The sequence below is a fragment of the Macaca nemestrina genome, chromosome 15, assembly GCF_043159975.1.
Source record: "Macaca nemestrina isolate mMacNem1 chromosome 15, mMacNem.hap1, whole genome shotgun sequence".
NCBI lineage: Eukaryota > Metazoa > Chordata > Mammalia > Primates > Cercopithecidae > Macaca > Macaca nemestrina.
In genome coordinates, this window is record NC_092139.1 from 79,804,188 (window position 1) to 79,948,366 (window position 144,179).

Sequence of the window (144,179 nt, forward strand, 5' to 3'; positions counted from 1 at the left end):
AGACACTTCTTGTGGAATTGGGAAAGTGATATTTGGAAGCCCATAGAGGGCTATGGTGAAAAAGGAAATATCCTCAGATGAAATCTGGAAAGAAGCTTTCTGAGAAACTGCTTAGTGTTCTGTTCATTTATCTCACAGAGTTACATCTGTATTTCGTGGATCTCTTTGCTAGCCTTATTTCTGTGGAATCTGAGAACAGATATTTCGGATCCCATTGAAGACTATAGGGCCAAAGGAAATATCTTCCGATAACAAAGAGAAAGAAGCTTTCTTGGAAACTTCTGTGTGTTCTGTGAAATCATCTCACAGATTTACAGCTTTCCCCTCAAGAAGCCTTTCAATAAGACAGTTCTTGTGGAATTGGCAAAGTGATATTTGGAAGCTTTTAGAGGGCTATGGTGAAAAAGGAAATATCCTCAGATGAAATCTGGAAAGAAGCTTTCTGAGAAAGTGCTTAGTGTTCTGTTAATTCATCTCACAGAGTTACATCTGTATTTCGTGGATCTCTTTGCTAGCCTTATTTCTGTGGAAGCTGAGAACAGGTATTTCAGATCCCTTTGAAGACTATAGGGACAAAGGAAATATCCTCCGATTACAAAGAGAAAGAAGCTTTCTCAGAAACTTCTTTGTGTTCTGTGAAATCATCTCACAGAGTTACAGCTTTCCCCTCAAGAAGCCTTTCGCTAAGACAGTTCTTGTGGAATTGGAAAAGTGATATTTGGAAGCCCATAGAGGGCTATGGTGAAAAAGGAAATATCCTCAGATGAAATCTGGAAAGAAGCTTTCTGAGAAACTGCTTAGTGTTCTGTTAATTCATCTCACAGTGTTACATCTGTATTTCGTGGATCTCTTTGCTAGCCTTATTTCTGTGGAATCTGAGAACAGATATTTGGGATCCCTTTGAAGACTATAGGGCCACAGGAAATATCCTCCGATTACAAAGAGAAAGAAGCTTTCTGAGAAGCTTCTTTGTGTTCTGTGAAATCATCTCACAGAGTTACAGCTTTCCCCTCAGGAAGCCTTTCGCTAAGACAGTTCTTGTGGAATTGGCAATGTGATATTTGTAAGCCCATAGAGGGCTATTGTGAAAAAGGAAATATCCTCAGATGAAATCTGGAAAGAAGCTTTCTGAGAAACTGCTTAGTGTTCTGTTAATTCATCTCACTGAGTTACATCCGTATTTCGTGGATCTCTTTGCTAGCCTTATTTCTGTGGAATCTGAGAACAGGTATTTCAGATCCCATTGAAGACTATAGGGACAAAGGAAATATCCTCCGATTACAAAGAGAAAGAAGCTTTCTTAGAAACTTCTTTGTGTTCTGTGAAATCATCTCACAGAGTTACAGCTTTCCCCTCAAGAAGCCTTTCGCTAAGACAGTTCTTGTGGAATTGGCAAAGTGATATTTGGAAGCCCATAGAGGGCTATGGTGAAAAAGGAAATATCCTCAGATGAAATCTGTAAAGAAGCTTTCTGAGAAACTGCTTAGTGTTCTGTTAATTCATCTCACAGAGTTACATCTGTATTTCGTGGATCTCTTTGCTAGCCTTATATCTGTGGAATCTGAGAACAGATATTTCGGATCCCATTGAAGACTATAGGGCCAAAGGAAATATCTTCCGATAACAAAGAGAAAGAAGCTTTCTGAGAAACTGCTTAGTGTTCTGTTAATTCATCTCACAGAGTTACATCTGCATTTCGTGGATCTCTTTGCTAGCCTTATTTCTGTGGAATCTGAGAACAGGTATTTCGGATCCCATTGAAGACTATAGGGCCAAAGGAAATATCCTCCGATAACAAAGAGAAAGAAGCTTTCTGAGAAACTTCTTTGTGTTCTGTGAAATCATCTCACAGAGTTACAGCTTTCCCCTCAAGAAGCCTTTCGCTAAGACAGTTCTTGTGGAATTGGCAAAGTGATATTTGGAAGCCCATAGTGGGCTATGGTGAAAAAGGAAATATCCTCAGATGAAATCTGGAAAGAAGCTTTCTGAGAAACTGCTTAGTGTTCTGTTCATTCATCTCACAGAGTTACATCTGTATTTCGTGGATCTCTTTGCTAGCCTTATTTCTGTGGAATCTGAGAACAGATATTTCGGATCCCATTGAAGACTATAGGGCCAAAGGGAATATCCTCCCATAACAAAGAGAAAGAAGCTTTCTTGGAAACTTCTGTGTGTTCTGTGAAATCATCTCACAGAGTTACAGCTTTCCCCTCAAGAAGCCTTTCGCTAAGACAGTTCTTGTGGAATTGGCAAAGTGATATTTGGAAGCCCATAGAGGGCTATTGTGAAAAAGGAAATATCCTCAGATGAAATCTGGAAAGAAGCTTTCTGAGAAACTGCTTAGTGTTCTGTTAATTCATCTCACAGTGTTACATCTGTATTTCGTGGATCTCTTTGCTAGCCTTATTTCTGTGGAATCTGAGAACAGATATTTCGGATCCCATTGAAGACTATAGGGCCAAAGGAAATATCCTCCGATAACAAAGAGAAAGAAGCTTTCTGAGAAACTTCTTTGCGTTCTGAGAAATCATCTCACAGAGTTACAGCATTCCCCTCAAGAAGCCTTTCGCTAGGACAGTTCTTGTGGAATTCGCAAAGTGATATTTGGAATCCCATAGAGGGCTATGGTGAAAAAGGAAATATCCTCAGATGAAATCTGGAAAGAAGCTTTCTGAGAAACTGCTTAGTGTTCTGTTAATTCATCTCACAGAGTTACATCTGTATTTCGTGGATATCTTTGCTAGCCTTATTTCTGTGGAATCTGAGAACAGATATTTCGGATCCCTTCGAAGACTATAGGGCCAAAGGAAATAACCTCCGATAACAAAGAGAAAGAAGCTTTCTGAGAAACTTCTTTGCATTCTGAGAAATCATCTCACAGAGTTACAGCTTTCCCCTCAAGAAGCCTTTCGCTAAGACACTTCTTGTACAATTGGCAAAGTGATATTTGGAAGCCCTTAGAGGGCTATGGTGAAAAAGGAAATATCCTCAGATGAATCTGGAAAGAAGCTTTCTGAGAAACTGCTTAGAGTTCTGTTAATTCATCTCACAGAGTTACATCTGTATTTCGTGGATCTCTTTGCAATCCTTATTTCTGTGGAATCTGAGAACAGATATTTTGGATCCCATTGAAGACTATAGGGTCGAAGGAAATATCCTCCGATAACAAAGAGAAAGAAGCTTTCTGAGAAACTTCTTTGCATTCTGAGAAATCATCTCACAGAGTTACAGCATTCCCCTCAAGAAGCCTTTCGCTAAGACAGTTCTTGTGGAATTGGCAAAGTGATATTTGGAAGCCCATAGAGGGCTATGGTGAAAAAGGAAATATCCTCAGATGAAATCTGGAAAGAAGCTTTCTGAGAAACTGCTTAGTGTTCTGTTCATTCATCTCACAGAGTTACATCTGTATTTCGTGGATCTCTTTGTTAGCCTTATTTCTGTGGAATCTGAGAACAGGTATATCAGATCCCTTTGAAGACTATAGGGACAAAGGAAATATCCTCCGATAACAAAGAGAAAGAAGCTTTCTTAGAAACTACTTTGTGTTCTGTGAAATCATCTCACAGAGTTACAGCTTTCCCCTCAAGAAGCCTTTCGCTAAGACACTTCTTGTGGAATTGGCAAAGTGATATTTGGAAGCTTTTAGAGGGCTATGGTGAAAAAGGAAATATCCTCAGATGAAATCTGGAAAGAAGCTTTCTGAGAAAGTGCTTAGTGTTCTGTTAATTCATCTCACAGAGTTACATCTGTATTTCGTGGATATCTTTGCTAGCCTTATTTCTGTGGAATCTGAGAACAGATATTTCGGATCCCTTTGAAGAGTATAGGGCCAAAGGAAATATCCTCCGATAACAAAGAGAAAGAAGCTTTCTGAGAAACTTCTTTGTGTTCTGTGAAATCATATCACAGAGTTACAGCTTTCCCCTCAAGAAGCCTTTCGCTAAGACAGTTCTTGTGGAATTGGCAAAGTGATATTTGGAAGCCCATAGTGGGCTATGGTGGAAAAGGAAATATCCTCAGATGAAATCTGGAAAGAAGCTTTCTGAGAAACTGCTTAGTTTTCTGTTAATTCATCTCACAGAGTTACATCTGTATTTCGTGGATCTCTTTGCTAGCCTTATTTCTGTGGAAGCTGAGAACAGGTATTTCAGATCCCTTTGAAGACTATAGGGACAAAGGAAATATCCTCCGATTACAAAGAGAAAGAAGCTTTCTCAGAAACTTCTTTGTGTTCTGTGAAATCATCTCAGAGAGTTACAGCTTTCCCCTCAAGAAGCCTTTTGCTAAGACAGTTCTTGTGGAATTGGAAAAGTGATATTTGGAAGCCCATAGAGGGCTATGGTGAAAAAGGAAATATCCTCAGATGAAATCTGGAAAGAAGCTTTCTGAGAAACTGCTTAGTGTTCTGTTAATTCATCTCACAGTGTTACATCTGTATTTCGTGGATCTCTTTGCTAGCCTTATTTCTGTGGAATCTGAGAACAGATATTTGGGATCCCTTTGAAGACTATAGGGCCACAGGAAATATCCTCCGATTACAAAGAGAAAGAAGCTTTCTGAGAAGATTCTTTGTGTTCTGTGAAATCATCTCACAGAGTTACAGCTTTCCCCTCAGGAAGCCTTTCGCTAAGACAGTTCTTGTGGAATTGGCAATGTGATATTTGTAAGCCCATAGAGGGCTATTGTGAAAAAGGAAATATCCTCAGATGAAATCTGGAAAGAAGCTTTCTGAGAAACTGCTTAGTGTTCTGTTAATTCATCTCACAGAGTTACATCCGTATTTCGTGGATCTCTTTGCTAGCCTTATTTCTGTGGAATCTGAGAACAGGTATTTCAGATCCCATTGAAGACTATAGGGACAAAGGAAATATCCTCCGATTACAAAGAGAAAGAAGCTTTCTTAGAAACTTCTTTGTGTTCTGTGAAATCATCTCACAGAGTTACAGCTTTCCCCTCAAGAAGCCTTTCGCTAAGACAGTTCTTGTGGAATTGGCAAAGTGATATTTGGAAGCCCATAGAGGGCTATGGTGAAAAAGGAAATATCCTCAGATGAAATCTGTAAAGAAGCTTTCTGAGAAACTGCTTAGTGTTCTGTTAATTCATCTCACAGAGTTACATCTGTATTTCATGGATCTCTTTGGTAGCCTTATATCTGTGGAATCTGAGAACAGATATTTCGGATCCCACTGAAGACTATAGGGCCAAAGGAAATATCTTCCGATAACAAAGAGAAAGAAGGTTTCTGAGAAACTGCTTAGTGTTCTGTTAATTCATCTCACAGAGTTACATCTGTATTTCGTGGATCTCTTTGCTAGCCTTATTTCTGTGGAATCTGAGAACAGGTATTTCGGATCCCATTGAAGACTATAGGGCCAAAGCAAATATCCTCCGATAACAAAGAGAAAGAAGCTTTCTGAGAAACTTCTTTGTGTTCTGTGAAATCATCTCACAGAGTTACAGCTTTCCCCTCAAGAAGCCTTTCGCTAAGACAGTTCTTGGGGAATTGGCAAAGTGATATTTGGAAGCCCATAGAGGGCTATGGTGAAAAAGGAAATATCCTCAGATTAAATCTGGAAAGAAGCTTTCTGAGGAACTGTTGAGTGTTCTGTTCATTCATCTCACAGAGTTACATCTGTATTTCGTGGATCTCTTTGCTAGCCTTATTTCTGTGGAATCTGAGAACAGATATTTCGGATCCCATTGAAGACTATAGGGCCAAAGGAAATATCCTCCCATAACAAAGAGAAAGAAGCTTTCTTGGAAACTTCTGTGTGTTCTGTGAAATCATCTCACAGAGTTACAGCTTTCCCCTCAAGAAGCCTTTCGCTAAGACAGTTCTTGTGGAATTGGCAAAGTGATATTTGGAAGCCCATAGAGGGCTATGGTGAAAAAGGAAATATCCTCAGATGAAATCTGGAAAGAAGCTTTCTGAGAAACTGCTTAGTGTTCTGTTCATTCATCTCACAGAGTTACATCTGTATTTCGTGGATCTCTTTGCTAGCCTTATTTCTGTGGAATCTGAGAACAGATATTTCGGATCCCATTGAAGACTATAGGGCCAAATGAAATATCCTCCGATAACAAAGAGAAAGAAGCTTTCTGAGAAACTTCTTTGCGTTCTGAGAAATCATCTCACAGAGTTACAGCTTTCCCCTCAAGAAGCCTTTCGCTAAGACAGTTCTTGTGGAATTGGCAAAGTGATATTTGGAATCCCATAGAGGGCTATGGTGAAAAAGGAAATATCCTGAGATGAAATCTGGAAAGAAGCTTTCTGAGAAACTGCTTAGTGTTCTGTTAATTCATCTCACAGAGTTACATCTGTATTTCGTGGATATCTTTGCTAGCCTTATTTCTGTGGAATCTGAGAACAGATATTTCGGATCCCTTTGAAGACTATAGGGCCAAAGGAAATAACCTCCGATAACAAAGAGAAAGAAGCTTTCTGAGAAACTTCTTTGCATTCTGAGAAATCATCTCACAGAGTTACAGCTTTCCCCTCAAGAAGCTTTTCGCTAAGACAGTTCTTGTGGAATCGGCAAAGTGTATTTGGAAGCCCATAGAGGGCTATGGTGAAAAAGGAAATATCCTCAGATGAACTCTGGAAAGAAGCTTTCTGAGAAACTGCTTAGTGTTCTGTTAATTCATCTCACAGAGTTACATCTGTATTTCGTGGATCTCTTTGCTGGCCTTATTTCTGTGGAATCTGAGAACAGATATTTCGGATCCCTTTGAAGAATATAGGGCCAAAGGAAATATCCTCCGATAACAAAGAGAAAGAAGCTTTCTGAGAAACTTCTTTGTGTTCTGTGAAATCATCTCACAGAGTTACAGCTTTCCCCTCAAGAAGCCTTTCGCTAAGACAGTTCTTGTGGAATTGGCAAAGTGATATTTGGAAGCCCATAGTGGGCTATGGTGAAAAAGGAAATATCCTCAGATGAAATCTGGAAAGAAGCTTTCTGAGAAACTGCTTAGTGTTCTGTTCATTCGTCTCACAGAGTTACATCTGTATTTCGTGGATCTCTTTGCTAGCCTTATTTCTGTGGAATCTGAGAACAGATATTTCGGATCCCATTGAAGACTATAGGGCCATAGGAAATATCCTCCCATAACAAAGAGAAAGAAGCTTTCTTGGAAACTTCTGTGTGTTCTGTGAAATCATCTCACAGAGTTACAGCTTTCCCCTCAAGAAGCCTTTCGCTAAGACAGTTCTTGTGGAATTGGCAAAGTGATATTTGGAAGCCCATAGAGGGCTATGGTGAAAAAGGAAATATCCTCAGATGAAATCTGGAAAGAAGCTTTCTGAGAAACTGCTTAGTGTTCTGTTAATTCATCTCACAGTGTTACATCTGTATTTCGTGGATCTCTTTGCTAGCCTTATTCTGTGGAATCTGAGAACAGATATTTCGGATCCCATTGAAGACTATAGGGCCAAAGGAAATATCCTCCGATAACAAAGAGAAAGAAGCTTTCTGAGAAACTTCTTTGCGTTCTGAGAAATCATCTCACAGAGTTACAGCATTCCCCTCAAGAAGCCTTTCGCTAGGACAGTTCTTGTGGAATTCGCAAAGTGATATTTGGAATCCCATAGAGGGCTATGGTGAAAAAGGAAATATCCTCAGATGAAATCTGGAAAGAAGCTTTCTGAGAAACTGCTTAGTGTTCTGTTAATTCATCTCACAGAGTTACATCTGTATTTCGTGGATATCTTTGCTAGCCTTATTTCTGTGGAATCTGAGAACAGATATTTCGGATCCCTTTGAAGACTATAGGGCCAAAGGAAATAACCTCCGATAACAAAGAGAAAGAAGCTTTCTGAGAAACTTCTTTGCATTCTGAGAAATCATCTCACAGAGTTACAGCTTTCCCCTCAAGAAGCCTTTCGCTAAGACACTTCTTGTGGAATTGGCAAAGTGATATTTGGAAGCCCTTAGAGGGCTATGGTGAAAAAGGAAATATCCTCAGATGAATCTGGAAAGAAGCTTTCTGAGAAACTGCTTAGAGTTCTGTTCATTCATCTCACAGAGTTACATCTGTATTTCGTGGATCTCTTTGCTGGCCTTATTTCTGTGGAATCTGAGAACAGATATTTCGGATCCCTTTGAAGAATATAGGGCCAAAGGAAATATCCTCCGATAACAAAGAGAAAGAAGCTTTCTGAGAAACTTCTTTGTGTTCTGTGAAATCATCTCACAGAGTTACAGCTTTCCCCTCAAGAAGCCTTTCGCTAAGACAGTTCTTGTGGAATTGGCAAAGTGATATTTGGAAGCCCATAGTGGGCTATGGTGAAAAAGGAAATATCCTCAGATGAAATCTGGAAAGAAGCTTTCTGAGAAACTGCTTAGTGTTCTGTTCATTCATCTCACAGAGTTACATCTGTATTTCGTGGATCTCTTTGCTAGCCTTATTTCTGTGGAATATGAGAACAGATATTTCGGATCCCATTGAAGACTATAGGGCCAAAGGAAATATCCTCCCATAACAAAGAGAAAGAAGCTTTCTTGGAAACTTCTGTGTGTTCTGTGAAATCATCTCACAGAGTTACAGCTTTCCCCTCAAGAAGCCTTTCACTAAGACAGTTCTTGTGGAATTGGCAAAGTGATATTTGGAAGCCCATAGAGGGCTATGGTGAAAAAGGAAATATCCTCAGATCAAATCTGGAAAGAAGCTTTCTGAGAAACTGCTTAGTGTTCTGTTAATTCATCTCACAGTGTTACATCTGTATTTCGTGGATCTCTTTGCTAGCCTTATTTCTGTGGAATCTGAGAACAGATATTTCGGATCCCATTGAAGACTATAGGGCCAAAGGAAATATCCTCCGATAACAAAGAGAAAGAAGCTTTCTGAGAAACTTCTTTGCGTTCTGAGAAATCATCTCACAGAGTTACAGCATTCCCCTCAAGAAGCCTTTCGCTAGGACAGTTCTTGTGGAATTCGCAAAGTGATATTTGGAATCCCATAGAGGGCTATGGTGAAAAAGGAAATATCCTCAGATGAAATCTGGAAAGAAGCTTTCTGAGAAACTGCTTAGTGTTCTGTTAATTCATCTCACAGAGTTACATCTGTATTTCGTGGATATCTTTGCTAGCCTTATTTCTGTGGAATCTGAGAACAGATATTTCGGATCCCTTTGAAGACTATAGGGCCAAAGGAAATAACCTCCGATAACAAAGAGAAAGAAGCTTTCTGAGAAACTTCTTTGCATTCTGAGAAATCATCTCACAGAGTTACAGCTTTCCCCTCAAGAAGCCTTTCGCTAAGACACTTCTTGTGGAATTGGCAAAGTGATATTTGGAAGCCCTTAGAGGGCTATGGTGAAAAAGGAAATATCCTCAGATGAAATCTGGAAAGAAGCTTTCTGAGAAACTGCTTAGTGTTCCGTTCATTCATCTCACAGAGTTACATCTGTATTTCGTGGATCTCTTTGTTAGCCTTATTTCTGTGGAATCTGAGAACAGGTATATCAGATCCCTTTGAAGACTATAGGGACAAAGGAAATATCCTCCGATAACAAAGAGAAAGAAGCTTTCTTAGAAACTACTTTGTGTTCTGTGAAATCATCTCACAGAGTTACAGCTTTCCCCTCAAGAAGCCTTTCGCTAAGACACTTCTTGTGGAATTGGCAAAGTGATATTTGGAAGCCCATAGAGGGCAATGGTGAAAAAGGAAATATCATCAGATGAAATCTGTAAAGAAGCTTTCTGAGAAACTGCTTAGTGTTCTGTTAATTCATCTCACAGAGTTACATCTGTATTTCGTGGATCTCTTTGCTAGCCTTATTTCTGTGGAATCTGAGAACAGATATTTCGGATCCCATTGAAGACTATAGGGCCAAAGAAAATGTCTTCCTATAACAAAGAGAAAGAAGGTTTCTGAGAAACTTCTTTGTGTTCTGTGCAATCATCTCACAGAGTTACAGCTTTCCCATCAAGAAGCCTTTCGCTAAGACACTTCTTGTGGAATTGGGAAAGTGATATTTGGAAGCCCATAGAGGGCTATGGTGAAAAAGGAAATATCCTCAGATGAAATCTGGAAAGAAGCTTTCTGAGAAACTGCTTAGTGTTCTGTTCATTTATCTCACAGAGTTACATCTGTATTTCGTGGATCTCTTTGCTAGCCTTATTTCTGTGGAATCTAAGAACAGATATTTCGGATCCCACTGAAGACTATAGGGCCAAAGGAAATATCTTCCGATAACAAAGAGAAAGAAGCTTTCTTGGAAACTTCTGTGTGTTCTGTGAAATCATCTCACAGATTTACAGCTTTCCCCTCAAGAAGCCTTTCGCTAAGACAGTTCTTGTGGAATTGGCAAAGTGATATTTGGAAGCCCTTAGAGGGCTATGGTGAAAAAGGAAATATCCTCAGATGAAATCTGGAAAGAAGCTTTCTGAGAAAGTGCTTAGTGTTCTGTTAATTCATCTCACAGAGTTACATCTGTATTTCGTGGATATTTTTGCTAGCCTTATTTCTGTGGAATCTGAGAACAGATATTTCGTATCCCTTTGAAGACTATAGGGCCAAAGGAAATAACCTCCGATAACAAAGAGAAAGAAGCTTTCTGAGAAACTTCTTTGTGTTCTGTGAAATCATCTCACAGAGTTACAGCTTTCCCCTCAAGAAGCCTTTCGCTAAGACAGTTCTTGTGGAATTGGCAATGTGATATTTGGAAGCCCATAGTGGGCTATGGTGAAAAAGGAAATATCCTCAGATGAAATCTGGAAAGAAGCTTTCTGAGAAACAGCTTAGTGTTCTGTTAATTCATCTCACAGAGTTACATCTGTATTTCGTGAATCTCTTTGCTAGCCTTATTTCTGTGGATGCTGAGAACAGGTATTTCAGATCCCTTTGAAGACTATAGGGACAAAGGAAATATCCTCCGATTACAAAGAGAAAGAAGCTTTCTCAGAAACTTCTTTGTGTTCTGTGAAATCATCTCACGGAGTTACAGCTTTCCCCTCAAGAAGCCTTTCGCTAAGACACTTCTTGTGGAATTGGGAAAGTGATATTTGGAAGCCCATAGAGGGCTATGGTGAAAAAGGAAATATCCTCAGATGAAATCTGGAAAGAAGCTTTCTGAGAAAGTGCTTAGTGTTCTGTTCATTCATCTCACAGAGTTACATCTGTATTTCGTGGATCTCTTTGCTAGCCTTATTTCTGTGGAATCTGTGAACAGATATTTCGGATCCCATTGAAGACTATAGGGCCAAAGGAAATATCCTCCCATAACAAAGAGAAAGAAGCTTTCTTGGAAACTTCTGTGTGTTCTGTGAAATCATCTCACAGAGTTACAGCTTTCCCCTCAAGAAGCCTTTCGCTAAGACAGTTCTTGTGGAATTGGCAAAGTGATATTTGGAAGCCCATAGAGGGCTATGGTGAAAAAGGAAATATCCTCAGATGAAATCTGGAAAGAAGCCTTCTGAGAAACTGCTTAGTGTTCTGTTCATTCATCTCACAGAGTTACATCTGTATTTCGTGGATCTCTTTGCTAGCCTTATTTCTGTGGAATCTGAGAACAGATATTTCGGATCCCATTGAAGACTATAGGGCGAAAGGAAATATCCTCCGATAACAAAGAGAAAGAAGCTTTCTGAGAAACTTCTTTGCGTTCTGAGAAATCATCTCACAGAGTTACAGCATTCCCCTCAAGAAGCCTTTCGCTAGGACAGTTCTTGTGGAATTGGCAAAGTGATATTTGGAATCCCATAGAGGGCTATGGTGAAAAAGGAAATATCCTGAGTTGAAATCTGGAAAGAAGCTTTCTGAGAAACTGCTTAGTTTTCTGTTAATTCATCTCACAGAGTTACATCTGTATTTCGTGGATATCTTTGCTAGCCTTATTTCTGTGGAATCTGAGAACAGATATTTCGGATCCCTTTGAAGAGTATAGGGCCAAAGGAAATAACCTCCGATAACAAAGAGAAAGAAGCTTTCTGAGAAACTTCTTTGCATTCTGAGAAATCATCTCACAGAGTTACAGCTTTCCCCTCAAGAAGCCTTTCGCTAAGAGAGTTCTTGTGGAATTGGCAAAGTGTATTTGGAAGCCCATAGAGGGCTATGGTGAAAAAGGAAATATCCTCAGATGAAATCTGGAAAGAAGCTTTCTGAGAAACTGCTTAGTGTTCTGTTAATTCATCTCACAGAGTTACATCTGTATTTCGTGGATGTCTTTGCTAGCCTTATTTCTGTGGAATCTGAGAACAGATATTTCGGATCCCTTTGAAGAATATAGGGCCAAAGGAAATATCCTCCGATAACAAAGAGAAAGAAGCTTTCTGAGAAACTTCTTTGTGTTCTGTGAAATCATCTCACAGAGTTACAGCTTTCCCCTCAAGAAGCCTTTCGCTAAGACAGTTCTTGTGGAATTGGCAAAATGATATTTGGAAGCCCATAGTGGGCTATGGTGAAAAACGAAATATCCTCAGATGAAATCTGGAAAGAAGCTTTCTGAGAAACTGCTTAGTGTTCTGTTAATTCATCTCACAGAGTTACATCTGTATTTCGTGGATCTCTTTGCTAGCCTTATTTCTGTGGATGCTGAGAACAGGTAATTCAGATCCCTTTGAAGACTATAGGGACAAAGGAAATATCCTCCTATTACAAAGAGAAAGAAGCTTTCTCAGAAACTTCTTTGTGTTCTGTGAAATCATCTCACGGAGTTACAGCTTTCCCCTCAAGAAGCCTTTCGCTAAGACACTTCTTGTGGAATTGGGAAAGTGATATTTGGAAGCCCATAGAGGGCTATGGTGAAAAAGGAAATATCCTCAGATGAAATCTGGAAAGAAGCGTTCTGAGAAAGTGCTTAGTGTTCTGTTAATTCATCTCACAGAGTTACATCTGTATTTCGTGGATCTCTTTGCTAGCCTTATTTCTGCGGAATCTGAGAACAGATATTTCGGATCCCATTGAAGACTATAGGGCGAAAGGAAATATCCTCCGATAACAAAGAGAAAGAAGCTTTCTGAGAAACTTCTTTGCGTTCTGAGAAATCATCTCACAGAGTTACAGCATTCCCCTCAAGAAGCCTTTCGCTAGGACAGTTCTTGTGGAATTGGCAAAGTGATATTTGGAATCCCATAGAGGGCTATGGTGAAAAAGGAAATATCCTGAGATGAAATCTGGAAAGAAGCTTTCTGAGAAACTGCTTAGTGTTCTGTTAATTCATCTCACGGAGTTACATCTGTATTTCGTGGATATCTTTGCTAGCCTTATTTCTGTGGAATCTGAGAACAGATATTTCGGATCCCTTTGAAGAGTATAGGGCCAAAGGAAATAACCTCCGATAACAAAGAGAAAGAAGCTTTCTGAGAAACTTCTTTGCATTCTGAGAAATCATCTCACAGAGTTACAGCTTTCCCCTCAAGAAGCCTTTCGCTAAGAGAGTTCTTGTGGAATTGGCAAAGTGTATTTGGAAGCCCATAGAGGGCTATGGTGAAAAAGAAAATATCCTCAGATGAAATCTGGAAAGAAGCTTTCTGAGAAACTGCTTAGTGTTCTGTTAATTCATCTCACAGAGTTACATCTGTATTTCGTGGATGTCTTTGCTAGCCTTTTTTCTGTGGAATCTGAGAACAGATATTTCGGATCCCTTTGAAGAATATAGGGCCAAAGGAAATATCCTCCGATAACAAAGAGAAAGAAGCTTTCTGAGAAACTTCTTTGTGTTCTGTGAAATCATCTCACAGAGTTACAGCTTTCCCCTCAAGAAGCCTTTCGCTAAGACAGTTCTTGTGGAATTGGCAAAGTGATATTTGGAAGCCCATAGTGGGCTATGGTGAAAAAGGAAATATCCTCAGATGAAATCTGGAAAGAAGCTTTCTGAGAAACTGCTTAGTGTTCTGTTAGTTCATCTCACAGAGTTACATCTGTATTTCGTGGATCTCTTTGCTAGCCTTATTTCTGTGGATGCTGAGAACAGGTAATTCAGATCCCTTTGAAGACTATAGGGACAAAGGAAATATCCTCCGATTACAAAGAGAAAGAAGCTTTCTCAGAAACTTCTTTGAGTTCTGTGAAATCATCTCACGGAGTTACAGCTTTCCCCTCAAGAAGCCTTTCGCTAAGACACTTCTTGTGGAATTGGGAAAGTGATATTTGGAAGCCCATAGAGGGCTATGGTGAAAAAGGAAATATCCTCAGATGAAATCTGGAAAGAAGCTTTCTGAGAAACTGCTTAGTGTTCTGTTCATTCATCTCACAGAGTTACATCTGTATTTCGTGGATCTCTTCGCTAGCCTTATTTCTGTGGAATCTGAGAACAGATATTTCGGATCCCATTGAAGACTATAGGGCCAAAGGAAATATCTTCCGATAACAAAGAGAAAGAAGCTTTCTTGGAAACTTCTGTGTGTTCTGTGAAATCATCTCACAGATTTACAGCTTTCCCCTCAAGAAGCCTTTCAATAAGACAGTTCTTGTGGAATTGGCAAAGTGATATTTGGAAGCCCATAGAGGGCTATGGTGAAAAAGGAAATATCCTCAGATGAAATCTGGAAAGAAGCTTTCTGAGAAACTGCTTAGTGTTCTGTTAATTCATCTCACAGAGTTACATCTGTATTTCGTGGATATCTTTGCTAGCCTTATTTCTGTGGATGCTGAGAACAGGTATTTCGGATCCCTTTGAAGACTATAGGGCCAAAGGAAATAACCTCCGATAACAAAGAGAAAGAAGCTTTCTGAGAAACTTCTTTGTGTTCTGTGAAATCATCTCACAGAGTTACAGCTTTCCCCTCAAGAAGCCTTTCACTAAGACAGTTCTTGTGGAATTGGCAAAGTGATATTTGGAAGCCCATAGAGGGCTATGGTGAAAAAGGAAATATCCTCAGATGAAATCTGGAAAGAAGCTTTCTGAGAAACTGCTTAGTGTTCTGTTAATTCATCTCACAGAGTTACATCTGTATTTCGTGGATCACTTTGCTGGCCTTATTTCTGTGGAATCTGAGAATAAGTATTTCAGATCCCTTTGAAGACTATAGGGACAAAGGAAATATCCTCCGATTACAAAGAGAAAGAAGCTTTCTTAGAAACTTCTTTGTGTTCTGTGAAATCATCTCACAGAGTTACAGCTTTCCCCTCAAGAAGCCTTTCCCTAAGACAGTTCTTGTGGAATTGGCAAATGATATTTGAAAGCCCATAGAGGGCTATGGTGAAAAAGGAAATATCCTCAGATGAAATCTGGAAAGAAGCTTTCTGAGGAACTGCTGAGTGTTCTGTTCATTCATCTCACAGAGTTACATCTGTATTTCGTGGATCTCTTTGCTAGCCTTATTTCTGTGGAATCTGAGAACAGATATTTCGGATCCCATTGAAGACTATAGGGCCAAAGGAAATATCCTCCCATAACAAAGAGAAAGAAGCTTTCTTGGAAACTTCTGTGTGTTCTGTGAAATCATCTCACAGAGTTACAGCTTTCCCCTCAAGAAGCCTTTCGCTAAGACAGTTCTTGTGGAATTGGCAAAGTGATATTTGGAAGCCCATAGAGGGCTATGGTGAAAAAGGAAATATCCTCAGATAAAATCTGTAAAGAAGCGTTCTGAGAAAGTGCTTAGTGTTCTGTTAATTCATCTCACAGAGTTACATCTGTATTTCGTGGATCTCTTTGCTAGCCTTATTTCTGCGGAATCTGAGAACAGATATTTCGGATCCCATTGAAGACTATAGGGCGAAAGGAAATATCCTCCGATAACAAAGAGAAAGAAGCTTTCTGAGAAACTTCTTTGCGTTCTGAGAAATCATCTCACAGAGTTACAGCATTCCCCTCAAGAAGCCTTTCGCTAGGACAGTTCTTGTGGAATTGGCAAAGTGATATTTGGAATCCCATAGAGGGCTATGGTGAAAAAGGAAATATCCTGAGATGAAATCTGGAAAGAAGCTTTCTGAGAAACTGCTTAGTGTTCTGTTAATTCATCTCACAGAGTTACATCTGTATTTCGTGGATATCTTTGCTAGCCTTATTTCTGTGGAATCTGAGAACAGATATTTCGGATCCCTTTGAAGATTATAGGGCCAAAGGAAATAACCTCCGATAACAAAGAGAAAGAAGCTTTCTGAGAAACTTCTTTGCATTCTGAGAAATCATCTCACAGAGTTACAGCTTTCCCCTCAAGAAGCCTTTCGCTAAGAGAGTTCTTGTGGAATTGGCAAAGTGTATTTGGAAGCCCATAGAGGGCTATGGTGAAAAAGAAAATATCCTCAGATGAAATCTGGAAAGAAGCTTTCTGAGAAACTGCTTAGTGTTCTGTTAATTCATCTCACAGAGTTACATCTGTATTTCGTGGATGTCTTTGCTAGCCTTATTTCTGTGGAATCTGAGAACAGATATTTCGGATCCCTTTGAAGAATATAGGGCCAAAGGAAATATCCTCCGATAACAAAGAGAAAGAAGCTTTCTGAGAAACTTCTTTGTGTTCTGTGAAATCATCTCACAGAGTTACAGCTTTCCCCTCAAGAAGCCTTTCGCTAAGACAGTTCTTGTGGAATTGGCAAAGTGATATTTGGAAGCCCATAGTGGGCTATGGTGAAAAAGGAAATATCCTCAGATGAAATCTGGAAAGAAGCTTTCTGAGAAACTGCTTAGTGTTCTGTTAGTTCATCTCACAGAGTTACATCTGTATTTCGTGGATCTCTTTGCTAGCCTTATTTCTGTGGATGCTGAGAACAGGTAATTCAGATCCCTTTGAAGACTATAGGGACAAAGGAAATATCCTCCGATTACAAAGAGAAAGAAGCTTTCTCAGAAACTTCTTTGTGTTCTGTGAAATCATCTCACGGAGTTACAGCTTTCCCCTCAAGAAGCCTTTCGCTAAGACACTTCTTGTGGAATTGGGAAAGTGATATTTGGAAGCCCATAGAGGGCTATGGTGAAAAAGGAAATACCCTCAGATGAAATCTGGAAAGAAGCTTTCTGAGAAACTGCTTAGTGTTCTGTTCATTCATCTCACAGAGTTACATCTGTATTTCGTGGATCTCTTTGCTAGCCTTATTTCTGTGGAATCTGAGAACAGATATTTCGGATCCCATTGAAGACTATAGGGCCAAAGGAAATATCTTCCGATAACAAAGAGAAAGAAGCTTTCTTGGAAACTTCTGTGTGTTCTGTGAAATCATCTCACAGAGTTACAGCTTTCCCCTCAAGAAGCCTTTCGCTAAGACAGTTCTTGTGGAATTGGCAAAGTGATATTTGGAAGCCCATAGAGGGCTATGGTGAAAAAGGAAATATCCTCAGATAAAATCTGTAAAGAAGCGTTCTGAGAAAGTGCTTAGTGTTCTGTTAATTCATCTCACAGAGTTACATCTGTATTTCGTGGATCTCTTTGCTAGCCTTATTTCTGCGGAATCTGAGAACAGATATTTCGGATCCCATTGAAGACTATAGGGCGAAAGGAAATATCCTCCGATAACAAAGAGAAAGAAGCTTTCTGAGAAACTTCTTTGCGTTCTGAGAAATCATCTCACAGAGTTACAGCATTCCCCTCAAGAAGCCTTTCGCTAGGACAGTTCTTGTGGAATTGGCAAAGTGATATTTGGAATCCCATAGAGGGCTATGGTGAAAAAGGAAATATCCTGAGATGAAATCTGGAAAGAAGCTTTCTGAGAAACTGCTTAGTGTTCTGTTAATTCATCTCACAGAGTTACATCTGTATTTCGTGGATATCTTTGCTAGCCTTATTTCTGTGGAATCTGAGAACAGATATTTCGGATCCCTTTGAAGAGTATAGGGCCAAAGGAAATAACCTCCGATAACAAAGAGAAAGAAGCTTTCTGAGAAACTTCTTTGCATTCTGAGAAATCATCTCACAGAGTTACAGCTTTCCCCTCAAGAAGCCTTTCGCTAAGAGAGTTCTTGTGGAATTGGCAAAGTGTATTTGGAAGCCCATAGAGGGCTATGGTGAAAAAGAAAATATCCTCAGATGAAATCTGGAAAGAAGCTTTCTGAGAAACTGCTTAGTGTTCTGTTAATTCATCTCACAGAGTTACATCTGTATTTCGTGGATGTCTTTGCTAGCCTTATTTCTGTGGAATCTGAGAACAGATATTTCGGATCCCTTTGAAGAATATAGGGCCAAAGGAAATATCCTCCGATAACAAAGAGAAAGAAGCTTTCTGAGAAACTTCTTTGTGTTCTGTGAAATCATCTCACAGAGTTACAGCTTTCCCCTCAAGAAGCCTTTCGCTAAGACAGTTCTTGTGGAATTGGCAAAGTGATATTTGGAAGCCCATAGTGGGCTATGGTGAAAAAGGAAATATCCTCAGATGAAATCTGGAAAGAAGCTTTCTGAGAAACTGCTTAGTGTTCTGTTAGTTCATCTCACAGAGTTACATCTGTATTTCGTGGATCTCTTTGCTAGCCTTATTTCTGTGGATGCTGAGAACAGGTAATTCAGATCCCTTTGAAGACTATAGGGACAAAGGAAATATCCTCCGATTACAAAGAGAAAGAAGCTTTCTCAGAAACTTCTTTGTGTTCTGGGAAATCATCTCACGGAGTTACAGCTTTCCCCTCAAGAAGCCTTTCGCTAAGACACTTCTTGTGGAATTGGGAAAGTGATATTTGGAAGCCCTTAGAGGGCTATGGTGGAAAAGGAAATACCCTCAGATGAAATCTGGAAAGAAGCTTTCTGAGAAACTGCTTAGTGTTCTGTTCATTCATCTCACAGAGTTACATCTGTATTTCGTGGATATCTTTGCTAGCCATATTTCTGTGGATGCTGAGAACAGGTATTTCGGATCCCTTTGAAGACTATAGGGCCAAAGGAAATAACCTCCGATAACAAAGAGAAAGAAGCTTTCTGAGAAACTTCTTTGTGTTCTGTGAAATCATCTCACAGAGTTACAGCTTTCCCCTCAAGAAGCCTTTCACTAAGACAGTTCTTGTGGAATTGGCAAAGTGATATTTGGAAGCCCATAGAGGGCTATGGTGAAAAAGGAAATATCCTCAGATGAAATCTGGAAAGAAGCTTTCTGAGAAACTGCTTAGTGTTCTGTTAATTCATCTCACAGAGTTACATCTGTATTTCGTGGATCTCTTTGCTGGCCTTATTTCTGTGGAATCTGAGAACAAGTATTTCAGATCCCTTTGAAGACTATAGGGACAAAGGAAATATCCTCCGATTACAAAGAGAAAGAAGCTTTCTTAGAAACTTCTTTGTGTTCTGTGAAATCATCTCAAAGAGTTACAGCTTTCCCCTCAAGAAGCCTTTCCCTAAGAGAGTTCTTGTGGAATTGGCAAAGTGTATTTGGAAGCCCATAGAGGGCTATGGTGAAAAAGGAAATATCCTCAGATGAAATCTGGAAAGAAGCTTTCTGAGAAACTGCTTAGTGTTCTGTTAATTCATCTCACAGAGTTACATCTGTATTTCGTGGATGTCTTTGCTAGCCTTATTTCTGTGGAATCTGAGAACAGATATTTCGGATCCCTTTGAAGAATATAGGGCCAAAGGAAATATCCTCCGATAACAAAGAGAAAGAAGCTTTCTGGGAAACTTCTTTGTGTTCTGTGAAATCATCTCACAGAGTTACAGCTTTCCCCTCAAGAAGCCTTTCGCTAAGACAGTTCTTGTGGAATTGGCAAAGTGATATTTGGAAGCCCATAGTGGGCTATGGTGAAAAAGAAAATATCCTCAGATGAAATCTGGAAAGAAGCTTTCTGAGAAACTGCTTAGTGTTCTGTTAATTCATCTCACAGAGTTACATCTGTATTTCGTGGATCTCTTTGCTAGCCTTATTTCTGTGGATGCTGAGAACAGGTAATTCAGATCCCTTTGAAGACTATAGGGACAAAGGAAATATCCTCCGATTACAAAGAGAAAGAAGCTTTCTCAGAAACTTCTTTGTGTTCTTTGAAATCATCTCACGGAGTTACATCTTTCCCCTCAAGAAGCCTTTCGCTAAGACACTTCTTGTGGAATTGGGAAAGTGATATTTGGAAGCCCATAGAGGGCTATGGTGAAAAAGGAAATATCCTCAGATGAAATCTGGAAAGAAGCTTTCTGAGAAACTGCTTAGTGTTCTGTTCATTCATCTCACAGAGTTACATCTGTATTTCGTGGATCTCTTTGCTAGCCTTATTTCTGTGGATGCTGAGAACAGGTATTTCGGATCCCTTTGAAGACTATAGGGCCAAAGGAAATAACCTCCGATAACAAAGAGAAAGAAGCTTTCTGAGAAACTTCTTTGTGTTCTGTGAAATCATCTCACAGAGTTACAGCTTTCCCCTCAAGAAGCCTTTCACTAAGACAGTTCTTGTGGAATTGGCAAAGTGATATTTGGAAGCATATAGAGGGCTATGGTGAAAAAGGAAATATCCTCAGATGAAATCTGGAAAGAAGCTTTCTGAGATACTGCTTAGTGTTCTGTTAATTCATCTCACAGAGTTACATCTGTATTTCGTGGATCTCTTTGCTGGCCTTATTTCTGTGGAATCTGAGAACAAGTATTTCAGATCCCTTTGAAGACTGTAGGGACAAAGGAAATATCCTCCGATTACAAAGAGAAAGAAGCTTTCTTAGAAACTTCTTTGTGTTCTGTGAAATCATCTCACAGAGTTACAGCTTTCCCCTCAAGAAGCCTTTCCCTAAGACAGTTCTTGTGGAATTGGCAAAGTGATATTTGGAAGCCCATAGAGGGCTAGGGTGAAAAAGGAAATATCCTCAGATGAAATCTGGAAAGAAGCTTTCTGAGGAACTGCTGAGTGTTCTGTTCATTCATCTCACAGAGTTACATCTGTATTTCGTGGATCTCTTTGCTAGCCTTATTTCTGTGGAATCTGAGAACAGATATTTCGGATCCCATTGAAGACTATAAGGGCAAAGGAAATATCCTCCCATAACAAAGAGAAAGAAGCTTTCTTGGAAACTTCTGTGTGTTCTGTGAAATCATCTCACAGAGTTACAGCTTTCCCCTCAAGAAGCCTTTCGCTAAGACAGTTCTTGTGGAATTGGCAAAGTGATATTTGGAAGCCCATAGAGGGCTATGGTGAAAAAGGAAATATCCTCAGATGAAATCTGGAAAGAAGCTTTCTGATAAACTGCTTAGTGTTCTGTTCATTCATCTCACAGAGTTACATCTGTATTTCGTGGATCTCTTTGCTAGCCTTATTTCTGTGGAATCTGAGAACAGATATTTCGGATCCCATTGAAGATTATAGGGCCAAAGGAAATATCCTACGATAACAAAGAGAAAGAAGCTTTCTGAGAAACTTCTTTGCGTTCTGAGAAATCATCTCACAGAGTTACAGCTTTCCCCTCAAGAAGCCTTTCGCTAGGACAGTTCTTGTGGAATTGGCAAAGTGATATTTGGAATCCCATAGAGGGCTATGGTGAAAAAGGAAATATCCTGAGATGAAATCTGGAAAGAAGCTTTCTGAGAAACTGCTTTGTGTTCTGTTAATTCATCTCACAGAGTTACATCTGTATTTCGTGGATATCTTTGCTAGCCTTATTTCTGTGGAATCTGAGAACAGATATTTTGGATCCCTTTGAAGACTATAGGCCACAGGAAATAACCTCCGATAACAAAGAGAAAGAAGCTTTCTGAGAAAATTCTTTGCGTTCTGAGAAATCATCTCACAGAGTTACAGCTTTCCCCTCAAGAAGCCTTTCGCTAAGACACTTCTTGTGGAATTGGCAAAGGGATATTTGGAAGCCCATAGAGGGCTATGGTGAAAAAGGAAATATCCTAAGCTGAAATCTGGAAAGAAGCATTCTGAGAAACTGCTTAGTGTTCTGTTAATTCATCTCACAGAGTTACATCTGTATTTCGTGGATATCTTTGCTAGCCTTATTTCTGTGGAATCTGAGAACAGATATTTCGGATCCCTTTGAAGAGTATAGGGCCAAAGGAAATATCCTCCGATAACAAAGAGAAAGAAGCTTTCTGAGAAACTTCTTTGTGTTCTGTGAAATCATCTCACAGAGTTACAGCTTTCCCCTCAAGAAGCCTTTCGCTAAGACAGTTCTTGTGGAATTGGCAAAGTGATATTTGGAAGCCCATATTGGGCTATGGTGAAAAAGGAAATATCCTCAGATGAAATCTGGAAAGAAGCTTTCTGAGAAACTGCTTAGTGTTCTGTTAATTCATCTCACAGAGTTACATCGGTATTTCGTGGATCTCTTTGCTAGCCTTATTTCTGTGGATGCTGAGAACAGGTATTTCAGATCCCTTTGAAGACTATAGGGACGAAGGAAATATCCTCCGATTATAAAGAGAAAGAAGCTTTCTCAGAAACTTCTTTGTGTTCTGTGAAATCATCTCACGGAGTTACAGCTTTCCCCTCAAGAAGCCTTTCGCTAAGACAGTTCTTGGGGAATTGGCAAAGTGATATTTGGAAGCCCATAGAGGGCTATGGTGAAAAAGGAAATATCCTCAGATGAAATCTGGAAAGAAGCTTTCTGAGAAACTGCTTAGTGTTCTGTTAATTCATCTCACAGAGTTACATCCGTATTTCGTGGATCTCTTTGCTAGCCTTATTTCTGTGGAATCTGAGAACAGATATTTCAGATCCCATTGAAGACTATAGGGACAAAGGAAATATCCTCCGATTACAAAGAGAAAGAAGCTTTCCTAGAAACTTCTTTGTGTTCTGTGAAATCATCTCACAGATTTACAGCATTCCCCTCAAGAAGCCTTTCGCTAAGACAGTTCTTGTGGAATTGGCAAAGTGATATTTGGAAGCCCATAGACGCAATGGTGAAAAAGGAAATATCCTCAGATGAAATATGGAAAGAAGCTTTCTGAGAAACTGCTTAGTGTTCTGTTCATTCATCTCACAGAGTTACATCTGTATTTCGTGGATCTCTTTGCTAGCCTTATTTCTGTGGAATCTGAGAACAGGTATTTCAGATCCCTTTGAATACTCTAGGGACGAAGGAAATATCCTCCGATAACAAAGAGAAAGAAGCTTTCTGAGAAACTTCTTTGTGTTCTGTGAAATCATCTCACAGAGTTACAGCTTTCCCCTCAAGAAGCCTTTCGCTAAGACAGTTCTTGTGGAATTGGCAAAGTGATATTTGGAAGCCCATAGAGGGCTATGGTGAAAAAGGAAATATCATCAGATGAAATCTGTAAAGAAGCTTTCTGAGAAACTGCTTAGTGTTCTGTTAATTCATCTCACAGAGTTACATCTGTATTTCGTGGATCTCTTTGCTAGCCTTATTTCTGTGGAATCTGAGAACAGATATTTCGGATCCCTTGAAGACTATAGGGCCACAGGAAATATCTTCCGATAACAAAGAGAAAGAAGCTTTCTGAGAAACTTCTTTGCATTCTGAGAAATCATCTCACAGAGTTACAGCATTCCCCTCAAGAAGCCTTTCGCTTAGACAGTTCTTGTGGAATTGGCAAAGTGATATTTGGAAGCCCATAGAGGGCTATGGTGAAAAAGGAAATATCCTCAGATGAAATCTGGAAAGAAGCTTTCTGAGAAACTGCTTAGTGTTCTGTTCATTCATCTCACAGAGTTACATCTGTATTTCGTGGATCTCTTTGTTAGCCTTATTTCTGTGGAATCTGAGAACAGGTATATCAGATCCCTTTGAAGACTATAGGGACAAAGGAAATATCCTCCGATAACAAAGAGAAAGAAGCTCTCTTAGAAACTACTTTGTGTTCTGTGAAATCATCTCACAGAGTTACAGCTTTCCCCTCAAGAAGCCTTTCGCTAAGACACTTCTTGTGGAATTGGCAAAGTGATATTTGGAAGCCCATAGAGGGCAATGGTGAAAAAGGAAATATCATCAGATGAAATCTGTAAAGAAGCTTTCTGAGAAACTGCTTAGTGTTCTGTTAATTCATCTCACAGAGTTACATCTGTATTTCGTGGATCTCTTTGCTAGCCTTATTTCTGTGGAATCTGAGAACAGATATTTCGGATCCCATTGAAGACTATAGGGCCAAAGAAAATGTCTTCCAATAACAAAGAGAAAGAAGGTTTCTGAGAAACTTCTTTGTGTTCTGTGAAATCATCTCACAGAGTTACAGCTTTCCCCTCAAGAAGCCTTTCGCTAAGACACTTCTTGTGGAATTGGGAAAGTGATATTTGGAAGCCCATAGAGGGCTATGTTGAAAAAGGAAATATCCTCAGATGAAATCTGGAAAGAAGCTTTCTGAGAAACTGCTTAGTGTTCTGTTCATTTATCTCACAGAGTTACATCTGTATTTCGTGGATCTCTTTGCTAGCCTTATTTCTGTGGAATCTGAGAACAGATATTTCGGATCCCATTGAAGACTATAGGGCCAAAGGAAATATCTTCCGATAAAAAAGAGAAAGAAGCTTTCTTGGAAACTTCTGTGTGTTCTGTGAAATCATCTCACAGATTTACAGCTTTCCCCTCAAGAAGCCTTTCAATAAGACAGTTCTTGTGGAATTGGCAAAGTGATATTTGGAAGCCCTTTGAGGGCTATGGTGAAAAAGGAAATATCCTCAGATGAAATCTGGAAAGAAGCTTTCTGAGAAAGTGCTTAGTGTTCTGTTAATTCATCTCACAGAGTTACATCTGTATTTCGTGGATATCTTTGCTAGCCTTATTTCTGTGGAATCTGAGAACAGATATTTCGGATCCCTTTGAAGAGTATAGGGCCAAAGGAAATATCCTCCGATAACAAAGAGAAAGAAGCTTTCTGAGAAACTTCTTTGTGTTCTGTGAAATCATCTCACAGACTTACAGCTTTCCCCTCAAGAAGCCTTTCGCTAAGACAGTTCTTGTGGAATTGGCAAAGTGATATTTGGAAGCCCATAGTGGGCTATGGTGAAAAAGGAAATATCCTCAGATGAAGTCTGGAAAGAAGCTTTCTGAGAAACTGCTTAGTGTTCTGTTAATTCATCTCACAGAGTTACATCTGTATTTCGTGGATCTCTTTGCTAGCCTTATTTCTGTGGAAGCTGAGAACAGGTATTTCAGATCCCTTTGAAGACTATAGGGATAAAGGAAATATCCTCCGATTACAAAGAGAAAGAAGCTTTCTCAGAAACTTCTTTGTGTTCTGTGAAATCATCTCACAGAGTTACAGCTTTCCCCTCAAGAAGCCTTTCGCTAAGACAGTTCTTGTGGAATTGGAAAAGTGATATTTGGAAGCCCATAGAGGGCTATGGTGAAAAAGGAAATATCCTCAGATGAAATCTGGAAAGAAGCTTTCTGAGAAACTGCTTAGTGTTCTGTTAATTCACCTCACAGTGTTACATCTGTATTTCGTGGATCTCTTTGCTAGCCTTATTTCTGTGGAATCTGAGAACAGATATTTGGGATCCCTTTGAAGACTATAGGGCCACAGGAAATATCCTCCGATTACAAAGAGAAAGAAGCTTTCTGAGAAGCTTCTTTGTGTTCTGTGAAATCATCTCACAGAGTTACAGCTTTCCCCTCAGGAAGCCTTTCGCTAAGACAGTTCTTGTGGAATTGGCAATGTGATATTTGTAAGCCCATAGAGGGCAATGGTGAAAAAGGAAATATCCTCAGATGAAATCTGGAAAGAAGCTTTCTGAGAAACTGCTTAGTGTTCTGTTAATTCATCTCACAGAGTTACATCCGTATTTCGTGGATCTCTTTGCTAGCCTTATTTCTGTGGAATCTGAGAACAGGTATTTCAGATCCCATTGAAGACTATAGGGACAAAGGAAATAACCTCCGATTTCAAAGAGAAAGAAGCTTTCTTAGAAACTTCTTTGTGTTCTGTGAAATCATCTCACAGAGTTACAGCTTTCCCCTCAAGAAGCCTTTCGCTAAGACAGTTCTTGTGGAATTGGCAAAGTGATATTTGGAAGCCCATAGAGGGCTATGGTGAAAAAGGAAATATCCTCAGATGAAATCTGTAAAGAAGCTTTCTGAGAAACTGCTTAGTGTTCTGTTAATTCATCTCACAGAGTTACATCTGTATTTCGTGGATCTCTTTGCTAGCCTTATATCTGTGGAATCTGAGAACAGATATTTCGGATCCCATTGAAGACTATAGGGCCAAAGGAAATATCTTCCGATAACAAAGAGAAAAAAGCTTTCTGAGAAACTGCTTAGTGTTCTGTTAATTCATCTCACAGAGTTACATCTGTATTTCGTGGATCTCTTTGCTAGCCTTATTTCTGTGGAATCTGAGAACAGATATTTCGGAACCCATTGAAGACTATAGGGCCAAAGGAAATATCCTCCGATAACAAAGAGAAAGAAGCTTTCTGAGAAACTTCTTTGCGTTCTGAGAAATCATCTCACAGAGTTACAGCATTCCCCTCAAGAAGCCTTTCGCTAAGACAGTTCTTGTGGAATTGGCAAAGTGATATTTGGAATCCCATAGAGGGCTATGGTGAAAAAGGAAATATCCTGAGATGAAATCTGGAAAGAAGCTTTCTGAGAAACTGCTTAGTGTTCTGTTAATTCATCTCACAGAGTTACATCTCTATTTCGTGGATATCTTTGCTAGCCTTATTTCTGTGGAATCTGAGAACAGATATTTCGGATCCCTTTGAAGACTATAGGGCCAAAGGAAATAACCTCCGATAACAAAGAGAAAGAAGCTTTCTGAGAAACTTCTTTGCATTCTGAGAAATCATCTCACAGAGTTATAGCTTTCCCCTCAAGAAGCCTTTCGCTAAGACAGTTCTTGTGGAATCGGCAAAGTGTATTTGGAAGGCCATAGAGGGCTATGGTGAAAAAGGAAATATCCTCAGATGAAATCTGGAAAGAAGCTTTCTGAGAAACTGCTTAGTGTTCTGTTAATTCATCTCACAGAGTTACATCTGTATTTCGTGGATCTCTTTGCTGGCCTTATTTCTGTGGAATCTGAGAACAGATATTTCGGATCCCTTTGAAGAATATAGGGCCAAAGGAAATATCCTCCGATAACAAAGAGAAAGAAGCTTTCTGAGAAACTTCTTTGTGTTCTGTGAAATCATCTCACAGAGTTACAGCTTTCCCCTCAAGAAGGCTTTCGCTAAGACAGTTCTTGTGGAATTGGCAAAGTGATATTTGGAAGCCCATAGTGGGCTATGGTGAAAAAGGAAATATCCTCAGATGAAATCTGGAAAGAAGCTTTCTGAGAAACTGCTTAGTGTTCTGTTAGTTCATCTCACAGAGTTACATCTGTATTTCGTGGATCTCTTTGCTAGCCTTATTTCTGTGGATGCTGAGAACAGGTATTTCAGAGCCGTTTGAAGACTATAGGGACAAAGGAAATATCCTCCGATTACAAAGGGAAAGAAGCTTTCTCAGAAACTTCTTTGTGTTCTTTGAAATCATCTCACGGAGTTACAGCTTTCCCCTCAAGAAGCCTTTCGCTAAGACACTTCTTGTGGAATTGGGAAAGTGATATTTGGAAGCCCATAGAGGGCTATGGTGAAAAAGGAAATATCCTCAGATAAAATCTGTAAAGAAGCTTTCTGAGAAAGTGCTTAGTGTTCTGTTAATTCATCTCACAGAGTTACATCTGTACTTCGTGGATCTCTTTGCTAGCCTTATTTCTGTGGAATCTGAGAACAGATATTTCGGATCCCATTGAAGACTATAGGGCGAAAGGAAATATCCTCCGATAACAAAGAGAAAGAAGCTTTCTGAGAAACTTCTTTGCGTTCTGAGAAATCATCTCACAGAGTTACAGCATTCCCCTCAAGAAGCCTTTCGCTAGGACAGTTCTTGTGGAATTGGCAAAGTGATATTTGGAATCCCATAGAGGGCTATGGTGAAAAAGGAAATATCCTGAGATGAAATCTGGAAAGAAGCTTTCTGAGAAACTGCTTAGTGTTCTGTTAATTCATCTCACAGAGTTACATCTGTATTTCGTGGATATCTTTGCTAGCCTTATTTCTGTGGAATCTGAGAACAGATATTTCGGATCCCTTTGAAGAGTATAGGGACAAAGGAAATAACCTCCGATAACAAAGAGAAAGAAGCTTTCTGAGAAACTTCTTTGCATTCTGAGAAATCATCTCACAGAGTTACAGCTTTCCCCTCAAGAAGCCTTTCGCTAAAAGAGTTCTTGTGGAATTGGCAAAGTGTATTTGGAAGCCCATAGAGGGCTATGGTGAAAAAGGAAATATCCTCAGATGAAATCTGGAAAGAAGCTTTCTGAGAAACTGCTTAGTGTTCTGTGAATTCATCTCACAGAGTTACATCTGTATTTCGTGGATGTCTTTGCTAGCCTTATTTCTGTGGAATCTGAGAACAGATATTTCGGATCCCTTTGAAGAATATAGGGCCAAAGGAAATATCCTCCGATAACAAAGAGAAAGAAGCTTTCTGAGAAACTTCTTTGTGTTCTGTGAAATCATCTCACAGAGTTACAGCTTTCCCCTCAAGAAGCCTTTCGCTAAGACAGTTCTTGTGGAATTGGCAAAGTGATATTTGGAAGCCCATAGTGGGCTATGGTGAAAAAGGAAATATCCTCAGATGAAATCTGGAAAGAAGCTTTCTGAGAAACTGCTTAGTGTTCTGTTAATTCATCTCACAGAGTTACATCTGTATTTCGTGGATCTCTTTGCTAGCCTTATTTCTGTGGAAGCTGAGAACAGATATTTCGGATCCCTTTGAAGACTATAGGGCCACAGGAAATAACCTCCGATAACAAAGAGAAAGAAGCTTTCTGAGAAAATTCTTTGCATTCTGAGAAATCATCTCACAGAGTTACAGCTTTCCCCTCAAGAAGCCTTTCGCTAAGACAGTTCTTGTGGAATTGGCAAAGTGATATTTGGAAGACCATAGAGGGCTATGGTGAAAAAGGAAATATCCTAAGCTGAAATCTGGAAGAAGCATTCTGAGAAACTGCTTAGTGTTCTGTTAATTCATCTCACAGAGTTACATCTGTATTTCGTGGATATCTTTGCTAGCCTTATTTCTGTGGAATCTGAGAACAGATATTTCGGATCCCTTTGAAGAGTATAGGGCCAAAGGAAATATCCTCCGATAACAAAGAGAAAGAAGCTTTCTGAGAAACTTCTTTGTGTTCTGTGAAATCATCTCACAGAGTTACAGCTTTCCCCTCAAGAAGCCTTTCGCTAAGACAGTTCTTGTGGAATTGGCAAAGTGATATTTGGAAGCCCATATTGGGCTATGGTGAAAAAGGAAATATCCTCAGATGAAATCTGGAAAGAAGCTTTCTGAGAAACTGCTTAGTGTTCTGTTAATTCATCTCACAGAGTTACATCGGTATTTCGTGGATCTCTTTGCTAGCCTTATTTCTGTGGATGCTGAGAACAGGTATTTCAGATCCCTTTGAAGACTATAGGGACGAAGGAAATATCCTCCGATTATAAAGAGAAAGAAGCTTTCTCAGAAACTTCTTTGTGTTCTGTGAAATCATCTCACGGAGTTACAGCTTTCCCCTCAAGAAGCCTTTCGCTAAGACAGTTCTTGGGGAATTGGCAAAGTGATATTTGGAAGCCCATAGAGGGCTATGGTGAAAAAGGAAATATCCTCAGATGAAATCTGGAAAGAAGCTTTCTGAGAAACTGCTTAGTGTTCTGTTAATTCATCTCACAGAGTTACATCTGTATTTCGTGGATCTCTTTGCTAGCCTTATTTCTGTGGAATCTGAGAACAGATATTTCGGATCCCTTTGAAGACTATAGGGCCAAAGGAAATATCCTCCGATAACAAAGAGAAAGAAGCTTTCTGAGAAACTTCTTTGTGTTCTGTGAAATCATCTCACAGAGTTACAGCTTTCCCCTCAGGAAGCCTTTCGCTAAGACAGTTCTTGTGGAATTGGCAATGTGATATTTGGAAGCCCATAGAGGGCTATGGTGAAAAAGGAAATATCCTCAGATGAAATCTGGAAAGAAGCTTTCTGAGAAACTGCTTAGTGTTCTGTTAATTCATCTCACAGAGTTACATCCGTATTTCGTGGATCTCTTTGCTAGCCTTATTTCTGTGGAATCTGAGAACAGATATTTCAGATCCCATTGAAGACTATAGGGACAAAGGAAATATCCTCCGATTACAAAGAGAAAGAAGCTTTCCTAGAAACTTCTTTGTGTTCTGTGAAATCATCTCACAGAGTTACAGCATTCCCCTCAAGAAGCCTTTCGCTAAGACAGTTCTTGTGGAATTGGCAAAGTGATATTTGGAAGCCCATAGACGCAATGGTGAAAAAGGAAATATCCTCAGATGAAATATGGAAAGAAGCTTTCTGAGAAACTGCTTAGTGTTCTGTTCATTCATCTCACAGAGTTACATCTGTATTTCGTGGATCTCTTTGCTAGCCTTATTTCTGTGGAATCTGAGAACAGGTATTTCAGATCCCTTTGAATACTCTAGGGACAAAGGAAATATCCTCCGATAACAAAGAGAAAGAAGCTTTCTGAGAAACTTCTTTGTGTTCTGTGAAATCATCTCACAGAGTTACAGCTTTCCCCTCAGGAAGCCTTTCGCTAAGACAGTTCTTGTGGAATTGGCAATGTGATATTTGTAAGCCCATAGAGGGCTATTGTGAAAAAGGAAATATCCTCAGATGAAATCTGGAAAGAAGATTTCTGAGAAACTGCTTAGTGTTCTGTTAATTCATCTCACAGAGTTATATCCGTATTTCGTGGATCTCTTTGCTAGCCTTATTTCTGTGGAATCTGAGTCAGGTATTTCAGATTCCATTGAAGACTATAGGGACAAAGAAAATAACCTCCGATTACAAAGAGAAAGAAGCTTTCTTAGAAACTTCTTTGTGTTCTGTGAAATCATCTCACAGAGTTACAGCTTTCCCCTCAAGAAGCCTTTCGCTAAGACAGTTTTTGTGGAATTGGCAAAGTGATATTTGGAAGCCCATAGAGGGCTATGGTGAAAAAGGAAATATCCTCAGATGAAATCTGTAAAGAAGCTTTCTGAGAAACTGCTTAGTGTTCTGTTAATTCATCTCACAGAGTTACATCTGTATTTCGTGGATCTCTTTGCTAGCCTTATATCTGTGGAATCTGAGAACAGATATTTCGAATCCCATTGAAGACTATAGGGCCAAAGGAAATATCTTCCGATAACAAAGAGAAAGAAGCTTTCTGAGAAACTGCTTAGTGTTCTGTTAATTCATCTCACAGAGTTACATCTGTATTTCGTGGATCTCTTTGCTAGCTTTATTTCTGTGGAATCTGAGAACAGGTATTTCGGATCCCATTGAAGACTATAGGGCCAAAGGAAATATCCTCCGATAACAAAGAGAAAGAAGCTTTCTGAGAAACTTCTTTGTGTTCTGTGAAATCATCTCACAGAGTTACAACTTTCCCCTCAAGAAGCCTTTCCCTAAGACAGTTCTTGTGGAATTGGCAAAGTGATATTTGGAAGCCCATAGAGGGCTATGGTGAAAAAGGAAATATCCTCAGATGAAATCTGGAAAGAAGTTTTCTGAGGAACTGTTGAGTGTTCTGTTCATTCATCACACAGAGTTACATCTGTATTTCGTGGATCTCTTTGCTAGCCTTATTTCTGTGGAATCTGAGAACAGATATTTCGGATCCCATTGAAGACTATAGGGCCAAAGGAAATATCCTCCCATAACAAAGAGAAAGAAGCTTTCTTGGAAACTTCTGTGTGTTCTGTGAAATCATCTCACAGAGTTACAGCTTTCCCCTCAAGAAGCCTTTCGCTAAGACAGTTCTTGTGGAATTGGCAAAGTGATATTTGGAAGCCCATAGAGGGCTACGGTGAAAAAGGAAATATCCTCAGATGAAATCTGGAAAGAAGCTTTCTGAGAAACTGCTTAGTGTTCTGTTCATTCATCTCACAGAGTTACATCTGTATTTCGTGGATCTCTTTGCTAGCCTTATTTCTGTGGAATCTGAGAACAGATATTTCGGAACCCATTGAAGACTATAGGGCCAAAGGAAATATCCTCCGATAACAAAGAGAAAGAAGCTTTCTGAGAAACTTCTTTGCGTTCTGAGAAATCATCTCACAGAGTTACAGCATTCCCCTCAAGAAGCCTTTCGCTAAGACAGTTCTTGTGGAATTGGCAAAGTGATATTTGGAATCCCATAGAGGGCTATGGTGAAAAAGGAAATATCATCAGATGAAATCTGGAAAGAAGCTTTCTGAGAAACTGCTTAGTGTTCTGTTCATTCATCTCACAGAGTTACATCTGTATTTCGTGGATCTCTTTGCTAGCCTTATTTCTGTGGAATCTGAGAACAGATATTTCGGATCCCATTGAAGACTATAGGGCCAAAGGAAATATCCTCCCATAACAAAGAGAAAGAAGCTTTCTTGGAAACTTCTGTGTGTTCTGTGAAATCATCTCACAGAGTTACAGCTTTCCCCTCAAGAAGCCTTTCGCTAAGACAGTTCTTGTGGATTTGGCAAAGTGATATTTGGAAGCCCATAGAGGGCTATGGTGAAAAAGGAAATATCCTCAGATAAAATCTGTAAAGAAGCGTTCTGAGAAAGTGCTTAGTGTTCTGTTAATTCATCTCACAGAGTTACATCTGTATTTCGTGGATCTCTTTGCTAGCCTTATTTCTGTGGAATCTGAGAAGAGATATTTCGGATCCCATTGAAGACTATAGGGCGAAAGGAAATATCCTCCGATAACAAAGAGAAAGAAGCTTTCTGAGAAACTTCTTTGCGTTCTGAGAAATCATCTCACAGAGTTACAGCATTCCCCTCAAGAAGCCTTTCGCTAGGACAGTTCTTGTGGAATTGGCAAAGTGATATTTGGAATCCCATAGAGGGCTATGGTGAAAAAGGAAATATCCTGAGATGAAATCTGGAAAGAAGCTTTCTGAGAAACTGCTTAGTGTTCTGTTAATTCATCTCACAGAGTTACATCTGTATTTCGTGGATATCTTTGCTAGCCTTATTTCTGTGGAATCTGAGAACAGATATTTCGGATCCCTTTGAAGAGTATAGGGCCAAAGGAAATAACCTCCGATTACAAAGAGAAAGAAGCTTTCTGAGAAACTTCTTTGCTTTCTGAGAAATCATCTCACAGAGTTAGAGCTTTCCCCTCAAGAAGCCTTTCGCTAAAAGAGTTCTTGTGGAATTGGCAAAGTGTATTTGTAAGCCCATAGAGGGCTATGGTGAAAAAGGAAATATCCTCAGATGAAATCTGGAAAGAAGCTTTCTGAGAAACTGCTTAGTGTTCTGTTAATTCATCTCACAGAGTTACATCTGTATTTCGTGGATGTCTTTGCTAGCCTTATTTCTGTGGAATCTGAGAACAGATATTTCGGATCCCTTTGAAGAATATAGGGCCAAAGGAAATATCCTCCGATAACAAAGAGAAAGAAGCTTTCTGAGAAACTTCTTTGTGTTCTGTGAAATCATCTCACAGAGTTACAGCTTTCCCCTCAAGAAGCCTTTCGCTAAGACAGTTCTTGTGGAATTGGCAAAGTGATATTTGGAAGCCCATAGTGGGCTATGGTGAAAAAGGAAATATCCTCAGATGAAATCTGGAAAGAAGCTTTCTGAGAAACTGCTTAGTGTTCAGTTAATTCATCTCACAGAGTTACATCTGTATTTCGTGGATCTCTTTGCTAGCCTTATTTCTGTGGAATCTGAGAACAGATATTTCGGATCCCATTGAAGACTATAAGGGCAAAGGAAATATCCTCCCATAAAAAAGAGAAAGAAGCTTTCTTGGAAACTTCTTTGTGTTCTGTGAAATCATCTCACAGAGTTACAGCTTTCCCCTCAAGAAGCCTTTCGCTAAGACAGTTCTTGTGGAATTGGCAAAGTGATATTTGGAAGCCCATAGAGGGCTATGGTGAAAAAGGAAATATCCTCAGATGAAATCTGGAAAGAAGCTTTCTGAGAAAGTGCTTAGTGTTCTGTTAATTCATCTCACAGAGTTACATCTGTACTTCGTGGATATCTTTGCTAGCCTTATTTCTGTGGATGCTGAGAACAGGTATTTCGGATCCCTTTGAAGACTATAGGGCCAAAGGAAATAACCTCCGATAACAAAGAGAAAGAAGCTTTCTGAGAAACTTCTTTGTGTTCTGTGAAATCATCTCACAGAGTTACAGCATTCCCCTCAAGAAGCCTTTCGCTAAGACAGTTCTTGTGGAATTGGCAAAGTGATATTTGGAAGCCCATAGAGGGCTATGGTGAAAAAGGAAATATCCTCAGATGAAATCTGGAAAGAAGCTTTCTGAGAAACTGCTTAGTGTTCTGTTCATTCATCTCACAGAGTTACATCTGTATTTCGTGGATCTCTTTGCTAGCCTCATTTCTGTGGAATCTGAGAACAGGTATTTCAGATCCCTTTGAAGACTCTAGGGACAAAGGAAATATCCTCCGATAACAAAGAGAAAGAAGCTTTCTGAGAAACTTCTTTGTGTTCTGTGAAATCATCTCACAGAGTTACAGCTTTCCCCTCAAGAAGCCTTTCGCTAAGACAGTTCTTGTGGAATTGGCAAAGTGATATTTGGAAGCCCATAGACGCAATGGTGAAAAAGGAAATATCATCAGATGAAATCTGTAAAGAAGCTTTCTGAGAAACTGCTTAGTGTTCTGTTAATTCATCTCACAGAGTTACATCGGTATTTCGTGGATCTCTTTGCTAGCCTTATTTCTGTGGATGCTGAGAACAGGTATTTCAGATCCCTTTGAAGACTATAGGGACGAAGGAAATATCCTCCGATTATAAAGAGAAAGAAGCTTTCTCAGAAACTTCTTTGTGTTCTGTGAAATCATCTCACGGAGTTACAGCTTTCCCCTCAAGAAGCCTTTCGCTAAGACAGTTCTTGTGGAATTGGCAAAGTGATATTTGGAAGCCCATAGAGGGCTATGGTGAAAAAGGAAATATCCTCAGATGAAATCTGGAAAGAAGCTTTCTGAGAAACTGCTTAGTGTTCTGTTAATTCATCTCACAGAGTTACATCTGTATTTCGTGGATCTCTTTGCTAGCCTTATTTCTGTGGAATCTGAGAACAGATATTTCGAATCCCTTTGAAGACTATAGGGCCAAAGGAAATAGCCTCCGATAACAAAGAGAAAGAAGCTTTCTGAGAAACTTCTTTGTGTTCTGTGAAATCATCTCACAGAGTTACAGCATTCCCCTCAGGAAGCCTTTCGCTAAGACAGTTCTTGTGGAATTGGCAAAGTGATATTTGGAAGCCCATAGAGGGCTATGGTGAAAAAGGAAATATCCTGAGATGAAATCTGGAAAGAAGCTTTCTGAGAAACTGCTTAGTGTTCTGTTAATTCATCTCACAGAGTTACATCTGTATTTCGTGGATCTCTTTGCTAGCCTTATTTCTGTGGAATCTGAGAACAGATATTTCAGATCCCATTGAAGACTATAGGGACAAAGGAAATATCCTCCGATTACAAAGAGAAAGAAGCTTTCTTAGAAACTTCTTTGTGTTCTGTGAAATCATCTCACAGAGTTACAGCTTACCCCTCAAGAAGCCTTTCGCTAAGACAGTTCTTGTGGAATTGGCAAAGTGATATTTGGAAGCCCATAGAGGGCTATGGTGAAAAAGGAAATATCCTCAGATGAAATCTGGAAAGAAGCTTTCTGAGAAACTGCTTAGTGTTCTGTTAATTCATCTCACAGAGTTACATCTGTATTTCGTGGATCTCTTTGCTAGCCTCATTTCTGTGGAATCTGAGAACAGATATTTCGGATCCCTTTGAAGAATATAGAGCCAAAGGAAATAACCTCCGATAACAAAGAGAAAGAAGCTTTCTGAGAAACTTCTTTGTGTTCTGTGAAATCATCTCACAGAGTTACAAATTTCCCCTCAAGAAGCCTTTCACTAAGACAGTTCTTGTGGAATTGGCAAAGTGATATTTGGAAGCCCATAGAGGGCTATGGTGAAAAAGGAAATATCCTCAGATGAATCTGGAAAGAAGCTTTCTGAGAAACTGCTTAGTGTTCTGTTAATTCATCTCACAGAGTTACATCTGTATTTCGTGGATCTCTTTGCTAGCCTTATTTCTGTGGAATCTGAGAAGAGGTATATCAGATCCCTTTGAAGACTATAGGGCCAAAGGAAATATCCTCCGATTACAAAGAGGAAGAAGCTTTCTTAGAAACTTCTTTGTGTTCTGTGAAATCATCTCACAGAGTTACAGCATTCCCCTCAAGAAGCCTTTCGCTAAGACAGTTCTTGTGGAATTGGAAAAGTGATATTTGGAAGCCCATAGAGGGCTATGGTGAAAAAGGAAATATCCTCAGATGAAATCTGGAAAGAAGCTTTCTGAGAAACTGCTTAGTGTTCTGTTCATTCATCTCACAGAGTTACATCTGTATTTCGTGGATCTCTTTGCTAGCCTTATTTCTGTGGAATCTGAGAACAGGTATTTCAGATCCCTTTGAAGACTCTAGGGACAAAGGAAATATCCTCCGATAACAAAGAGAAAGAAGCTTTCTGAGAAACTTCTTTGTGTTCTGTGAAATCATCTCACAGAGTTACAGCTTTCCCCTCAAGAAGCCTTTCGCTAAGACAGTTCTTGTGGAATTGGCAAAGTGATATTTGGAAGCCCATAGACGCAATGGTGAAAAAGGAAATATCTTCAGATGAAATCTGTAAAGAAGCTTTCTGAGAAACTGCTTAGTGTTCTGTTAATTCATCTCACAGAGTTACATCTGTATTTCGTGGATCTCTTTGCTAGCCTTATTTCTGTGGAATATGATAACAGATATTTGGGATCCCTTTGAAGACTATAGGGCCACAGGAAATATCCTCCGATTACAAAGAGAAAGAAGCTTTCTGAGAAACTTCTTTGTGTTCTGTGAAATCATCTCACGGAGTTACAGCTTTCCCCTCAAGAAGCCTTTCGCTAAGACACTTCTTGTGGAATTGGGAAAGTGATATTTGGAAGCCCTTAGAGGGCTATGGTGAAAAAGGAAATATCCTCAGATGAAATCTGGAAAGAAGCTTTCTGAGAAAGTGCTTAGTGTTCTGTTCATTCATCTCACAGAGTTACATCTGTATTTCGTGGATCTCTTTGCTAGCCTTATTTCTGTGGAATCTGAGAACAGATATTTCGGATCCCATTGAAGACTATAGGGCCAAAGGAAATATCCTCCCATAACAAAGAGAAAGAAGCTTTCTTGGAAATTCTGTGTGTTCTGTGAAATCATCTCACAGAGTTACAGCTTTCCCCTCAAGAAGCCTTTCGCTAAGACAGTTCTTGTGGAATTGGCAAAGTGATATTTGGAAGCCCATAGAGGGCTATGGTGAAAAAGGAAATATCCTCAGATAAAATCTGTAAAGAAGCGTTCTGAGAAAGTGCTTAGTGTTCTGTTAATTCATCTCACAGAGTTACATCTGTATTTCGTGGATCTCTTTGCTAGCCTTATTTCTGTGGAATCTGAGAAGAGATATTTCGGATCCCATTGAAGACTATAGGGCGAAAGGAAATATCCTCCGATAACAAAGAGAAAGAAGCTTTCTGAGAAACTTCTTTGCGTTCTGAGAAATCATCTCACAGAGTTACAGCATTCCCCTCAAGAAGCCTTTCGCTAGGACAGTTCTTGTGGAATTGGCAAAGTGATATTTGGAATCCCATAGAGGGCTATGGTGAAAAAGGAAATATCCTGAGATGAAATCTGGAAAGAAGCTTTCTGAGAAACTGCTTAGTGTTCTGTTAATTCATCTCACAGAGTTACATCTGTATTTCGTGGATATCTTTGCTAGCCTTATTTCTGTGGAATCTGAGAACAGATATTTCGGATCCCTTTGAAGAGTATAGGGCCAAAGGAAATAACCTCCGATAACAAAGAGAAAGAAGCTTTCTGAGAAACTTCTTTGCATTCTGAGAAATCATCTCACAGAGTTAGAGCTTTCCCCTCAAGAAGCCTTTCGCTAAAAGAGTTCTTGTGGAATTGGCAAAGTGTATTTGTAAGCCCATAGAGGGCTATGGTGAAAAAGGAAATATCCTCAGATGAAATCTGGAAAGAAGCTTTCTGAGAAACTGCTTAGTGTTCTGTTAATTCATCTCACAGAGTTACATCTGTATTTCGTGGATGTCTTTGCTAGCCTTATTTCTGTGGAATCTGAGAACAGATATTTCGGATCCCTTTGAAGAATATAGGGCCAAAGGAAATATCCTCCGATAACAAAGAGAAAGAAGCTTTCTGAGAAACTTCTTTGTGTTCTGTGAAATCATCTCACAGAGTTACAGCTTTCCCCTCAAGAAGCCTTTCGCTAAGACAGTTCTTGTGGAATTGGCAAAGTGATATTTGGAAGCCCATAGTGGGCTATGGTGAAAAAGGAAATATCCTCAGATGAAATCTGGAAAGAAGCTTTCTGAGAAACTGCTTAGTGTTCAGTTAATTCATCTCACAGAGTTACATCTGTATTTCGTGGATCTCTTTGCTAGCCTTATTTCTGTGGAATCTGAGAACAGATATTTCGGATCCCATTGAAGACTATAAGGGCAAAGGAAATATCCTCCCATAAAAAAGAGAAAGAAGCTTTCTTGGAAACTTCTTTGCGTTCTGTGAAATCATCTCACAGAGTTACAGCTTTCCCCTCAAGAAGCCTTTCGCTAAGACAGTTCTTGTGGAATTGGCAAAGTGATATTTGGAAGCCCATAGAGGGCTATGGTGAAAAAGGAAATATCCTCAGATGAAATCTGGAAAGAAGCTTTCTGAGAAAGTGCTTAGTGTTCTGTTAATTCATCTCACAGAGTTACATCTGTACTTCGTGGATATCTTTGCTAGCCTTATTTCTGTGGATGCTGAGAACAGGTATTTCGGATCCCTTTGAAGACTATAGGGCCAAAGGAAATAACCTCCGATAACAAAGAGAAAGAAGCTTTCTGAGAAACTTCTTTGTGTTCTGTGAAATCATCTCACAGAGTTACAGCTTTCCCCTCAAGAAGCCTTTCGCTAAGACAGTTCTTGTGGAATTGGCAAAGTGATATTTGGAAGCCCACAGAGGGCTATGGTGTAAAAGGAAATATCCTCAGATGAAATCTGGAAAGAAGCTTTCTGAGGAACTGCTGAGTGTTCTGTTAATTCATGTCACAGAGTTACATCTGTATTTCGTGGATCTCTTTGCTAGCCTTATTTCTGTGGAATCTGAGAACAGATATTTCGGATCCCATTGAAGACTATAAGGGCAAAGGAAATATCCTCCCATAAAAAAGAGAAAGAAGCTTTCTTGGAAACTTCTGTGTGTTCTGTGAAATCATCTCACAGAGTTACAGCTTTCCCCTCAAGAAGCCTTTCGCTAAGACAGTTCTTGTGGAATTGGCAAAGTGATATTTGGAAGCCCATAGAGGGCTATGGTGAAAAAGGAAATATCCTCAGATGAAATCTGGAAAGAAGCTTTCTGAGAAACTGCTTAGTGTTCTGTTCATTCATCTCACAGAGTTACATCTGTATTTCGTGGATCTCTTTGCTAGCTTTATTTCTGTGGAATCTGAGAACAGATATTTCGGATCCCATTGAAGATTATAGGGCCAAAGGAAATATCCTCCGATAACAAAGAGAAAGAAGCTTTCTGAGAAACTTCTTTGCATTCTGAGAAATCATCTCACAGAGTTACAGCTTTCCCCTCAATAAGCCTTTCGCTAAGACAGTTCTTGTGGAATTGGCAAAGTGATATTTGGAAGCCCATAGAGGGCTAAAGTGAAAAAGGAAATATCCTAAGCTGAAATCTGGAAAGAAGCTTTCTGAGAAACTGCTTAGTGTTCTGTTAATTCATCTCACAGAGTTACATCTGTATTTCGTGGATCTCTTTGCTAGCCTTATTTCTGTGGAATCTGAGAACAGATATTTCGGATCCCTTTGAAGACTATAGGGCCAAAGGAAATAGCCTCCGATAACAAAGAGAAAGAAGCTTTCTGAGAAACTTCTTTGTGTTCTGTGAAATCATCTCACAGAGTTACAGCATTCCCCTCAGGAAGCCTTTCGCTAAGACAGTTCTTGTGGAATTGGCAAAGTGATATTTGGAAGCCCATAGAGGGCTATGGTGAAAAAGGAAATATCCTCAGATGAAATCTGGAAAGAAGCTTTCTGAGAAACTGCTTAGTGTTCTGTTAATTCATCTCACAGAGTTACATCCGTATTTCGTGGATCTCTTTGCTAGCCTTATTTCTGTGGAATCAGAGAACAGATATTTCAGATCCCTTTGAAGACTATAGGGACAAAGGAAATATCCTCCGATTACAAAGAGAAAGAAGCCTTCTTAGAAACTTCTTTGTGTTCTGTGAAATCATCTCACAGAGTTACAGCTTACCCCTCAAGAAGCCTTTCGCTAAGACAGTTCTTGTGGAATTGGCAAAGTGATATTTGGAAGCCCATAGAGGGCTATGATGAAAAAGGAAATATCCTCAGATGAAATCTGGAAAGAAGCTTTCTGAGAAACTGCTTAGTGTTCTGTTAATTCATCTCACAGAGTTACATCTGTATTTCGTGGATCTCTTTGCTAGCCTCATTTCTGTGGAATCTGAGAACAGATATTTCGGATCCCTTTGAAGAATATAGAGCCAAAGGAAATAACCTCCGATAACAAAGAGAAAGAAGCTTTCTGAGAAACTTCTTTGTGTTCTGTGAAATCATCTCACAGAGTTACAGATTTCCCCTCAAGAAGCCTTTCACTAAGACAGTTCTTGTGGAATTGGCAAAGTGATATTTGGAAGCCCATAGAGGGCTATGGTGAAAAAGGAAATATCCTCAGATGAATCTGGAAAGAAGCTTTCTGAGAAACTGCTTAGTGTTCTGTTAATTCATCTCACAGAGTTACATCTGTATTTCGTGGATCTCTTTGCTAGCCTTATTTCTGTGGAATCTGAGAAGAGGTATATCAGATCCCTTTGAAGACTATAGGGACGAAGGAAATATCCTCCGATTATAAAGAGAAAGAAGCTTTCTCAGAAACTTCTTTGTGTTCTGTGAAATCATCTCACGGAGTTACAGCTTTCCCCTCAAGAAGCCTTTCGCTAAGACAGTTCTTGTGGAATTGGCAAATTGATATTTGGAAGCCCATAGAGGGCTATGGTGAAAAAGGAAATATACTCAGATGAAATCTGGAAAGAAGCTTTCTGAGAAACTGCTTAGTGTTCTGTTAATTCATCTCACAGAGTTACATCTGTATTTCGTGGATCTCTTTGCTAGCCTTATTTCTGCGGAATCTGAGAACAGATATTTCGGATCCCTTTGAAGACTATAGGGCCAAAGGAAATAGCCTCCGATAACAAAGAGAAAGAAGCTTTCTGAGAAACTTCTTTGTGTTCTGTGAAATCATCTCACAGAGTTACAGCATTCCCCTCAGGAAGCCTTTCGCTAAGACAGTTCTTGTGGAATTGGCAAAGTGATATTTGGAAGCCCATAGAGGGCTATGGTGAAAAAGGAAATATCCTCAGATGAAATCTGGAAAGAAGCTTTCTGAGAAACTGCTTAGTGTTCTGTTAATTCATCTCACAGAGTTACATCCGTATTTCGTGGATCTCTTTGCTAGCCTTATTTCTGTGGAATCTGAGAACAGATATTTCAGATCCCATTGAAGACTATAGGGACAAAGGAAATATCCTCCGATTACAAAGAGAAAGAAGCTTTCTTAGAAACTTCTTTGTGTTCTGTGAAATCATCTCAAAGAGTTACAGCTTACCCCTCAAGAAGCCTTTCGCTAAGACAGTTCTTGTGGAATTGGCAAAGTGATATTTGGAAGCCCATAGAGGGCTATGGTGAAAAAGGAAATATCCTCAGATGAAATCTGGAAAGAAGCTTTCTGAGAAACTGCTAAGTGTTCTGTTAATTCATCTCACAGAGTTACATCTGTATTTCGTGGATCTCTTTGCTAGCCTCATTTCTGTGGAATCTGAGAACAGATATTTCGGATCCCTTTGAAGAATATAGAGCCAAAGGAAATAACCTCCGATAACAAAGAGAAAGAAGCTTTCTGAGAAACTTCTTTGTGTTCTTTGAAATCATCTCAAAGAGTTACAGATTTCCCCTCAAGAAGCCTTTCACTAAGACAGTTCTTGTGGAATTGGCAAAGTGATATTTGGAAGCCCATAGAGGGCTATGGTGAAAAAGGAAATATCCTCAGATGAATCTGGAAAGAAGCTTTCTGAGAAACTGCTTAGTGTTCTGTTCATTCATCTCACAGAGTTACATCTGTATTTCGTGGATCTCTTTGCTAGCCTTATTTCTGTGGAATCTGAGAACAGGTATTTCAGATCCCTTTGAAGACTCTAGGGACAAAGGAAATATCCTCCGATAACAAAGAGAAAGAAGCTTTCTGAGAAACTTCTTTGTGTTCTGTGAAATCATCTCACAGAGTTACAGCTTTCCCCTCAAGAAGCCTTTCGCTAAGACAGTTCTTGTGGAATTGGCAAAGTGATATTTGGAAGCCCATAGACGCAATGGTGAAAAAGGAAATATCATCAGATGAAATCTGGAAAGAAGCTTTCTGAGAAACTGCTTAGTGTTCTGTTAATTCATCTCACAGAGTTACATCTGTATTTCGTGGATCTCTTTGCTAGCCTTATTTCTGTGGAATATGATAACAGATATTTGGGATCCCTTTGAAGACTATAGGGCCACAGGAAATATCCTCCGATTACAAAGAGAAAGAAGCTTTCTGAGAAACTTCTTTGTGTTCTGTGAAATCATCTCACAGAGTTACAGCTTTCCCCTCAGGAAGCCTTTCGCTAAGACAGTTCTTGTGGAATTGGCAATGTGATATTTGTAAGCCCATAGAGGGCTATTGTGAAAAAGGAAATATCCTCAGATGAAATCTGGAAAGAAGCTTTCTGAGAAACTGCTTAGTGTTCTGTTAATTCATCTCACAGAGTTACATCCGTATTTCGTGGATCTCTTTGCTAGCCTTATTTCTGTGGAATCTGAGAACAGGTATTTCAGATCCCATTGAAGACTATAGGGACAAAGGAAATATCCTCCGATTACAAAGAGAAAGAAGCTTTCTTAGAAACTTCTTTGTGTTCTGTGAAATCATCTCACAGATTTACAGCTTTCCCCTCAAGAAGCCTTTCGCTAAGACAGTTCTTGTGGAATTGGCAAAGTGATATTTGGAAGCCCATAGAGGGCTATGTTGAAAAAGGAAATATCATCAGATGAAATCTGTAAAGAAGCTTTCTGGGAAACTGCTTAGTGTTCTGTTAATTCATCTCACAGAGTTACATCTGTATTTCGTGGATCTCTTTGCTAGCCTTATATCTGTGGAATCTGAGAACAGATATTTCGGATCCCTTTGAAGACTATAGGGCCAAAGGAAATATCTTCCGATAACAAAGAGAAAGAACCTTTCTGAGAAACTTCTTTGCGTTCTGAGAAATCATCTCACAGAGTTACAGCTTTCCCCTCAAGAAGCCTTTCGCTAAGACAGTTCTTGTGGAATTGGCAAAGTGATATTTGGAAGCCCATAGAGGGCTAGGGTGAAAAAGGAAATATCCTCAGATGAAATCTGGAAAGAAGCTTTCTGAGAAACTGCTTAGTGTTCTGTTAATTCATCTCACAGAGTTACATCTGTATTTCGTGGATATCTTTGCTAGCCTTATTTCTGTGGAATCTGAGAACAGATATTTCGGTTCCCTTTGAAGAGTATAGGGCCAAAGGAAATATCCTCCGATAACAAAGAAAAGGAAGCTTTCTGAGAAACTTCTTTGTGTTCTGTGAAATCATCTCACAGAGTTACAGCTTCCCCCTCAAGAATCCTTTCGCTAAGACATTTCTTGTGGAATTGGCAAAGTGATATTTGGAAGCCCATAGTGGGCTATGGTGAAAAAGAAATATCCTCAGATGAAATCTGGAAAGAAGCTTTCTGAGAAACTGCTTAGTGTTCTGTTAATTCATGTCACAGAGTTACATCTGTATTTCGTGGATCTCTTTGCTAGCCTTATTTCTGTGGATGCTGAGAAGAGGTATTTCAGATCCCTTTGAAGACTATAGGGACAAAGGAAATATCCTCCGATTACAAAGAGAAAGAAGCTTTCTCAGAAACTTCTTTGTGTTCTGTGAAATCATCTCACGGAGTTACAGCTTTCCCCTCAAGAAGCCTTTCGCTAAAACAGTTCTAGGGGAATGGGCAAAGTGATATTTGGAAGCCCATAGAGGGCTATGGTGAAAAAGGAAATATCCTCAGATGAAATCTGGAAAGAAGCTTTCTGAGAAACTGCTTAGTGTTCTGTTAATTCATCTCACAGAGTTACATCTGTATTTCGTGGATCTCTTTGCTAGCCTTATTTCTGTGGAATCTGAGAACAGATATTTCGGATCCCTTTGAAGACTATAGGGCCAAAGGAAATATCCTCCGATAACAAAGAGAAAGAAGCTTTCTGAGAAACTTCTTTGTGTTCTGTGAAATCATCTCACAGAGTTACAGCTTTCCCCTCAGGAAGCCTTTCGCTAAGACAGTTCTTGTGGAATTGGCAAAGTGATATTTGTAAGCCCAAAGAGGGCTATGGTGAAAAACGAAATATCCTCAGATGAAATCTGGAAAGAAGCTTTCTGAGAAACTGCTTAGTGTTCTGTTAATTCATCTCACAGAGTTACATCCGTATTTCGTGGATCTCTTTGCTAGCCTTATTTCTGTGGAATCTGAGAACAGGTATATTATATCCCTTTGAAGAGTATAGGGACAAAGGAAATATCCTCCGATTACAAAGAGAAAGAAGCTTTCTTAGAAACTTCTTTGTGTTCTGTGAAATCATCTCACAGAGTTACAGCTTTCCCCTCAAGAAGCCTTTCGCTAAGACAGTTCTTGTGGAATTTGCAAAGTGATATTTGGAAGCCCATAGACGCAATGGTGAAAAAGGAAATATCATCAGATGAAATCTGGAAAGAAGCTTTCTGAGAAACTGCTTAGTGTTCTGTTAATTCATCTCACAGAATTACATCTGTATTTCGTGGATCTCTTTGCTAGCCTTATTTCTGTGGAATCTGAGAACAGATATTTCGGATCCCATTGAAGACTATAGGGCCAAAGGAAATATCCTCCGATAACAAAGAGAAAGAAGCATTCTGAGAAACTTCTTTTTGTTCTGTGAAATCATCTCACACAGTTACAGCTTTCCCCTCAAGAAGGCTTTCGCTAAGACAGTTCTTGTGGAATTGGCAAAGTGATATTTGGAAGCCCTTAGAGGGCAATGGTGAAAAAGGAAATATCATCAGATGAAATCTGGAAAGAAGCTTTCTGAGAAACTGCTTAGTGTTCTGTTAATTCATCTCACAGAGTTACATCTGTATTTCGTGGATCTCTTTGCTAGCCTTATTTCTGTGGAATCTGAGAGCAGATATTTCGGATCCCTTTGAAGACTATAGGGCCAAAGGAAATGTCTTCCAATAACAAAGAGAAAGAAGGTTTCTGAGAAACTTCTTTTTGTTCTGTGAAATCATCTCACAGAGTTACAGCTTTCCCCTCAAGAAGCCTTTCGCTAAGACACTTCTTGTGGAATTGGCAAAGTGATATTTGGAAGCCCATAGAGGGCTATGGTGAAAAGGGAAATATCCTCAGATGAAATCTGGAAAGAAGCTTTCTGAGAAACTGCTTAGTGTTCTGTTAATTCATCTCAGAGAGTTACATCTGTATTTCGTGGATATCTTTGCTAGCCTTATTTCTGTGGAATCTGAGAACAGATATTTCGGATACCTTTGAAGACTATAGGGCCAAAGGAAATAACCTCCGATAACAAAGAGAAAGAAGCTTTCTTGGAAACTTCTGTGTGTTCTGTGAAATCATCTCACAGAGTTACAGCTTTCCCCTCAAGAAGCCTTTCACTAAGACAGTTCTTGTGGAATTGGCAAAGTGATATTTGGAAGCCCGTAGAGGGCTATGGTGAAAAAGGAAATATCCTCAGATGAAATCTGGAAAGAAGCTTTCTGAGTAACTGCTTAGGGTTCCGTTAATTCATCTCACAGAGTTACATCTGTATTTCGTGGATCTCTTTGCTAGCCTTATTTCTGTGGAATCTGTGAACAGGTATTTCAGATCCCTTTGAAGACTATAGGGACAAAGGAAATATCCTCCGATTACAAAGAGAAAGAAGCTTTTTTAGAAACTTCTTTGTGTTCTGTGAAATCATCTCACAGAGTTACAGCTTTCCCCTCAAGAAGCCTTTCCCTAAGACAGTTCTTGTGGAATTGGCAAAGTGATATTTGGAAGCCCATAGAGGGCAATGTTGAAAAAGGAAATATCATCAGATGAAATCTGTAAAGAAGCTTTCGGAGAAACTGCTTAGTGTTCTGTTAATTCATGTCACAGAGTTACATCTGTATTTCGTGGATCTCTTTGCTAGCCTTATTTCTGTGGAATCTGAGAATAGATATTTCGGATCCCATTGAAGACTATAGGGCCAAAGGAAATGTCTTCCGTTAACAAAGAGAAAGAAGCTTTCTGAGAAACTTCTTTGTGTTCTGTGAAATCATCTCACAGAGTTACAGCTTTCCCCTCAAGAAGCCTTTCGCTAAGACACTTCTTGTGGAATTGGCAAAGTGATATTTGGAAGCCCATAGAGGGCTATGGTGAAAAAGGAAATATCCTCAGATGAATCTGGAAAGAAGCTTTCTGAGAAACTGCTTAGTGTTTTGTTAATTCATCTCACAGAGTTACATCTGTATTTCGTGGATCTCTTTGCAAGCCTTATTTCTGTGGAATCTGAGAACAGATATATCGGATCCCTTTGAAGACTATAGGGACAAAGGAAATATCCTCCGATAACAGAGAGAAAGAAGCTTTCTGAGAAAATTCTTTGCTTTCTGAGAAATCATCTCACACAGTTACAGCTTTCCCCTCAAGAAGCCTTTCAGTAAGACAGTTCTTGTGGAATTGGCAAAGTGATATTTGGAAGCCCATAGAGGGCTATGGTGAAAAAGGAAATATCCTCAGATGAAATCTGGAAAGAAGCTTTCTGAGAAACTGCTTAGTGTTCTGTTCATTCATCTCACAGAGTTACATCTGTGTTTCGTGGATCTCTTTGCTAGCCTTATTTCTGTGGAATCTGAGAACAGGTATATCAGATCCCTTTGAAGACTATAGGGCCAAAGGAAATATCCTCCCATAACAAAGAGAAAGAAGATTTCTTGGAAACTTCTGTGTGTTCTGTGAAATCATCTCACAGAGTTACAGCTTTCCCCTCAAGAAGCCTTTCGCTAAGACACTTCTTGTGGAATTGGCAAAGTGATATTTGGAAGCCGATAGAGGGCTATGGTGAAAAAGGAAATATCCTCAGATGAAATCTGGAAAGAAGCTTTCTGAGAAACTGCTTAGTGTTCTGTTAATTCATCTCACAGAGTTACATCTGTATTTCGTGGATCTCTTTGCTAGCCTTATTTCTGTGGAATCTGAGAACAGGTATATCAGATCCCTTTGAAGACTATAGGGACAAAGGAAATATCCTCCGATAACAAAAAGAAAGAAGCTTTCTTAGAAACTTCTTTGTGTTCTGTGAAATCATCTCACAGAGTTACAGCTTTCCCCTCAGGAAGCCTTTCGCTAAGACAGTTCTTGTGGAATTGGCAAAGTGATATTTGGAAGCCCTTAGAGGGCAATGGTGAAAAAGGAAATATCATCAGATGAAATCTGTAAAGAAGCTTTCTGAGAAACTGCTTAGTGTTCTGTTAATTCATCTCACAGAGTTACATCTGTATTTCGTGGATCTCTTTGCTAGCCTTATTTCTGTGGAATCTGAGAACAGATATTTCGGATCCCTTTGAAGACTATAGGGCCAAAGGAATGTCTTCCGATAACAAAGAGAAAGAACCTTTCTGAGAAACTTCTTTGCGTTCTGAGAAATCATCTCACAGAGTTACAGCTTTCCCCTCAAGAAGCCTTTCGCTAAGACAGTTCTTGTGGAATTGGCAAAGTGATATTTGGAAGCCCATAGAGGGCTATGGTGAAAAAGGAAATATCCTCAGATGAAATCTGGAAAGAAGCTTTCTGAGAAACTGCTTAGTGTTCTGTTAATTCATCTCACAGAGTTACATCTGTATTTCGTGGATATCTTTGCTAGCCTTATTTCTGTGGAATCTGAGAACAGATATTTCGGTTCCCTTTGAAGAGTATAGGGCCAAAGGAAATATCCTCCGATAACAAAGAAAAGGAAGCTTTCTGAGAAACTTCTTTGTGTTCTGTGAAATCATCTCACAGAGTTACAGCTTCCCCCTCAAGAATCCTTTCGCTAAGACATTTCTTGTGGAATTGGCAAAGTGATATTTGGAAGCCCATAGTGGGCTATGGTGAAAAAGGAAATATCCTCAGATGAAATCTGGAAAGAAGCTTTCTGAGAAACTGCTTAGTGTTCTGTTAATTCATCTCACAGAGTTACATCTGTATTTCGTGGATCTCTTTGCTAGCCTTATTTCTGTGGATGCTGAGAACAGGTATTTCAGATCCCTTTGAAGACTATAGGGACAAAGGAAATATCCTCCGATTACAAAGAGAAAGAAGCTTTCTCAGAAACTTCTTTGTGTTCTGTGAAATCATCTCACGGAGTTACAGCTTTCCCCTCAAGAAGCCTTTCGCTAAGACAGTTCTTGTGGAATTGGCAAAGTGATATTTGTAAGCCCAAAGAGGGCTATGGTGAAAAACGAAATATCCTCAGATGAAATCTGGAAAGAAGCTTTCTGAGAAACTGCTTAGTGTTCTGTTAATTCATCTCACAGAGTTACATCCGTATTTCGTGGATCTCTTTGCTAGCCTTATTTCTGTGGAATCTGAGAACAGGTATATTATATCCCTTTGAAGACTATAGGGACAAAGGAAATATCCTCCGATTACAAAGAGAAAGAAGCTTTCTTAGAAACTTCTTTGTGTTCTGTGAAATCATCTCACAGAGTTACAGCTTTCCCCTCAAGAGGCCTTTCGCTAAGACAGTTCTTGTGGAATTTGCAAAGTGATATTTGGAAGCCCATAGACGCAATGGTGAAAAAGGAAATATCATCAGATGAAATCTGTAAAGAAGCTTTCTGAGAAACTGCTTAGTGTTCTGTTAATTCATCTCACAGAATTACATCTGTATTTCGTGGATCTCTTTGCTAGCCTTGTTTCTGTGGAATCTGAGAACAGATATTTCGGATCCCTTTGAAGACTATAGGGCCAAAGGAAATATCCTCCGATAACAAAGAGAAAGAAGCATTCTGAGAAACTTCTTTTTGTTCTGTGAAATCATCTCACAGAGTTACAGCTTTCCCCTCAAGAAGGCTTTCGCTAAGACAGTTCTTGTGGAATTGGCAAAGTGATATTTGGAAGCCCTTAGAGGGCAATGGTGAAAAAGGAAATATCATCAGATGAAATCTGGAAAGAAGCTTTCTGAGAAACTGCTTAGTGTTCTGTTAATTCATCTCACAGAGTTACATCTGTATTTCGTGGATCTCTTTGCTAGCCTTATTTCTGTGGAATCTGAGAACAGATATTTCGGATCCCTTTGAAGACTATAGGGCCAAAGGAAATGTCTTCCAATAACAAAGAGAAAGAAGGTTTCTGAGAAACTTCTTTGTGTTCTGTGAAATCATCTCACAGAGTTACAGCTTTCCCCTCAAGAAGCCTTTCGCTAAGACACTTTTTGTGGAATTGGCAAAGTGATATTTGGAAGCCCATAGAGGGCTATGGTGAAAAGGGAAATATCCTCAGATGAAATCTGGAAAGAAGCTTTCTGAGAAACTGCTTAGTGTTCTGTTAATTCATCTCAGAGAGTTACATCTGTATTTCGTGGATATCTTTGCTAGCCTTATTTCTGTGGAATCTGAGAACAGATATTTCGGATACCTTTGAAGACTATAGGGCCAAAGGAAATAACCTCCGATAACAAAGAGAAAGAAGCTTTCTGAGAAACTTCTTTGTGTTCTGTGAAATCATCTCACAGAGTTACAGCTTTCCCCTCAAGAAGCCTTTCGCTAAGACACTTCTTGTGGAATTGGCAAAGTGATATTTGGAAGCCCATAGAGGGCTATGGTGAAAAAGGAAATATCCTCAGATGAAATCTGGAAAGAAGCTTTCTAAGAAACTGCTTAGTGTTCTGTTCATTCATTTCACAGAGTTACATCTGTATTTCGTGGATCTCTTTGCTAGCCTTATTTCTGTGGAATCTGAGAACAGATATTTCGGATCCCATTGAAGACTATAGGGCCAAAGGAAATATCCTCCGATAACAAAGAGAAAGAAGCTTTCTTGGAAACTTCTGTGTGTTCTGTGAAATCATCTCACAGAGTTACAGCTTTCCCCTCAAGAAGCCTTTCACTAAGACAGTTCTTGTGGAATTGGCAAAGTGATATTTGGAAGCCCGTAGAGGGCTATGGTGAAAAAGGAAATATCCTCAGATGAAATCTGGAAAGAAGCTTTCTGAGTAACTGCTTAGGGTTCCGTTAATTCATCTCACAGAGTTACATCTGTATTTCGTGGATCTCTTTGCTAGCCTTATTTCTGTGGAATCTGTGAACAGGTATTTCAGATCCCTTTGAAGAGTATAGGGACAAAGGAAATATCCTCCGATTACAAAGAGAAAGAAGCTTTTTTAGAAACTTCTTTGTGTTCTGTGAAATCATCTCACAGAGTTACAGCTTTCCCCTCAAGAAGCCTTTCCCTAAGACAGTTCTTGTGGAATTGGCAAAGTGATATTTGGAAGCCCATAGAGGGCAATGTTGAAAAAGGAAATATCATCAGATGAAATCTGTAAAGAAGCTTTCGGAGAAACTGCTTAGTGTTCTGTTAATTCATGTCACAGAGTTACATCTGTATTTCGTGGATCTCTTTGCTAGCCTTATTTCTGTGGAATCTGAGAATAGATATTTCGGATCCCATTGAAGACTATAGGGCCAAAGGAAATGTCTTCCGTTAACAAAGAGAAAGAAGCTTTCTGAGAAACTTCTTTGTGTTCTGTGAAATCATCTCACAGAGTTACAGCTTTCCCCTCAAGAAGCCTTTCGCTAAGACACTTTTTGTGGAATTGGCAAAGTGATATTTGGAAGCCCATAGATGGCTATGGTGAAAAAGGAAATATCCTCAGATGAATCTGGAAAGAAGCTTTCTGAGAAACTGCTTAGTGTTTTGTTAATTCATCTCACAGAGTTACATCTGTATTTCGTGGATCTCTTTGCAAGCCTTATTTCTGTGGAATCTGAGAACAGATATATCGGATCCCTTTGAAGACTATAGGGCCAAAGGAAATATCCTCCGATAACAGAGAGAAAGAAGCTTTCTGAGAAAATTCTTTGCGTTCTGAGAAATCATCTCACACAGTTACAGCTTTCCCCTCAAGAAGCCTTTCGCTAAGACACTTTTTGTGGAATTGGCAAAGTGATATTTGGAAGCCCATAGAGGGCTATGGTGAAAAAGGAAATATCCTCAGATGAAATCTGGAAAGAAGCTTTCTGAGAAACTGCTTAGTGTTCTGTTCATTAATCTCACAGAGTTACATCTGTGTTTCGTGGATCTCTTTGCTAGCCTTATTTCTGTGGAATCTGAGAACAGGTATATCAGATCCCTTTGAAGACTATAGGGCCAAAGGAAATATCCTCCCATAACAAAGAGAAAGAAGATTTCTTGGAAACTTCTGTGTGTTCTGTGAAATCATCTCACAGAGTTACAGCTTTCCCCTCAAGAAGCCTTTCGCTAACACACTTCTTGTGGAATTGGCAAAGTGATATTTGGAAGCCGATAGAGGGCTATGGTGAAAAAGGAAATATCCTCAGATGAAATCTGGAAAGAAGCTTTCTGAGAAACTGCTTAGTGTTCTGTTAATTCATCTCACAGAGTTACATCTGTATTTCGTGGATCTCTTTGCTAGCCTTATTTCTGTGGAATCTGAGAACAGGTATATCAGATCCCTTTGAAGACTATAGGGACAAAGGAAATATCCTCCGATAACAAAAAGAAAGAAGCTTTCTTAGAAACTTCTTTGTGTTCTGTGAAATCATCTCACAGAGTTACAGCTTTCCCCTCAGGAAGCCTTTCGCTAAGACAGTTCTTGTGGAATTGGCAAAGTGATATTTGGAAGCCCTTAGAGGGCAATGGTGAAAAAGGAAATATCATCAGATGAAATCTGGAAAGAAGCTTTCTGAGAAACTGCTTAGTGTTCTGTTAATTCATCTCACAGAGTTACATCTGTATTTCGTGGATCTCTTTGCTAGCCTTATTTCTGTGGAATCTGAGAACAGATATTTCGGATCCCTTTGAAGACTATAGGGCCAAAGGAAATGTCTTCCAATAACAAAGAGAAAGAAGGTTTCTGAGAAACTTCTTTGTGTTCTGTGAAATCATCTCACAGAGTTACAGCTTTCCCCTCAAGAAGCCTTTCGCTAAGACACTTCTTGTGGAATTGGCAAAGTGATATTTGGAAGCCCATAGAGGGCTATGGTGAAAAAGGAAATATCCTCAGATGAAATCTGGAAAGAAGCTTTCTGAGAAACTGCTTAGTGTTCTGTTCATTCATCTCACAGAGTTATATCTGTATTTCCTGGATCTCTTTGCTAGCCTTATTTCTGTGGAATCTGAGAACAGATATTTCGGATCCCATTGAAGACTATAGGGCCAAAGGAAATATCCTCCGATAACAAAGAGAAAGAAGCTTTCTTGGAAACTTCTGTGTGTTCTGTGAAATCATCTCACAGAATTACAGCTTTCCCCTCAAGAAGCCTTTCGCTAGGACAGTTCTTGTGGAATTGTCAAAGTGATATTTGGAAGCCCATAGAGGGCTATGGTGAAAAAGGAAATATCCTCAGATGAAATCTGGAAAGAAGCTTTCTGAGAAACTGCTTAGTGTTCTGTTAATTCATCTCACATAGTTACATCTGTATTTCGTGGATATCTTTGCTAGCCTTATTTCTGTGGAATCTGAGAACAGATATTTCGGATCCCTTTGAAGACTATAGGGCCAAAGGAAATAACCTCCGATAACAAAGAGAAAGAAGCTTTCTGAGAAACCTCTTTGTGTTCTGTGAAATCATCTAACAGATTTACAGCTTTCCCCTCAAGAAGCCTTTCACTAAGACAGTTCTTGTGGAATTGGTAAAGTCATATTTGGAAGCCCGTAGAGGGCTATGGTGAAAAAGGAAATATCCTCAGATGAAATCTGGAAAGAAGCTTTCTGAGTAACTGCTTAGGGTTCCGTTAATTCATCTCACATAGTTACATCTGTATTTCGTGGATCTCTTTGCTAGCCTTATTTCTGTGGAATCTGTGAACAGGTATTTCAGATCCCTTTGAAGACTATAGGGACAAAGGAAATATCCTCCGATTACAAAGAGAAAGAAGCTTTTTTAGAAACTTCTTTGTGTTCTGTGAAATCATCTCACAGAGTTACAGCTTTCCCCTCAAGAAGCCTTTCCCTAAGACAGTTCTTGTGGAATTGGCAAAGTGATATTTGGAAGCCCATAGAGGGCAATGGTGAAAAAGGAAATATCATCAGATGAAATCTGTAAAGAAGCTTTCGGAGAAACTGCTTAGTGTTCTGTTAATTCATGTCACAGAGTTACATCTGTATTTCGTGGATCTCTTTGCTAGCCTTATTTCTGTGGAATCTGAGAATAGATATTTCGGATCCCATTGAAGACTATAGGGCCAAAGGAAATGTCTTCCGTTAACAAAGAGAAAGAAGCTTTCTGAGAAACTTCTTTGTGTTCTGTGAAATCATCTCACAGAGTTACAGCTTTCCCCTCAAGAAGCCTTTCGCTAAGACACTTCTTGTGGAATTGGCAAAGTGATATTTGGAAGCCCATAGAGGGCTATGGTGAAAAAGGAAATATCCTCAGATGAATCTAGAAAGAAGCTTTCTGAGAAGCCGCTTAGTGTTTTGTTAATTCATCTCACAGAGTTACATCTGTATTTCGTGGATCTCTTTGCAAGCCTTATTTCTGTGGAATCTGAGAATAGATATTTCGGATCCCTTTGAAGACTATAGGGCCAAAGGAAATATCCTCCGATAACAGAGAGAAAGAAGCTTTCTGAGAAACTTCTTTGCGTTCTGAGAAATCATCTCACACAGTTACAGCTTTCCCCCAAGAAGCCTTTCAGTAAGACAGTTCTTGTGGAATTGGCAAAGTGATATTTGGAAGCCCATAGAGGGCTATGGTGAAAAAGGAAATATCCTCAGATGAAATCTGGAAAGTAGCTTTCTGAGAAACTGCTTAGTGTTCTGTTCATTCATCTCACAGAGTTACATCTGTATTTCGTGGATCTCTTTGCTAGCCTTATTTCTGTGGAATCTGAGAATAGGTATATCAGATCCCTTTGAAGACTATAGGGACAAAGGAAATATCGTCCGATTACAAAGAGAAAGAAGCTTTCTTAGAAACTTCTTTGTGTTCTGTGAAATCATCTCACAGAGTTACAACTTTTCCCACAAGAAGCCTTTCGCTAAGACAGTTCTTGTGGAATTAGCAAAGTGATATTTGGAAGCCCATAGAGGGCAATGGTGAAAAAGTAAATATCATCAGATGAAATCTGTAAAGAAGCTTTCTGAGAAACTGCTTAGTGTTCTGTTAATTCATGTCACAGAGTTACATCTGTATTTCGTGGATCTCTTTGCCAGCCTTATTTCTGTGGAATCTGAGAATAGATATTTCGGATCCCATTGAAGACTATAGGGCCAAAGGAAATGTCTTCCGTTAACAAAGAGAAAGAAGCTTTCTGAGAAACTTCTTTGTGTTCTGTGAAATCATCTCACAGAGTTACAGCTTTCCCCTCAAGAAGCCTTTCGCTAAGACACTTCTTGTGGAATTGGCAAAGTGATATTTGGAAGCCCATAGAGGGCTATGGTGAAAAAGGAAATATCCTCAGATGAATCTAGAAAGAAGCTTTCTGAGAAGCCGCTTAGTGTTTTGTTAATTCATCTCACAGAGTTACATCTGTATTTCGTGGATCTCTTTGCAAGCCTTATTTCTGTGGAATCTGAGAACAGATATTTCGGATCCCTTTGAAGACTATAGGGCCAAAGGAAATATCCTCCGATAACAGAGAGAAAGAAGCTTTCTGAGAAACTTCTTTGCGTTCTGAGAAATCATCTCACACAGTTACAGCTTTCCCCCAAGAAGCCTTTCAGTAAGACAGTTCTTGTGGAATTGGCAAAGTGATATTTGGAAGCCCATAGAGGGCTATGGTGAAAAAGGAAATATCCTCAGATGAAATCTGGAAAGAAGCTTTCTGAGAAACTGCTTAGTGTTCTGTTCATTCATCTCACAGAGTTACATCTGTATTTCGTGGATCTCTTTCCTAGCCTTATTTCTGTGGAATCTGAGAACAGATATTTCGGATCCCTTTGAAGACTATAGGGCCAAAGGAAATGTCTTCCAATAACAAAGAGAAAGAAGGTTTCTGAGAAACTTCTTTGTGTTCTGTGAAATCATCTCACAGAGTTACAGCTTTCCCCTCAAGAAGCCTTTCCGTAAGACAGTTCTTGTGGAATTGGCAAAGTGATATTTGGAAGCCCATAGAGGGCTATGGTGAAAAAGGAAATATACTCAGATGAAATCTGGAAAGAAGCTTTCTGAGAAACTGCTTAGTGTTCTGTTAATTCATCTCACAGAGTTACATCTGTATTTCGTGGATCTCTTTGCTAGCCTTATTTCTGTGGAATCTGAGAACAGATATTTCGGATCCCTTTGAAGACTATAGGGCCAAAGGAAATGTCTTCCAATAACAAAGAGAAAGAAGGTTTCTGAGAAACTTCTTTGTGTTCTGTGAAATCATCTCACAGAGTTACAGCTTTCCCCTCAAGAATCCTTTCGCTAAGACACTTCTTGTGGAATTGGCAAAGTGATATTTGGAAGCCCATAGAGGGCTATGGAGAAAAGGGAAATATCCTCAGATGAAATCTGGAAAGAAGCTTTCTGAGAAACTGCTTAGTGTTCTGTTAATTCATCTCAGAGAGTTACATCTGTATTTCGTGGATATCTTTGCTCGCCTTATTTCTGTGGAATCTGAGAACAGATATTTCGGATACCTTTGAAGACTATAGGGCCAAAGGAAATAACCTCCGATAACAAAGAGAAAGAAGCTTTCTGAGAAACTTCTTTGTGTTCTGTGAAATCATCTCACAGAGTTACAGCTTTCCCCTCAAGAAGCCTTTCGCTAGGACAGTTCTTGTGGAATTGGCAAAGTGATATTTGGAAGCCCATAGAGGGCTATGGTGAAAAAGGAAATATCCTCAGATTAAATCTGGATAGAAGCTTTCTGAGAAACTGCTTAGTGTTCTGTTAATTCATCTCACAGAGTTACATCTGTATTTCGTGGATTTCTTTGCTAGCCTTATTTCTGTGGAATCTGAGAACAGATATTTCGGATCCCTTTGAAGACTATAGGGCCAAAGAAATAACCTCCGATAACATAGAGAAAGAAGCTTTCTGAGAAACTTCTTTGTGTTCTGTGAAATCATCTCACAGAGTTACAGCTTTCCCCTCAAGAAGCCTTTCACTAAGACAGTACTTGTGGAATTGGCAAAGTGATATTTGGAAGCCCGTAGAGGGCTATGGTGAAAAAGGAAATATCCTCAGATGAAATCTGGAAAGAAGCTTTCTGAGTAACTGCTTAGGGTTCCGTTAATTCATCTCACAGAGTTACATCTGTATTTCGTGGATCTCTTTGCTAGCCTTATTTCTGTGGAATCTTTGAACAGGTATTTCGGATCCCTTTGAAGACTATAGGGACAAAGGAAATATCCTCCGATTACAAAGAGAAAGAAGCTTTTTTAGAAACTTCTTTGTGTTCTGTGAAATCATCTCACAGAGTTACAGCTTTCCCCTCAAGAAGCCTTTCCCTAAGACAGTTCTTGTGGAATTGGCAAAGTGATATTTGGAAGCCCATAGAGGGCAATGTTGAAAAAGGAAATATCATCAGATGAAATCTGTAAAGAAGCTTTCGGAGAAACTGCTTAGTGTTCTGTTAATTCATGTCACAGAGTTACATCTGTATTTCGTGGATCTCTTTGCTAGCCTTATTTCTGTGGAATCTGAGAATAGATATTTCGGATCCCATTGAAGACTATAGGGCCAAAGGAAATGTCTTCCGTTAACAAAGAGAAAGAAGCTTTCTGAGAAACTTCTTTGTGTTCTGTGAAATCATCTCACAGAGTTACAGCTTTCCCCTCAAGAAGCCTTTGGCTAAGACACTTCTTGTGGAATTGGCAAAGTGATATTTGGAAGCCCATAGAGGGCTATGGTGAAAAAGGAAATATCCTCAGATGAATCTGGAAAGAAGCTTTCTGAGAAACTGCTTAGTGTTTTGTTAATTCATCTCACATAGTTACATCTGTATTTCGTGGATATCTTTGCTAGCCTTATTTCTGTGGAATCTGAGAACAGATATTTCGGATCCCTTTGAAGACTATAGGGCCAAAGGAAATAACCTCGGATAACAAAGAGAAAGAAGCTTTCTGAGAAACCTCTTTGTGTTCTGTGAAATCATCTAACAGAGTTACAGCTTTCCCCTCAAGAAGCCTTTCACTAAGACAGTTCTTGTGGAATTGGCAAAGTCATATTTGGAAGCCCGTAGAGGGCTATGGTGAAAAAGGAAATATCCTCAGATGAAATCTGGAAAGAAGCTTTCTGAGTAACTGCTTAGGGTTCCGTTAATTCATCTCACATAGTTACATCTGTATTTCGTGGATCTCTTTGCTAGCCTTATTTCTGTTGGATCTGTGAACAGGTATTTCAGATCCCTTTGAAGACTATAGGGACAAAGGAAATATCCTCCGATTACAAAGAGAAAGAAGCTTTTTTAGAAACTTCTTTGTGTTCTGTGAAATCATCTCACAGAGTTACAGCTTTCCCCTCAAGAAGCCTTTCCCTAAGACAGTTCTTGTGGAATTGGCAAAGTGATATTTGGAAGCCCATAGAGGGCAATGGTGAAAAAGGAAATATCATCAGATGAAAACTGTAAAGAAGCTTTCGGAGAAACTGCTTAGTGTTCTGTTAATTCATGTCACAGAGTTACATCTGTATTTCGTGGATCTCTTTGCTAGCCTTATTTCTGTGGAATCTGAGAATAGATATTTCGGATCCCATTGAAGACTATAGGGCCAAAGGAAATGTCTTCCGTTAACAAAGAGAAAGAAGCCTTCTGAGAAACTTCTTTGTGTTCTGTGAAATCATCTCACAGAGTTACAGCTTTCCCCTCAAGAAGCCTTTCGCTAAGACACTTCTTGTGGAATTGGCAAAGTGATATTTGGAAGCCCATAGAGGGCTATGGTGAAAAAGGAAATATCCTTAGATGAATCTAGAAAGAAGCTTTCTGAGAAGCCGCTTAGTGTTTTGTTAATTCATCTCACAGAGTTACAACTGTATTTCGTGGATCTCTTTGCAAGCCTTATTTCTGTGGAATCTGAGAACAGATATTTCGGATCCCTTTGAAGACTATAGGGCCAAAGGAAATATCCTCCGATAACAGAGAGAAAGAAGTTTTCTGAGAAACTTCTTTGCGTTCTGAGAAATCATCTCACACAGTTACAGCTTTCCCCCAAGAAGCCTTTCAGTAAGACAATTCTTGTGGAATTGGCAAAGTGATATTTGGAAGCCCATAGAGGGCTATGGTGAAAAAGGAAATATCCTCAGATGAAATCTGGAAAGAAGCTTTCTGAGAAACTGCTTAGTGTTCTGTTCATTCATCTCACAGAGTTACATCTGTATTTCGTGGATCTCTTTGCTAGCCTTATTTCTGTGGAATCTGAGAATTGGTATATCAGATCCCTTTGAAGACTATAGGGACAAAGGAAATATCGTCCGATTACAAAGAGAAAGAAGCTTTCTTAGAAACTTCTTTGTGTTCTGTGAAATCATCTCACAGAGTTACAACTTTTCCCACAAGAAGCCTTTCGCTAAGACAGTTCTTGTGGAATTAGCAAAGTGATATTTGGAAGCCCATAGAGGGCATTGGTGAAAAAGAAAATATAATCAGATGAAATCTGTAAAGAAGCTTTCTGAGAAACTGCTTAGTGTTCTGTTAATTCATCTCACAGAGTTACATCTGTATTTCGTGGATCTCTTTCCTAGCCTTATTTCTGTGGAATCTGAGAACAGATATTTCGGATCCCTTTGAAGACTATAGGGCCAAAGGAAATGTCTTCCAAAAACAAAGAGAAAGAAGGTTTCTGAGAAACTTCTTTGTGTTCTGTGAAATCATCTCACAGAGTTACAGCTTTCCCCTCAAGAAGCCTTTCCGTAAGACAGTTCTTGTGGAATTGGCAAAGTGATATTTGGAAGCCCATAGAGGGCTATGGTGAAAAAGGAAATAAACTCAGATGAAATCTGGAAAGAAGCTTTCTGAGAAACTGCTTAGTGTTCTGTTAATTCATCTCACAGAGTTACATCTGTATTTCGTGGATCTCTTTGCTAGCCTTATTTCTGTGGAATCTGAGAACAGATATTTCGGATCCCTTTGAAGACTATAGGGCCAAAGGAAATGTCTTCCAATAACAACGAGAAAGAAGGTTTCTGAGAAACTTCTTTGTGTTCTGTGAAATCATCTCACAGAGTTACAGCTTTCCCCTCAAGAAGCCTTTCGCTAAGACACTTCTTGTGGAATTGGCAAAGTGATATTTGGAAGCCCATAGAGGGCTATGGTGAAAAGGGAAATATCCTCAGATGAAATCTGGAAAGAAGCTTTCTGAGAAACTGCTTAGTGTTCTGTTAATTCATCTCAGAGAGTTACATCTGTATTTCGTGGATATCTTTGCTAGCCTTATTTCTGTGGAATCTGAGAACAGATATTTCGGATACCTTTGAAGACTATAGGGCCAAAGGAAATAACCTCCGATAACAAAGAGAAAGAAGCTTTCTGAGAAACTTCTTTGGGTTCTGTGAAATCATCTCACAGAGTTACAGCTTTCCCCTCAAGAAGCCTTTCGCTAAGACACTTCTTGTGGAATTGGCAAAGTGATATTTGGAAGCCCATAGAGGGCTATGGTGAAAAAGGAAATATCCTCAGATGAAATCTGGAAAGAAGCTTTCTAAGAAACTGCTTAGTGTTCTGTTATTTAATTTCACAGAGTTACATCTGTATTTCGTGGATCTCTTTGCTAGCCTTATTTCTGTGGAATCTGAGAACAGATATTTCGGATCCCATTGAAGACTATAGGGCCAAAGGAAATATCCTCCGATAACAAAGAGAAAGAAGCTTTCTTGGAAACTTCTGTGTGTTCTGTGAAATCATCTCACAGAGTTACAGCTTTCCCCTCAAGAAGCCTTTCGCTAGGACAGTTCTTGTGGAATTGGCAAAGTGATATTTGGAAGCCCTTAGAGGGCTATGGTGAAAAAGGAATTATCCTCAGATGAAATCTGGATAGAAGCTTTCTGAGAAACTGCTTAGTGTTCTGTTAATTCATCTCACAGAGTTACATCTGTATTTCGTGGATCTCTTTGCTAGCCTTATTTCTGTGGAATCTGAGAACAGATATTTCGGATCCCTTTGAAGACTATAGGGCCAAAGAAATAACCTCCGATAACATAGAGAAAGAAGCTTTCTGAGAAACTTCTTTGTGTTCTGTGAAATCATCTCACAGAGTTACAGCTTTCCCCTCAAGAAGCCTTTCACTAAGACAGTTCTTGTGGAATTGGCAAAGTGATATTTGGAAGCCCGTAGAGGGCTATGGTGAAAAAGGAAATATCCTCAGATGAAATCTGGAAAGAAGCTTTCTGAGTAACTGCTTAGGGTTCCGTTAATTCATCTCACAGAATTACATCTGTATTTCGTGGATCTCTTTGCTAGCCTTATTTCTGTGGAATCTGTGAACAGGTATTTCAGATCCCTTTGAAGACTATAGGGACAAAGGAAATATCCTCCGATTACAAAGAGAAAGAAGCTTTTTTAGAAACTTCTTTGTGTTCTGTGAAATCATCTCACAGAGTTACAGCTTTCCCCTCAAGAAGCCTTTCCCTAAGACAGTTCTTGTGGAATTGGCAAAGTGATATTTGGAAGCCCATAGAGGGCAATGTTGAAAAAGGAAATATCATCAGATGAAATCTGTAAAGAAGCTTTCGGAGAAACTGCTTAGTGTTCTGTTAATTCATGTCACAGAGTTACGTCTGTATTTCGTGGATCTCTTTGCTAGCCTTATTTCTGTGGAATCTGAGAATAGATATTTCGGTTCCCATTGAAGACTATAGGGCCAAAGGAAATGTCTTCCGTTAACAAAGAGAAAGAAGCTTTCTGAGAAACTTCTTTGTGTTCTGTGAAATCATCTCACAGAGTTACAGCTTTCCCCTCAAGAAGCCTTTCGCTAAGACACTTCTTGTGGAATTGGCAAAGTGATATTTGGAAGCCCATAGAGGGCTATGGTGAAAAAGGAAATATCCTCAGATGAATCTGGAAAGAAGCTTTCTGAGAAACTGCTTAGTGTTTTGTTAATTCATCTCACAGAGTTACATCTGTATTTCGTGGATCTCTTTGCAAGCCTTATTTCTGTGGAATCTGAGAACAGATATATCGGATCCCTTTGAAGACTATAGGGCCAAAGGAAATATCCTCCGATAACAGAGAGAAAGAAGCTTTCTGAGAAAATTCTTTGCGTTCTGAGAAATCATCTCACACAGTTACAGCTTTCCCCTCAAGAAGCCTTTCAGTAAGACAGTTCTTGTGGAATTGGCAAAGTGATATTTGGAAGCCCATAGAGGGCTATGGTGAAAAAGGAAATATCCTCAGATGAAATCTGGAAAGAAGCTTTCTGAGAAACTGCTTAGTGTTCTGTTCATTCATCTCACAGAGTTACATCTGTGTTTCGTGGATCTCTTTCCTAGCCTTATTTCTGTGGAATCTGAGAACAGGTATATCAGATCCCTTTGAAGACTATAGGGCCAAAGGAAATATCCTCCCATAACAAAGAGAAAGAAGATTTCTTGGAAACTTCTGTGTGTTTTGTGAAATCATCTCACAGAGTTACAGCTTTCCCCTCAAGAAGCCTTTCGCTAAGACACTTCTTGTGGAATTGGCAAAGTGATATTTGGAAGCCGATAGAGGGCTATGGTGAAAAAGGAAATATCCTCAGATGAAATCTGGAAAGAAGCTTTCTGAGAAACTGCTTAGTGTTCTGTTCATTCATCTCACAGAGTTACATCTGTATTTCGTGGATCTCTTTGCTAGCCTTATTTCTGTGGAATCTGAGAACAGGTACATCAGATCCCTTTGAAGACTATAGGGACAAAGGAAATATCCTCCGATAACAAAAAGAAAAAGCTTTCTTAGAAACTTCTTTGTGTTCTGTGAAATCATCTCACAGAGTTACAGCTTTCCCCTCAGGAAGCCTTTCGCTAAGACAGTTCTTGTGGAATTGGCAAAGTGATATTTGGAAGCCCTTAGAGGGCAATGGTGAAAAAGGAAATATCATCAGATGAAATCTGTAAAGAAGCTTTCTGAGAAACTGCTTAGTGTTCTGTTAATTCATCTCACAGAGTTACATCTGTATTTCGTGGATCTCTTTGCTAGCCTTATTTCTGTGGAATCTGAGAACAGATATTTCGGATCCCTTTGAAGACTATATGGCCAAAGGAAATGTCTTCCAATAACAAAGAGAAAGAAGGTTTCTGAGAAACTTCTTTGTGTTCTGTGAAATCATCTCACAGAGTTACAGCTGTCCCCTCAAGAAGCCTTTCGCTAAGACACTTCTTGTGGAATTGGCAAAGTGATATTTGGAAGCCCATAGAGGGCTATGGTGAAAAAGGAAATATCCTCAGATGAAATCTGGAAAGAAGCTTTCTGAGAAACTGCTTAGTGTTCTGTTCATTCATCTCACAGAGTTACATCTGTGTTTCGTGGATCTCTTTGCTAGCCTTATTTCAGTGGAATCTGAGAACAGATACTTTGGATCCCTTTGAAGACTATAGGGCCAAAGGAAATATCCTCCCATAACAAAGAGAAAGAAGATTTCTTGGAAACTTCTGTGTGTTCTGTGAAATCATCTCACAGAGTTACAGCTTTCCCCTCAAGAAGCCTTTCGCTAAGACACTTCTTGTGGAATTGGCAAAGTGATATTTGGAAGCCGATAGAGGGCTATGGTGAAAAAGGAAATATCCTCAGATGAAATCTGGAAAGAAGCTTTCTGAGAAACTGCTTAGTGTTCTGTTCATTCATCTCACAGAGTTACATCTGTATTTCGTGGATCTCTTTGCTAGCCTTATTTCTGTGGAATCTGAGAACAGGTATAACAGATCCCTTTGAAGACTATAGGGACAAAGGAAATATCCTCCGATAACAAAAAGAAAGAAGCTTTCTTAGAAACTTCTTTGTGTTCTGTGAAATCATCTCAAAGAGTTACAGCTTTCCCCTCAGGAAGCCTTTCGCTAAGACAGTTCTTGTGGAATTGGCAAAGTGATATTTGGAAGCCCTTAGAGGGCAATGGTGAAAAAGGAAATATCATCAGATGAAATCTATAAAGAAGCTTTCTGAGAAACTGCTTAGTGTTCTGTTAATTCATCTCACAGAGTTACATCTGTATTTCGTGGATCTCTTTGCTAGCCTTATTTCTGTGGAATCTGAGAACAGATATTTCGGATCCCTTTGAAGACTATAGGGCCAAAGGAAATGTCTTCCGATAACAAAGAGAAAGAACCTTTCTGAGAAACTTCTTTGCGTTCTGAGAAATCATCTCACAGAGTTACAGCTTTCCCCTCAAGAAGCCTTTCGCTAAGACAGTTCTTGTGGAATTGGCAAAGTGATATTTGGAAGCCCATAGAGGGCTATGGTGAAAAAGGAAATATCCTCAGATGAAATCTGGAAAGAAGCTTTCTGAGAAACTGCTTAGTGTTCTGTTAATTCATCTCACAGAGTTACATCTGTATTTCGTGGATATCTTTGCTAGCCTTATTTCTGTGGAATCTGAGAACAGATATTTCGGTTCCCTTTGAAGAGTATAGGGCCAAAGGAAATATCCTCCGATAACAAAGAAAAGGAAGCTTTCTGAGAAACTTCTTTGTGTTCTGTGAAATCATCTCACAGAGTTACAGCTTTCCCCTCAGGAAGCCTTTCGCTAAGACAGTTCTTGTGGAATTGGCAAAGTGATATTTGTAAGCCCAAAGAGGGCTATGGTGAAAAACGAAATATCCTCAGATGAAATCTGGAAAGAAGCTTTCTGAGAAACTGCTTAGTGTTCTGTTAATTCATCTCACAGAGTTACATCTGTATTTCGTGGATCTCTTTGCTAGCCTTATTTCTGTGGAATATGAGAACAGATATTTCGGATCCCTTTGAAGACTATAGGGCCAAAGGAAATGTCTTCCAATAACAAAGAGAAAGAAGGTTTCTGAGAAACTTCTTTGTGTTCTGTGAAATCATCTCACAGAGTTACAGCTTTCCCCTCAAGAAGCCTTTCGCTAAGACACTTCTTGTGGAATTGGCAAAGTGATATTTGGAAGCCCATAGAGGGCTATGGTGAAAAGGGAAATATCCTCAGATGAAATCTGGAAAGAAGCTTTCTGAGAAACTGCTTAGTGTTCTGTTAATTCATCTCAGAGAGTTACATCTGTATTTCGTGGATATCTTTGCTAGCCTTATTTCTGTGGAATCTGAGAACAGATATTTCGGATACCTTTGAAGACTATAGGGCCAAAGGAAATAACCTCCGATAACAAAGAGAAAGAAGCTTTCTGAGAAACTTCTTTGTGTTCTGTGAAATCATCTCACAGAGTTACAGCTTTCCCCTCAAGAAGCCTTTCGCTAAGACACTTCTTGTGGAATTGGCAAAGTGATATTTGGAAGCCCATAGAGGGCTATGGTGAAAAAGGAAATATCCTCAGATGAAATCTGGAAAGAAGCTTTCTAAGAAACTGCTTAGTGTTCTGTTCATTCATTTCACAGAGTTACATCTGTATTTCGTGGATCTCTTTGCTAGCCTTATTTCTGTGGAATCTGAGAACAGATATTTCGGATCCCATTGAAGACTATAGGGCCAAAGGAAATATCCTCCGATAACAAAGAGAAAGAAGCTTTCTTGGAAACTTCTGTGTGTTCTGTGAAATCATCTCACAGAGTTACAGCTTTCCCCTCAAGAAGCCTTTCACTAAGACAGTTCTTGTGGAATTGGCAAAGTGATATTTGGAAGCCCGTAGAGGGCTATGGTGAAAAAGGAAATATCCTCAGATGAAATCTGGAAAGAAGCTTTCTGAGTAACTGCTTAGGGTTCCGTTAATTCATCTCACAGAGTTACATCTGTATTTCGTGGATCTCTTTGCTAGCCTTATTTCTGTGGAATCTGTGAACAGGTATTTCAGATCCCTTTGAAGACTATAGGGACAAAGGAAATATCCTCCGATTACAAAGAGAAAGAAGCTTTTTTAGAAACTTCTTTGTGTTCTGTGAAATCATCTCACAGAGTTACAGCTTTCCCCTCAAGAAGCCTTTCCCTAAGACAGTTCTTGTGGAATTGGCAAAGTGATATTTGGAAGCCCATAGAGGGCAATGTTGAAAAAGGAAATATCATCAGATGAAATCTGTAAAGAAGCTTTCGGAGAAACTGCTTAGTGTTCTGTTAATTCATGTCACAGAGTTACATCTGTATTTCGTGGATCTCTTTGCTAGCCTTATTTCTGTGGAATCTGAGAATAGATATTTCGGATCCCATTGAAGATTATAGGGCCAAAGGAAATGTCTTCCGTTAACAAAGAGAAAGAAGCTTTCTGAGAAACTTCTTTGTGTTCTGTGAAATCATCTCACAGAGTTACAGCTTTCCCCTCAAGAAGCCTTTCGCTAAGACACTTCTTGTGGAATTGGCAAAGTGATATTTGGAAGCCCATAGAGGGCTATGGTGAAAAAGGAAATATCCTCAGAAGAATCTGGAAAGAAGCTTTCTGAGAAACTGCTTAGTGTTTTGTTAATTCATCTCACAGAGTTACATCTGTATTTCGTGGATCTCTTTGCAAGCCTTATTTCTGTGGAATCTGAGAACAGATATATCGGATCCCTTTGAAGACTATAGGGCCAAAGGAAATATCCTCCGATAACAGAGAGAAAGAAGCTTTCTGAGAAAATTCTTTGCGTTCTGAGAAATCATCTCACACAGTTACAGCTTTCCCCTCAAGAAGCCTTTCAGTAAGACAGTTCTTGTGGAATTGGCAAAGTGATATTTGGAAGCCCATAGAGGGCTATGGTGAAAAAGGAAATATCCTCAGATGAAATCTGGAAAGAAGCTTTCTGAGAAACTGCTTAGTGTTCTGTTCATTCATCTCACAGAGTTACATCTGTGTTTCGTGGATCTCTTTGCTAGCCTTATTTCTGTGGAATCTGAGAACAGGTATATCAGATCCCTTTGAAGACTATAGGGCCAAAGGAAATATCCTCCCATAACAAAGAGAAAGAAGATTTCTTGGAAACTTCTGTGTGTTCTGTGAAATCATCTCACAGAGTTACAGCTTTCCCCTCAAGAAGCCTTTCGCTAACACACTTCTTGTGGAATTGGCAAAGTGATATTTGGAAGCCGATAGAGGGCTATGGTGAAAAAGGAAATATCCTCAGATGAAATCTGGAAAGAAGCTTTCTGAGAAACTGCTTAGTGTTCTGTTAATTCATCTCACAGAGTTACATCTGTATTTCGTGGATCTCTTTGCTAGCCTTATTTCTGTGGAATCTGAGAACAGGTATATCAGATCCCTTTGAAGACTATAGGGACAAAGGAAATATCCTCCGATAACAAAAAGAAAGAAGCTTTCTTAGAAACTTCTTTGTGTTCTGTGAAATCATCTCACAGAGTTACAGCTTTCCCCTCAGGAAGCCTTTCGCTAAGACAGTTCTTGTGGAATTGGCAAAGTGATATTTGGAAGCCCTTAGAGGGCAATGGTGAAAAAGGAAATATCATCAGATGAAATCTGTAAAGAAGCTTTCTGAGAAACTGCTTAGTGTTCTGTTAATTCATCTCACAGAGTTACATCTGTATTTCGTGGATCTCTTTGCTAGCCTTATTTCTGTGGAATCTGAGAACAGATATTTCGGATCCCTTTGAAGACTATATGGCCAAAGGAAATGTCTTCCAATAACAAAGAGAAAGAAGGTTTCTGAGAAACTTCTTTGTGTTCTGTGAAATCATCTCACAGAGTTACAGCTGTCCCCTCAAGAAGCCTTTCGCTAAGACACTTCTTGTGGAATTGGCAAAGTGATATTTGGAAGCCCATAGAGGGCTATGGTGAAAAAGGAAATATCCTCAGATGAAATCTGGAAAGAAGCTTTCTAAGAAACTGCTTAGTGTTCTGTTATTTAATTTCACAGAGTTACATCTGTATTTCGTGGATCTCTTTGCTAGCCTTATTTCTGTGGAATCTGAGAACAGATATTTCGGATCCCATTGAAGACTATAGGGCCAAAGGAAATATCCTCCGATAACAAAGAGAAAGAAGCTTTCTTGGAAACTTCTGTGTGTTCTGTGAAATCATCTCACAGAGTTACAGCTTTCCCCTCAAGAAGCCTTTCGCTAGGACAGTTCTTGTGGAATTGGCAAAGTGATATTTGGAAGCCCTTAGAGGGCTATGGTGAAAAAGGAATTATCCTCAGATGAAATCTGGATAGAAGCTTTCTGAGAAACTGCTTAGTGTTCTGTTAATTCATCTCACAGAGTTACATCTGTATTTCGTGGATCTCTTTGCTAGCCTTATTTCTGTGGAATCTGAGAACAGATATTTCGGATCCCTTTGAAGACTATAGGGCCAAAGAAATAACCTCCGATAACATAGAGAAAGAAGCTTTCTGAGAAACTTCTTTGTGTTCTGTGAAATCATCTCACAGAGTTACAGCTTTCCCCTCAAGAAGCCTTTCACTAAGACAGTTCTTGTGGAATTGGCAAAGTGATATTTGGAAGCCCGTAGAGGGCTATGGTGAAAAAGGAAATATCCTCAGATGAAATCTGGAAAGAAGCTTTCTGAGTAACTGCTTAGGGTTCCGTTAATTCATCTCACAGAATTACATCTGTATTTCGTGGATCTCTTTGCTAGCCTTATTTCTGTGGAATCTGTGAACAGGTATTTCAGATCCCTTTGAAGACTATAGGGACAAAGGAAATATCCTCCGATTACAAAGAGAAAGAAGCTTTTTTAGAAACTTCTTTGTGTTCTGTGAAATCATCTCACAGAGTTACAGCTTTCCCCTCAAGAAGCCTTTCCCTAAGACAGTTCTTGTGGAATTGGCAAAGTGATATTTGGAAGCCCATAGAGGGCAATGTTGAAAAAGGAAATATCATCAGATGAAATCTGTAAAGAAGCTTTCGGAGAAACTGCTTAGTGTTCTGTTAATTCATGTCACAGAGTTACGTCTGTATTTCGTGGATCTCTTTGCTAGCCTTATTTCTGTGGAATCTGAGAATAGATATTTCGGTTCCCATTGAAGACTATAGGGCCAAAGGAAATGTCTTCCGTTAACAAAGAGAAAGAAGCTTTCTGAGAAACTTCTTTGTGTTCTGTGAAATCATCTCACAGAGTTACAGCTTTCCCCTCAAGAAGCCTTTCGCTAAGACACTTCTTGTGGAATTGGCAAAGTGATATTTGGAAGCCCATAGAGGGCTATGGTGAAAAAGGAAATATCCTCAGATGAATCTGGAAAGAAGCTTTCTGAGAAACTGCTTAGTGTTTTGTTAATTCATCTCACAGAGTTACATCTGTATTTCGTGGATCTCTTTGCAAGCCTTATTTCTGTGGAATCTGAGAACAGATATATCGGATCCCTTTGAAGACTATAGGGCCAAAGGAAATATCCTCCGATAACAGAGAGAAAGAAGCTTTCTGAGAAAATTCTTTGCGTTCTGAGAAATCATCTCACACAGTTACAGCTTTCCCCTCAAGAAGCCTTTCAGTAAGACAGTTCTTGTGGAATTGGCAAAGTGATATTTGGAAGCCCATAGAGGGCTATGGTGAAAAAGGAAATATCCTCAGATGAAATCTGGAAAGAAGCTTTCTGAGAAACTGCTTAGTGTTCTGTTCATTCATCTCACAGAGTTACATCTGTGTTTCGTGGATCTCTTTCCTAGCCTTATTTCTGTGGAATCTGAGAACAGGTATATCAGATCCCTTTGAAGACTATAGGGCCAAAGGAAATATCCTCCCATAACAAAGAGAAAGAAGATTTCTTGGAAACTTCTGTGTGTTTTGTGAAATCATCTCACAGAGTTACAGCTTTCCCCTCAAGAAGCCTTTCGCTAAGACACTTCTTGTGGAATTGGCAAAGTGATATTTGGAAGCCGATAGAGGGCTATGGTGAAAAAGGAAATATCCTCAGATGAAATCTGGAAAGAAGCTTTCTGAGAAACTGCTTAGTGTTCTGTTCATTCATCTCACAGAGTTACATCTGTATTTCGTGGATCTCTTTGCTAGCCTTATTTCTGTGGAATCTGAGAACAGGTACATCAGATCCCTTTGAAGACTATAGGGACAAAGGAAATATCCTCCGATAACAAAAAGAAAAAGCTTTCTTAGAAACTTCTTTGTGTTCTGTGAAATCATCTCACAGAGTTACAGCTTTCCCCTCAGGAAGCCTTTCGCTAAGACAGTTCTTGTGGAATTGGCAAAGTGATATTTGGAAGCCCTTAGAGGGCAATGGTGAAAAAGGAAATATCATCAGATGAAATCTGTAAAGAAGCTTTCTGAGAAACTGCTTAGTGTTCTGTTAATTCATCTCACAGAGTTACATCTGTATTTCGTGGATCTCTTTGCTAGCCTTATTTCTGTGGAATCTGAGAACAGATATTTCGGATCCCTTTGAAGACTATATGGCCAAAGGAAATGTCTTCCAATAACAAAGAGAAAGAAGGTTTCTGAGAAACTTCTTTGTGTTCTGTGAAATCATCTCACAGAGTTACAGCTGTCCCCTCAAGAAGCCTTTCGCTAAGACACTTCTTGTGGAATTGGCAAAGTGATATTTGGAAGCCCATAGAGGGCTATGGTGAAAAAGGAAATATCCTCAGATGAAATCTGGAAAGAAGCTTTCTGAGAAACTGCTTAGTGTTCTGTTCATTCATCTCACAGAGTTACATCTGTGTTTCGTGGATCTCTTTGCTAGCCTTATTTCTGTGGAATCTGAGAACAGGTATATCAGATCCCTTTGAAGACTATAGGGCCAAAGGAAATATCCTCCCATAACAAAGAGAAAGAAGATTTCTTGGAAACTTCTGTGTGTTCTGTGAAATCATCTCACAGAGTTACAGCTTTCCCCTCAAGAAGCCTTTCGCTAAGACACTTCTTGTGGAATTGGCAAAGTGATATTTGGAAGCCGATAGAGGGCTATGGTGAAAAAGGAAATATCCTCAGATGAAATCTGGAAAGAAGCTTTCTGAGAAACTGCTTAGTGTTCTGTTCATTCATCTCACAGAGTTACATCTGTATTTCGTGGATCTCTTTGCTAGCCTTATTTCTGTGGAATCTGAGAACAGGTATATCAGATCCCTTTGAAGACTATAGGGACAAAGGAAATATCCTCCGATAACAAAAAGAAAGAAGCTTTCTTAGAAACTTCTTTGTGTTCTGTGAAATCATCTCAAAGAGTTACAGCTTTCCCCTCAGGAAGCCTTTCGCTAAGACAGTTCTTGTGGAATTGGCAAAGTGATATTTGGAAGCCCTTAGAGGGCAATGGTGAAAAAGGAAATATCATCAGATGAAATCTATAAAGAAGCTTTCTGAGAAACTGCTTAGTGTTCTGTTAATTCATCTCACAGAGTTACATCTGTATTTCGTGGATCTCTTTGCTAGCCTTATTTCTGTGGAATCTGAGAACAGATATTTCGGATCCCTTTGAAGACTATAGGGCCAAAGGAAATGTCTTCCGATAACAAAGAGAAAGAACCTTTCTGAGAAACTTCTTTGCGTTCTGAGAAATCATCTCACAGAGTTACAGCTTTCCCCTCAAGAAGCCTTTCGCTAAGACAGTTCTTGTGGAATTGGCAAAGTGATATTTGGAAGCCCATAGAGGGCTATGGTGAAAAAGGAAATATCCTCAGATGAAATCTGGAAAGAAGCTTTCTGAGAAACTGCTTAGTGTTCTGTTAATTCATCTCACAGAGTTACATCTGTATTTCGTGGATATCTTTGCTAGCCTTATTTCTGTGGAATCTGAGAACAGATATTTCGGATCCCTTTGAAGACTATATGGCCAAAGGAAATGTCTTCCAATAACAAAGAGAAAGAAGGTTTCTGAGAAACTTCTTTGTGTTCTGTGAAATCATCTCACAGAGTTACAGCTGTCCCCTCTAGAAGCCTTTCGCTAAGACACTTCTTGTGGAATTGGCAAAGTGATATTTGGAAGCCCTTAGAGGGCAATGGTGAAAAAGGAAATATCATCAGATGAAATCTATAAAGAAGCTTTCTGAGAAACTGCTTAGTGTTCTGTTAATTCATCTCACAGAGTTACATCTGTATTTCGTGGATCTCTTTGCTAGCCTTATTTCTGTGGAATCTGAGAACAGATATTTCGGATCCCTTTGAAGACTATAGGGCCAAAGGAAATGTCTTCCGATAACAAAGAGAAAGAACCTTTCTGAGAAACTTCTTTGCGTTCTGAGAAATCATCTCACAGAGTTACAGCTTTCCCCTCAGGAAGCCTTTCGCTAAGACAGTTCTTGTGGAATTGGCAAAGTGATATTTGTAAGCCCAAAGAGGGCTATGGTGAAAAACGAAATATCCTCAGATGAAATCTGGAAAGAAGCTTTCTGAGAAACTGCTTAGTGTTCTGTTAATTCATCTCACAGAGTTACATCCGTATTTCGTGGATCTCTTTGCTAGCCTTATTTCTGTGGAATCTGAGAACAGGTATATTATATCCCTTTGAAGACTATAGGGACAAAGGAAATATCCTCCGATTACAAAGAGAAAGAAGCTTTCTTAGAAACTTCTTTGTGTTCTGTGAAATCATCTCACAGAGTTACAGCTTTCCCCTCAAGAAGGCTTTCGCTAAGACAGTTCTTGTGGAATTGGCAAAGTGATATTTGGAAGCCCTTAGAGGGCAATGGTGAAAAAGGAAATATCATCAGATGAAATCTGTAAAGAAGCTTTCGGAGAAACTGCTTAGTGTTCTGTTAATTCATGTCACAGAGTTACATCTGTATTTCGTGGATCTCTTTGCTAGCCTTATTTCTGTGGAATCTGAGAATAGATATTTCGGATCCCATTGAAGATTATAGGGCCAAAGGAAATGTCTTCCGTTAACAAAGAGAAAGAAGCTTTCTGAGAAACTTCTTTGTGTTCTGTGAAATCATCTCACAGAGTTACAGCTTTCCCCTCAAGAAGCCTTTCGCTAAGACACTTCTTGTGGAATTGGCAAAGTGATATTTGGAAGCCCATAGAGGGCTATGGTGAAAAAGGAAATATCCTCAGAAGAATCTGGAAAGAAGCTTTCTGAGAAACTGCTTAGTGTTTTGTTAATTCATCTCACAGAGTTACATCTGTATTTCGTGGATCTCTTTGCAAGCCTTATTTCTGTGGAATCTGAGAACAGATATATCGGATCCCTTTGAAGACTATAGGGCCAAAGGAAATATCCTCCGATAACAGAGAGAAAGAAGCTTTCTGAGAAAATTCTTTGCGTTCTGAGAAATCATCTCACACAGTTACAGCTTTCCCCTCAAGAAGCCTTTCAGTAAGACAGTTCTTGTGGAATTGGCAAAGTGATATTTGGAAGCCCATAGAGGGCTATGGTGAAAAAGGAAATATCCTCAGATGAAATCTGGAAAGAAGCTTTCTGAGAAACTGCTTAGTGTTCTGTTCATTCATCTCACAGAGTTACATCTGTGTTTCGTGGATCTCTTTGCTAGCCTTATTTCTGTGGAATCTGAGAACAGGTATATCAGATCCCTTTGAAGACTATAGGGCCAAAGGAAATATCCTCCCATAACAAAGAGAAAGAAGATTTCTTGGAAACTTCTGTGTGTTCTGTGAAATCATCTCACAGAGTTACAGCTTTCCCCTCAAGAAGCCTTTCGCTAACACACTTCTTGTGGAATTGGCAAAGTGATATTTGGAAGCCGATAGAGGGCTATGGTGAAAAAGGAAATATCCTCAGATGAAATCTGGAAAGAAGCTTTCTGAGAAACTGCTTAGTGTTCTGTTAATTCATCTCACAGAGTTACATCTGTATTTCGTGGATCTCTTTGCTAGCCTTATTTCTGTGGAATCTGAGAACAGGTATATCAGATCCCTTTGAAGACTGTAGGGACAAAGGAAATATCCTCCGATAACAAAAAGAAAGAAGCTTTCTTAGAAACTTCTTTGTGTTCTGTGAAATCATCTCACAGAGTTACAGCTTTCCCCTCAGGAAGCCTTTCGCTAAGACAGTTCTTGTGGAATTGGCAAAGTGATATTTGGAAGCCCTTAGAGGGCAATGGTGAAAAAGGAAATATCATCAGATGAAATCTGTAAAGAAGCTTTCTGAGAAACTGCTTAGTGTTCTGTTAATTCATCTCACAGAGTTACATCTGTATTTCGTGGATCTCTTTGCTAGCCTTATTTCTGTGGAATCTGAGAACAGATATTTCGGATCCCTTTGAAGACTATATGGCCAAAGGAAATGTCTTCCAATAACAAAGAGAAAGAAGGTTTCTGAGAAACTTCTTTGTGTTCTGTGAAATCATCTCACAGAGTTACAGCTGTCCCCTCAAGAAGCCTTTCGCTAAGACACTTCTTGTGGAATTGGCAAAGTGATATTTGGAAGCCCATAGAGGGCTATGGTGAAAAAGGAAATATCCTCAGATGAAATCTGGAAAGAAGCTTTCTGAGAAACTGCTTAGTGTTCTGTTCATTCATCTCACAGAGTTACATCTGTGTTTCGTGGATCTCTTTGCTAGCCTTATTTCTGTGGAATCTGAGAACAGGTATATCAGATCCCTTTGAAGACTATAGGGCCAAAGGAAATATCCTCCCATAACAAAGAGAAAGAAGATTTCTTGGAAACTTCTGTGTGTTCTGTGAAATCATCTCACAGAGTTACAGCTTTCCCCTCAAGAAGCCTTTCGCTAAGACACTTCTTGTGGAATTGGCAAAGTGATATTTGGAAGCCGATAGAGGGCTATGGTGAAAAAGGAAATATCCTCAGATGAAATCTGGAAAGAAGCTTTCTGAGAAACTGCTTAGTGTTCTGTTCATTCATCTCACAGAGTTACATCTGTATTTCGTGGATCTCTTTGCTAGCCTTATTTCTGTGGAATCTGAGAACAGGTATATCAGATCCCTTTGAAGACTATAGGGACAAAGGAAATATCCTCCGATAACAAAAAGAAAGAAGCTTTCTTAGAAACTTCTTTGTGTTCTGTGAAATCATCTCAAAGAGTTACAGCTTTCCCCTCAGGAAGCCTTTCGCTAAGACAGTTCTTGTGGAATTGGCAAAGTGATATTTGGAAGCCCTTAGAGGGCAATGGTGAAAAAGGAAATATCATCAGATGAAATCTATAAAGAAGCTTTCTGAGAAACTGCTTAGTGTTCTGTTAATTCATCTCACAGAGTTACATCTGTATTTCGTGGATCTCTTTGCTAGCCTTATTTCTGTGGAATCTGAGAACAGATATTTCGGATCCCTTTGAAGACTATAGGGCCAAAGGAAATGTCTTCCGATAACAAAGAGAAAGAACCTTTCTGAGAAACTTCTTTGCGTTCTGAGAAATCATCTCACAGAGTTACAGCTTTCCCCTCAAGAAGCCTTTCGCTAAGACAGTTCTTGTGGAATTGGCAAAGTGATATTTGGAAGCCCATAGAGGGCTATGGTGAAAAAGGAAATATCCTCAGATGAAATCTGGAAAGAAGCTTTCTGAGAAACTGCTTAGTGTTCTGTTAATTCATCTCACAGAGTTACATCTGTATTTCGTGGATATCTTTGCTAGCCTTATTTCTGTGGAATCTGAGAACAGATATTTCGGATCCCTTTGAAGACTATATGGCCAAAGGAAATGTCTTCCAATAACAAAGAGAAAGAAGGTTTCTGAGAAACTTCTTTGTGTTCTGTGAAATCATCTCACAGAGTTACAGCTGTCCCCTCTAGAAGCCTTTCGCTAAGACACTTCTTGTGGAATTGGCAAAGTGATATTTGGAAGCCCTTAGAGGGCAATGGTGAAAAAGGAAATATCATCAGATGAAATCTATAAAGAAGCTTTCTGAGAAACTGCTTAGTGTTCTGTTAATTCATCTCACAGAGTTACATCTGTATTTCGTGGATCTCTTTGCTAGCCTTATTTCTGTGGAATCTGAGAACAGATATTTCGGATCCCTTTGAAGACTATAGGGCCAAAGGAAATGTCTTCCGATAACAAAGAGAAAGAACCTTTCTGAGAAACTTCTTTGCGTTCTGAGAAATCATCTCACAGAGTTACAGCTTTCCCCTCAAGAAGCCTTTCGCTAAGACAGTTCTTGTGGAATTGGCAAAGTGATATTTGGAAGCCCATAGAGGGCTATGGTGAAAAAGGAAATATCCTCAGATGAAATCTGGAAAGAAGCTTTCTGAGAAACTGCTTAGTGTTCTGTTAATTCATCTCACAGAGTTACATCTGTATTTCGTGGATATCTTTGCTAGCCTTATTTCTGTGGAATCTGAGAACAGATATTTCGGTTCCCTTTGAAGAGTATAGGGCCAAAGGAAATATCCTCCGATAACAAAGAAAAGGAAGCTTTCTGAGAAACTTCTTTGTGTTCTGTGAAATCATCTCACAGAGTTACAGCTTCCCCCTCAAGAATCCTTTCGCTAAGACATTTCTTGTGGAATTGGCAAAGTGATATTTGGAAGCCCATAGTGGGCTATGGTGAAAAAGGAAATATCCTCAGATGAAATCTGGAAAGAAGCTTTCTGAGAAACTGCTTAGTGTTCTGTTAATTCATGTCACAGAGTTACATCTGTATTTCGTGGATCTCTTTGCTAGCCTTATTTCTGTGGATGCTGAGAACATGTATTTCAGATCCCTTTGAAGACTATAGGGACAAAGGAAATATCCTCCGATTACAAAGAGAAAGAAGCTTTCTCAGAAACTTCTTTGTGTTCTGTGAAATCATCTCACGGAGTTACAGCTTTCCCCTCAAGAAGCCTTTCGCTAAGACAGTTCTAGGGGAATGGGCAAAGTGATATTTGGAAGCCCATAGAGGGCTATGGTGAAAAAGTAAATATCCTCAGATGAAATCTGGAAAGAAGCTTTCTGAGAAACTGCTTAGTGTTCTGTTAATTCATCTCACAGAGTTACATCTGTATTTCGTGGATCTCTTTGCTAGCCTTATTTCTGTGGAATCTGAGAACAGATATTTCGGATCCCTTTGAAGACTATAGGGCCAAAGGAAATATCCTCCGATAACAAAGAGAAAGAAGCTTTCTGAGAAACTTCTTTGTGTTCTGTGAAATCATCTCACAGAGTTACAGCTTTCCCCTCAGGAAGCCTTTCGCTAAGACAGTTCTTGTGGAATTGGCAAAGTGATATTTGTAAGCCCAAAGAGGGCTATGGTGAAAAACGAAATATCCTCAGATGAAATCTGGAAAGAAGCTTTCTGAGAAACTGCTTAGTGTTCTGTTAATTCATCTCACAGAGTTACATCCGTATTTCGTGGATCTCTTTGCTAGCCTTATTTCTGTGGAATCTGAGAACAGGTATATTATATCCCTTTGAAGACTATAGGGACAAAGGAAATATCCTCCGATTACAAAGAGAAAGAAGCTTTCTTAGAAACTTCTTTGTGTTCTGTGAAATCATCTCACAGAGTTACAGCTTTCCCCTCAAGAAGGCTTTCGCTAAGACAGTTCTTGTGGAATTGGCAAAGTGATATTTGGAAGCCCTTAGAGGGCAATGGTGAAAAAGGAAATATCATCAGATGAAATCTGGAAAGAAGCTTTCTGAGAAACTGCTTAGTGTTCTGTTAATTCATCTCACAGAGTTACATCTGTATTTCGTGGATCTCTTTGCTAGCCTTATTTCTGTGGAATATGAGAACAGATATTTCGGATCCCTTTGAAGACTATAGGGCCAAAGGAAATGTCTTCCAATAACAAAGAGAAAGAAGGTTTCTGAGAAACTTCTTTGTGTTCTGTGAAATCATCTCACAGAGTTACAGCTTTCCCCTCAAGAAGCCTTTCGCTAAGACACTTCTTGTGGAATTGGCAAAGTGATATTTGGAAGCCCATAGAGGGCTATGGTGAAAAGGGAAATATCCTCAGATGAAATCTGGAAAGAAGCTTTCTGAGAAACTGCTTAGTGTTCTGTTAATTCATCTCAGAGAGTTACATCTGTATTTCGTGGATATCTTTGCTAGCCTTATTTCTGTGGAATCTGAGAACAGATATTTCGGATCCCATTGAAGACTATAGGGCCGAAGGAAATATCCTCCGATAACAAAGAGAAAGAAGCTTTCTTGGAAACTTCTGTGTGTTCTGTGAAATCATCTCACAGAGTTACAGCTTTCCCCTCAAGAAGCCTTTCGCTAGGACAGTTCTTGTGGAATTGGCAAAGTGATATTTGGAAGCCCATAGAGGGCTATGGTGAAAAAGGAAATATCCTCAGATGAAATCTGGATAGAAGCTTTCTGAGAAACTGCTTAGTGTTCTGTTAATTCATCTCACAGAGTTACATCTGTATTTCGTGGATCTCTTTGCTAGCCTTATTTCTGTGGAATCTGAGAACAGATATTTCGGATCCCTTTGAAGACTATAGGGCCAAAGAAATAACCTCCGATAACATAGAGAAAGAAGCTTTCTGAGAAACTTCTTTGTGTTCTGTGAAATCATCTCACAGAGTTACAGCTTTCCCCTCAAGAAGCCTTTCACTAAGACAGTTCTTGTGGAATTGGCAAAGTGATATTTGGAAGCCCGTAGAGGGCTATGGTGAAAAAGGAAATATCCTCAGATGAAATCTGGAAAGAAGCTTTCTGAGTAACTGCTTAGGGTTCCGTTAATTCATCTCACAGAGTTACATCTGTATTTCGTGGATCTCTTTGCTAGCCTTATTTCTGTGGAATCTGTGAACAGGTATTTCAGATCCCTTTGAAGACTATAGGGACAAAGGAAATATCCTCCGATTACAAAGAGAAAGAAGCTTTTTTAGAAACTTCTTTGTGTTCTGTGAAATCATCTCATAGAGTTACAGCTTTCCTCTCAAGAAGCCTTTCCCTAAGACAGTTCTTGTGGAATTGGCAAAGTGATATTTGGAAGCCCATAGAGGGCAATGTTGAAAAAGGAAATATCATCAGATGAAATCTGTAAAGAAGCTTTCGGAGAAACTGCTTAGTGTTCTGTTAATTCATGTCACAGAGTTACATCTGTATTTCGTGGATCTCTTTGCTAGCCTTATTTCTGTGGAATCTGAGAATAGATATTTCGGATCCCATTGAAGACTATAGGGCCAAAGGAAATGTCTTCCGTTAACAAAGAGAAAGAAGCTTTCTGAGAAACTTCTTTGTGTTCTGTGAAATCATCTCACAGAGTTACAGCTTTCCCCTCAAGAAGCCTTTCGCTAAGACACTTCTTGTGGAATTGGCAAAGTGATATTTGGAAGCCCATAGAGGGCTATGGTGAAAAAGGAAATATCCTCAGAAGAATCTGGAAAGAAGCTTTCTGAGAAACTGCTTAGTGTTTTGTTAATTCATCTCACAGAGTTACATCTGTATTTCGTGGATCTCTTTGCAAGCCTTATTTCTGTGGAATCTGAGAACAGATATATCGGATCCCTTTGAAGACTATAGGGCCAAAGGAAATATCCTCCGATAACAGAGAGAAAGAAGCTTTCTGAGAAAATTCTTTGCGTTCTGAGAAATCATCTCACACAGTTACAGCTTTCCCCTCAAGAAGCCTTTCAGTAAGACAGTTCTTGTGGAATTGGCAAAGTGATATTTGGAAGCCCATAGAGGGCTATGGTGAAAAAGGAAATATCCTCAGATGAAATCTGGAAAGAAGCTTTCTGAGAAACTGCTTAGTGTTCTGTTCATTCATCTCACAGAGTTACATCTGTGTTTCGTGGATCTCTTTGCTAGCCTTATTTCTGTGGAATCTGAGAACAGGTATATCAGATCCCTTTGAAGACTATAGGGCCAAAGGAAATATCCTCCCATAACAAAGAGAAAGAAGATTTCTTGGAAACTTCTGTGTGTTCTGTGAAATCATCTCACAGAGTTACAGCTTTCCCCTCAAGAAGCCTTTCGCTAACACACTTCTTGTGGAATTGGCAAAGTGATATTTGGAAGCCGATAGAGGGCTATGGTGAAAAAGGAAATATCCTCAGATGAAATCTGGAAAGAAGCTTTCTGAGAAACTGCTTAGTGTTCTGTTCATTCATCTCACAGAGTTACATCTGTATTTCGTGGATCTCTTTGCTAGCCTTATTTCTGTGGAATCTGAGAACAGGTACATCAGATCCCTTTGAAGACTATAGGGACAAAGGAAATATCCTCCGATAACAAAAAGAAAGAAGCTTTCTTAGAAACTTCTTTGTGTTCTGTGAAATCATCTCACAGAGTTACAGCTTTCCCCTCAGGAAGCCTTTCGCTAAGACAGTTCTTGTGGAATTGGCAAAGTGATATTTGGAAGCCCTTAGAGGGCAATGGTGAAAAAGGAAATATCATCAGATGAAATCTGTAAAGAAGCTTTCTGAGAAACTGCTTAGTGTTCTGTTAATTCATCTCACAGAGTTACATCTGTATTTCGTGGATCTCTTTGCTAGCCTTATTTCTGTGGAATCTGAGAACAGATATTTCGGATCCCTTTGAAGACTATATGGCCAAAGGAAATGTCTTCCAATAACAAAGAGAAAGAAGGTTTCTGAGAAACTTCTTTGTGTTCTGTGAAATCATCTCACAGAGTTACAGCTGTCCCCTCAAGAAGCCTTTCGCTAAGACACTTCTTGTGGAATTGGCAAAGTGATATTTGGAAGCCCATAGAGGGCTATGGTGAAAAAGGAAATATCCTCAGATGAAATCTGGAAAGAAGCTTTCTGAGAAACTGCTTAGTGTTCTGTTCATTCATCTCACAGAGTTATATCTGTATTTCCTGGATCTCTTTGCTAGCCTTATTTCTGTGGAATCTGAGAACAGATATTTCGGATCCAATTGAAGACTATAGGGCCAAAGGAAATATCCTCCGATAACAAAGAGAAAGAAGCTTTCTTGGAAACTTCTGTGTGTTCTGTGAAATCATCTCACAGAATTACAGCTTTCCCCTCAAGAAGCCTTTCGCTAGGACAGTTCTTGTGGAATTGTCAAAGTGATATTTGGAAGCCCATAGAGGGCTATGGTGAAAAAGGAAATATCCTCAGATGAAATCTGGAAAGAAGCTTTCTGAGAAACTGCTTAGTGTTCTGTTAATTCATCTCACATAGTTACATCTGTATTTCGTGGATATCTTTGCTAGCCTTATTTCTGTGGAATCTGAGAACAGATATTTCGGATCCCTTTGAAGACTATAGGGCCAAAGGAAATAACCTCCGATAACAAAGAGAAAGAAGCTTTCTGAGAAACCTCTTTGTGTTCTGTGAAATCATCTAACAGAGTTACAGCTTTCCCCTCAAGAAGCCTTTCACTAAGACAGTTCTTGTGGAATTGGCAAAGTCATATTTGGAAGCCCGTAGAGGGCAATGGTGAAAAAGGAAATATCCTCAGATGAAATCTGGAAAGAAGCTTTGTGAGTAACTGCTTAGGGTTCCGTTAATTCATCTCACATAGTTACATCTGTATTTCGTGGATCGCTTTGCTAGCCTTATTTCTGTGGAATCTGTGAACAGGTATTTCAGATCCCTTTGAAGACTATAGGGACAAAGGAAATATCCTCCGATTACAAAGAGAAAGAAGCTTTTTTGGAAACTTCTTTGTGTTCTGTGAAATCATCTCACAGAGTTACAGCTTTCCCCTCAAGAAGCCTTTCCCTAAGACAGTTCTTGTGAAATTGGCAAAGTGATATTTGGAAGCCCATAGAGGGCAATGGTGAAAAAGGAAATATCATCAGATGAAATCTGTAAAGAAGCTTTCGGAGAAACTGCTTAGTGTTCTGTTAATTCATGTCACAGAGTTACATCTGTATTTCGTGGATCTCTTTGCTAGCCTTATTTCTGTGGAATCTGAGAATAGATATTTCGGATCCCATTGAAGACTATAGGGCCAAAGGAAATGTCTTCCGTTAACAAAGAGAAAGAAGCTTTCTGAGAAACTTCTTTCTGTTCTGTGAAATCATCTCACAGAGTTACAGCTTTCCCCTCAAGAAGCCTTTCGCTAAGACACTTCTTGTGGAATTGGCAAAGTGATATTTGGAAGCCCATAGAGGGCTATGGTGAAAAAGGAAATATCCTCAGATGAATCTAGAAAGAAGCTTTCTGAGAAGCTGCTTAGTGTTTTGTTAATTCATCTCACAGAGTTACATCTGTATTTCGTGGATCTCTTTGCAAGCCTTATTTCTGTGGAATCTGAGAACAGATATTTCGGATCCCTTTGAAGACTATAGGGCCAAAGGAAATATCCTCCGATAACAGAGAGAAAGAAGCTTTCTGAGAAACTTCTTTGCGTTCTGAGAAATCATCTCACACAGTTACAGCTTTCCCCCAAGAAGCCTTTCAGTAAGACAGTTCTTGTGGAATTGGCAAAGTGATATTTGGAAGCCCATAGAGGGCTATGGTGAAAAAGGAAATATCCTCAGATGAAATCTGGAAAGAAGCTTTCTGAGAAACTGCTTAGTGTTCTGTTCATTCATCTCACAGAGTTACATCTGTATTTCGTGGATCTCTTTCCTAGCCTTATTTCTGTGGAATCTGAGAACAGATATTTCGGATCCCTTTGAAGACTATAGGGCCAAAGGAAATGTCTTCCAATAACAAAGAGAAAGAAGGTTTCTGAGAAACTTCTTTGTGTTCTGTGAAATCATCTCACAGAGTTACAGCTTTCCCCTCAAGAAGCCTTTCCGTAAGACAGTTCTTGTGGAATTGGCAAAGTGATATTTGGAAGCCCATAGAGGGCTATGGTGAAAAAGGAAATATACTCAGATGAAATCTGGAAAGAAGCTTTCTGAGAAACTGCTTAGTGTTCTGTTAATTCATCTCACAGAGTTACATCTGTATTTCGTGGATCTCTTTGCTAGCCTTATTTCTGTGGAATCTGAGAACAGATATTTCGGATCCCTTTGAAGACTATAGGGCCAAAGGAAATGTCTTCCAATAACAAAGAGAAAGAAGGTTTCTGAGAAACTTCTTTGTGTTCTGTGAAATCATCTCACAGAGTTACAGCTTTCCCCTCAAGAAGCCTTTCGCTAAAACACTTCTTGTGGAATTGGCAAAGTGATATTTGGAAGCCCATAGAGGGCTATGGAGAAAAGGGAAATATCCTCAGATGAAATCTGGAAAGAAGCTTTCTGAGAAACTGCTTAGTGTTCTGTTAATTCATCTCAGAGAGTTACATCTGTATTTCGTGGATATCTTTGCTCGCCTTATTTCTGTGGAATCTGAGAACAGATATTTCGGATACCTTTGAAGACTATAGGGCCAAAGGAAATAACCTCCGATAACAAAGAGAAAGAAGCTTTCTGAGAAACTTCTTTGTGTTCTGTGAAATCATCTCACAGAGTTACAGCTTTCCCCTCAAGAAGCCTTTCGCTAGGACAGTTCTTGTGGAATTGGCAAAGTGATATTTGGAAGCCCATAGAGGGCTATGGTGAAAAAGGAAATATCCTCAGATGAAATCTGGATAGAAGCTTTCTGAGAAACTGCTTAGTGTTCTGTTAATTCATCTCACAGAGTTACATCTGTATTTCGTGGATTTCTTTGCTAGCCTTATTTCTGTGGAATCTGAGAACAGATATTTCGGATCCCTTTGAAGACTATAGGGCCAAAGAAATAACCTCCGATAACATAGAGAAAGAAGCTTTCTGAGAAACTTCTTTGTGTTCTGTGAAATCATCTCACAGAGTTACAGCTTTCCCCTCAAGAAGCCTTTCACTAAGACAGTTCTTGTGGAATTGGCAAAGTGATATTTGGAAGCCCGTAGAGGGCTATGGTGAAAAAGGAAATATCCTCAGATGAAATCTGGAAAGAAGCTTTCTGAGTAACTGCTTAGGGTTCCGTTAATTCATCTCACAGAGTTACATCTGTATTTCGTGGATCTCTTTGCTAGCCTTATTTCTGTGGAATCTGTGAACAGGTATTTCGGATCCCTTTGAAGACTATAGGGACAAAGGAAATATCCTCCGATTACAAAGAGAAAGAAGCTTTTTTAGAAACTTCTTTGTGTTCTGTGAAATCATCTCACAGAGTTACAGCTTTCCCCTCAAGAAGCCTTTCCCTAAGACAGTTCTTGTGGAATTGGCAAAGTGATATTTGGAAGCCCATAGAGGGCAATGTTGAAAAAGGAAATATCATCAGATGAAATCTGTAAAGAAGCTTTCGGAGAAACTGCTTAGTGTTCTGTTAATTCATGTCACAGAGTTACATCTGTATTTCGTGGATCTCTTTGCTAGCCTTATTTCTGTGGAATCTGAGAATAGATATTTCGGATCCCATTGAAGACTATAGGGCCAAAGGAAATGTCTTCCGTTAACAAAGAGAAAGAAGCTTTCTGAGAAACTTCTTTGTGTTCTGTGAAATCATCTCACAGAGTTACAGCTTTCCCCTCAAGAAGCCTTTGGCTAAGACACTTCTTGTGGAATTGGCAAAGTGATATTTGGAAGCCCATAGAGGGCTATGGTGAAAAAGGAAATATCCTCAGATGAATCTGGAAAGAAGCTTTCTGAGAAACTGCTTAGTGTTTTGTTAATTCATCTCACATAGTTACATCTGTATTTCGTGGATATCTTTGCTAGCCTTATTTCTGTGGAATCTGAGAACAGATATTTCGGATCCCTTTGAAGACTATAGGGCCAAAGGAAATAACCTCGGATAACAAAGAGAAAGAAGCTTTCTGAGAAACCTCTTTGTGTTCTGTGAAATCATCTAACAGAGTTACAGCTTTCCCCTCAAGAAGCCTTTCACTAAGACAGTTCTTGTGGAATTGGCAAAGTCATATTTGGAAGCCCGTAGAGGGCTATGGTGAAAAAGGAAATATCCTCAGATGAAATCTGGAAAGAAGCTTTCTGAGTAACTGCTTAGGGTTCCGTTAATTCATCTCACATAGTTACATCTGTATTTCGTGGATCTCTTTGCTAGCCTTATTTCTGTGGAATCTGTGAACAGGTATTTCAGATCCCTTTGAAGACTATAGGGACAAAGGAAATATCCTCCGATTACAAAGAGAAAGAAGCTTTTTTAGAAACTTCTTTATGTTCTCTGAAATCATCTCACAGAGTTACAGCTTTCCCCTCAAGAAGCCTTTCCCTAAGACAGTTCTTGTGGAATTGGCAAAGTGATATTTGGAAGCCCATAGAGGGCAATGGTGAAAAAGGAAATATCATCAGATGAAAACTGTAAAGAAGCTTTCTGAGAAACTGCTTAGTGTTCTGTTAATTCATGTCACAGAGTTACATCTGTATTTCGTGGATCTCTTTGCTAGCCTTATTTCTGTGGAATCTGAGAATAGATATTTCGGATCCCATTGAAGACTATAGGGCCAAAGGAAATGTCTTCCGTTAACAAAGAGAAAGAAGCCTTCTGAGAAACTTCTTTGTGTTCTGTGAAATCATCTCACAGAGTTACAGCTTTCCCCTCAAGAAGCCTTTCGCTAAGACACTTCTTGTGGAATTGGCAAAGTGATATTTGGAAGCCCATAGAGGGCTATGGTGAAAAAGGAAATATCCTCAGATGAAATCTGGAAAGAAGCTTTCTGAGAAACTGCTTAGTGTTCTGTTCATTCATCTCACAAAGTTATATCTGTATTTCCTGGATCTCTTTGCTAGCCTTATTTCTGTGGAATCTGAGAACAGATATTTCGGATCCCTTTGAAGACTATAGGGCCAAAGGAAATATCCTCCGATAACAGAGAGAAAGAAGCTTTCTGAGAAACTTCTTTGCGTTCTGAGAAATCATCTCACACAGTTACAGCTTTCCCCTCAAGAAGCCTTTCAGTAAGACAGTTCTTGTGGAATTGGCAAAGTGATATTTGGAAGCCCATAGAGGGCTATGGTGAAAAAGGAAATATCCTCAGATGAAATCTGGAAAGAAGCTTTCTGAGAAACTGCTTAGTGTTCTGTTCATTCATCTCACAGAGTTACATCTGTATTTCGTGGATCTCTTTGCTAGCCTTATTTCTGTGGAATCTGAGAATTGGTATATCAGATCCCTTTGAAGACTATAGGGACAAAGGGAATATCGTCCGATTACAAAGAGAAAGAAGCTTTCTTAGAAACTTCTTTGTGTTCTGTGAAATCATCTCACAGAGTTACAACTTTTCCCACAAGAAGCCTTTCGCTAAGACAGTTCTTGTGGAATTAGCAAAGTGATATTTGGAAGCCCATAGAGGGCATTGGTGAAAAAGAAAATATAATCAGATGAAATCTGTAAAGAAGCTTTCTGAGAAACTGCTTAGTGTTCTGTTAATTCATCTCACAGAGTTACATCTGTATTTCGTGGATCTCTTTCCTAGCTTTATTTCTGTGGAATCTGAGAACAGATATTTCGGATCCCTTTGAAGACTATAGGGCCAAAGGAAATGTCTTCCAATAACAAAGAGAAAGAAGGTTTCTGAGAAACTTCTTTGTGTTCTGTGAAATCATCTCACAGAGTTACAGCTTTCCCCTCAAGAAGCCTTTCCGTAAGACAGTTCTTGTGGAATTGGCAAAGTGATATTTGGAAGCCCATAGAGGGCTATGGTGAAAAAGGAAATATACTCAGATGAAATCTGGAAAGAAGCTTTCTGAGAAACTGCTTAGTGTTCTGTTAATTCATCTCACAGAGTTACATCTGTATTTCGTGGATCTCTTTGCTAGCCTTATTTCTGTGGAATCTGAGAACAGATATTTCGGATCCCTTTGAAGACTATAGGGCCAAAGGAAATGTCTTCCAATAACAACGAGAAAGAAGGTTTCTGAGAAACTTCTTTGTGTTCTGTGAAATCATCTCACAGAGTTACAGCTTTCCCCTCAAGAAGCCTTTCGCTAAGACACTTCTTGTGGAATTGGCAAAGTGATATTTGGAAGCCCATAGAGGGCTATGGTGAAAAGGGAAATATCCTCAGATGAAATCTGGAAAGAAGCTTTCTGAGAAACTGCTTAGTGTTCTGTTAATTCATCTCAGAGAGTTACATCTGTATTTCGTGGATATCTTTGCTAGCCTTATTTCTGTGGAATCTGAGAACAGATATTTCGGATACCTTTGAAGACTATAGGGCCAAAGGAAATAACCTCCGATAACAAAGAGAAAGAAGCTTTCTGAGAAACTTCTTTGTGTTCTGTGAAATCATCTCACAGAGTTACAGCTTTCCCCTCAAGAAGCCTTTCGCTAAGACACTTCTTGTGGAATTGGCAAAGTGATATTTGGAAGCCCATAGAGGGCTATGGTGAAAAAGGAAATATCCTCAGATGAAATCTGGAAAGAAGCTTTCTAAGAAACTGCTTAGTGTTCTGTTCTTTAATTTCACAGAGTTACATCTGTATTTCGTGGATCTCTTTGCTAGCCTTATTTCTGTGGAATCTGAGAACAGATATTTCGGATCCCATTGAAGACTATAGGGCCAAAGGAAATATCCTCCGATAACAAAGAGAAAGAAGCTTTCTTCGAAACTTCTGTGTGTTCTGTGAAATCATCTCACAGAGTTACAGCTTTCCCCTCAAGAAGCCTTTCGCTAGGACAGTTCTTGTGGAATTGGCAAAGTGATATTTTGAAGCCCATAGAGGGCTATGGTGAAAAAGGAAATATCCTCAGATGAAATCTGGATAGAAGCTTTCTGAGAAACTGCTTAGTGTTCTGTTAATTCATCTCACAGAGTTACATCTGTATTTCGTGGATCTCTTTGCTAGCCTTATTTCTGTGGAATCTGAGAACAGATATTTCGGATCCCTTTGAAGACTATAGGGCCAAAGAAATAACCTCCGATAACATAGAGAAAGAAGCTTTCTGAGAAACTTCTTTGTGTTCTGTGAAATCATCTCACAGAGTTACAGCTTTCCCCTCAAGAAGCCTTTCACTAAGACAGTTCTTGTGGAATTGGCAAAGTGATATTTGGAAGCCCGTAGAGGTCTATGGTGAAAAAGGAAATATCCTCAGATGAAATCTGGAAAGAAGCTTTCTGAGTAACTGCTTAGGGTTCCGTTAATTCATCTCACAGAGTTACATCTGTATTTCGTGGATCTCTTTGCTAGCCTTATTTCTGTGGAATCTGTGAACAGGTATTTCAGATCCCTTTGAAGACTATAGGGACAAAGGAAATATCCTCCGATTACAAAGAGAAAGAAGCTTTTTTAGAAACTTCTTTGTGTTCTGTGAAATCATCTCACAGAGTTACAGCTTTCCCCTCAAGAAGCCTTTCCCTAAGACAGTTCTTGTGGAATTGGCAAAGTGATATTTGGAAGCCCATAGAGGGCAATGTTGAAAAAGGAAATATCATCAGATGAAATCTGTAAAGAAGCTTTCGGAGAAACTGCTTAGTGTTCTGTTAATTCATGTCACAGAGTTACATCTGTATTTCGTGGATCTCTTTGCTAGCCTTATTTCTGTGGAATCTGAGAATAGATATTTCGGATCCCATTGAAGACTATAGGGCCAAAGGAAATGTCTTCCGTTAACAAAGAGAAAGAAGCTTTCTGAGAAACTTCTTTGTGTTCTGTGAAATCATCTCACAGAGTTACAGCTTTCCCCTCAAGAAGCCTTTCGCTAAGACACTTCTTGTGGAATTGGCAAAGTGATATTTGGAAGCCCATAGAGGGCTATGGTGAAAAAGGAAATATCCTCAGATGAATCTGGAAAGAAGCTTTCTGAGAAACTGCTTAGTGTTTTGTTAATTCATCTCACAGAGTTACATCTGTATTTCGTGGATCTCTTTGCAAGCCTTATTTCTGTGGAATCTGAGAACAGATATATCGGATCCCTTTGAAGACTATAGGGCCAAAGGAAATATCCTCCGATAACAGAGAGAAAGAAGCTTTCTGAGAAAATTCTTTGCGTTCTGAGAAATCATCTCACACAGTTACAGCTTTCCCCTCAAGAAGCCTTTCAGTAAGACAGTTCTTGTGGAATTGGCAAAGTGATATTTGGAAGCCCATAGAGGGCTATGGTGAAAAAGGAAATATCCTCAGATGAAATCTGGAAAGAAGCTTTCTGAGAAACTGCTTAGTGTTCTGTTCATTCATCTCACAGAGTTACATCTGTATTTCGTGGATCTCTTTGCTAGCCTTATTTCTGTGGAATCTGAGAACAGGTATATCAGATCCCTTTGAAGACTATAGGGCCAAAGGAAATATCCTCCCATAACAAAGAGAAAGAAGATTTCTTGGAAACTTCTGTGTGTTCTGTGAAATCATCTCACAGAGTTACAGCTTTCCCCTCAAGAAGCCTTTCGCTAAGACACTTCTTGTGGAATTGGCAAAGTGATATTTGGAAGCCGATAGAGGGCTATGGTGAAAAAGGAAATATCCTCAGATGAAATCTGGAAAGAAGCTTTCTGAGAAACTGCTTAGTGTTCTGTTCATTCATCTCACAGAGTTACATCTGTATTTCGTGGATCTCTTTGCTAGCCTTATTTCTGTGGAATCTGAGAACAGGTACATCAGATCCCTTTGAAGACTATAGGGACAAAGGAAATATCCTCCGATAACAAAAAGAAAAAGCTTTCTGAGAAACTTCTTTGTGTTCTGTGAAATCATCTCACAGAGTTACAGCTTTCCCCTCAGGAAGCCTTTCGCTAAGACAGTTCTTGTGGAATTGGCAAAGTGATATTTGGAAGCCCTTAGAGGGCAATGGTGAAAAAGGAAATATCATCAGATGAAATCTGTAAAGAAGCTTTCTGAGAAACTGCTTAGTGTTCTGTTAATTCATCTCACAGAGTTACATCTGTATTTCGTGGATCTCTTTGCTAGCCTTATTTCTGTGGAATCTGAGAACAGATATTTCGGATCCCTTTGAAGACTATATGGCCAAAGGAAATGTCTTCCAATAACAAAGAGAAAGAAGGTTTCTGAGAAACTTCTTTGTGTTCTGTGAAATCATCTCACAGAGTTACAGCTGTCCCCTCAAGAAGCCTTTCGCTAAGACACTTCTTGTGGAATTGGCAAAGTGATATTTGGAAGCCCATAGAGGGCTATGGTGAAAAAGGAAATATCCTCAGATGAAATCTGGAAAGAAGCTTTCTGAGAAACTGCTTAGTGTTCTGTTCATTCATCTCACAAAGTTATATCTGTATTTCCTGGATCTCTTTGCTAGCCTTATTTCTGTGGAATCTGAGAACAGATATTTCGGATCCAATTGAAGACTATAGGGCCAAAGGAAATATCCTCCGATAACAAAGAGAAAGAAGCTTTCTTGGAAACTTCTGTGTGTTCTGTGAAATCATCTCACAGAATTACAGCTTTCCCCTCAAGAAGCCTTTCGCTAGGACAGTTCTTGTGGAATTGTCAAAGTGATATTTGGAAGCCCATAGAGGGCTATGGTGAAAAAGGAAATATCCTCAGATGAAATCTGGAAAGAAGCTTTCTGAGAAACTGCTTAGTGTTCTGTTAATTCATCTCACATAGTTACATCTGTATTTCGTGGATATCTTTGCTAGCTTTATTTCTGTGGAATCTGAGAACAGATATTTCGGATCACTTTGAAGACTATAGGGCCAAAGGAAATAACCTCCGATAACAAAGAGAAAGAAGCTTTCTGAGAAACCTCTTTGTGTTCTGTGAAATCATCTAACAGAGTTACAGCTTTCCCCTCAAGAAGCCTTTCACTAAGACAGTTCTTGTGGAATTGGCAAAGTCATATTTGGAAGCCCGTAGAGGGCAATGGTGAAAAAGGAAATATCCTCAGATGAAATCTGGAAAGAAGCTTTGTGAGTAACTGCTTAGGGTTCCGTTAATTCATCTCACATAGTTACATCTGTATTTCGTGGATCGCTTTGCTAGCCTTATTTCTGTGGAATCTGTGAACAGGTATTTCAGATCCCTTTGAAGACTATAGGGACAAAGGAAATATCCTCCGATTACAAAGAGAAAGAAGCTTTTTTAGAAACTTCTTTGTGTTCTGTGAAATCATCTCACAGAGTTACAGCTTTCCCCTCAAGAAGCCTTTCCCTAAGACAGTTCTTGTGAAATTGGCAAAGTGATATTTGGAAGCCCATAGAGGGCAATGGTGAAAAAGGAAATATCATCAGATGAAATCTGTAAAGAAGCTTTCGGAGAAACTGCTTAGTGTTCTGTTAATTCATGTCACAGAGTTACATCTGTATTTCGTGGATCTCTTTGCTAGCCTTATTTCTGTGGAATCTGAGAATAGATATTTCGGATCCCATTGAAGACTATAGGGCCAAAGGAAATGTCTTCCGTTAACAAAGAGAAAGAAGCTTTCTGAGAAACTTCTTTCTGTTCTGTGAAATCATCTCACAGAGTTACAGCTTTCCCCTCAAGAAGCCTTTCGCTAAGACACTTCTTGTGGAATTGGCAAAGTGATATTTGGAAGCCCATAGAGGGCTACGGTGAAAAAGGAAATATCCTCAGATGAATCTAGAAAGAAGCTTTCTGAGAAGCTGCTTAGTGTTTTGTTAATTCATCTCACAGAGTTACATCTGTATTTCGTGGATCTCTTTGCAAGCCTTATTTCTGTGGAATCTGAGAACAGATATTTCGGATCCCTTTGAAGACTATAGGGCCAAAGGAAATATCCTCCGATAACAGAGAGAAAGAAGCTTTCTGAGAAACTTCTTTGCGTTCTGAGAAATCATCTCACACAGTTACAGCTTTCCCCCAAGAAGCCTTTCAGTAAGACAGTTCTTGTGGAATTGGCAAAGTGATATTTGGAAGCCCATAGAGGGCTATGGTGAAAAAGGAAATATCCTCAGATGAAATCTGGAAAGAAGCTTTCTGAGAAACTGCTTAGTGTTCTGTTCATTCATCTCACAGAGTTACATCTGTATTTCGTGGATCTCTTTGCTAGCCTTATTTCTGTGGAATCTGAGAATAGGTATATCAGATCCCTTTGAAGACTATAGGGACAAAGGAAATATCGTCCGATTACAAAGAGAAAGAAGCTTTCTTAGAAACTTCTTTGTGTTCTGTGAAATCATCTCACAGAGTTACAACTTTTCCCACAAGAAGCCTTTCGCTAAGACAGTTCTTGTGGAATTAGCAAAGTGATATTTGGAAGCCCATAGAGGGCAATGGTGAAAAAGGAAATATCATCAGATGAAATCTGTAAAGAAGCTTTCTGAGAAACTGCTTAGTGTTCTGTTAATTCATCTCACAGAGTTACATCTGTATTTCGTGGATCTCTTTCCTAGCCTTATTTCTGTGGAATCTGAGAACAGATATTTCGGATCCCTTTGAAGACTATAGGGCCAAAGGAAATGTCTTCCAATAACAAAGAGAAAGAAGCTTTCTGAGAAACTTCTTTGTGTTCTGTGAAATCATCTCACAGAGTTACAGCTTTCCCCTCAAGAAGCCTTTCCCTAAGACAGTTCTTGTGGAATTGGCAAAGTGATATTTGGAAGCCCATAGAGGGCTATGGTGAAAAAGGAAATATACTCAGATGAAATCTGGAAAGAAGCTTTCTGAGAAACTGCTTAGTGTTCTGTTAATTCATCTCACAGAGTTACATCCGTATTTCGTGGATCTCTTTGCTAGCCTTATTTCTGTGGAATCTGAGAACAGATATTTCGGATCCCATTGAAGACTATAGGGCCAAGGGAAATATACTCCGATTACAAAGAGAAAGAAGCTTTTTTAGAAACTTCTTAGTGTTCTGTGAAATCATCTCACAGAGTTACAGCTTTCCCCTCAAGAAGCCTTTCCCTAAGACAGTTCTTGTGGAATTGGCAAAGTGATATTTGGAAGCCCATAGAGGGCTATGGTGAAAAAGGAATTATCATCAGATGAAATCTGTAAAGAGGCTTTCTGAGAAACTGCTTAGTGTTCTGTTAATTCATCTCACAGAGTTACGTCTGTATTTCGTGGATCTCTTTGCTAGCCTTATTTCTGTGGAATCTGAGAACAGATATTTCGGATCCCATTGAAGACTATAGGGCCAAAGGAAATGTCTTCCGTTAACAAAGAGAAAGAAGCTTTCTGAGAAACTTCTTTGTGTTCTCTGAAATCATCTCACAGAGTTACAGCTTTCCCCTCAAGAAGCCTTTCGCTAGGACATTTCTTGTGGAATTGGCAAAGTGATATTTGGAAGCCCATAGAGGGCTATGGTGAAAAAGGAAATATCCTCAGTTGAATCTGGAAAGAAGCTTTCTGAGAAACTGCTTAGTGTTCTGTTAATTCATCTCACAGAGTTACATCTGTATTTCGTGGATCTCTTTGCAAGCCTTATTTCTGTGGAATCTGAGAACAGATATTTCGGATCCCATTGAAGACTATAGGGCCAAAGGAAATATCCTCCCATAACAAAGAGAAAGAAGCTTTCTTAGAAACTTCTTTGTGTTCAGTGAAATCATCTCACAGAGTTACAGCTTTCCCCTCAATAAGACTTTTGCTAAGACACTTCTTGTGGCATTGGCAAAGTGATATTTGGAAGCCCATAGAGGGCAATGGTGAAAAAGGAAATATCCTCAGATGAAATCTGGAAAGAAGCTTTCTGAGAAACTGCTTAGTGTTCTGTTAATTCATCTCACAGAGTTACATCTGTATTTCGTGGATCTCTTTTCTAGCCTTATTTCTGTGGAATCTGAGAACAGATATTTCGGATCCCATTGAAGACTATAGGGCCAAAGGAAATATCCTCCGATAACAAAGAGAAAGAAGCTTTCTGAGAAACTTCTTTCCGTTCTGAGAAATCATCTCACAGAGTTACAGCTTTCCCCTCAAGAAGCCTTTCGCTAGGACAGTTCTTGTGGAATTGGCAAAGTGATATTTGGAATCCCATAGAGGGCTATGGTGAAAAAGGAAATATCCTCAGATGAAATCTGGAAAGAAGCTTTCTGAGAAAATGCTTAGTGTTCTGTTAATACATCTAACCGAGTTACATCTGTATTTCGTGGATATCTTTGCTAGCCTTATTTCTGTGGAATCTGAGAACAGATATTTCGGATCCCTTTGAAGATTTTAGGGTCAAAGGAAATAACCTCCGATAACAAAGAGAAAGAAGCTTTCTGAGAAATTTCTTTGTGTTCTGTGAAATCATCTCACAGAGTTACAGCTTTCCTCTCAAGAAGCCTTTCACTAAGACAGTTCTTGTGGAATTGGCAAAGTGATATTTGGAAGCCCATATAGGGCTATGGTGAAAAAGGAAATATCCACAGATGAAATCTGGAAAGAAGCTATCTGAGAAACTGCTTGGTGTTCGGTTAATTCATCTCACAGAGTTGCATCTGTATTTCGTGGATCTCTTTGCTAGCCTTATTTCTGTGGAATCTGAGAACAGGTATTTCAAATCCCTTTGAAGACTATAGGGTCAAAGGAAATATCCTCCCATTACAAAGAGAAAGAAGCTTTCTGAGAAACTTCTTTGTGTTCTGTGAAATCAACTCACAGAGTTACAGCTTTCCCCTCAAGAAGCCTTTCACTAAGACAGTTCTTGTGGAATTGGCCAAGTGATATTTGGAAGCCCGTAGAGGGCTATGGTGAAAAAGGAAATATCCTCAGATGAAATCTGGAAAGAAGCTTTCTGAGTAACTGCTTAGGGTTCTGTTAATTCATCTCACAGAGTTACATCTGTATTTCGTGGATCTCTTTGCTAGCCTTTTTTCTGTGGAATCTGTGAACAGGTATTTCAGATCCCTTTGAAGACTATAGGGACAAAGGAAATATCCTTCGATTACAAAGAGAAAGAAGCTTTTTTAGAAACTTCTTTGTGTTCTGTGAAATCATCTCACAGAGTTACAGCTTTCCTCTCAAGAAGCCTTTCCCTAAGACAGTTCTTGTGGAATTGGCAAAGTGATATTTGGAAGCCCATAGAGGGAAATGGTGAAAAAGGAAATATCATCAGATGAAATCTGTAAAGAAGCTTTCGGAGAAACTGCTTAGTGTTCTGTTAATTCATGTCACAGAGTTACATCTGTATTTCGTGGATCTCTTTGCTAGTCTTATTTCTGTGGAATCTGAGAATAGATATTTCGGATCCCATTGAAGACTATAAGGCCAAAGGAAAGGTCTTCGTTAACAAAGAGAAAGAAGCTTTCTGAGAAACTTCTTTCTGTTCTGTGAAATCATCTCACAGAGTTACAGCTTTCCCCTCAAGAAGCCTTTCGCTAAGACACTTCTTGTGGAATTGGCAAAGTGATATTTGGAAGCCCATAGAGGGCTATGGTGAAAAAGGAAATATCCTCAGATGAATCTGGAAAGAAACTTTCTGAGAAACTGCTTAGTGTTTTGTTAATTCATCTCACAGAGGTACATCTGTATTTCGTGGATCTCTTTGCAAGCCTTATTTCTGTGGAATCTGAGAACAGATATTTCGGATCCCTTTGAAGACTATAGGGCCAAAGGAAGTATCCTCCGATAACAGAGAGAAAGAAGCTTTCTGAGAAACTTCTTTGCGTTCTGAGAAATCATCTCACAGAGTTACAGCTTTCCCCTCAAGAAGCCTTTCACTAAGACAGTTCTTGTGGAATTGGCAAAGTGATATTTGGAAGCCCATAGAGGGCTATGGTGAAAAAGGAAATATCCTTAGATGAAATCTGGAAAGAAGCTTTCTGAGAAACTGCTTAGTGTTGTGTTCATTCATCTCACAGAGTTACATCTGTATTTCGTGGATCTCTTTGCTAGCCTTATTTCTGTGGAATCTGAGAACAGGTATATCAGATCCCTTTGAAGACTATAGGGACAAAGGAAATATCCTCCGATTACAAAGAGAAAGAAGCTTTCTTAGAAACTTCTTTGTGTTCTGTGAAATCATCTCACAGAGTTACAACTTTTCCCTCAAGAAGCCTTTCGCTAAGACAGTTCTTGTGGAATTGGCAAAGTGATATTTGGAAGCCCATAGAGGGCAACGGTGAAAAAGGAAATATCATCAGATGAAATCTGTAAAGAAGCTTTCTGAGTAACTGCTTAGTGTTCTGTTAATTCATCTCACAGAGTTACATCTGTATTTCGTGGATCTCTTTGCTAGCCTTATTTCTGTGGAATCTGAGAACAGATATTTCGGATCCCATTGAAGACTATAGGGCCAAAGGACATGTCTTCCAATAACAAAGAGAAAGAAGGTTTCTGAGAAACTTCTTTGTGTTCTGTGAAATCATCTCACAGAGTTACAGCTTTCCCCTCAAGAAGCCTTTCGCTAAGACAGTTCTTGTGGAATTGGCAAAGTGATATTTGGAAGCCCATAGAGGGCTATGGTTAAAAAGGAAATATCCTCAGATGAAATCTGGAAAGAAGCTTTCTGAGAAACTGCTTAGTGTTCTGTTAATTCATCTCACAGAGTTACATCTGTATTTCGTGGATCTCTTTGCTAGCCTTATTTCCGTGGAATCTGAGAACAGATATTTCGGATCCCATTGAAGACTATAGGGCCAAAGGAAATATCCTCCGATAACAAAGAGAAAGAAGCTTTCTTGGAAACTTCTGTGTGTTCTGTGAAATCATCTCACAGAGTTACAGCTTTCCCCTCAAGAACCCTTTCAATAAGACAGTTCTTGGGGAATTGGCAAAGTGATATTTGGAAGCCCATAGAGGGCTATGGTGAAAAAGGAAATATCCTCAGATGAAATCTGGAAAGAAGCTTTCTGAGAAACTGCTTAGTGTTCTGTTAATTCATCTCACAGAGTTACATCTGTATTTCGTGGATATCTTTGCTAGCCTTATTTCTGTGGAATCTGAGAACAGATATTTCGGATCCCTTTGAAGACTATAGGGCCAAAGGAAATAACCTCCGATAACAAAGAGAAAGAAGCTTTCTGAGAAACTTCTTTGTGTTCTGTGAAATCATCTCACAGAGTTACAGCTTTCTTCTCAAGAAGCCTTTCACTAAGACAGTTCTTGTGGAATTGGCAAAGTGATATTTGGAAGCCCATAGAGGGCTATGGTGAAAAAGGAAATATCCTCAGATGAAATCTGTAAAGAAGCTTTCTGAGAAACTGCTTAGTGTTCTGTTCATTCATCTCACAGAGTTACATCTGTATTTCGTGGATCTCTTTGCTAGCCTTATTTCTGTGGAATCTGAGAACAGATATTTCGGATCCCATTGAAGACTAAAGGGCCAAAGAAAATATCCTCCCATAACAAAGAGAAAGAAGCTTTCTTGGAAACTTCTGTGTGTTCTGTGAAATCATCTCACAGAGTTACAGCTTTCCCCTCAAGAAGCCTTTCGCTAGGACAGTTCTTGTGGAATTGGCAAAGTGATATTTGGAAGCCCATAGAGGGCTATGGTGAAAAAGGAAATATCCTCAGATGAATCTGGAAAGAAGCTTTCTGAGAAACTGCTTAGTGTTCTGTTCATTCATCTCACAGAGTTACATCTGTATTTCGTGGATATCTTTGCTAGCCTTATATCTGTGGAATCTGAGAACAGATATTTCGGATCCCTTTGAAGACTATAGGGCCAAAGGAAATAACCAACGATAACAAAGAGAAAGAAGCTTTCTGAGAAACTTCTTTGTGTTCTGTGAAATCATCTCACAGAGTTACAGCTTTCCCCTCAAGAAGCCTTTCACTAAGACAGTTCTTGTGGAATTGGCAAAGTGATATTTGGAAGCCCGTAGAGGGCTATGGTGAAAAAGGAAATATCCTCAGATGAAATCTGGAAAGAAGCTTTCTGAGTAACTGCTTAGGGTTCCGTTAATTCATCTCACAGAGTTACATCTGTATTTCGTGGATCTCTTTGCTAGCCTTATTTCTGTGGAATCTGTGAACAGGTATTTCAGATCCCTTTGAAGACTATAGGGACAAAGGAAATATCCTCCGATTACAAAGAGAAAGAAGCTTTTTTAGAAACTTCTTTGTGTTCTGTGAAATCATCACACAGAGTTACAGCTTTCCCCTCAAGAAGCCTTTCCCTAAGACAGTTCTTGTGGAATTGGCAAAGTGATATTTGGAAGCCCATAGAGGGCAATGGTGAAAAAGGAAATATCCTCAGATGAATCTGGAAAGAAGCTTTCTGAGAAACTGCTTAGTGTTTTGTTAATTCATCTCACAGAGTTACATCTGTATTTCGTGGATCTCTTTGCAAGCCTTATTTCTGTGGAATCTGAGAACAGATATTTCGGATCCCTTTGAAGACTATAGGGCCAAAGGAAATATCCTCCGATAACAGAGAGAAAGAAGCTTTCTGAGAAAATTCTTTGCGTTCTGAGAAATCATCTCACACAGTTACAGCTTTCCCCTCAAGAAGCCTTTCAGTAAGACAGTTCTTGTGGAATTGGCAAAGTGATATTTGGAAGCCCATAGAGGGCAATGGTGAAAAAGGAAATATCCTCCGATGAAATCTGGAAAGAAGCTTTCTGAGAAACTGCTTAGTGTTCTGTTAATTCATCTCACAGAGTTACATCTGTATTTCATGGATCTCTTTGCTAGCCTTATTTCTGTGGAATCTGAGAACAGATATTTCGGATCCCATTGAAGACTACAGGGCCAAAGGAAATGTCTTCCAATAACAAAGAGAAAGAAGGTTTCTGAGAAACTTCTTTGTATTCTGTGAAATCATCTCACAGAGTTACAGCTTTCCCCTCAAGAAGCCTTTCGCTAAGACACTTCTTGTGGAATTGGCAAAGTGATATTTGGAAGCCCATAGAGGGCTATGGTGAAAAAGTAAATATCCTCAGATGAAATCTGGAAAGAAGCTTTCTGAGAAACGGCTTAGTGTTCTGTTCATTCATCTCACAGAGTTACATCTGTATTTCGTGGATCTCTTTGCTAGCCTTATTTCTGTGGAATCTGAGAACAGATATTTTGGATCCCATTGAAGACTATAGGGCCAAAGGAAATATCCTCCCATAACAAAGAGAAAGAAGCTTTCTTAGAAACTTCTGTGTGTTCTGTGAAATCATCTCACAGAGTTACAGCTTTCCCCTCATAAGCCTTTCGCTAAGACACTTCTTGTGGAATTGGCAAAGTGATATTTGGAAGCCCCTAGAGGGCAATGGTGAAAAAGGAAATATCCTCAGATGAAATCTGGAAAGAAGCTTTCTGAGAAACTGCTTAGTGTTCTGTTAATTCATCTCACAGAGTAACATCTGTATTTCGTGGATTTCTTTGCTAGCCTTATTTCTGTGGAATCTGAGAACAGATATTTCGGATCCCATTGAAGACTATAGGGCCAAAGGAAATATCCTCCGATAACAAAGAGAAAGAAGCTTTCTGAGAAACTTCTTTGCGTTCTGAGAAATCATCTCACAGAGTTACAGCTTTCCCCTCAAGAAGCCTTTCGCTAGGACAGTTCTTGTGGAATTGGCAAAGTGATATTTGGAATCCCATAGAGGACTATGGTGAAAAAGGAAATATCCTCAGATGAAATCTGGAAAGAAGCTTTCTGAGAAACTGTTTAGTGTTCTGTTAATACATCTCACCGAGTTACATCTGTATTTCGTGGATATCTTTGCTGGCCTTATTTCTGTGGAATCTGAGAACAGATATTTCGGATCCCTTTGAAGACTATAGGGCCAAAGTAAGTATCCTCCGATAACAGAGAGAAAGAAGCTTTCTGAGAAACTTCTTTGCGTTCTGAGAAATAATCTCACAGAGTTACAGCTTTCCCCTCAAGAAGCCTTTCCCTAAGACAGTTCTTGTGGAATTGGCAAAGTGATATTTGGAAGCCCATAGAGGGCTATGTTGAAAAAGGAAATATCCTCAGATGAAATCTGGAAAGAAGCTTTCTGAGAAACTGCTTAGTGTTCTGTTAATTCATCTCACAGAGTTACATCTGTATTTCGTGGATCTCTTTGCTAGCCTTATTTCTGTGGAATCTGAGAACAGGTATATCATATCCCTTTGAAGACTATAGGGACAAAGGAAATATCTTCCGATTACAAAGAGAAAGAAGCTTTCTGAGAAACTTCTTTGTGTTCTGTGAAATCATCTCACAGAGTTACAACTTTTCCCTCAAGAAGCCTTTCGCTAAGACAGTTCTTGTGGAATTAGCAAAGTGATATTTGGAAGCCCATAGAGGGCAATTGTGAAAAAGGAAATATCATCAGATGAAATCTGTAAAGAAGCTTTCTGAGAAACTGCTTAGTGTTCTGTTAATTCATGTCACAGAGTTACATCTGTATTTCGTGGATCTCTTTGCTAGCCTTATTTCTGTGGAATCTGAGAACAGATATTTCGGATCCCATTGAAGACTATAGGGCCAAAGGAAATGTCTTCCGTTAACAAAGAGAAGGAAGCTTTCTGAGAAACTTCTTTGTGTTCTGTGAAATCATCTCACAGAGTTACAGCTTTCCCCTCAAGAAGCCTTTCGCTAAGACACTTCTTGTGGAATTGGCAAAGTGATATTTGGAAGCCCATAGAGGGCTATGGTGAAAAAGGAAATATCCTCTGATGAATCTGGAAAGAAGCTTTCTGAGAAACTGCTTAGTGTTCTGTTAATTCATCTCACAGAGTTACATCTGTATTTCGTGGATCTCTTTGCTAGCCTTATTTCTGTGGAATCTGAGAACAGGTATTTCGGTTCCCTTTGAAGACTATACGGCCAAAGGAAATATCCTACGATAACAAAGAGAAAGAAGCTTTCTGAGAAACATCTTTGCGTTCTGAGAAATCATCTCACAGAGTTACAGCTTTAGCCTCAAGTAGCCTTTCGCTAGGACAGTTCTTGTGCAATTGGCAAAGTGATATTTGCAATCCCATAGAGGGCTATGGTGAAAAAGGAAATATCCTCAGATGAAATCTGTAAAGAAGCTTTCTGAGAAAGTGCTTAGTGTTCTGTTCATTCATCTCACAGAGTTACATCTGTATTTCGTGGATCTCTTTGCTAGCCTTTTTTCTGTGGAATCTGAGAACAGATATTTCGGATCCCCTTGAAGACTATAGGGCCAAAGGAAATATCCTCTGATAACAAAGAGAAAGAAGCTTTCTGAGAAACTTCTTTGTGTTCTGTGAAATCATCTCACAGAGTTACAGCTTTCCCCTCAAGAAGCCTTTCGCTAAGACACTTCTTGTGGAATTGACAAAGTGATATTTGGAAGCCCATAGAGGGCTACTGTGAAAAAGGAAATATCCTCAGATGAAATTTGGAAAGAAGCTTTCTGAGAAACTGCTTAGTGTTCTGTTAATTCATCTCACAGAGTTACATCTGTATTTCGTGGATCTCTTTGCTAGCCTTATTTCTGTGGAAGCTGAGAACAGGTATTTCAGATCCCTTTGAAGACTGTAGGAACAAAGGAAATATCCTCCGATTACAAAGAGAAAGAAGCTTTCTTAGAAACTTCTTTGTGTTCTGTGAAATCATCTCACGGAGTTACAGTTTTCCTATAAAGAAGCCTTTCGCTAAGACAGTTCTTGGGGAATTGGCAAAGTGATATTTGGAAGCCCATAGAGGGCTATGGTGAAAAAGGAAATATCCTCAGATGCAATCTGGAAAGAAGCTTTCTGAGAAACTGCTTAGTGTTCTGTTAATTCATCTCACAGAGTTACATCTGTATTTCGTGGATATCTTTGCTAGCCTTATTTCTGTGGAATCTGAGAACAGATATTTCGGATCCCTTTGAAGAGTATAGGGCCAAAGGAAATATCCTCCGATAACAAACAGAAAGAAGATTTCTGAGAAACTTCTTTGTGTTCTGTGAAATCATCTCACAGAGTTACAGCTTTCCTATAAAGAAGCCTTTCGCTAAAACAGTTCTTGTGGAATTGGCAAAGTGATATTTGGAAGCCCATTGAGGGCTACGGTGAAAAAGGAAATATCCTCAGATGAAAACTGGAAAGATGCTTTCTAAGAAACTCATTAGTGTTCTGTTAATTCATCTCACAGAGTTACATCCGTATTTCGTGGATCTCTTTGCTAGCCTTATTTCTGTGGAATCTGAGAACAGGTATTTCAGATCCCATTGAAGACTATAGGGACAAAGGAAATATCCTCCGATTACAAAGAGAAAGAAGCTTTCTGAGAAACTTCTTTGTGTTCTGTGAAATCATCTCACAGAGTTACAGCTTTCTCCTCAAGAAGCCTTTCGCTAAGACAGTTCTTGTGGAACTGGCAAAGTGATATTTGGAAGCCCACAGAGGGCTAAGGTGAAAAAGGAAATATCATCAGATGAAATCTGTAAAGAAGCTTTCTGAGAAACTGCTTAGTGTTCTGTTCATTCATCTCACAGAGTTACATCTGTATTTCGTGGATCTCTTTGCTAGCCTTTTTTCTGTGGAATCTGAGAACAGATATTTCGGATCCCATTGAAGACTATAGGGCCAAGGGAAATATCCTCCGATTACAAAGAGAAAGAAGCTTTTTTAGAAACTTCTTTGTGTTCTCTGAAATCATCTCACAGAGTTACAGCTTTACCCTCAAGACGCCTTTCGCTAAGACACTTCTTGTGGAATTGGCAAAGTGATATTTGGAAGCCCATAGAGGGCTATGGTGAAAAAGGAAATATCCTCAGATGAAACTGGAAAGAAGCTTTCTGAGAAACTGCTTAGTGTTCTGTTAATTCATCTCATAGAGTTACATCTGTATTTCGTGGATCTCTTTGCAAGCCTTATTTCTGTGGAATCTGAGAACAGATATTTCGGATCCCATTGAAGACTATAGGGCCAAAGGAAATATCCTCCGATTACAAAGAGAAAGAAGCTTTCTGAGAAACTTCTTTGCGTTCTGTGAAATCATCTCACAGAGTTACAGCTTTCCCCTCAAGAAGCCTTTCGCTAAGACAGTTCTTGTGGAATTGGCAAAGTGATATTTGGAAGCCCATAGAGGGCTATGGTGAAAAAGGAAATATCCTCAGATGAAATCTGTAAAGAAGCTTTCTGAGAAACTGCTTAGTGTTCTGTTCATTCATCTCACAGAGTTACATCTGTATTTCGTGGATCTCTTTGCTAGCCTTATTTCTGTGGAATCTGAGAACAGGTATATTATATAACTTTGAAGACTATAGGGACAAAGGAAATATCCTCCGATAACAAAGAGAAAGAAGCTTTCTGAGAAACTTCTTTGCGTTCTGAGAAATCATCTCACAGAGTTACAGCTTTCCCCTCAAGAAGCCTTTCGCTAGGACAGTTCTTGTGGAATTGGCAAAGTGATATTTGGAATCCCATAGAGGGCTATGGTGAAAAAGGAAATATCCTCAGATGAAATCTGGAAAGAAGCTTTCTGAGAAAGTGCTTAGTGTTCTGTTCATTCATCTCACCGAGTTACATCTGTATTTCGTGGATCTCTTTGCTAGCCTTATTTCTGTGGAATCTGAGAACAGATATTTCGGATCCCTTTGAAGAGTATAGGGCCAAAGGAAATATCCTCCGATAACAAAGAGAAAGAAGATTTCTGAGAAACTTCTTTGTGTTCTGTGAAATCATCTCACAGAGTCACAGCTTTCCTATAAAGAAGCCTTTCGCTAAAACAGTTCTTGTGGAATTGGCAAAGTGATATTTGGAAGCCCATAGTGGGCTATGGTGAAAAAGGAAATATCCTCAGATGAAATCTGGAAAGAAGCTTTCTGAGAAACTGCTTAGTGTTCTGTTAATTCATCTCACAGAGTTACATCTGTATTTCGTGGATCTCTTTGCTAGCCTTATTTCTGTGGAAGCTGAGAACAGATATTTCGGATCCCTTTGAAGACTATAGGGCCAAAGGAAATATCCTCCGATTACAAAGAGAAAGAAGCTGTCTGAGAAACTTCTTTGTGTTCCGAGAAATCATCTCACAGAGTTACAGCTTTCCCCTCAGGAAGCCTTTCGCTAAGACAGTTCTTGTGGAATTGGCAATGTGATATTTGTAAGCCCATAGAGGGCTATGGAGAAAAAGGAAATATCCTCAGATGAAATCTGGAAAGATGCTTTCTGAGAAACTGATTAGTGTTCTGTTAATTCATCTCACAGAGTTACATCCGTATTTCGTGGATCTCTTTGCTAGCCTTATTTCTGTGGAATCTGAGAACAGGTATTTCAGATCCCATTGAAGACTATAGGGACAAAGGAAATATCCTCCGATTACAAAGAGAAAGAAGCTTTCTCAGAAACTTCTTTGTGTTCTGTGAAATCATCTCACAGAGTTGTAGCTTTGCTCTCAAGAAGCCTTTCGCTAAGACAGTTCTTGTGGAACTGGCAAAGTGATATTTGGAAGCCCCTAGAGGGCTATGGTGAAAAAGGAAATATCATCAGATGAAATCTCTAAAGAAGCTTTCTGAGAAACTGCTTAGTGTTCTGTTAATTCATCTCACAGAGTTACATCCGTATTTCGAGAATCTCTTTGCTAGCCTTATTTCTGTGGAATCTGAGAACAGATATTTCGGATCCCATTGAAGACTATAGGGCCAAGGGAAATATCCTCCGATTACAAAGAGAAAGAAGCTTTTTTAGAAACTTCTTTGTGTTCTGTGAAATCATCTCACAGAGTTACAGCTTTCCCCTCAAGAAGCCTTTCGCTAAGACAGTTCTTGTGGAATTGGAAAAGTGATATTTGGAAGCCCATAGAGGGCTATGGTGAAAAAGGAAATATCCTCAGATGAATCTGGAAAGAAGCTTTCTGAGAAACTGCTTAGTGTTCTGTTAATTCATCTCATAGAGTTACATCCGTATTTCGTGGATCTCTTTGCTAGCCTTATTTCTGTGGAATCTGAGAACAGATATTTCGAATCCCATTGAAGACTATAGGGCCAAGGGAAATATCCTCCGATTACAAAGAGAAAGAAGCTTTTTTAGAAACTTCTTTGTGTTCTGTGAAATCATCTCACAGATTTACAGCTTTACCCTCAAGAAGCCTTTCGCTAAGACAGTTCTTGTGGAATTGGCAATGTGATATCTGGAAGCCCGTAGAGGGCTATGGTGAAAAAGGAAATATCCTCAGATGAATCTAGATAGAAGCTTTCTGAGAAACTGCTTAGTGTTCTGTTAATTCATCTCATAGAGTTACATCTGTATTTCGTGGATCTCTTTGCAAGCCTTATTTCTGTGGAATCTGAGAACAGATATTTCGGATCCCATTGAAGACTATAGGGCCAAAGGAAATATCCTCCGATTACAAAGAGAAAGAAGCTTTCTGAGAAACTTCTTTGCGTTCTAAGAAATCATCTCACAGAGTTACAGCTTTCCCCTAAAGAAGCCTTTCGCTAAGACACTTCTTGTGGAATTGGCAAGGTGATATTTGGAAGCCCATAGAGGGCTATGGTGAAAAAGGAAATATCCTCAGATGAAATCTGGAAAGAAGCTTTCTGAGAAACTGCTTAGTGTTCTGTTCATTCATCTCACAGAGTTACATCTGTATTTCGTGGATCTCTTTGCTAGCTTTATTTCTGTGGAATCTGAGAACAGGTATATTATATCCCTTTGAAGACTATAGGGACAAAGGAAATATCCTCCGATTACAAAGAGAAAGAAGCTTTCTTAGAAACTTCTTTGTGTTCTGTGAAATCATCTCACAGAGTTACAGCTTTCCCCTCAAGAAGCCTTTCGCTAAGACAGTTCTTGTGGAATTGGCAAAGTGATATTTGGAATCCCATAGAGGGCTATGGTGAAAAAGGAAATATCCTCAGATGAAATCTGGAAAGAAGCTTTGTGAGAAACTGCTTAGTGTTCTGTTAATTCATCTCACCGAGTTACATCTGTATTTCGTGGCTATCTTTGCTAGCCTTATTTCTGTGGAATCTGAGAACAGATATTTCGGATCCCTTTGAAGACTATAGGGCCAAAGGAAATAACCTCCGATAACAAAGAGAAAGAAGCTTTCTGAGAAATTTCTTTGTGTTCTGTGAAATCATCTCACAGAGTTACAGCTTTCCCCTCAAGAAGCCTTTCACTAAGACAGTTCTTGTGGAATTGGCAAAGTGATATTTGGAAGCCCATAGAGGGCAATGGTGATAAAGGAAATATCCACAGATGAAATCTGGAAAGAAGCTTTCTGAGAAACTGCTTAGTGTTCTGTTAATTCATGTCACAGAGTTACATCTGCATTTCGTGGATCTCTTTGCTAGCCTTATTTCTGTGGAATCTGAGAACAGGTATTTCAAATCCCTTTGAAGACTATAGGGACAAAGGAAATATCCTCCGATTACAAAGAGAAAGAAGCTTTTTTAGAAACTTCTTTGTGTTCTGTGAAATCATCTCACAGAGTTACAGCTTTCCCCTCAAGAAGTCTTTCCCTAAGACAGTTCTTGTGGAATTGGCAAAGTGATATTTGGAAGCCCATAGACGCAATGGTGAAAAAGGAAATATCATCAGATGAAATCTGTAAAGAAGCTTTCTGAGATACTGCTTAGTGTTCTGTTAATTCATCTCACAGGGTTACATCTGTATTTCGTGGATCTCTTTGCTAGCCTTATTTCTGTGGAATCTGAGAACAGATATTTCGGATCCCATTGAAGACTATAGGGCCAAAGAAATGTCTTCCGTTAACAAAGAGAAAGAAGCTTTCTGAGAAACTTCTTTGTGTTCGGTGAAATCATCTCACAGAGTTACAGCTTTCCCCTCAAGAAGCATTTCGCTAAGACACTTCTTGTGGAATTGGCAAAGTGATATTTGGAAGCCCATAGAGGGCTATGGTGAAAAAGGAAATATCCTCAGATGAAATCTGGAAAGAAGCTTTCTGAGAAACTACTTAGTGTTCTGTTCATTCATCTCACAGAGTTACATCTGTATTTCGTGGATCTCTTTGCTAGCCTTATTTCTGTGGAATCTGAGAACAGGTATATCAGATCCCTTTGAAGACTCTAGGGACAAAGGAAATATCCTCCGATTACAAAGAGAAAGAAGCTTTCTTAGAAACTTCTTTGTGTTCTGTGAAATCATCTCACAGAGTTACAACTTTTCCCTCAAGAAGCCTTTCGCTAAGACAGTTCTTGTGGAATTAGCAAAGTGATATTTGGAAGCCCATAGAGGGCTAAGGTGAAAAAGGAAATATCCTCAGATGAAATCTGGAAAGAAGCTTTCTGAGAAACTGCTTAGTGTTCTGTTAATTCATCTCACAGAGTTACATCTGTATTTCGTGGATCTCTTTGCTAGCCTTATTTCTGTGGAATCTGAGAACAGGTATATCAGATCCCTTTGAAGACTATAGGGACAAAGGAAATATCCTCCGATTACAAAGAGAAAGAAGCTTTCTGAGAAACTTCTTTGTGTTCTGTGAAATCATCTCACAGAGTTACAACTTTTCCCTCAAGAAGCCTTTCGCTAAGACAGTTCTTGTGGAATTAGCAAAGTGATATTTGGAAGCCCATAGAGGGCAATGGTGAAAAAGGAAATATCATCAGATGAAATCTGTAAAGAAGCTTTCTGAGAAACTGCTTAGTGTTCTGTTAATTCATGTCACAGAGTTACATCTGTATTTCGTGGATCTCTTTGCTAGCCTTATTTCTGTGGAATCTGAGAACAGATATTTCGGATCCCATTGAAGACTATAGGGCCAAAGGAAATATCCTCCGATTACAAAGAGAAAGAAGCTTTCTGAGAAACTTCTTTGCGTTCTAAGAAATCATCTCACAGAGTTACAGCTTTCCCCTAAAGAAGCCTTTCGCTAAGACACTTCTTGTGGAATTGGCAAGGTGATATTTGGAAGCCCATAGAGGGCTATGGTGAAAAAGGAAATATCCTCAGATGAAATCTGGAAAGAAGCTTTCTGAGAAACTGCTTAGTGTTCTGTTCATTCATCTCACAGAGTTACATCTGTATTTCGTGGATCTCTTTGCTAGCCTTATTTCTGTGGAATCTGAGAACAGGTATATTATATCCCTTTGAAGACTATAGGGACAAAGGAAATATCCTCCGATTACAAAGAGAAAGAAGCTTTCTTAGAAACTTCTTTGTGTTCTGTGAAATCATCTCACAGAGTTACAGCTTTCCCCTCAAGAAGCCTTTCGCTAAGACAGTTCTTGTGGAATTGGCAAAGTGATATTTGGAATCCCATAGAGGGCTATGGTGAAAAAGGAAATATCCTCAGATGAAATCTGGAAAGAAGCTTTCTGAGAAACTGCTTAGTGTTCTGTTAATTCATCTCACCGAGTTACATCTGTATTTCGTGGCTATCTTTGCTAGCCTTATTTCTGTGGAATCTGAGAACAGATATTTCGGATCCCTTTGAAGACTATAGGGCCAAAGGAAATAACCTCCGATAACAAAGAGAAAGAAGCTTTCTGAGAAATTTCTTTGTGTTCTGTGAAATCATCTCACAGAGTTACAGCTTTCCCCTCAAGAAGCCTTTCACTAAGACAGTTCTTGTGGAATTGGCAAAGTGATATTTGGAAGCCCATAGAGGGCAATGGTGATAAAGGAAATATCCACAGATGAAATCTGGAAAGAAGCTTTCTGAGAAACTGCTTAGTGTTCTGTTAATTCATGTCACAGAGTTACATCTGCATTTCGTGGATCTCTTTGCTAGCCTTATTTCTGTGGAATCTGAGAACAGGTATTTCAAATCCCTTTGAAGACTATAGGGACAAAGGAAATATCCTCCGATTACAAAGAGAAAGAAGCTTTTTTAGAAACTTCTTTGTGTTCTGTGAAATCATCTCACAGAGTTACAGCTTTCCCCTCAAGAAGTCTTTCCCTAAGACAGTTCTTGTGGAATTGGCAAAGTGATATTTGGAAGCCCATAGACGCAATGGTGAAAAAGGAAATATCATCAGATGAAATCTGTAAAGAAGCTTTCTGAGATACTGCTTAGTGTTCTGTTAATTCATCTCACAGGGTTACATCTGTATTTCGTGGATCTCTTTGCTAGCCTTATTTCTGTGGAATCTGAGAACAGATATTTCGGATCCCATTGAAGACTATAGGGCCAAAGAAATGTCTTCCGTTAACAAAGAGAAAGAAGCTTTCTGAGAAACTTCTTTGTGTTCGGTGAAATCATCTCACAGAGTTACAGCTTTCCCCTCAAGAAGCATTTCGCTAAGACACTTCTTGTGGAATTGGCAAAGTGATATTTGGAAGCCCATAGAGGGCTATGGTGAAAAAGGAAATATCCTCAGATGAAATCTGGAAAGAAGCTTTCTGAGAAACTACTTAGTGTTCTGTTCATTCATCTCACAGAGTTACATCTGTATTTCGTGGATCTCTTTGCTAGCCTTATTTCTGTGGAATCTGAGAACAGGTATATCAGATCCCTTTGAAGACTCTAGGGACAAAGGAAATATCCTCCGATTACAAAGAGAAAGAAGCTTTCTTAGAAACTTCTTTGTGTTCTGTGAAATCATCTCACAGAGTTACAACTTTTCCCTCAAGAAGCCTTTCGCTAAGACAGTTCTTGTGGAATTAGCAAAGTGATATTTGGAAGCCCAAAGAGGGCTAAGGTGAAAAAGGAAATATCCTCAGATGAAATCTGGAAAGAAGCTTTCTGAGAAACTGCTTAGTGTTCTGTTAATTCATCTCACAGAGTTACATCTGTATTTCGTGGATCTCTTTGCTAGCCTTATTTCTGTGGAATCTGAGAACAGGTATATCAGATCCCTTTGAAGACTATAGGGACAAAGGAAATATCCTCCGATTACAAAGAGAAAGAAGCTTTCTGAGAAACTTCTTTGTGTTCTGTGAAATCATCTCACAGAGTTACAACTTTTCCCTCAAGAAGCCTTTCGCTAAGACAGTTCTTGTGGAATTAGCAAAGTGATATTTGGAAGCCCATAGAGGGCAATGGTGAAAAAGGAAATATCATCAGATGAAATCTGTAAAGAAGCTTTCTGAGAAACTGCTTAGTGTTCTGTTAATTCATGTCACAGAGTTACATCTGTATTTCGTGGATCTCTTTGCTAGCCTTATTTCTGTGGAATCTGAGAACAGATATTTCGGATCCCATTGAAGACTATAGGGCCAAAGGAAATGTCTTCCGTTAATAAAGAGAAAGAAGCTTTCTGAGAAACTTCTTTGTGTTCTGTGAAATCATCTCACAGAGTTACAGTTTTCCCCTCAAGAAGCCTTTCGCTAAGACACTTCTTGTGGAATTGGCAAAGTGATATTTGGAAGCCCATAGAGGGCTATGGTGAAAAAGGAAATATCCTCTGATGAATCTGGAAAGAAGCTTTCTGAGAAACTGCTTAGTGTTCTGTTAATTCATCTCACAGAGTTACATCTGTATTTCGTGGATCTCTTTGCTAGCCTTATTTCTGTGGAATCTGAGAACAGGTATTTCGGTTCCCTTTGAAGACTATACGGCCAAAGGAAATATCCTACGATAACAAAGAGAAAGAAGCTTTCTGAGAAACATCTTTGCGTTCTGAGAAATCATCTCACAGAGTTACAGCTTTAGCCTCAAGTAGCCTTTCGCTAGGACAGTTCTTGTGCAATTGGCAAAGTGATATTTGCAATCCCATAGAGGGCTATGGTGAAAAAGGAAATATCCTCAGATGAAATCTGTAAAGAAGCTTTCTGAGAAAGTGCTTAGTGTTCTGTTCATTCATCTCACAGAGTTACATCTGTATTTCGTGGATCTCTTTGCTAGCCTTTTTTCTGTGGAATCTGAGAACAGATATTTCGGATCCCCTTGAAGACTATAGGGCCAAAGGAAATATCCTCTGATAACAAAGAGAAAGAAGCTTTCTGAGAAACTTCTTTGTGTTCTGTGAAATCATCTCACAGAGTTACAGCTTTCCCCTCAAGAAGCCTTTCGCTAAGACACTTCTTGTGGAATTGACAAAGTGATATTTGGAAGCCCATAGAGGGCTACTGTGAAAAAGGAAATATCCTCAGATGAAATTTGGAAAGAAGCTTTCTGAGAAACTGCTTAGTGTTCTGTTAATTCATCTCACAGAGTTACATCTGTATTTCGTGGATCTCTTTGCTAGCCTTATTTCTGTGGAAGCTGAGAACAGGTATTTCAGATCCCTTTGAAGACTGTAGGAACAAAGGAAATATCCTCCGATTACAAAGAGAAAGAAGCTTTCTTAGAAACTTCTTTGTGTTCTGTGAAATCATCTCACGGAGTTACAGTTTTCCTATAAAGAAGCCTTTCGCTAAAACAGTTCTTGGGGAATTGGCAAAGTGATATTTGGAAGCCCATAGAGGGCTATGGTGAAAAAGGAAATATCCTCAGATGCAATCTGGAAAGAAGCTTTCTGAGAAACTGCTTAGTGTTCTGTTAATTCATCTCACAGAGTTACATCTGTATTTCGTGGATATCTTTGCTAGCCTTATTTCTGTGGAATCTGAGAACAGATATTTCGGATCCCTTTGAAGAGTATAGGGCCAAAGGAAATATCCTCCGATAACAAAGAGAAAGAAGATTTCTGAGAAACTTCTTTGTGTTCTGTGAAATCATCTCACAGAGTTACAGCTTTCCTATGAAGAAGCCTTTCGCTAAAACAGTTCTTGTGGAATTGGCAAAGTGATATTTGGAAGCCCATTGAGGGCTATGGTGAAAAAGGAAATATCCTCAGATGAAAACTGGAAAGATGCTTTCTAAGAAACTCATTAGTGTTCTGTTAATTCATCTCACAGAGTTACATCCGTATTTCGTGGATCTCTTTGCTAGCCTTATTTCTGTGGAATCTGAGAACAGGTATTTCAGATCCCATTGAAGACTATAGGGACAAAGGAAATATCCTCCGATTACAAAGAGAAAGAAGCTTTCTGAGAAACTTCTTTGTGTTCTGTGAAATCATCTCACAGAGTTACAGCTTTCTCCTCAAGAAGCCTTTCGCTAAGACAGTTCTTGTGGAACTGGCAAAGTGATATTTGGAAGCCCATAGAGGGCTAAGGTGAAAAAGGAAATATCATCAGATGAAATCTGTAAAGAAGCTTTCTGAGAAACTGCTTAGTGTTCTGTTAATTCATCTCACAGAGTTACATCCGTATTTCGTGGATCTCTTTGCTAGCCTTATTTCTGTGGAATCTGAGAACAGATATTTCGGATCCCATTGAAGACTATAGGGCCAAGGGAAATATCCTCCGATTACAAAGAGAAAGAAGCTTTTTTAGAAACTTCTTTGTGTTCTCTGAAATCATCTCACAGAGTTACAGCTTTACCCTCAAGAAGCCTTTCGCTAAGACACTTCTTGTGGAATTGGCAAAGTGATATTTGGAAGCCCATAGAGGGCTATGGTGAAAAAGGAAATATCCTCAGATGAAACTGGAAAGAAGCTTTCTGAGAAACTGCTTAGTGTTCTGTTAATTCATCTCATAGAGTTACATCTGTATTTCGTGGATCTCTTTGCAAGCCTTATTTCTGTGGAATCTGAGAACAGATATTTCGGATCCCATTGAAGACTTAGGGCCAAAGGAAATATCCTCCGATTACAAAGAGAAAGAAGCTTTCTGAGAAACTTCTTTGCGTTCTGTGAAATCATCTCACAGAGTTACAGCTTTCCCCTCAAGAAGCCTTTCGCTAAGACAGTTCTTGTGGAATTGGCAAAGTGATATTTGGAAGCCCATAGAGGGCTATGGTGAAAAAGGAAATATCCTCAGATGAAATCTGTAAAGAAGCTTTCTGAGAAACTGCTTAGTGTTCTGTTCATTCATCTCACAGAGTTACATCTGTATTTCGTGGATCTCTTTGCTAGCCTTATTTCTGTGGAATCTGAGAACAGGTATATTATATCCCTTTGAAGACTATAGGGACAAAGGAAATATCCTCCGATAACAAAGAGAAAGAAGCTTTCTGAGAAACTTCTTTGCGTTCTGAGAAATCATCTCACAGAGTTACAGCTTTCCCCTCAAGAAGCCTTTTGCTAGGACAGTTCTTGTGGAATTGGCAAAGTGATATTTGGAATCCCATAGAGGGCTATGGTGAAAAAGGAAATATCCTCAGATGAAATCTGGAAAGAAGCTTTCTGAGAAAGTGCTTAGTGTTCTGTTCATTCATCTCACCGAGTTACATCTGTATTTCGTGGATCTCTTTGCTAGCCTTATTTCTGTGGAATCTGAGAACAGATATTTCGGATCCCTTTGAAGAGTATAGGGCCAAAGGAAATATCCTCCGATAACAAAGAGAAAGAAGATTTCTGAGAAACTTCTTTGTGTTCTGTGAAATCATCTCACAGAGTCACAGCTTTCCTATAAAGAAGCCTTTCGCTAAAACAGTTCTTGTGGAATTGGCAAAGTGATATTTGGAAGCCCATAGTGGGCTATGGTGAAAAAGGAAATATCCTCAGATGAAATCTGGAGAGAAGCTTTCTGAGAAACTGCTTAGTGTTCTGTTAATTCATCTCACAGAGTTACATCTGTATTTCGTGGATCTCTTTGCTAGCCTTATTTCTGTGGAAGCTGAGAACAGATATTTCGGATCCCTTTGAAGACTATAGGGCCAAAGGAAATATCCTCCGATTACAAAGAGAAAGAAGCTTTCTCAGAAACTTCTTTGTGTTCTGTGAAATCATCTCACAGAGTTGTAGCTTTGCTCTCAAGAAGCCTTTCGCTAAGACAGTTCTTGTGGAACTGGCAAAGTGATATTTGGAAGCCCATAGAGGGCTATGGTGAAAAAGGAAATATCATCAGATGAAATCTCTAAAGAAGCTTTCTGAGAAACTGCTTAGTGTTCTGTTAATTCATCTCACAGAGTTACATCCGTATTTCGAGAATCTCTTTGCTAGCCTTATTTCTGTGGAATCTGAGAACAGATATTTCGGATCCCATTGAAGACTATAGGGCCAAGGGAAATATCCTCCGATTACAAAGAGAAAGAAGCTTTTTTAGAAACTTCTTTGTGTTCTGTGAAATCATCTCACAGAGTTACAGCTTTCCCCTCAAGAAGCCTTTCGCTAAGACAGTTCTTGTGGAATTGGAAAAGTGATATTTGGAAGCCCATAGAGGGCTATGGTGAAAAAGGAAATATCCTCAGATGAATCTGGAAAGAAGCTTTCTGAGAAACTGCTTAGTGTTCTGTTAATTCATCTCATAGAGTTACATCCGTATTTCGTGGATCTCTTTGCTAGCCTTATTTCTGTGGAATCTGAGAACAGATATTTCGAATCCCATTGAAGACTATAGGGCCAAGGGAAATATCCTCCGATTACAAAGAGAAAGAAGCTTTTTTAGAAACTTCTTTGTGTTCTGTGAAATCATCTCACAGAGTTACAGCTTTCCCCTCAAGAAGCCTTTCGCTAAGACAGTTCTTGTGGAATTGGCAATGTGATATCTGGAAGCCCGTAGAGGGCTATGGTGAAAAAGGAAATATCATCAGATGAAATCTGTAAAGAAGCTTTCTGAGAAACTGCTTAGTGTTCTGTTAATTCATGTCACAGAGTTACATCTGTATTTCGTGGATCTCTTTGCTAGCCTTATTTCTGTGGAATCTGAGAACAGATATTTCGGATCCCATTGAAGACTATAGGGCCAAAGGAAATATCCTCCGATTACAAAGAGAAAGAAGCTTTCTGAGAAACTTCTTTGCGTTCTAAGAAATCATCTCACAGAGTTACAGCTTTCCCCTAAAGAAGCCTTTCGCTAAGACACTTCTTGTGGAATTGACAAGGTGATATTTGGAAGCCCATAGAGGGCTATGGTGAAAAAGGAAATATCCTCAGATGAAATCTGGAAAGAAGCTTTCTGAGAAACTGCTTAGTGTTCTGTTCATTCATCTCACAGAGTTACATCTGTATTTCGTGGGTCTCTTTGCTAGCCTTATTTCTGTGGAATCTGAGAACAGGTATATTATATCCCTTTGAAGACTATAGGGACAAAGGAAATATCCTCCGATTACAAAGAGAAAGAAGCTTTCTTAGAAACTTCTTTGTGTTCTGTGAAATCATCTCACAGAGTTACAGCTTTCCCCTCAAGAAGCCTTTCGCTAAGACAGTTCTTGTGGAATTGGCAAAGTGATATTTGGAATCCCATAGAGGGCTATGGTGAAAAAGGAAATATCCTCAGATGAAATCTGGAAAGAAGCTTTGTGAGAAACTGCTTAGTGTTCTGTTAATTCATCTCACCGAGTTACATCTGTATTTCGTGGCTATCTTTGCTAGCCTTATTTCTGTGGAATCTGAGAACAGATATTTCGGATCCCTTTGAAGACTATAGGGCCAAAGGAAATAACCTCCGATAACAAAGAGAAAGAAGCTTTCTGAGAAATTTCTTTGTGTTCTGTGAAATCATCTCACAGAGTTACAGCTTTCCCCTCAAGAAGCCTTTCACTAAGACAGTTCTTGTGGAATTGGCAAAGTGATATTTGGAAGCCCATAGAGGGCAATGGTGATAAAGGAAATATCCACAGATGAAATCTGGAAAGAAGCTTTCTGAGAAACTGCTTAGTGTTCTGTTAATTCATGTCACAGAGTTACATCTGCATTTCGTGGATCTCTTTGCTAGCCTTATTTCTGTGGAATCTGAGAACAGGTATTTCAAATCCCTTTGAAGACTATAGGGACAAAGGAAATATCCTCCGATTACAAAGAGAAAGAAGCTTTTTTAGAAACTTCTTTGTGTTCTGTGAAATCATCTCACAGAGTTACAGCTTTCCCCTCAAGAAGTCTTTCCCTAAGACAGTTCTTGTGGAATTGGCAAAGTGATATTTGGAAGCCCATAGACGCAATGGTGAAAAAGGAAATATCATCAGATGAAATCTGTAAAGAAGCTTTCTGAGATACTGCTTAGTGTTCTGTTAATTCATCTCACAGGGTTACATCTGTATTTCGTGGATCTCTTTGCTAGCCTTATTTCTGTGGAATCTGAGAACAGATATTTCGGATCCCATTGAAGACTATAGGGCCAAAGAAATGTCTTCCGTTAACAAAGAGAAAGAAGCTTTCTGAGAAACTTCTTTGTGTTCGGTGAAATCATCTCACAGAGTTACAGCTTTCCCCTCAAGAAGCATTTCGCTAAGACACTTCTTGTGGAATTGGCAAAGTGATATTTGGAAGCCCATAGAGGGCTATGGTGAAAAAGGAAATATCCTCAGATGAAATCTGGAAAGAAGCTTTCTGAGAAACTACTTAGTGTTCTGTTCATTCATCTCACAGAGTTACATCTGTATTTCGTGGATCTCTTTGCTAGCCTTATTTCTGTGGAATCTGAGAACAGGTATATCAGATCCCTTTGAAGACTCTAGGGACAAAGGAAATATCCTCCGATTACAAAGAGAAAGAAGCTTTCTTAGAAACTTCTTTGTGTTCTGTGAAATCATCTCACAGAGTTACAACTTTTCCCTCAAGAAGCCTTTCGCTAAGACAGTTCTTGTGGAATTAGCAAAGTGATATTTGGAAGCCCATAGAGGGCTAAGGTGAAAAAGGAAATATCCTCAGATGAAATCTGGAAAGAAGCTTTCTGAGAAACTGCTTAGTGTTCTGTTAATTCATCTCACAGAGTTACATCTGTATTTCGTGGATCTCTTTGCTAGCCTTATTTCTGTGGAATCTGAGAACAGGTATATCAGATCCCTTTGAAGACTATAGGGACAAAGGAAATATCCTCCGATTACAAAGAGAAAGAAGCTTTCTGAGAAACTTCTTTGTGTTCTGTGAAATCATCTCACAGAGTTACAACTTTTCCCTCAAGAAGCCTTTCGCTAAGACAGTTCTTGTGGAATTAGCAAAGTGATATTTGGAAGCCCATAGAGGGCAATGGTGAAAAAGGAAATATCATCAGATGAAATCTGTAAAGAAGCTTTCTGAGAAACTGCTTAGTGTTCTGTTAATTCATGTCACAGAGTTACATCTGTATTTCGTGGATCTCTTTGCTAGCCTTATTTCTGTGGAATCTGAGAACAGATATTTCGGATCCCATTGAAGACTATAGGGCCAAAGGAAATGTCTTCCGTTAATAAAGAGAAAGAAGCTTTCTGAGAAACTTCTTTGTGTTCTGTGAAATCATCTCACAGAGTTACAGCTTTCCCCTCAAGAAGCCTTTCGCTAAGACACTTCTTGTGGAATTGGCAAAGTGATATTTGGAAGCCCATAGAGGGCTATGGTGAAAAAGGAAATATCCTCAGATGAATCTGGAAAGAAGCTTTCTGAGAAACTGCTTAGTGTTCTGTTAATTCATCTCACAGAGTTACATCTGTATTTCGTGGATCTCTTTGCTAGCCTTATTTCTGTGGAATCTGAGAACAGATATTTCGGATCCCATTGAAGACTATAGGGCCAAGGGAAATATCCTCCGATAACAAAGAGAAAGAAGCTTTCTGAGAAACTTCTTTGCGTTCTGAGAAATCATCTCACAGAGTTACAGCTTTAGCCTCAAGAAGCCTTTCGCTAGGACAGTTCTTGTGCAATTGGCAAAGTGATATTTGCAATCCCATAGAGGGCTATGGTGAAAAAGGAAATATCCTCAGATGAAATCTGTAAAGAAGCTTTCTGAGAAAGTGCTTAGTGTTCTGTTCATTCATCTCACAGAGTTACATCTGTATTTCGTGGATCTCTTTGCTAGCCTTATTTCTGTGGAATCTGAGAACAGATATTTCGGATCCCTTTGAAGACTATAGAGCCAAAGGAAATATCCTCTGATAACAAAGAGAAAGAAGCTTTCTGAGAAACATCTTTGTGTTCTGTGAAATCATCTCACAGAGTTACAGCTTTCCCCTCAAGAAGCCTTTCGCTAAGACACTTCTTGTGGAATTGACAAAGTGATATTTGGAAGCCCATAGAGGGCTACTGTGAAAAAGGAAATATCCTCAGATGAAATTTGGAAAGAAGCTTTCTGAGAAACTGCTTAGTGTTCTGTTAATTCATCTCACAGAGTTACATCTGTATTTCGTGGATATCTTTGCTAGCCTTATTTCTGTGGAATCTGAGAACAGATATTTCGTATCCCTTTGAAGAGTATAGGGCCAAAGGAAATATCCTCCGATAACAAAGAGAAAGAAGATTTCTGAGAAACTTCTTTGTGTTCTGTGAAATCATCTCACAGAGTTACAGCTTTCCTATAAAGAAGCCTTTCGCTAAAACAGTTCTTGTGGAATTGGCAAAGTGATATTTGGAAGCCCATAGTGGGCTATGGTGAAAAAGGAAATATCCTCAGATGAAATCTGGAAAGAAGCTTTCTGAGAAACTGCTTAGTGTTCTGTTAATTCATCTCACAGAGTTACATCTGTATTTCGTGGATCTCTTTGCTAGCCTTATTTCTGTGGAAGCTGAGAACAGGTATTTCAGATCCCTTTGAAGACTGTAGGAACAAAGGAAATATCCTCCGATTACAAAGAGAAAGAAGCTTTCTTAGAAACTTCTTTGTGTTCTGTGAAATCATCTCACGGAGTTACAGCTTTCCTATAAAGAAGCCTTTCGCTAAGACAGTTCTTGGGGAATTGGCAAAGTGATATTTGGAAGCCCATAGAGGGCTATGGTGAAAAAGGAAGTATCCTCAGATGCAATCTGGAAAGAAGCTTTCTGAGAAACTGCTTAGTGTTCTGTTAATTCATCTCACAGAGTTACATCTGTATTTCGTGGATCTCTTTGCTAGCCTTATTTCTGTGGAATCTGAGAACAGGTATTTCAGATCCCTTTGAAGACTATAGGGACAAAGGAAATATCCTCCGATTACAAAGAGAATGAAGTTTTTTTAGAAACTTCTTTGTGTTCTGTGAAATCATCTCACAGAGTTACAGCTTTCCCCTCAAGAAGCCTTTCCCTAAGACAGTTCTTGTGGAATTTGCAAAGTGATATTTGGAAGCCCATAGAGGGCAATGGTGAAAAAGGAAATATCATCAGATGAAATCTGTAAAGAAGCTTTCGGAGAAACTGCTTAGTGTTCTGTTAATTCATGTCACAGAGTTACATCTGTATTTCGTGGATCTCTTTGCTAGCCTTATTTCTGTGGAATCTGAGAATAGATATTTCGGATCCCATTGAAGACTATAGGGCCAAAGGAAATGTTTTCCGTTAACAAAGAGAAAGAAGCTTTCTGAGAAACTTCTTTCTGTTCTGTGAAATCATCTCACAGAGTTACAGCTTTCCCCTCAAGAAGCCTTTCGCTAAGACACTTCTTGTGGAATTGGCAAAGTGATATTTGGAAGCCCATAGAGGGCTATGGTGAAAAAGGAAATATCCTCAGATGAATCTGGAAAGAAGCTTTCTGAGAAACTGCTTAGTGTTCTGTTAATTCATCTCACAGAGTTACATCTGTATTTCGTGGATCTCTTTGCAAGCCTTATTTCTGTGGAATCTGAGAACAGATATTTCGGATCCCTTTGAAGACTATAGGGCCAAAGGAAATATCCTCCGATAACAGAGAGAAAGAAGCTTTCTGAGAAAATTCTTTGCGTTCTGAGAAATCATCTCACACAGTTACAGCTTTCCCCTCAAGAAGCCTTTCAGTAAGACAGTTCTTGTGGAATTGGCAAAGTGATATTTGGAAGCCCATAGAGGGCTATGGTGAAAAAGGAAATATCCTCAGATGAAATCTGGAAAGAAGCTTTCTGAGAAACTGCTTAGTGTTCTGTTAATTCATCTCACAGAGTTACATCTGTATTTCGTGGATCTCTTTGCTAGCCTTTTTTCTGTGGAATCTGAGAACAGGTATATCAGATCCCTTTGAAGACTATAGGGACAAAGGAAATATCCTCCGATTACAAAGAGAAAGAAGCTTTCTTAGAAACTTCTTTGTGTTCTGTGAAATCATCTCACAGAGTTACAACTTTTCCCACAAGAAGCCTTTCGCTAAGACAGTTCTTGTGGAATTAGCAAAGTGATATTTGGAAGCCCATAGAGGGCAATGGTGAAAAAGGAAATATCATCAGATGAAATCTGTAAAGAAGCTTTCTGAGAAACTGCTTAGTGTTCTGTTAATTCATGTCACAGAGTTACATCTGTATTTCGTGGATCTCTTTGCTAGCCTTATTTCTGTGGAATCTGAGAACAGATATTTCGGATCCCTTTGAAGACTATAGGGCCAAAGGAAATGTCTTCCAATAACAAAGAGAAAGAAGGTTTCTGAGAAACTTCTTTGTGTTCTGTGAAATCATCTCACAGAGTTACAGCTTTCCCCTCAAGAAGCCTTTCGCTAAGACAGTTCTTGTGGAATTGGCAAAGTGATATTTGGAAGCCCATAGAGGGCTATGGTGAAAAAGGAAATATACTCAGATGAATCTGGAAAGAAGCTTTCTGAGAAACTGCTTAGTGTTCTGTTAATTCATGTCACAGAGTTACATCTGTATTTCGTGGATCTCTTTGCTAGCCTTATTTCTGTGGAATCTGAGAACAGATATTTCGGATCCCATTGAAGACTATAGGGCCAAAGGAAATATCCTCCCATAACAAAGAGAAAGAAGCTTTCGTGGATACTTCTGTGTGTTCTGTGAAATCATCTCAGAGAGTTACAGCTTTCCCCTCAATAAGCCTTTCGCTAAGACACTTCTTGTTGAATTGGCAAAGTGATATTTGGAAGCCCATAGAGGGCTATGGTGAAAAAGGAAATATCCTCAGATGAAATCTGGAAAGAAGCTTTCTGAGAAACTGCTTAGTGTTCTGTTCATTCATGTCACAGAGTTACATCTGTATTTCGTGGATCTCTTTGCTAGCCTTATTTCTGTGGAATCTGAGAACAGATATTTCGGATCCCATTTAAGACTATAGGGCCAAAGGAAATATCCTCCCATAACAAAGAGAAAGAAGCTTTTTTAGAAACTTCTCTGTGTTCTGTGAAATAATCTCACAGAGTTACAGCTTTCCCCTCAAGAAGTCTTTCCCTAAGACAGTTCTTGTGGAATTGGCAAAGTGATATTTGGAAGCCCATAGAGGGCAATGGTGAAAAAGGAAATATCATCAGATGAAATCTGTAAAGAAGCTTTCTGAGAAACTGCTTAGTGTTCTGTTAATTCATCTCACAGGGTTACATCTGTATTTCGTGGATCTCTTTGCTAGCCTTATTTCTGTGGAATCTGAGAACAGATATTTCGGATCCCATTGAAGACTATAGGGCCAAAGGAAATATCCTCCGATAACAAAGAGAAAGAAGCTTTCTGAGAAACTTCTTTGCGTTCTGAGAAATCATCTCACAGAGTTACAGCTTTAGCCTCAAGAAGCCTTTCGCTAGGACAGTTCTTGTGCAATTGGCAAAGTGATATTTGCAATCCCATAGAGGGCTATGGTGAAAAAGGAAATATCCTCAGATGAAATCTGTAAAGAAGCTTTCTGAGAAAGTGCTTAGTGTTCTGTTCATTCATCTCACAGAGTTACATCTGTATTTCGTGGATCTCTTTGCTAGCCTTATTTCTGTGGAATCTGAGAACAGATATTTCGGATCCCTTTGAAGACTATAGAGCCAAAGGAAATATCCTCTGATAACAAAGAGAAAGAAGCTTTCTGAGAAACTTCTTTGTGTTCTGTGAAATCATCTCACAGAGTTACAGCTTTCCCCTCAAGAAGCCTTTCGCTAAGACACTTCTTGTGGAATTGACAAAGTGATATTTGGAAGCCCATAGTGGGCTATGGTGAAAAAGGAAATATCCTCAGATGAAATCTGGAAAGAAGCTTTCTGAGAAACTGCTTAGTGTTCTGTTAATTCATCTCACAGAGTTACATCTGTATTTCGTGGATCTCTTTGCTACCCTTATTTCTGTGGAAGCTGAGAACAGGTATTTCAGATCCCTTTGAAGACTGTAGGAACAAAGGAAATATCCTCCGATTACAAAGAGAAAGAAGCTTTCTTAGAAACTTCTTTGTGTTCTGTGAAATCATCTCACGGAGTTACAGCTTTCCTATAAAGAAGCCTTTCGCTAAGACAGTTCTTGGGGAATTGGCAAAGTGATATTTGGAAGCCCATAGAGGGCTATGGTGAAAAAGGAAATATCCTCAGATGCAATCTGGAAAGAAGCTTTCTGAGAAACTGCTTAGTGTTCTCTTAATTCATCTCACAGAGTTACATCTGTATTTCGTGGATATCTTTGCTAGCCTTATTTCTGTGGAATCTGAGAACAGATATTTTGGATCCCTTTGAAGAGTATAGGGCCAAAGGAAATATCCTCCGATAACAAAGAGAAAGAAGATTTCTGAGAAACTTCTTTGTGTTCTGTGAAATCATCTCACAGAGTTACAGCTTTCCTATAAAGAAGCCTTTCGCTAAGACAGTTCTTGGGGAATTGGCAAAGTGATATTTGTAAGCCCATAGAGGGCTATGGTGAAAAAGGAAATATCCTCAGATGCAATCTGGAAAGAAGCTTTCTGAGAAACTGCTTAGTGTTCTGTTAATTCATCTCACAGAGTTACATCTGTATTTCGTGGATCTCTTTGCTAGCCTTATTTCTGTGGAATCTGAGAACAGGTATTTCAGATCCCTTTGAAGACTATAGGGACAAAGGAAATATCCTCCGATTACAAAGAGAATGAAGTTTTTTTAGAAACTTCTTTGTGTTCTGTGAAATCATCTCACAGAGTTACAGCTTTCCCCTCAAGAAGCCTTTCCCTAAGACAGTTCTTGTGGAATTTGCAAAGTGATATTTGGAAGCCCATAGAGGGCAATGGTGAAAAAGGAAATATCATCAGATGAAATCTGGAAAGAAGCTTTCGGAGAAACTGCTTAGTGTTCTGTTAATTCATGTCACAGAGTTACATCTGTATTTCGTGGATCTCTTTGCTAGCCTTATTTTTGTGGAATCTGAGAATAGATATTTCGGATCCCATTGAAGACTATAGGGCCAAAGGAAATGTCTTCCGTTAACAAAGAGAAAGAAGCTTTCTGAGAAACTTCTTTCTGTTCTGTGAAATCATCTCACAGAGTTACAGCTTTCCCCTCAAGAAGCCTTTCGCTAAGACACTTCTTGTGGAATTGGCAAAGTGATATTTGGAAGCCCATAGAGGGCTATGGTGAAAAAGGAAATATCCTCAGATGAATCTGGAAAGAAGCTTTCTGAGAAACTGCTTAGTGTTTTGTTAATTCATCTCACAGAGTTACATCTGTATTTCGTGGATCTCTTTGCAAGCCTTATTTCTGTGGAATCTGAGAACAGATATTTCGGATCCCTTTGAAGACTATAGGGCCAAAGGAAATATCCTCCGATAACAGAGAGAAAGAAGCTTTCTGAGAAAATTCTTTGCGTTCTGAGAAATCATCTCACACAGTTACAGCTTTCCCCTCAAGAAGCCTTTCAGTAAGACAGTTCTTGTGGAATTGGCAAAGTGATATTTGGAAGCCCATAGAGGGCTATGGTGAAAAAGGAAATATCCTCAGATGAAATCTGGAAAGAAGCTTTCTGAGAAACTGCTTAGTGTTCTGTTAATTCATCTCACAGAGTTACATCTGTATTTCGTGGATCTCTTTGCTAGCCTTTTTTCTGTGGAATCTGAGAACAGGTATATCAGATCCCTTTGAAGACTATAGGGACAAAGGAAATATCCTCCGATTACAAAGAGAAAGAAGCTTTCTTAGAAACTTCTTTGTGTTCTGTGAAATCATCTCACAGAGTTACAACTTTTCCCACAAGAAGCCTTTCGCTAAGACAGTTCTTGTGGAATTAGCAAAGTGATATTTGGAAGCCCATAGAGGGCAATGGTGAAAAAGGAAATATCATCAGATGAAATCTGTAAAGAAGCTTTCTGAGAAACTGCTTAGTGTTCTGTTAATTCATCTCACAGAGTTACATCTGTATTTCGTGGATCTCTTTGCAAGCCTTATTTCTGTGGAATCTGAGAACAGATATTTCGGATCCCATTGAAGACTATAGGGCCAAAGGAAATATCCTCCGAAAACAAAGAGAAAGAAGGTTTCTGAGAAACTTCTTTGCGTTCTGAGAAATCATCTCACAGAGTTACAGCTTTTCCCTCAAGAAGCCTTTCGCTAAGACAGTTCTTGTGGAATTGGCAAAGTGATATTTGGAAGCCCATAGAGGGCTATGGTGAAAAAGGAAATATCCTCAGATGAAATCTGTAAAGAAGCTTTCTGAGAAACTGCTTAGTGTTCTGTTCATTCATCTGACAGAGTTACATCTGTATTTCGTGGATCTCTTTGCTAGCCTTATTTCTGTGGAATCTGAGAACAGATATTTCGGATCCCATTGAAGACTATAGGGCCAAAGGAAATGTCTTCCAATAACAAAGAGAAAGAAGGTTTCTGAGAAACTTCTTTGTGTTCTGTGAAATCATCTCACAGAGTTACAGCTTTCCCCTCAAGAAGCCTTTCGCTAAGACACTTCTTGTGGAATTGGCAAAGTGATATTTGGAAGCCCATAGAGGGCTATGGTGAAAAAGTAAATATCCTCAGATGAAATCTGGAAAGAAGCTTTCTGCGAAACGGCTTAGTGTTCTGTTCATTCATCTCACAGAGTTACATCTGTATTTCGTGGATCTCTTTGCTAGCCTTATTTCTGTGGAATCTGAGAACAGATATTTTGGATCCCATTGAAGACTATAGGGCCAAAGGAAATATCCTCCCATAACAAAGAGAAAGAAGCTTTCTTAGAAACTTCTGTGTGTTCTGTGAAATCATCTCACAGAGTTACAGCTTTCCCCTCAATAAGCCTTTCGCTAAGACACTTCTTGTGGAATTGGCAAAGTGATATTTGGAAGCCCATAGAGGGCAATGGTGAAAAAGGAAATATCCTCAGATGAAATCTGGAAAGAAGCTTTCTGAGAAACTGCTTAGTGTTCTGTTAATTCATCTCACAGAGTAACATCTGTATTTCGTGGATCTCTTTGCTAGCCTTATTTCTGTGGAATCTGAGAACAGATATTTCGGATCCCATTGAAGACTATAGGGCCAAAGGAAATATCCTCCGATAACAAAGAGAAAGAAGCTTTCTGAGAAACTTCTTTGCGTTCTGAGAAATCATCTCACAGAGTTACAGCTTTCCCCTCAAGAAGCCTTTCGCTAGGACAGTTCTTGTGGAATTGGCAAAGTGATATTTGGAATCCCATAGAGGGCTATGGTGAAAAAGGAAATATCCTCAGATGAAATCTGGAAAGAAGCTTTCTGAGAAACTGTTTAGTGTTCTGTTAATACATCTCACCGAGTTACATCTGTATTTCGTGGATATCTTTGCTGGCCTTATTTCTGTGGAATCTGAGAACAGATATTTGGGATCCCTTTGAAGACTATAGGGCCAAAGGAAATAACCTCCGATAACAAAGAGAAAGAAGCTTTCTGAGAAATTTCTTTGTGTTCTGTGAAATCATCTCACAGAGTTACAGCTTTCCCCTCAAGAAGCCTTTCAATAAGACAGTTCTTGTGGAATTGGCAAAGTGATATTTGGAAGCCCATAGAGGGCTATGGTGAAAAAGGAAATATCCACAGATGAAATCTGGAAAGAAGCTTTCTGAGAAACTGCTTGGTGTTCTGTTAATTCATCTCACAGAGTTACATCTGTATTTCGTGGATCTCTTTGCTAGCCTTATTTCTGTGGAATCTGAGAACAGGTATTTCAAATCCCTTTGAAGACTATAGGGACAAAGGAAATATCCTCCGATTACAAAGAGAAAGAAGCTTTCTGAGAAACTTCTTTGTGTTCTGTGAAATTATCTCACAGAGTTACAGCTTTCCCCTCAAGAAGCCTTTCACTAAGACAGTTCTTGTGGAATTGGCAAAGTGATATTTGGAAGCCCGTAGAGGGCTATGGTGAAAAAGGAAATATCCTCAGATGAAATCTGGAAAGAAGCTTTCTGAGTAACTGCTTAGGGTTCTGTTAATTCATCTCACAGAGTTACATCTGTATTTCGTGGATCTCTTTGCTAGCCTTATTTCTGTGGAATCTGTGAACAGGTATTTCAGATCCCTTTGAAGACTATAGGGACAAAGCAAATATCCTCCGATTACAAAGAGAAAGAAGCTTTTTTAGAAACTTCTTTGTGTTCTGTGAAATCATCTCACAGAGTTACAGCTTTCCCCTCAAGAAGCCTTTCCCTAAGACAGTTCTTGTGGAATTGGCAAAGTGATATTTGGAAGCCCATAGAGGGCAATTGTGAAAAAGGAAATATCATCAGATGAAATCTGTAAAGAAGCTTTCGGAGAAACTGCTTAGTGTTCTGTTAATTCATGTCACAGAGTTACATCTGTATTTCGTGGATCTCTTTGCTAGCCTTATTTCTGTGGAATCTGAGAATAGATATTTCGGATCCCATTGAAGACTATAGGGCCAAAGGAAATGTCTTCCGTTAACAAAGAGAAAGAAGGTTTCTGAGAAACTTCTTTGTGTTCTGTGAAATCATCTCACAGAGTTACAGCTTTCCCCTCAAGAAGCCTTTCGCTAAGACACTTCTTGTGGAATTGGCAAAGTGATATTTGGAAGCCCATAGAGGGCTATGGTGAAAAAGGAAATATCCTCAGATGAATCTGGAAAGAAACTTTCTGAGAAACTGCTTAGTGTTTTGTTAATTCATCTCACAGAGGTACATCTGTATTTCGTGGATCTCTTTGCAAGCCTTATTTCTGTGGAATCTGAGAACAGATATTTGGGATCCCTTTGAAGACTATAGGGCCAAAGGAAGTATCCTCCGATAACAGAGAGAAAGAAGCTTTCTGAGAAACTTCTTTGCGTTCTGAGAAATCATCTCACAGAGTTACAGCTTTCCCCTCAAGAAGCCTTTCACTAAGACAGTTCTTGTGGAATTGGCAAAGTGATATTTGGAAGCCCATAGAGGGCTATGGTGAAAAAGGAAATATCCTCAGATGAAATCTGGAAAGAAGCTTTCTGAGAAACTGCTTAGTGTTCTGTTAATTCATCTCACAGAGTTACATCTGTATTTCGTGGATCTCTTTGCTAGCCTTATTTCTGTGGAATCTGAGAACAGGTATATCAGATCCCTTTGAAGACTATAGGGACAAAGGAAATATCCTCCGATTACAAATAGAAAGAAGCTTTCTGAGAAACTTCTTTGTGTTCTGTGAAATCATCTCACAGAGTTACAACTTTTCCCTCAAGAAGCCTTTCGCTAAGACAGTTCTTGTGGAATTAGCAAAGTGATATTTGGAAGCCCATAGACGGCAATGGTGAAAAAGGAAATATCATCAGATGAAATCTGTAAAGAAGCTTTCTGAGAAACTGCTTAGTGTTCTGTTAATTCATCTCACAGAGTTACATCTGTATTTCGTGGATCTCTTTGCTAGCCTTGTTTCTGTGGAATCTGAGAACAGATATTTCGTATCCCATTGAAGACTTTAGGGCCAAAAGAAATATCCTCCGATAACAAAGAGAAAGAAGCTTTCTGAGAAACTTCTTTGCGTTCTGAGAAATCATCTCACAGAGTTACAGCTTTCCCCTCAAGAAGCCTTTCGCTAGGACAGTTCTTGTGGAATTGGCAAAGTGATATTTGGAATCCCATAGAGGGCTATGGTGAAAAAGGAAATATCCTCAGATGAAATCTGGAAAGAAGCTTTCTGAGAAACTGTTTAGTGTTCTGTTAATACATCTCACCGAGTTACATCTGTATTTCGTGGATATCTTTGCTGGCCTTATTTCTGTGGAATCTGAGAACAGATATTTGGGATCCCTTTGAAGACTATAGGGCCAAAGGAAATAACCTCCGATAACAAAGAGAAAGAAGCTTTCTGAGAAATTTCTTTGTGTTCTGTGAAAATATCTCACAGAGTTACAGCTTTCCCCTCAAGAAGCCTTTCAATAAGACAGTTCTTGTGGAATTGGCAAAGTGATATTTGGAAGCCCATAGAGGGCTATGGTGAAAAAGGAAATATCCACAGATGAAATCTGGAAAGAAGCTTTCTGAGAAACTGCTTGGTGTTCTGTTAATTCATCTCACAGAGTTACATCTGTATTTCGTGGATCTCTTTGCTAGCCTTATTTCTGTGGAATCTGAGAACAGGTATTTCAAATCCCTTTGAAGACTATAGGGACAAAGGAAATATCCTCCGATTACAAAGAGAAAGAAGCTTTCTGAGAAACTTCTTTGTGTTCTGTGAAATTATCTCACAGAGTTACAGCTTTCCCCTCAAGAAGCCTTTCACTAAGACAGTTCTTGTGGAATTGGCAAAGTGATATTTGGAAGCCCGTAGAGGGCTATGGTGAAAAAGGAAATATCCTCAGATGAAATCTGGAAAGAAGCTTTCTGAGTAACTGCTTAGGGTTCTGTTAATTCATCTCACAGAGTTACATCTGTATTTAGTGGATCTCTTTGCTAGCCTTATTTCTGTGGAATCTGAGAACAGATATTTCGGATCCCTTTGAAGACTATAGGGACAAAGGAAATATCCTCCGATTACAAAGAGAAAGAAGCTTTTTTAGAAACTTCTTTGTGTTCTGTGAAATCATCTCACAGAGTTACAGCTTTCCCCTCAAGAAGCCTTTCCCTAAGACAGTTCTTGTGGAATTGGCAAAGTGATATTTGGAAGCCCATAGAGGGCAATTGTGAAAAAGGAAATATCATCAGATGAAATCTGTAAAGAAGCTTTCGGAGAAACTGCTTAGTGTTCTGTTAATTCATGTCACAGAGTTACATCTGTATTTCGTGGATCTCTTTGCTAGCCTTATTTCTGTGGAATCTGAGAATAGATATTTCGGATCCCATTGAAGACTATAGGGCCAAAGGAAATGTCTTCCGTTAACAAAGAGAAAGAAGCTTTCTGAGAAACTTCTTTGTGTTCTGTGAAATCATCTCACAGAGTTACAGCTTTCCCCTCAAGAAGCCTTTCGCTAAGACACTTCTTGTGGAATTGGCAAAGTGATATTTGGAAGCCCATAGAGGGCTATGGTGAAAAAGGAAATATCCTCAGATGAATCTGGAAAGAAGCTTTCTGAGAAACTGCTTAGTGTTCTGTTAATTCATCTCACAGAGTTACATCTGTATTTCGTGGATCTCTTTGCTAGCCTTATTTCTGTGGAATCTGAGAACAGATATTTCGGATCCCATTGAAGACTATAGGGCCAAAGGAAATATCCTCCGATAACAAAGAGAAAGAAGCTTTCTGAGAAACTTCTTTGCGTTCTGAGAAATCATCTCACAGAGTTACAGCTTTAGCCTCAAGAAGCCTTTCGCTAGGACAGTTCTTGTGCAATTGGCAAAGTGATATTTGCAATCCCATAGAGGGCTATGGTGAAAAAGGAAATATCCTCAGATGAAATCTGTAAAGAAGCTTTCTGAGAAAGTGCTTAGTGTTCTGTTCATTCATCTCACCGAGTTACATCTGTATTTCGTGGATCTCTTTGCTAGCCTTTTTTCTGTGGAATCTGAGAACAGATATTTCGGATCCCTTTGAAGACTATAGGGCCAAAGGAAATATCCTCTGATAACAAAGAGAAAGAAGCTTTCTGAGAAACTTCTTTGTGTTCTGTGAAATCATCTCACAGAGTTACAGCTTTCCCCTCAAGAAGCCTTTCGCTAAGACACTTCTTGTGGAATTGACAAAGTGATATTTGGAAGCCCATAGAGGGCTACTGTGAAAAAGGAAATATCCTCAGATGAAATTTGGAAAGAAGCTTTCTGAGAAACTGCTTAGTGTTCTGTTAATTCATCTCACAGAGTTACATCTGTATTTCGTGGATATCTTTGCTAGCCTTATTTCTGTGGAATCTGAGAACAGATATTTCGGATCCCTTTGAAGAGTATAGGGCCAAAGGAAATATCCTCCGATAACAAAGAGAAAGAAGATTTCTGAGAAACTTCTTTGTGTTCTGTGAAATCATCTCACAGAGTTACTGCTTTCCTATAAAGAAGCCTTTCGCTATAACAGTTCTTGTGGAATTGGCAAAGTGATATTTGGAAGCCCATAGTGGGCTATGGTGAAAAAGGAAATATCCTCAGATGAAATCTGGAAAGAAGCTTTCTGAGAAACTGCTTAGTGTTCTGTTAATTCATCTCACAGAGTTACATCTGTATTTCGTGGATCTCTTTGCTAGCCTTATTTCTGTGGAAGCTGAGAACAGGTATTTCAGATCCCTTTGAAGACTGTAGGAACAAAGGAAATATCCTCCGATTACAAAGAGAAAGAAGCTTTCGTAGAAACTTCTTTGTGTTTTGTGAAATCATCTCACGGAGTTACAGTTTTCCTATAAAGAAGCCTTTCGCTAAGACAGTTCTTGGGGAATTGGCAAAGTGATATTTGGAAGCCCATAGAGGGCTATGGTGAAAAAGGAAATATCCTCAGATGCAATCTGGAAAGAAGCTTTCTGAGAAACTGCTTAGTGTTCTGTTAATTCATCTCACAGAGTTACGTCTGTATTTCGTGGATATCTTTGCTAGCCTTATTTCTGTGGAATCTGAGAACAGATATTTCGGATCCCTTTGAAGAGTATAGGGCCAAAGGAAATATCCTCCGATAACAAAGAGAAAGAAGATTTCTGAGAAACTTCTTTGTGTTCTGTGAAATCATCTCACAGAGTTACACCTTTCCTATAAAGAAGCCTTTCGCTAAAACAGTTCTTGTGGAACTGGCAAAGTGATATTTGGAAGCCCATAGTGGGCTATGGTGAAAAAGGAAATATCCTCAGATGAAATCTGGAAAGATGCTTTCTGAGAAACTGATTAGTGTTCTGTTAATTCATCTCACAGAGTTACATCCGTATTTCGTGGATCTCTTTGCTAGCCTTATTTCTGTGGAATCTGAGAACAGGTATTTCAGATCCCATTGAAGACTATAGGGACAAAGGAAATATCCTCCGATTACAAAGAGAAAGAAGCTTTCTGAGAAACTTCTTTGTGTTCTGTGAAATCATCTCACAGAGTTACAGCTTTCTCCTCAAGAAGCCTTTCGCTAAGACAGTTCTTGTGGAACTGGCAAAGTGATATTTGGAAGCCCATAGAGGGCTATGGTGAAAAAGGAAATATCATCAGATGAAATCTGTAAAGAAGCTTTCTGAGAAACTGCTTAGTGTTCTGTTAATTCATCTCACAGAGTTACATCCGTATTTCGTGGATCTCTTTGCTAGCCTTATTTCTGTGGAATCTGAGAACAGATATTTCGGATCCCATTGAAGACTATAGGGCCAAAGGAAATATCCTCCGAAAACAAAGAGAAAGAAGGTTTCTGAGAAACTTCTTTGCGTTCTGAGAAATCATCTCACAGAGTTACAGCTTTTCCCTCAAGAAGCCTTTCGCTAAGACAGTTCTTGTGGAATTGGCAAAGTGATATTTGGAAGCCCATAGAGGGCTATGGTGAAAAAGGAAATATCCTCAGATGAAATCTGTAAAGAAGCTTTCTGAGAAACTGCTTAGTGTTCTGTTCATTCATCTGACAGAGTTACATCTGTATTTCGTGGATCTCTTTGCTAGCCTTATTTCTGTGGAATCTGAGAACAGATATTTCGGATCCCATTGAAGACTATAGGGCCAAAGGAAATGTCTTCCAATAACAAAGAGAAAGAAGGTTTCTGAGAAACTTCTTTGTGTTCTGTGAAATCATCTCACAGAGTTACAGCTTTCCCCTCAAGAAGCCTTTCGCTAAGACACTTCTTGTGGAATTGGCAAAGTGATATTTGGAAGCCCATAGAGGGCTATGGTGAAAAAGTAAATATCCTCAGATGAAATCTGGAAAGAAGCTTTCTGCGAAACGGCTTAGTGTTCTGTTCATTCATCTCACAGAGTTACATCTGTATTTCGTGGATCTCTTTGCTAGCCTTATTTCTGTGGAATCTGAGAACAGATATTTTGGATCCCATTGAAGACTATAGGGCCAAAGGAAATATCCTCCCATAACAAAGAGAAAGAAGCTTTCTTAGAAACTTCTGTGTGTTCTGTGAAATCATCTCACAGAGTTACAGCTTTCCCCTCAATAAGCCTTTCGCTAAGACACTTCTTGTGGAATTGGCAAAGTGATATTTGGAAGCCCATAGAGGGCAATGGTGAAAAAGGAAATATCCTCAGATGAAATCTGGAAAGAAGCTTTCTGAGAAACTGCTTAGTGTTCTGTTAATTCATCTCACAGAGTAACATCTGTATTTCGTGGATCTCTTTGCTAGCCTTATTTCTGTGGAATCTGAGAACAGATATTTCGGATCCCATTGAAGACTATAGGGCCAAAGGAAATATCCTCCGATAACAAAGAGAAAGAAGCTTTCTGAGAAACTTCTTTGCGTTCTGAGAAATCATCTCACAGAGTTACAGCTTTCCCCTCAAGAAGCCTTTCGCTAGGACAGTTCTTGTGGAATTGGCAAAGTGATATTTGGAATCCCATAGAGGGCTATGGTGAAAAAGGAAATATCCTCAGATGAAATCTGGAAAGAAGCTTTCTGAGAAACTGTTTAGTGTTCTGTTAATACATCTCACCGAGTTACATCTGTATTTCGTGGATATCTTTGCTGGCCTTATTTCTGTGGAATCTGAGAACAGATATTTGGGATCCCTTTGAAGACTATAGGGCCAAAGGAAATAACCTCCGATAACAAAGAGAAAGAAGCTTTCTGAGAAATTTCTTTGTGTTCTGTGAAATCATCTCACAGAGTTACAGCTTTCCCCTCAAGAAGCCTTTCACTAAGACAGTTCTTGTGGAATTGGCAAAGTGATATTTGGAAGCCCATAGAGGGCTATGGTGAAAAAGGAAATATCCACAGATGAAATCTGGAAAGAAGCTTTCTGAGAAACTGCTTGGTGTTCTGTTAATTCATCTCACAGAGTTACATCTGTATTTCGTGGATCTCTTTGCTAGCCTTATTTCTGTGGAATCTGAGAACAGGTATTTCAAATCCCTTTGAAGACTATAGGGACAAAGGAAATATCCTCCGATTACAAAGAGAAAGAAGCTTTCTGAGAAACTTCTTTGTGTTCTGTGAAATTATCTCACAGAGTTACAGCTTTCCCCTCAAGAAGCCTTTCACTAAGACAGTTCTTGTGGAATTGGCAAAGTGATATTTGGAAGCCCGTAGAGGGCTATGGTGAAAAAGGAAATATCCTCAGATGAAATCTGGAAAGAAGCTTTCTGAGTAACTGCTAAGGGTTCTGTTAATTCATCTCACAGAGTTACATCTGTATTTCGTGGATCTCTTTGCTAGCCTTATTTCTGTGGAATCTGTGAACAGGTATTTCAGATCCCTTTGAAGACTATAGGGACAAAGCAAATATCCTCCGATTACAAAGAGAAAGAAGCTTTTTTAGAAACTTCTTTGTGTTCTGTGAAATCATCTCACAGAGTTACAGCTTTCCCCTCAAGAAGCCTTTCCCTAAGACAGTTCTTGTGGAATTGGCAAAGTGATATTTGGAAGCCCATAGAGGGCAATTGTGAAAAAGGAAATATCATCAGATGAAATCTGTAAAGAAGCTTTCGGAGAAACTGCTTAGTGTTCTGTTAATTCATGTCACAGAGTTACATCTGTATTTCGTGGATCTCTTTGCTAGCCTTATTTCTGTGGAATCTGAGAATAGATATTTCGGATCCCATTGAAGACTATAGGGCCAAAGGAAATGTCTTCCGTTAACAAAGAGAAAGAAGGTTTCTGAGAAACTTCTTTGTGTTCTGTGAAATCATCTCACAGAGTTACAGCTTTCCCCTCAAGAAGCCTTTCGCTAAGACACTTCTTGTGGAATTGGCAAAGTGATATTTGGAAGCCCATAGAGGGCTATGGTGAAAAAGGAAATATCCTCAGATGAATCTGGAAAGAAACTTTCTGAGAAACTGCTTAGTGTTTTGTTAATTCATCTCACAGAGGTACATCTGTATTTCGTGGATCTCTTTGCAAGCCTTATTTCTGTGGAATCTGAGAACAGATATTTGGGATCCCTTTGAAGACTATAGGGCCAAAGGAAGTATCCTCCGATAACAGAGAGAAAGAAGCTTTCTGAGAAACTTCTTTGCGTTCTGAGAAATCATCTCACAGAGTTACAGCTTTCCCCTCAAGAAGCCTTTCACTAAGACAGTTCTTGTGGAATTGGCAAAGTGATATTTGGAAGCCCATAGAGGGCTATGGTGAAAAAGGAAATATCCTCAGATGAAATCTGGAAAGAAGCTTTCTGAGAAACTGCTTAGTGTTCTGTTAATTCATCTCACAGAGTTACATCTGTATTTCGTGGATCTCTTTGCTAGCCTTATTTCTGTGGAATCTGAGAACAGGTATATCAGATCCCTTTGAAGACTATAGGGACAAAGGAAATATCCTCCGATTACAAATAGAAAGAAGCTTTCTGAGAAACTTCTTTGTGTTCTGTGAAATCATCTCACAGAGTTACAACTTTTCCCTCAAGAAGCCTTTCGCTAAGACAGTTCTTGTGGAATTAGCAAAGTGATATTTGGAAGCCCATAGACGGCAATGGTGAAAAAGGAAATATCATCAGATGAAATCTGTAAAGAAGCTTTCTGAGAAACTGCTTAGTGTTCTGTTAATTCATCTCACAGAGTTACATCTGTATTTCGTGGATCTCTTTGCTAGCCTTGTTTCTGTGGAATCTGAGAACAGATATTTCGTATCCCATTGAAGACTTTAGGGCCAAAAGAAATATCCTCCGATAACAAAGAGAAAGAAGCTTTCTGAGAAACTTCTTTGCGTTCTGAGAAATCATCTCACAGAGTTACAGCTTTCCCCTCAAGAAGCCTTTCGCTAGGACAGTTCTTGTGGAATTGGCAAAGTGATATTTGGAATCCCATAGAGGGCTATGGTGAAAAAGGAAATATCCTCAGATGAAATCTGGAAAGAAGCTTTCTGAGAAACTGTTTAGTGTTCTGTTAATACATCTCACCGAGTTACATCTGTATTTCGTGGATATCTTTGCTGGCCTTATTTCTGTGGAATCTGAGAACAGATATTTGGGATCCCTTTGAAGACTATAGGGCCAAAGGAAATAACCTCCGATAACAAAGAGAAAGAAGCTTTCTGAGAAATTTCTTTGTGTTCTGTGAAAATATCTCACAGAGTTACAGCTTTCCCCTCAAGAAGCCTTTCAATAAGACAGTTCTTGTGGAATTGGCAAAGTGATATTTGGAAGCCCATAGAGGGCTATGGTGAAAAAGGAAATATCCACAGATGAAATCTGGAAAGAAGCTTTCTGAGAAACTGCTTGGTGTTCTGTTAATTCATCTCACAGAGTTACATCTGTATTTCGTGGATCTCTTTGCTAGCCTTATTTCTGTGGAATCTGAGAACAGGTATTTCAAATCCCTTTGAAGACTATAGGGACAAAGGAAATATCCTCCGATTACAAAGAGAAAGAAGCTTTCTGAGAAACTTCTTTGTGTTCTGTGAAATTATCTCACAGAGTTACAGCTTTCCCCTCAAGAAGCCTTTCACTAAGACAGTTCTTGTGGAATTGGCAAAGTGATATTTGGAAGCCCGTAGAGGGCTATGGTGAAAAAGGAAATATCCTCAGATGAAATCTGGAAAGAAGCTTTCTGAGTAACTGCTTAGGGTTCTGTTAATTCATCTCACAGAGTTACATCTGTATTTAGTGGATCTCTTTGCTAGCCTTATTTCTGTGGAATCTGAGAACAGATATTTCGGATCCCTTTGAAGACTATAGGGACAAAGGAAATATCCTCCGATTACAAAGAGAAAGAAGCTTTTTTAGAAACTTCTTTGTGTTCTGTGAAATCATCTCACAGAGTTACAGCTTTCCCCTCAAGAAGCCTTTCCCTAAGACAGTTCTTGTGGAATTGGCAAAGTGATATTTGGAAGCCCATAGAGGGCAATTGTGAAAAAGGAAATATCATCAGATGAAATCTGTAAAGAAGCTTTCGGAGAAACTGCTTAGTGTTCTGTTAATTCATGTCACAGAGTTACATCTGTATTTCGTGGATCTCTTTGCTAGCCTTATTTCTGTGGAATCTGAGAATAGATATTTCGGATCCCATTGAAGACTATAGGGCCAAAGGAAATGTCTTCCGTTAACAAAGAGAAAGAAGCTTTCTGAGAAACTTCTTTGTGTTCTGTGAAATCATCTCACAGAGTTACAGCTTTCCCCTCAAGAAGCCTTTCGCTAAGACACTTCTTGTGGAATTGGCAAAGTGATATTTGGAAGCCCATAGAGGGCTATGGTGAAAAAGGAAATATCCTCAGATGAATCTGGAAAGAAGCTTTCTGAGAAACTGCTTAGTGTTCTGTTAATTCATCTCACAGAGTTACATCTGTATTTCGTGGATCTCTTTGCTAGCCTTATTTCTGTGGAATCTGAGAACAGATATTTCGGATCCCATTGAAGACTATAGGGCCAAAGGAAATATCCTCCGATAACAAAGAGAAAGAAGCTTTCTGAGAAACTTCTTTGCGTTCTGAGAAATCATCTCACAGAGTTACAGCTTTAGCCTCAAGAAGCCTTTCGCTAGGACAGTTCTTGTGCAATTGGCAAAGTGATATTTGCAATCCCATAGAGGGCTATGGTGAAAAAGGAAATATCCTCAGATGAAATCTGTAAAGAAGCTTTCTGAGAAAGTGCTTAGTGTTCTGTTCATTCATCTCACCGAGTTACATCTGTATTTCGTGGATCTCTTTGCTAGCCTTTTTTCTGTGGAATCTGAGAACAGATATTTCGGATCCCTTTGAAGACTATAGGGCCAAAGGAAATATCCTCTGATAACAAAGAGAAAGAAGCTTTCTGAGAAACTTCTTTGTGTTCTGTGAAATCATCTCACAGAGTTACAGCTTTCCCCTCAAGAAGCCTTTCGCTAAGACACTTCTTGTGGAATTGACAAAGTGATATTTGGAAGCCCATAGAGGGCTACTGTGAAAAAGGAAATATCCTCAGATGAAATTTGGAAAGAAGCTTTCTGAGAAACTGCTTAGTGTTCTGTTAATTCATCTCACAGAGTTACATCTGTATTTCGTGGATATCTTTGCTAGCCTTATTTCTGTGGAATCTGAGAACAGATATTTCGGATCCCTTTGAAGAGTATAGGGCCAAAGGAAATATCCTCCGATAACAAAGAGAAAGAAGATTTCTGAGAAACTTCTTTGTGTTCTGTGAAATCATCTCACAGAGTTACTGCTTTCCTATAAAGAAGCCTTTCGCTATAACAGTTCTTGTGGAATTGGCAAAGTGATATTTGGAAGCCCATAGTGGGCTATGGTGAAAAAGGAAATATCCTCAGATGAAATCTGGAAAGAAGCTTTCTGAGAAACTGCTTAGTGTTCTGTTAATTCATCTCACAGAGTTACATCTGTATTTCGTGGATCTCTTTGCTAGCCTTATTTCTGTGGAAGCTGAGAACAGGTATTTCAGATCCCTTTGAAGACTGTAGGAACAAAGGAAATATCCTCCGATTACAAAGAGAAAGAAATTTCGTAGAAACTTCTTTGTGTTTTGTGAAATCATCTCACGGAGTTACAGTTTTCCTATAAAGAAGCCTTTCGCTAAGACAGTTCTTGGGGAATTGGCAAAGTGATATTTGGAAGCCCATAGAGGGCTATGGTGAAAAAGGAAATATCCTCAGATGCAATCTGGAAAGAAGCTTTCTGAGAAACTGCTTAGTGTTCTGTTAATTCATCTCACAGAGTTACGTCTGTATTTCGTGGATATCTTTGCTAGCCTTATTTCTGTGGAATCTGAGAACAGATATTTCGGATCCCTTTGAAGAGTATAGGGCCAAAGGAAATATCCTCCGATAACAAAGAGAAAGAAGATTTCTGAGAAACTTCTTTGTGTTCTGTGAAATCATCTCACAGAGTTACACCTTTCCTATAAAGAAGCCTTTCGCTAAAACAGTTCTTGTGGAACTGGCAAAGTGATATTTGGAAGCCCATAGTGGGCTATGGTGAAAAAGGAAATATCCTCAGATGAAATCTGGAAAGATGCTTTCTGAGAAACTGATTAGTGTTCTGTTAATTCATCTCACAGAGTTACATCCGTATTTCGTGGATCTCTTTGCTAGCCTTATTTCTGTGGAATCTGAGAACAGGTATTTCAGATCCCATTGAAGACTATAGGGACAAAGGAAATATCCTCCGATTACAAAGAGAAAGAAGCTTTCTGAGAAACTTCTTTGTGTTCTGTGAAATCATCTCACAGAGTTACAGCTTTCTCCTCAAGAAGCCTTTCGCTAAGACAGTTCTTGTGGAACTGGCAAAGTGATATTTGGAAGCCCATAGAGGGCTATGGTGAAAAAGGAAATATCATCAGATGAAATCTGTAAAGAAGCTTTCTGAGAAACTGCTTAGTGTTCTGTTAATTCATCTCACAGAGTTACATCCGTATTTCGTGGATCTCTTTGCTAGCCTTATTTCTGTGGAATCTGAGAACAGATATTTCGGATCCTATTGAAGACTATAGGGCCAAGGGAAATATCCTCCGATTACAAAGAGAAAGAAGCTTTTTTAGAAACTTCTTTGTGTTCTCTGAAATCATCTCACAGAGTTACAGCTTTACCCTCAAGAAGCCTTTCGCTAAGACACTTCTTGTGGAATTGGCAAAGTGATATTTGGAAGCCCATAGAGGGCTATGGTGAAAAAGGAAATATCCTCAGATGAAACAGGAAAGAAGCTTTCTGAGAAACTGCTTAGTGTTCTGTTAATTCATCTCATAGAGTTACATCTGTATTTCGTGGATCTCTTTGCAAGCCTTATTTCTGTGGAATCTGAGAACAGATATTTCGGATCCCTTTGAAGACTATAGGGCCAAAGGAAATATCCTCCGATTACAAAGAGAAAGAAACTTTCTGAGAAACTTCTTTGCGTTCTGTGAAATCATCTCACAGAGTTACAGCTTTCCCCTCAAGAAGCCTTTCGCTAAGACAGTTTTTGTGGAATTGGCAAAGAGATATTTGGAAGCCCATAGAGGGCTATGGTGAAAAAGGAAATATCCTCAGATGAAATCTGGAAAGAAGCTTTCTGAGAAACTGCTTAGTGTTCTGTTCATTCATCTCACAGAGTTACATCTGTATTTCGTGGATCTCTTTGCTAGCCTTATTTCTGTGGAATCTGAGAACAGGTATATTATATCCCTTTGAAGACTATAGGGACAAAGGAAATATCCTCCGATAACAAAGAGAAAGAAGCTTTCTGAGAAACTTCTTTGCGTTCTGAGAAATCATCTCACAGAGTTACAGCTTTCCCCTCAAGAAGCCTTTCGCTAGGACAGTTCTTGTGGAATTGGCAAAGTGATATTTGGAATCCCATAGAGGGCTATGGTGAAAAAGGAAATATCCACAGATGAAATCTGGAAAGAAGCTTTCTGAGAAAGTGCTTAGTGTTCTGTTCATTCATCTCACCGAGTTACATCTGTATTTCGTGGATCTCTTTGCTAGCCTTATTTCTGTGGAATCTGAGAACAGATATTTCGGATCCCTTTGAAGAGTATAGGGCCAAAGGAAATATCCTCCGATAACAAAGAGAAAGAAGATTTCTGAGAAACTTCTTTGTGTTCTGTGAAATCATCTCACAGAGTTACAGCTTTCCTATAAAGAAGCCTTTCGCTAAAACAGTTCTTGTGGAATTGGCAAAGTGATATTTGGAAGCCCATAGTGGGCTATGCTGAAAAAGGAAATATCCTCAGATGAAATCTGGAAAGAAGCTTTCTGAGAAACTGCTTAGTGTTCTGTTAATTCATATCACAGAGTTACATCTGTATTTCCTGGATCTCTTTGCTAGCCTTATTTCTGTGGAAGCTGAGAACAGATATTTCGGATCCCTTTGAAGACTATAGGGCCAAAGGAAATATCCTCCGATTACAAAGAGAAAGAAGCTGTCTGAGAAACCTCTTTGTGTTCTGAGAAATCATCTCACAGAGTTACAGCTTTCCCCTCAGGAAGTCTTTCGCTAAGACAGTTCTTGTGGAATTGGCAATGTGATATTTGTAAGCCCATAGAGGGCTATGGTGAAAAAGGAAATATCCTCAGATGAAATCTGGAAAGATGCTTTCTGAGAAACTGATTAGTGTTCTGTTAATTCATCTCACAGAGTTACATCCGTATTTCGTGGATCTCTTTGCTAGCCTTATTTCTGTGGAATCTGAGAACAGGTATTTCAGATCCCATTGAAGACTATAGGGAAAAAGGAAATATCCTCCGATTACAAAGAGAAAGAAGCTTTCTCAGAAACTTCTTTGTGTTCTGTGAAATCATCTCACAGAGTTGTAGCTTTCCCCTCAAGAAGCCTTTCGCTAAGACAGTTCTTGTGGAACTGGCAAAGTGATATTTGGAAGCCCATAGAGGGCTATGGTGAAAAAGGAAATATCATCAGATGAAATCTCTAAAGAAGCTTTCTGAGAAACTGCTTAGTGTTCTGTTAATTCATCTCACAGAGTTACATCCGTATTTCGTGGATCTCTTTGCTAGCCTTATTTCTGTGGAATCTGAGAACAGATAATTCGGATCCCATTGAAGACTATAGGGCCAAGGGAAATATCCTCAGATTACAAAGAGAAAGAAGCTTTCTTAGAAACTTCTTTGTGTTCTGTGAAATCATCTCACAGAGTTACAGCTTTCCCCTCAAGAAGCCTTTCGCTAAGACAGTTCTTGGGGAATTGGCAAAGTGATATTTGGAAGCCCATAGAGGGCAATGGTGAAAAAGGAAATATCATCAGATGAAATCTGTAAAGAAGCTTTCTGAGAAACTGCTTAGTGTTCTGTTAATTCATGTCACAGAGTTACATCTGTATTTCGTGGATCTCTTTGCTAGCCTTATTTCTGTGGAATCTGAGAACAGATATTTCGGATCCCATTGAAGACTATAGGGCCAAAGGAAATATCCTCCCATAACAAAGAGAAAGAAGCTTTCGTGGATACTTCTGTGTGTTCTGTGAAATCATCTCACAGAGTTACAGCTTTCCCCTCAATAAGCCTTTCGCTAAGACACTTCTTGTTGAATTGGCAAAGTGATATTTGGAAGCCCATAGAGGGCTATGTTGAAAAAGGAAATATCCTCAGATGAAATCTGGAAAGAAGCTTTCTGAGAAACTGCTTAGTGTTCTGTTCATTCATCTCACAGAGTTACATCTGTATTTCGTGGATCTCTTTGCTAGCCTTATTTCTGTGGAATCTGAGAACAGATATTTCGGATCCCATTTAAGACTATAGGGCCAAAGGAAATGTCCTCCCATAACAAAGAGAAAGAAGCTTTCTGAGAAACTTCTTTGCGTTCTGAGAAATCATCTCACAGAGTTACAGCTTTCCCCTCAAAAAGCCTTTCGCTAAGACAGTTCTTGTGGAATTGGCAAAGTGATATTTGGAAGCCCAGAGAGGGCTATGGTGAAAAAGGAAATATCCTCAGATGAAATCTGTAAAGAAGCTTTCTGAGAAACTGCTTAGTGTTCTGTTCATTCATCTCACAGAGTTACATCTGCATTTCGTGGATCTCTTTGCTAGCCTTATTTCTGTGGAATCTGAGAACAGGTATTTCAAATCCCTTTGACGACTATAGGGACAAAGGAAATATCCTCCGATTACAAAGAGAAAGAAACTTTTTTAGAAACTTCTTTGTGTTCTGTGAAATCATCTCACAGAGTTACAGCTTTCCCCTCAAGAAGTCTTTCCCTAAGACAGTTCTTGTGGAATTGGCAAAGTGATATTTGGAAGCCCATAGACGCAATGGTGAAAAAGGAAATATCATCAGATGAAATCTGGAAAGAAGCTTTCTGAGAAACTGCTTAGTGTTCTGTTAATTCATGTCACAGAGTTACATCTGTATTTCGTGGATTTCTTTGCTAGCCTTATTTCTGTGGAATCTGAGAACAGATATTTCGGATCCCATTGCAGACTATAGGGCCAAAGGAAATATCCTCCGATAACAAAGAGAAAGAAGCTTTCTGAGAAACTTCTTTGCGTTCTGAGAAATCATCTCACAGAGTTACAGCTTTCCCCTCAAGAAGCCTTTCGCTAGGACAGTTCTTGTGGAATTGGCAAAGTGATATTTGGAATCCCATAGAGGGCTATGGTGAAAAAGGAAATATCCTCAGATGAAATCTGGAAAGAAGCTTTCTGAGAAACTGCTTAGTGTTCTGTTAATTCATCTCACCGAGTTACATCTGTATTTCGTGGCTATCTTTGCTAGCCTTATTTCTGTGGAATCTGAGAACAGATATTTCGGATCCCTTTGAAGACTATAGGGCCAAAGGAAATAACCTCCGATAACAAAGAGAAAGAAGCTTTCTGAGAAATTTCTTTGTGTTCTGTGAAATCATCTCACAGAGTTACAGCTTTCCCCTCAAGAAGCCTTTCACTAAGACAGTTCTTGTGGAATTGGCAAAGTGATATTTGGAAGCCCATAGAGGGCTATGGTGATAAAGGAAATATCCACAGATGAAATCTGGAAAGAAGCTTTCTGAGAAACTGCTTAGTGTTCTGTTAATTCATGTCACAGAGTTACATCTGCATTTCGTGGATCTCTTTGCTAGCCTTATTTCTGTGGAATCTGAGAACAGGTATTTCAAATCCCTTTGAAGACTATAGGGACAAAGGAAATATCCTCCGATTACAAAGAGAAAGAAGCTTTTTTAGAAACTTCTTTGTGTTCTGTGAAATCATCTCACAGAGTTACAGCTTTCCCCTCAAGAAGTCTTTCCCTAAGACAGTTCTTGTGGAATTGGCAAAGTGATATTTGGAAGCCCATAGACGCAATGGTGAAAAAGGAAATATAATCAGATGAAATCTGTAAAGAAGCTTTCTGAGAAACTGCTTAGTGTTCTGTTAATTCATCTCACAGGGTTACATCTGTATTTCGTGGATCTCTTTGCTAGCCTTATTTCTGTGGAATCTGAGAACAGATATTTCGGATCCCATTGAAGACTATAGGGCCAAAGAAATGTCTTCCGTTAACAAAGAGAAAGAAGCTTTCTGAGAAACTTCTTTGTGTTCTGTGAAATCATCTCACAGATTTACAGCTTTCCCCTCAAGAAGCATTTCGCTAAGACACTTCTTTTGGAATTGGCAAAGTGATATTTGGAAGCCCATAGAGGGCTATGGTGAAAAAGGAAATATCCTCAGATGAAATCTGGAAAGAAGCTTTCTGAGAAACTACTTAGTGTTCTGTTCATTCATCTCACAGAGTTACATCTGTATTTCGTGGATCTCTTTGCTAGCCTTATTTCTGTGGAATCTGAGAACAGGTATATCAGATCCCTTTGAAGACTATAGGGACAAAGGAAATATCCTCCGATTACAAAGAGAAAGAAGCTTTCTTAGAAACTTCTTTGTGTTCTGTGAAATCATCTCACAGAGTTACAACTTTTCCCTCAAGAAGCCTTTCGCTAAGACAGTTCTTGTGGAATTAGCAAAGTGATATTTGGAAGCCCATAGAGGGCTATGGTGAAAAAGGAAATATCCTCAGATGAAATCTGGAAAGAAGCTTTCTGAGAAACTGCTTAGTGTTCTGTTAATTCATCTCACAGAGTTACATCTGTATTTCGTGGATCTCTTTGCTAGCCTTATTTCTGTGGAATCTGAGAACAGGTATATCAGATCCCTTTGAAGACTATAGGGACAAAGGAAATATCCTCCGATTACAAAGAGAAAGAAGCTTTCTCAGAAACTTCTTTGTGTTCTGTGAAATCATCTCACAGAGTTGTAGCTTTCCCCTCAAGAAGCCTTTCGCTAAGACAGTTCTTGTGGAACTGGCAAAGTGATATTTGGAAGCCCATAGAGGGCTATGGTGAAAAAGGAAATATCATCAGATGAAATCTCTAAAGAAGCTTTCTGAGAAACTGCTTAGTGTTCTGTTAATTCATCTCACAGAGTTACATCCGTATTTCGTGGATCTCTTTGCTAGCCTTATTTCTGTGGAATCTGAGAACAGATAATTCGGATCCCATTGAAGACTATAGGGCCAAGGGAAATATCCTCAGATTACAAAGAGAAAGAAGCTTTCTTAGAAACTTCTTTGTGTTCTGTGAAATCATCTCACAGAGTTACAGCTTTCCCCTCAAGAAGCCTTTCGCTAAGACAGTTCTTGGGGAATTGGCAAAGTGATATTTGGAAGCCCATAGAGGGCAATGGTGAAAAAGGAAATATCATCAGATGAAATCTGTAAAGAAGCTTTCTGAGAAACTGCTTAGTGTTCTGTTAATTCATGTCACAGAGTTACATCTGTATTTCGTGGATCTCTTTGCTAGCCTTATTTCTGTGGAATCTGAGAACAGATATTTCGGATCCCATTGAAGACTACAGGGCCAAAGGAAATATCCTCCCATAACAAAGAGAAAGAAGCTTTCGTGGATACTTCTGTGTGTTCTGTGAAATCATCTCACAGAGTTACAGCTTTCCCCTCAATAAGCCTTTCGCTAAGACACTTCTTGTTGAATTGGCAAAGTGATATTTGGAAGCCCATAGAGGGCTATGTTGAAAAAGGAAATATCCTCAGATGAAATCTGGAAAGAAGCTTTCTGAGAAACTGCTTAGTGTTCTGTTCATTCATCTCACAGAGTTACATCTGTATTTCGTGGATCTCTTTGCTAGCCTTATTTCTGTGGAATCTGAGAACAGATATTTCGGATCCCATTTAAGACTATAGGGCCAAAGGAAATGTCCTCCCATAACAAAGAGAAAGAAGCTTTCTGAGAAACTTCTTTGCGTTCTGAGAAATCATCTCACAGAGTTACAGCTTTCCCCTCAAAAAGCCTTTCGCTAAGACAGTTCTTGTGGAATTGGCAAAGTGATATTTGGAAGCCCAGAGAGGGCTATGGTGAAAAAGGAAATATCCTCAGATGAAATCTGTAAAGAAGCTTTCTGAGAAACTGCTTAGTGTTCTGTTCATTCATCTCACAGAGTTACATCTGCATTTCGTGGATCTCTTTGCTAGCCTTATTTCTGTGGAATCTGAGAACAGGTATTTCAAATCCCTTTGACGACTATAGGGACAAAGGAAATATCCTCCGATTACAAAGAGAAAGAAACTTTTTTAGAAACTTCTTTGTGTTCTGTGAAATCATCTCACAGAGTTACAGCTTTCCCCTCAAGAAGTCTTTCCCTAAGACAGTTCTTGTGGAATTGGCAAAGTGATATTTGGAAGCCCATAGACGCAATGGTGAAAAAGGAAATATCATCAGATGAAATCTGGAAAGAAGCTTTCTGAGAAACTGCTTAGTGTTCTGTTAATTCATGTCACAGAGTTACATCTGTATTTCGTGGATTTCTTTGCTAGCCTTATTTCTGTGGAATCTGAGAACAGATATTTCGGATCCCATTGCAGACTATAGGGCCAAAGGAAATATCCTCCGATAACAAAGAGAAAGAAGCTTTCTGAGAAACTTCTTTGCGTTCTGAGAAATCATCTCACAGAGTTACAGCTTTCCCCTCAAGAAGCCTTTCGCTAGGACAGTTCTTGTGGAATTGGCAAAGTGATATTTGGAATCCCATAGAGGGCTATGGTGAAAAAGGAAATATCCTCAGATGAAATCTGGAAAGAAGCTTTCTGAGAAACTGCTTAGTGTTCTGTTAATTCATCTCACCGAGTTACATCTGTATTTCGTGGCTATCTTTGCTAGCCTTATTTCTGTGGAATCTGAGAACAGATATTTCGGATCCCTTTGAAGACTATAGGGCCAAAGGAAATAACCTCCGATAACAAAGAGAAAGAAGCTTTCTGAGAAATTTCTTTGTGTTCTGTGAAATCATCTCACAGAGTTACAGCTTTCCCCTCAAGAAGCCTTTCACTAAGACAGTTCTTGTGGAATTGGCAAAGTGATATTTGGAAGCCCATAGAGGGCTATGGTGATAAAGGAAATATCCACAGATGAAATCTGGAAAGAAGCTTTCTGAGAAACTGCTTAGTGTTCTGTTAATTCATGTCACAGAGTTACATCTGCATTTCGTGGATCTCTTTGCTAGCCTTATTTCTGTGGAATCTGAGAACAGGTATTTCAAATCCCTT